This window comes from Amaranthus tricolor, chromosome 11, assembly GCF_026212465.1.
Source record: "Amaranthus tricolor cultivar Red isolate AtriRed21 chromosome 11, ASM2621246v1, whole genome shotgun sequence".
Lineage (NCBI taxonomy): Eukaryota > Viridiplantae > Streptophyta > Magnoliopsida > Caryophyllales > Amaranthaceae > Amaranthus > Amaranthus tricolor.
The window spans coordinates 20,230,311-20,355,961 of NC_080057.1; the positions used below are offsets into that span (position 1 = coordinate 20,230,311).

The 125,651-nt window shown below is 32.1% G+C and overlaps 10 protein-coding genes, 1 long non-coding RNA gene and 1 other non-coding gene across 17 annotated transcripts; 5 read left to right on the forward strand and 7 right to left on the reverse strand.

Annotated features, from left to right (window-relative positions):
• Window positions 1-13,754: 13,754 nt before the first annotated feature.
• On the reverse strand, window positions 13,755-17,917 carry LOC130827228 (exocyst complex component EXO70A1-like). 2 transcript variants are annotated; one of them, XM_057692891.1, is made up of 2 exons: window positions 15,454-17,829; window positions 13,755-14,866 (listed from the first exon to the last, which is right to left on the reverse strand). In XM_057692891.1, the coding sequence occupies exon 1, from the start codon at window positions 17,645-17,647 to the stop codon at window positions 15,740-15,742; it is 1,908 nt and encodes a 635-aa protein (XP_057548874.1). In that variant the 5' UTR covers window positions 17,648-17,829; the 3' UTR covers window positions 13,755-14,866; window positions 15,454-15,739. The 2 variants fall into 2 exon arrangements, with proteins under 2 accessions (XP_057548874.1, XP_057548873.1); XM_057692890.1 differs by having other exon boundaries at window positions 13,762-14,866; window positions 15,514-17,917.
• An 11,015-nt stretch (window positions 17,918-28,932) lies between these two features.
• LOC130826647 (pollen receptor-like kinase 3) lies at window positions 28,933-31,744 on the reverse strand. The gene is made up of 2 exons (XM_057692216.1): window positions 30,412-31,744; window positions 28,933-29,576 (listed from the first exon to the last, which is right to left on the reverse strand). The coding sequence occupies exons 1-2, from the start codon at window positions 31,742-31,744 to the stop codon at window positions 28,966-28,968; spliced, it is 1,944 nt and encodes a 647-aa protein (XP_057548199.1). The 3' UTR covers window positions 28,933-28,965.
• Window positions 31,745-45,671: 13,927 nt separating this feature from the next.
• Window positions 45,672-48,158, forward strand: LOC130827527 (protein TIFY 10A-like). Its single transcript, XM_057693264.1, has 3 exons — window positions 45,672-45,973; window positions 46,537-46,654; window positions 47,376-48,158. The coding sequence occupies exons 1-3, from the start codon at window positions 45,808-45,810 to the stop codon at window positions 47,836-47,838; spliced, it is 747 nt and encodes a 248-aa protein (XP_057549247.1). The 5' UTR covers window positions 45,672-45,807; the 3' UTR covers window positions 47,839-48,158.
• A 1,512-nt stretch (window positions 48,159-49,670) lies between these two features.
• Window positions 49,671-52,612, forward strand: LOC130827587 (uncharacterized). Its single transcript, XR_009047230.1, has 2 exons — window positions 49,671-52,346; window positions 52,444-52,612. It is a non-coding gene; the product is annotated as an uncharacterized LOC130827587 (long non-coding RNA).
• Window positions 52,613-56,096: 3,484 nt separating this feature from the next.
• Window positions 56,097-65,036, forward strand: LOC130827588 (oligouridylate-binding protein 1B-like). The gene is made up of 12 exons (XM_057693345.1): window positions 56,097-56,387; window positions 57,890-57,951; window positions 58,129-58,231; window positions 58,983-59,059; window positions 59,139-59,200; window positions 59,279-59,366; window positions 59,548-59,623; window positions 59,703-59,733; window positions 59,845-59,964; window positions 63,133-63,218; window positions 63,646-63,822; window positions 64,417-65,036. The coding sequence occupies exons 1-12, from the start codon at window positions 56,286-56,288 to the stop codon at window positions 64,705-64,707; spliced, it is 1,275 nt and encodes a 424-aa protein (XP_057549328.1). The 5' UTR covers window positions 56,097-56,285; the 3' UTR covers window positions 64,708-65,036.
• Window positions 65,037-65,189: 153 nt separating this feature from the next.
• Window positions 65,190-73,626, reverse strand: LOC130827589 (protein FLUORESCENT IN BLUE LIGHT, chloroplastic). The gene is made up of 5 exons (XM_057693346.1): window positions 73,384-73,626; window positions 70,261-70,463; window positions 68,407-68,569; window positions 66,853-67,173; window positions 65,190-65,603 (listed from the first exon to the last, which is right to left on the reverse strand). The coding sequence occupies exons 1-5, from the start codon at window positions 73,475-73,477 to the stop codon at window positions 65,404-65,406; spliced, it is 981 nt and encodes a 326-aa protein (XP_057549329.1). The 5' UTR covers window positions 73,478-73,626; the 3' UTR covers window positions 65,190-65,403.
• A 12,301-nt stretch (window positions 73,627-85,927) lies between these two features.
• LOC130826889 (protein PHYTOCHROME-DEPENDENT LATE-FLOWERING) lies at window positions 85,928-94,148 on the forward strand. The gene is made up of 13 exons (XM_057692503.1): window positions 85,928-86,321; window positions 87,089-87,158; window positions 87,244-87,308; window positions 87,409-87,492; window positions 87,991-88,071; window positions 88,362-88,523; window positions 88,609-88,707; window positions 88,803-89,004; window positions 89,104-90,007; window positions 91,038-91,243; window positions 91,328-91,467; window positions 92,250-92,288; window positions 92,372-94,148. The coding sequence occupies exons 1-13, from the start codon at window positions 86,184-86,186 to the stop codon at window positions 93,869-93,871; spliced, it is 3,690 nt and encodes a 1,229-aa protein (XP_057548486.1). The 5' UTR covers window positions 85,928-86,183; the 3' UTR covers window positions 93,872-94,148.
• A 4,943-nt stretch (window positions 94,149-99,091) lies between these two features.
• LOC130826648 (receptor-like protein 48) lies at window positions 99,092-99,941 on the reverse strand. Its single transcript, XM_057692217.1, has 2 exons — window positions 99,551-99,941; window positions 99,092-99,501 (listed from the first exon to the last, which is right to left on the reverse strand). Exons 1-2 carry the CDS (start codon window positions 99,939-99,941, stop codon window positions 99,092-99,094), a joined length of 801 nt encoding a protein of 266 aa, XP_057548200.1.
• LOC130827596 (receptor-like protein EIX2) lies at window positions 99,506-106,312 on the reverse strand. 4 transcript variants are annotated; one of them, XM_057693354.1, is made up of 4 exons: window positions 105,451-106,312; window positions 104,898-104,973; window positions 104,626-104,717; window positions 99,506-101,999 (listed from the first exon to the last, which is right to left on the reverse strand). In XM_057693354.1, exons 3-4 carry the CDS (start codon window positions 104,687-104,689, stop codon window positions 101,257-101,259), a joined length of 807 nt encoding a protein of 268 aa, XP_057549337.1. In that variant the 5' UTR covers window positions 104,690-104,717; window positions 104,898-104,973; window positions 105,451-106,312; the 3' UTR covers window positions 99,506-101,256. The 4 variants fall into 4 exon arrangements, with proteins under 4 accessions (XP_057549337.1, XP_057549336.1, XP_057549338.1 ...); XM_057693353.1 differs by having other exon boundaries at window positions 104,809-104,973; XM_057693355.1 differs by having other exon boundaries at window positions 99,506-101,669; window positions 101,742-104,973.
• A 145-nt stretch (window positions 106,313-106,457) lies between these two features.
• LOC130827594 (peroxisomal (S)-2-hydroxyacid oxidase GLO4) lies at window positions 106,458-111,701 on the reverse strand. Its single transcript, XM_057693351.1, has 12 exons — window positions 111,546-111,701; window positions 111,103-111,250; window positions 110,357-110,481; window positions 110,243-110,289; window positions 109,724-109,801; window positions 109,519-109,643; window positions 109,368-109,425; window positions 109,158-109,220; window positions 108,823-108,892; window positions 108,549-108,649; window positions 107,652-107,756; window positions 106,458-106,868 (listed from the first exon to the last, which is right to left on the reverse strand). Exons 2-12 carry the CDS (start codon window positions 111,243-111,245, stop codon window positions 106,689-106,691), a joined length of 1,095 nt encoding a protein of 364 aa, XP_057549334.1. The 5' UTR covers window positions 111,246-111,250; window positions 111,546-111,701; the 3' UTR covers window positions 106,458-106,688.
• Window positions 111,702-112,901: 1,200 nt separating this feature from the next.
• Window positions 112,902-119,385, reverse strand: LOC130827528 (uncharacterized). 2 transcript variants are annotated; one of them, XM_057693265.1, is made up of 5 exons: window positions 119,116-119,385; window positions 117,223-117,922; window positions 115,525-115,857; window positions 114,513-114,604; window positions 112,902-113,727 (listed from the first exon to the last, which is right to left on the reverse strand). In XM_057693265.1, the coding sequence occupies exons 2-5, from the start codon at window positions 117,874-117,876 to the stop codon at window positions 113,100-113,102; spliced, it is 1,707 nt and encodes a 568-aa protein (XP_057549248.1). In that variant the 5' UTR covers window positions 117,877-117,922; window positions 119,116-119,385; the 3' UTR covers window positions 112,902-113,099. The 2 variants fall into 2 exon arrangements, with proteins under 2 accessions (XP_057549248.1, XP_057549249.1); XM_057693266.1 differs by having other exon boundaries at window positions 115,525-115,851; window positions 119,116-119,329.
• Window positions 119,386-123,756: 4,371 nt separating this feature from the next.
• Window positions 123,757-123,829, forward strand: TRNAK-CUU (transfer RNA lysine (anticodon CUU)). Its single transcript has one exon. It is a non-coding gene; the product is annotated as a tRNA-Lys (tRNA).
• The last annotated feature ends 1,822 nt before the right edge of the window (window positions 123,830-125,651 follow it).

The following is a 125,651-nucleotide window of genomic DNA, read 5'->3' on the forward strand; positions in this document are numbered from 1 at the left end:
TTTTGTTATGTTTGGTTGAGTTGATAGTGTTATAGTAGCTAAAGTTTAGTAATCTTGTCTTCTTCGTTCATTTTTGTACCAATGATCATGCTTTGATTCTTTTGCCTACAGCTATTACATGCGTTGTTTTTTATGTTTGCCTTTTGTTTGCCTTTGTGTGTTTTTTATGTGCTGGTTTTGGTGATGTTACATACTTGTATGTCATAGTATTTTTATATTTTTGTCTCATTTTGCGTTGATGATGAAAGTTTATCCAGTTATTCTACATTATTTGCATATTCTTAATGTTTATAGGCCTCAAGTTTTGGAACTTACCAATGATGTTTCTAACTGTGATAGGTGTTAATTGATGCAAAAGTTACTTCTAGGAAATTCAGCAAAGAAATACTGAGTAAACTTGTAAAGGTTCACAAGGCATATTTGGGAAAATGCATTACAGCATATGATGGTAATAAGATGACTAAAGGGGCAAAGTGTGTTTAAAAATCCTATCGGATATATGTTGTAATGGTCATCAATCACTGTGTCAAAGCTTTTATAACAATAAGCATTTCCACAAAAGCGTTCAATGAGCTTTGAATTAATTAGATCAACATCATGGTGGAAATTCAGCAAAGATATACTGAGTAAACTTGTAAAGGTTCACAAGGCATATTTGGGGAAATCCATTACATCATATGATGGTAATAACATGACCAAAGGGACAAAGTGTGTTTAAAAATTCTGTTAGATATATGTTGCAATGGTCATCAATCACTGTGTCAAAGCTTTTATAACAATAAGCATTTCCACAAAAGCGTTCAATGGCTTTGAATTAATCAGATCAACATCATGTTGGAAATTAAGCAGAGAAATACTGAGTAAACTTGTAAAGGTTTACAAGACATATTTGGGGAAATGCATTCCAGCATATGATGGAAATAAGATGACTAAAGGGGCAAAAGGTAGAACATATGATGATGAATACATGACCATGTACTGATTTTTGAATTCTTTAAAATAGCAATGAATTATAGAAGAAAAGTAGTATCTTCTTAAATTAGGATACGTATGAAATATGAAATGAGCATTAAATGAAAGGTAGGACATATATTATTTAGGATGATTGCCATTTACATCCAAGGAATTTTCAGTTGAGATAGAATGTGAAAGAAGAAAGATGTAATTCATTTTTGTGTATTTTGAGATCTTTCTCTCTAAAACATACTATTATGTTTTTTGGATACATTTGGTTTTGTTATGCATTCTATTGTCAGGGACATTCAAAAATTTCAGGAAACCATCAAATTTGCTTCTAAGGTTGATACGCATAATCTTCAAGAGTATATTTCTGGTCGGAGATCATAGTCTCCGCAAGATGCTACACAAGTTCTTGACATTGTCCTTCGTGCTACTAAGCCACCAGAGTAATCATCCATAATTCAATGCTCTTAACTTACCGTATTATGTGTTGTTGATTGTCTTGTTCACTATGTTGATGATTTTGCTTATGTAGCTATGCTGTGATTGGAAGATCATTATTTTCTGTGAATCTGGGTATAGGGAATCTTGGAGAAGGATTAGAACGTTGGAGGGGTTACTATCAAAGCATTCGACCGATGAGTGTGTTACCCTTACGGACGTTGAGTCTTTGATTCCCTCCACTGATGCACTTCCTCCTCCCCCAAAGAAACGTAATTGCATTGGCTTCCTGTGGCACACTACTCAACTTATTAAGCTTCCTACTGATTTTCTTGCTTTGTTTAGAAGGAGGGAGGGAGGTCGATAATTTAGGCTATTTGTCTTTATTTTCTATGTGCTCGATTGAGGTCCTCGGACCATCATTTTGTTATCTTTTAAGAATTATTTTTTGTATTAGGTTGTGTACCGTGAAATGTATAACGATAACACTCTTTTGTAATTATTGTTGACCTATTATAGCTTATACTGTTATGCTTATTGTTATCGGCTTAATAAAATTTGGTTGTTTTTGGATTACAAGATGTAATTTGTTTGTGGTTTTGCTTAAATGTTGTACAGCTTCAATACTTTATGTTGTTTGGTTGTTGGTAGTTTGTTGTAGAGCATTCCATGGAGAGTAGTACGATGTGCAGTAGTCGTACTTCTTTGCCATTTACTTTGTTATGTTTTAAAGTGCTAAGAAAAAAAAGCAAGGAACATAAAATTATAATCATTTATCTAACATTAACCACGTGTAATTTGGTAACTGTAATTTCTATTGTCAAATAGTGAATTTCAAAACTTTAATAATATGTTAGAAAGGAATGTGTCTAATGCTTGTAAGTTTTATGGTTTTAAAGATGATCAGATTTTCCATGAAAGAGGTCATCTCAAGGTTTGTATGTTGTTTTACTAAGTTTCATTTTCTTGATGTAATTGTTTTCCTACTAGACAACCTGGAAGTGGAACTAAAATATGGCAGTTGTCAATGCAAAAAGTTCCATGTACTAAACTAAGTGAATGATATCTATGAGAAACTATTTTTCCCTCATTAGAAACTTTGAACTCTTAGATGGAATCTGCTCTAAATATCTTGTTCTAAGCTTGTGATACTTTGAGGACTCTCATCCTTGTTTACAACATTCTGGATCTTATATGTGTGGTTCGTTGTGAGAATCATATCTTAGGAAAGCATGATGGAACACTTTGATGCAAGAATCTTAATGCTTTTGTGTGAACGCCATATGTTGACATTACCCTTGAAATATTAATTGGTAGTAGAATGTGTTTCTTAATGAAGCCTCACTACTTCATAATGTTGCTTACACATTCATCATTTAGTTTATTGTTCATAAGAGAATATGTAGGTTGTGGAGGATTTTGTGGAAGCACAGGGATCAGATTCGAAAATGGTTTTTTTGAGTGTAGATGATCACATTTTAACAACAGCTATTTCATCATCTGAGCATAACACTAAAATTGTGCAACTGCATACTACCCAGTTTCACTTAGGCCTAGTAAAGGTAATGGGTTTCGTGAAGAAGATGGGGAGATTACTGTGACTAAGACTACATGAGATTCTCATTACCTTAGTGATCTAGAGGTTTCTTCCATTAAACTGGTTCTATCATTGCACCTTGTAAATATAACAATGTTGTTTTACATCAGGGCCTTTCCAATAGTGTTAGAATTGAACATACTTCTGAAAATCAAGAAAGTGATGGAAAACACACCCAACTTTCAGAAGTACGCCATGACGAGGGAAGTAACAGAAAATTGAGAATTTACGCATCGAGAGATCAAACATTCAGTAATATGTGTATTTCATGAGCATCATGGAGTTTTGGTTTTATGGTGCTCCTTTGCACTGGAAAATTCTTGTGTTCCTATAAAGTGTTGCTTGCTCAAGTTTTAAATCTTGGTTTTAATTTTCAGATTATTGCTTTTTTACTTTTTCTGATGTTGATGTTCTAGAAAGCTCACTTCGATTATTTATTTTCGAATTCTTTGCACAAGTTTGCAATAGTTCGTGTTGCTTTAGATTGGTGATTTTTGGGCCTTATTGGGTGAATTGAATGAATTTGGTGTGCATTCTGCTTCTGAATTCTGCAAAGACGATTTGTGGGTGTCCATAAATCCAACCGTCACCATGGAGGGCCAAGAAGCTGAATTATGGAAGAAAATTTTTTGTGTAACGCTCAGTGTCTTTGTCATTATTAAATAAGGATGATATGCAGTTTCCACCAGAAATTTCAGGTGATGAGGGATCAATTACCAATGTTAAGTTGGGAGGTGTGGTGGACTATTCACTTTCTTGAGTTTGTGAAAATGAGAACGGGGAGCATACTGGTAAAGGAGGTATAGAAAATACTTTCACACCTACTCATAATGTATCGGTTTACAATTTGCAACGATGAGCCAATCGCACTAAATCCGCCAGTCAAGACTGATAGATGAAGTGTTGGGATAAATGTTGCTGAAACCATATCAAATAAAAGTGAAGATCCTAAATAGCAAATCAACAATTCACCCAAGAGGATCGAAACAAATCTCAATTCAAATAAGGCATATGTTCTCAAAGAAAGATTATTATGTTGTTTTCTTATTGTTTTGGCAGGTTTTCTTTATTGTTGCATGAAGTTTGGGTAGACAAAAGATAAAGGTTTCTTTGTCACTGATTCTATATGACCTATGTTGACTACTTCTCTCGATTGTGTGAAATGTGGATGTATGAAAATGTATACTATATTATCATACAAATGGTCGAAGATATATTGAAATTGGAGTCAGTTACTTGTGATTTTTTCAGAAAGATATGATGATTAGAGTCAGTTGGTTGCATGTGTCCTTTAGATTAGAGTGTCACATTTCGAATCTATACATTTGTTTTTGATTGGTGCTACAGATGGAGTCCTTTAGATTAGAGCGTTCATGGTTAGTTTGATACATTGTTTAAGTTGCACAGATGTGGTACTTTAATGCTTTCTTTAAATTCACTGCTTCATAGTGCTTCTTACAGTTTTTCGTTGCATATGTAATGCTTTTTAGGCAAGGTGTGAGTTGAGCTTCGGAAACACATATACATTGTTTCAGTGATATTCTTTGATTTCCTTTATTCTCCTCATTTTATTTTGCTTCTTAATTGTGTTTTTTTTAAGATTAAATTGTTTCGTGGGGGATCATTAGTTTTCATAAAATCTAATTTATGTAAACTACTAACGTGATACTAAACATGGTAACTTAGGGGTCCGCGTGCATTCAGAGCAGTAAATGAAAAATCCAATAATTAAAAACAAACAACAATAAAAGGGAGAACAAACAACAAACACTGGAATATTTTAAACGATAAGACAATTAAGAACAACGATATATATAAAAAGTTTGCAAAGCATGAAAGCTTTGATTTAAATATATGTTCTGAAAACTTAATTACTATGATAAAACGACTGTTTTTTCCAAAAAACAATTGACATTGAGATATCTGCAAAACGAGCCGTAACTTTACAAGGTACTACATCGGTGATCGCAACACACCATTACTGCAATTGTGAGGTTGAAAATTCAAAGCTGAAAATGCTCAATCGATCTCCTGACTACGAAGATGTATCAGAATCATCTTCTAAAATCACAATTTGTGGTGCCACTTGTTTACGTGATCTTCGTTCGCATACCTTTGCGTTCCTGATTCTTTGTGATCTCCTTGGAACACGTTCTAAAACTAGTTCATGTATGGGTTTCTCCTCCTCATCAAGTTTGTCACAAAACTGAACAAAACATTCTGGACGAAACCAATCAGGCATCAGGTGCAAAAACATATCAAAGCAATTAGAGGTATTGACGCTTGTAACAATAATATTCCATTACCCTAACTACCATTAAGTGGCTTCCACAAGTGGGGTTTGGGAGTCAAATATATGCAACCTTACACTTATTAATGATAATACCAGCGAAGAGATTTTTTTAATTGACACGTGCAACTGCACTAGAGAAATCGAGTCTTTTAGCTCTTTTCTATATCTCATCTTTGGCCCGTCTTATAGTCCATAATATCTTTAGTTATGCTGCAATTTTTGCATGCAACAAAAATTTTGAGTGAAAAAACCCAAAAGTTTTGTAATGTATCAAAATGAGCAAAGCTGGAATGCCAGACGCGATACAAATTGAGACATAATCTAAAGTCATGTTATATTAACTTTAGAGGGTTGGGAGATATCATACAAAATCAGCGTAGCCACTTGATTCGCAGAAGTTTTCTGGAGTATCATCGAGGAACCGTTTAACAAAGTAAAGAACAAATCTACCACAATCAACATCATTTTTCTGTTGGAGAACCTGAAAAGTGAAAAGGGGTTGTCTTTCAATAAGAGTAGCATTAGATTGAAGAGAAGATAAAATCATTTGAATAGCATACTACTGAAACTCATGTGAACAATCTAGACTTAAAATAATACTTTTACACAATGAATCGACTCCACCAATCCCAAGAAAACTCTCACATACCAGAACGATAAGGTTCTCTCAATGGATGTGACTGATGTGCAAATTTTATTTAACCGCAAGCGCACGGTGTACGTGTAGTCGCGGGTGGAACACAAAAAAGCTAGGACTAGAAACTTGCTAATTTCTACTAATTATATTGCTTGAAGAGAAAAATGTTTGGTTAGTTGTTTTCTAACAAACTACAAATGCGATAAGAAATGTGAATTAAAGCTATATGATGAAGAGATCTAGGGTGTCGGGAATCCCCTAAAGTCTTGTATGATCAAACTCACATAATTGTCCATGAAATGTCGGATTGATTATGTGGTTAAACATGATCTTGTTATTCTCAAATTCTCGCTCTGTTGATTAACTATTAGATTTAGACCCTACTAATTCAATTCTCACAATGCTAGTTTTATTGAACGAATTAATAAGAATTTAACCAAAATTTAACCTAAAGCAAAGTTGATCCTAATCTCACACACTAGTTCTATTAATTAGTCCGACAAAGCATATTTAATTTAGGGTTATTAGCACAATTTAACCACTTTAATCCTAATTTCATAAACACTTTCAATCATTAAATCATACATGACTTATTGGTTCAAACCCTAACCCTAGAAAATGGATCTACTCACTAATCATGGTAAAAACAATAAACACATACCCTAGGATGATACTAAACATGGATGAATAGGATAATAATGACAAATTCAAGGCAAGCAATAATTGAATACCAACTAACACACAAATCAATTCAAAGAACAATAAATGAAGAACGAACTAGTTTTTATTAAAGGATGATTAATAACAATAATTAAAGTTCACTAAAGGAAGATTAAAACTAGTACAAGGAATTAGACAAAGAAAATTAAATACTAAAGAAAACTTACAATGCTCAAAGGAAGATTAATGGTGGAATTAATGAGAAACTAAGTTAAAGGATGAAATTAAGAATAAAACAAATGAAAAAGAGTAAAATAAAGTCTAGAGGAAGGAAGAAGGAGAGGAAACCCTAATCAGTTTTTTAAGGCCTATTTATACGAATAAGGCCTTAACCTTAAAAGCTAATTCAAAGATTAACGGGATGAAAATCCCGTGCAGCAAAACAAAGACACAAAGCCGAGTCGGCTGCACCAAGTAGAACATAAAAGTCGAGTTGGCATTTTGCGCTGGAAAATCGCAGCAATTTCAAACGGTCGTCATTTCTTGTTCGATTGTCGGAATTAGATATATAATATACCGTTGGAAAGCTCTTGAAGTCTAATTTTTAATTCCGCAAACTTTGCATTAATAAGATCTTTCTATTAAAGGTTATGACTAAAAGAGTAGACATATATCAAATTTCACCTCAAAACTTTTGCTTTATAAACACTCTTTTACCCTTTTACTCATTTTCTTTATTAAACATCTTCAACCGAGCTAAATTCCCCTTAGTAAACTCCGCCATCATTAAAACCATAAGAATTATGCTTAAAACAATCAAAACCACTCAAAATCAACATGAATCAGAATGAGTAATATAGCATAAATCTTCAAAATAAGCACGAAATTACTAGCAACGACCTCATTAAGGAGTATAAAATGATATATATAAGTGCAAAAAATTGCACCTATCAATGACCCTGTATGAAGATGGAGCTTCATGTGTTCTTTTTGTCTATTCTATTTTCCTTTGGATTCGAGAGATTGAAAGAAAGTGTCTAACTTTATATAAATTGGTACCGTGGGTAATGTGTTGAAGGTGCCTATTAATTACGTTGGATACAAGGGGAGTTAATGGTTGTCAACTATTCTAATTGTGCTTTAACATATGGTTGAGGTTTGTAGTGGTCTTTACAGGTTATTAAACAATGGTGTGGTGTTTTGTATCAACAATCAATTTGGATTTTTTAGAGGCTATTCAATAGATTATACTTGAATGACGAACAAATTGCATCAAAGAACATAGTAATATCCACACTTTTATCGCATATGCTCACTTCAAAATAATCATTCTTATAGAAATATAAGATGGAGCCTTAGCAAAACATGGAAGCACATTCGAACATAATCAGATTTAGAAAAAGCTTATAGAACATCCACCCGTGGCACCAATAGAGGACTACGGTATATATCATCTTTAGATTCAGATCGACCCTAGGCTTGAAATATATCATAAACAAACCTGCAAATAAAAAGTTAGACAAAATCATTTATCCGCATAAACTAGATTTTTTCTCAAAACAGTAATGAAAACAGGCTAAGAGCCTAAGACCATACTTACTCAAATCACATTCAATTACATTTGCAACCATGTTATTTGAATCAAGCAACAAGATGCATCTCGTTCCGGTGTATGAGTTTACAGACTGATCAAAATGACAGAAAATCACCAGTCTTCAGTGATCCCTATAGAAAAGAAAATCGTAATGACACTAACAACTAAACAAACAACACATCTGCAATATTTCCTATGAGAGAGTTTGGCGAATGGTTGTTGATTGGTTTTGTTAGTTGGTTTGTTTGACCAATTGGTAGTGTTAACTGATTCTGTTGGCTTTAAAGTTAATTGAATAGGTCAGTTGATTGTGAAGATGTTTTGTAAAATTAGATATTAATTATTGATTGTTAATTAGAGAAAATGTAGACTAATAAGCCAAAAAAAAACTAAAAAAAATTAACCACCGTAGCTTTTTCATCTTAGAATAAAAGCCAAAAAAGCCATTTACCTAACTGTTTTTGACTTTTTGACAAGCCAACAAGCGAAAGAAAAAAAGTCAATACTCGAAACCTACATACTAAACACAAACAACTTTTCTCCACATTCTTCATCTACTGACGCTACTCAACGTGGTAGAAATAGCAGTCATTTGGCATCAGGAGATTATCAGTTATGACTTCTTTGTTGCTTTCTTTGATTTATGATTACATTACTCGGTATTCATTACACAACAACACACACTTATCACTTAAATCAACTACTACCACTAACTACTCTCTTATGAAAGCTTGTTTTTCATTTTAATTTCTCTAAACTTTACTTACCATGCCATACATCCCATCTTATTCCTAGATTCTAATTTTGTTCACTCCTGGGCTTTGTTTGGAAACTCATTCCTTGAGTGTTGAAATCACATGCAAAATATATCCTCCATCTTTTATCTATAAAACAAATCATAACATTAGTAGCCTTCTCCAACTAAACAATAACCTTACTACAATACCTACTTTCACCTATTAATTTAATATTGTTCCCATTCCTATACAAACAGTACTCCACTACACTTTTATTACTGTAGACTGCAAGTAACCCTAACTTCTCATTCTAAACGCACAACATGAGTTCCCTCTGTCATCACTTGCATCAACTAGGAATTTGACCTGTTACTTGGCGGTCTTATCTTCATCGGTAGATATTTATCTACTTCACACTAAAAAACTGATTTATCAAAGTGATCCTTCAATTCATTTATATGATTTATTTTTCTAACCTAAATAAAACCATTATCACAATATTTAACTTTATTTTTCATAGTAATTTTTCTATAAAAAAAAAAAGAGTAAAGTTAAATACTGTGCTAATATTTTACTTGGGTTGAAAAAAAATCAAGCAAATGAATTGAAGAATCACTTTGATAAATCAATATTTCAGTGTGAAACAGATGAACATCTCCCGGTAAAGATAAGACCGCTAATAAATGGTTCAAATTTGGAGTTGACACGGGTGATGACACTAATAACTCGCGCAGTGCGTTTAAGAATGGGAAATTAGGGTTCTTTCAGGCTACAATAATAAAACTGTAACGAGGTACTATTTATGTGGGCATGCAAAACATATTAAATTAATAAGTGAAAGTAGGAACTGTAGTAACATTACTGTTAAGTTAGAGAAGGTTGTTAATGTTATGATTAGTTTTATAGGAAAAATAGGGGGAATATCTACTGGATGTGATTTCATCACACTCCAAAAATGGATTTTCAAGCAAGGCTTACGAGCGAACAAAATCATAATTTAAGAATAGGACATTATGTAAGACATAGTAAGTAAAATTCAGACAAATAAAGATAGAAAATAAGCATAATGATAGTAGTTGGTTTAAGTGATAAGTGTGTGTTATTGTGTGATGAGTAGTGAGTAGTGTGATCATAAATTAAAGAAAGCAACAAAGAAATCATATCTTATAATCTCCTAATACCAAGTTACTATTATTCGCACCATGTTGAGTAGCATCGGTAAATGAAGAAGCTGCAAAAAAAGTTATTTTTTTAAATGCAATAATCTTTAACATGGATCTTCTTTCTTGATTAATACTATAAATACCCTTATATCACACTATTCTAGGTCATCCATCAACCAAACAAATCGTTTATTTGTAGGAACTTTAGTTTCACAGCCTTTTTTCTTCAATTTAAGTGCTTCTAATAATCCTTTTGTCACCCAAGATGGTAAATAATGTTTTTCCCATATAGTTGCAATTCATCCAAGTATAGGATGATGGTTATTCATTTTAGTTAATGATTATGTCATATTTTGCAAATTTTATATTGTTTCAATTAAAATGTTCGATCATTTTGTTCCGTTCTCAAAATTTGTTAATGGTATTGCTTTACTTTTTTGTGAGTTTTTGACCTTTTTACTTGGTGAAGTGTGAGTGTTTATCTTTTAATTAATTATTTAATCATTTGTTGTTTAGATTTTATCTTTGTGTGTTAGTTAAAAAACTGTTAGGTTTAATTTAGGCATTTAACTATGATGCTGGGTGCAAAGTCTCATAAGTTAAATAGTGTTAGAATGACAAAGAATTACTTTTTCCTCCTAATGAGAAGAATACAATTATTAATTAACCAAAAAATACTTTTTCCATAATATATCATATTGCATTACAATAATTAATAAGAAGTTTAAAATTTATTCTCTCCCAAACAGTATTTTTCCATAAAAGCTAATTGATGCATACTACTAATGGCAAACTCAACAAGGTAACTTGGAGTACAAAACTTGCATTGCAAACAGGAAGACAACCAGAATAGAAAGTAATTAATGCGAACACATACCACTAGACAACAGGAATAAACACATACTTCTTCAAGAAAAACTTATGTTTTTTTATTTTTCAACCTAGACTTTTCTTGCACAAGAAGTTGAAGAATTGCAAAGCATCCAAATAATCAAATGATTCCCTTTGGATTTTAAAAATATTCTTCCATATATTCCTGAAAGTTTTAGAAATCTAAATGAACATCATAAAGACACTAAAAAAAAGACCTTTTTGATATCAGACGATAACTTACTCCAAGTGGTAGTTAAATTATATTGATGGTTTTTTCCAATACAATAGTTTTATATTATTTCTCAATACAATAGTTTTATATTATTTCGCAATACAATAGTATTAGAAATACTGTTCCATGTTGACACCAACTAGTGTTTCTAAAAGTATATTCAATATATATTATTTATTCGTAATCAAATCATTTTTTTTCATCTTTTTGAACAATTAATTATGTTGATGTTTTTTCCCAATACAATTAATACTTTATAAACATTTTTTAATTAAAAAAAAAAGTATTTACTACTCCCTTTGAATGATTTACTAAAATAGAGTTAGAAAAGATAGGAATTCTCACTTTGTCATTTATTCATATATTTTTTTTTCAAATTAGTGTTTTTATGGGTAATGAAATTTACTTGTCTATAATTTTTGGTTGTCACAATCACCGCAGCTCAGTGACGAATCCAATTGGATCCTGCACTTGTATGTAGGATTTGAACCTGAAACCTTTTATATTAAAGTCTTTGTAAGAACACTCATGACTAGCCGAGCTACACATTTTTCATGTAACTTTTGTCTCTTGACATTTCTATTGCTTTAACTTTTATAAAGCGCATGTATATTATACATTTTAATTCGCAATTTGGAAAATCAATCTCACAATATTTAATCTTGTCAAAATAGATTAGAAAATATTTTTTTAGGGTTGAATTAAAAACATTATTTTTTAACATATATATTTATGATTTTTTTATATTTTTTATTGAATTGTTTTTTCATGATTGTGCTCTCACTGAGTTAGATACTGGATCCACTACCTCTATGTTATATGCTAATTTATTTACATTCTTTAAAATATTATTCCCTCTGCTTTCTTTTGTTCTTCTCACATTCTTCATTTGGAAACTTTAAAATGTTCTCTTTTAAAATCATTCTATTTTAGTAATTAATGAAATTCAATGAAATTATTACACTCACACTACTCTAATCTATTACATTTTAATTCCCAATGCATTTACTTCATAGACACTCAAATTTAATGACATTATTACATTTACATTTTAATCAATAGAATCTTTATTTTTTATATTATTTTATTCAACTGTCATAGTATCTATCGCGTAATTATTATTTATCTTGATTTCTTCCAATATTTCAAATGGGAAAATAGAAAAAGAATAGAGGGAGTGTAAAATCAAAAATTAATAATCACGTAAACACTAGACTAATTAAAATACAAATGACATAGAGTGATTTTCTTTACTAATTTTGTCATTCCCCTCAATATTCCCTCGATTTTCTCCAAAATCCAGCAATCAGTAATTCAGTATCATAAATTAATTATTTTATATTACACGCTATCAGAGAAGTATTAATTAAAGAAGCAGATTAATTAAGTTTAATAATTAGCCAATAATTATTACTTCTACTATCTCCATAAAAAAGTATATAAGTGGTATGATAGAAGTAAATTTTTAATTTATATAATGCAAACTAGAAAAAAACAAAGGGTGTATTGTAATTAATAATGGAAGAAACATCTGTTGTGTAAACCAAATTGAATTGTGTCCAGAAAACATTGATTTTGAGAAAAATCTAATTTAATTCAGTGAATAACTACTCAATATTAAAAGACAAATATAATATAATTGTTATCAGTGAACTGGATATTATTTTTTGATGCTTCTTTATTTATAGTGATTAATTTACCTGGTGAATATTTATATAATTTTTAAAAAATACTCAATTCAATAATGTATTATGGGTTCATTCATACGAATAATAATTTTTAGAATTAAGATCTTATGCACAGCTGGAGATGACCATTGCCATTGGTTATGCCACGTCACTCATGATGGCAGCTCTGTAAAGCTTTAAATTAGCTGTCTTCTTTGTATTATTTTCTGTTTTTCTTCTAATTATTTACATTCATGATTGAACTAATGTTGCTGGTAAAAATAAATCTCGTCTCAGTTAGACAATATCACATTTATATTTTCTTAGTTTATATTCTTTTAGCTAATCTTGTAACCAAAATAAAAGTATTTTTTTAGTGTACAAATGTTTCATACTCTCTTTTATCTCCGAAAAAATTCACATTTTTTAGTTAAAGGTATCATATTCAAAGTTATGAGTGCTCATTTTTGGTTGTTAGATTGTTGGATAAATAAAAAAATTGTCCTTAGAAGTATTTGGTGGAGAAATAAAAAAAATTGGCAAATTGGTACTTTATAGAAAAAGTGGAAAAAATGTATGAAAATAAAATAAAAAGAATAGTTGAATGTGGATAAAATCAAAAAAATAGTATTAATAATGACTAAAAATAATAATAGGAGAAATTTAATAAGACGAACTAATAAGAAATGTGATACAAATTTCATGAGATGGAGAGACTAGCATTTAGTGATAATGGGCAATGACAATGATTAAAAATGTAAATTTTATGAAATATAAATATTATTTTTATGTTAATGAAATTTGATTAAAAAATTGTTTATAATTTTTCATTACTACGTAATATGAGCTCTGCATATAGTGATTAATTAGAATGAATAATCACCACTCGTTTTCAATGTCACCCACAAATTACTAAAATCTTTTAATTGCGGTCACTTATTTTTTTACCTTAAGTTCATTCGAAATTAGGGTCTATTTTTGATGAAGAAAGAAGAGGGGAAACTAAAATGGGATTTATATTGTCACATGATTTTCATATGACATGAAAACAAAAGTTTAGTTGAAAAACGTTACTAATAGTCTTCGACAAAAAAAATTAGGTAACTTTCGACGAAAAGGAATTATTTTAGGTAGCTGTTGAAAAACTAAGCTTTTTCGAGATAGTTTTTAATAATTTTTCAAAATACTAGTAAGTGGGTTTTGCATATAAAATTCTTCGAGAAAAGTTGATAAGAAAGATCAGTCGAGTATGAGAATGATGAGGTTGATATATGAAAGATCAGTTAGACTTGAAATTCATGAAGATCATATCACAGTGTTGACCCCACTCACATGACAAATTTCTGTTGTCCAGAGTCTAGACCTTTACAAAGGTCAAATTCACAATGGAATGACTAACTTGCCCAAAAATAACATAGAAGTGCAAGTGCTTTTAAAACAATCGTCTGAAAGAGGCAACCTAATGAAAATATGGACTACTAATTTATTATTATTGACATCTAAAATTAGTGCAGAAAAGATGAGTAACCGTAAACATTATGTTCAGGAAAAGAAGGAAATCTAAACAATAATGTAAATACAAATCACCAACTGAATCATAGTTTAAGTTTAGCAAAATTGCATTTCTATTTCCAGTATAACTATAATCAACTAAGCAAGCATTAACACAGAATAGTTGAATCACACAACACATTGAATAATTAGTCTTATTGTAGGTGATTGAAAACATCTCACCTCAAGATAAAAAAAAAAAAAAGTAATCAAACTTGTTTACATACAAAAAACAACAGAATAATGTATATATCCAAGTGTACATACGAGACGACACATCATCCAGAAGGTTAACACAAATCAAATCCAAATACCATGTCACGGTGAGCTCTATCTTCAGATTTCACTTCATGACACTTCTATAACATGTAATTACAATTATGCACTGTGAGTCTGTGACATAAGCAAGTTTAGTTCCCAACTACGAAAGATTTGCTCAGGATATCAACCAGGTAAGACTTCTGGAAAGAAGAAAAACACCAATCAGAAACCACTATTACATCATAGGAGTACTTTAAAGCTTTAGACCTCAATAGCAAAGGAGATATGATTTGTAAGACAATCAAGTAACATACAATTTTACATTCCCCCAATGTCATTAACTCCCGAGTCCCAACTGATTTTGCAACTTTTAACAAAAAGTATAAGCCGAAACAAAAAAAGCTACAAATATTTGGTTCCATTGAAATGGACATTGAAATTGAGTAAAATCCATTCCACAGAAATTTCCTGGCGGTGTCTCCAGTGATGGTCCCCTTAGGTGCGATATACTAGTATGAAGTTAGAATATGAAAGGTCCCAAACGTCTAAGTTATAACCACAACAGGTCAAGAATGGAAGGATCCAAAATGCTTTGAATGCTTACAAACAAATATAAATCATATTAGTAATGATTATTGATTTATAAAGGATTTACAGTCTTCTTTGACCAGTGTAAACAGGGCAACAGTAGATAGACTTGTTTTCAAAGATAAAAAGGAACATATAAAAGAATATTGCTTGTCGATATAAGAAAATTCACAACAAAAACACAAGATGAACAGCTTACATAGGAGCAAAAATGAATCAAAATTCTAGAGTGTAATGGCGATACAACAGAAATGCTTACAGGACAGAAGCATTCAGACTCTGGCAGTCCTGGAGGGTGAAACCCTTGATCTTTTCCAACTTGCTTCACTATGACCCTTGACAATCAAACAGATGTTGCTTTAGGAAAAACGAGTCTTCAGGAATCACCCTAGATCAAACACAACGCCATCACCTAAACGCTTCTTCAAAGAAATTGAAAGAATGAGTTTCCTAGCTTCTAGTTTTGACATAATCGAACAATCATGTTATCCCTGTGACCTTTTTCTCAAGTGCTGCGTAGCTGGATTACCCTCAAACAAATCCAACACAGCTGAATCTAAGTCTTCCCATGAGTACTTGATATACTGCTCTGGATGCCTGCCACTTTCAATATGACTCCTAAACCGACCAAGAAATGATCGATAAGCAGGGAGCAACTTCTCTGCTATTGATATCCTAAGCTCCTCCCGAAGCTGTGTATCAGGCACTAACCAAGTTGCTTGAGTCCGATGAACCTCCTCAAAAATGGCATTAAACGATTTAAACCGCTCTCTCAATACACTCTTTGACACCCCGGACGAAAAACTACCACTCACATGTAAACCCTCATCTCTCAAGCAATGCAACACTTTCACCCAAGTCGCCCTTTGATAACTAGTTGCAGCAAGCCTAAATTTCCCAGTTAACTTTTTCAAGTATTCATCCCCAATCATTTCCCTTAATTCAGGTGATCCTCTAATCTTTTGCACAATATAATGCACATTATTCATCATAAACAAATGAGCCAAAGATGTATCTTTATAATGTTGTGATTTCCCTTCTAAATTATATTCCAATATAACAATTATCCAAATCAAATGCATCGCTAGAGGAGTCCTCTCCTCTTCTAATTCCGAAAAATCAAAATCAGGCACTGATAGCTCCCCTGAATACCTCGAAACACTCGAAGAAGGTTTCGCTACAATCAATTCAAATAATGTTTGCTTATAATCAGATATCAAACTAATATAATTCATCACATACCTAGTTAATGGATGAATTGTACCGCCAGGAACAGGAACCCTAGAAGGTTCCTTGAGAACAGCATTCTCAAATTCGGATAATATCCCCCTCGCTGCCTCTGCTAATCGAGACAATATCTCCGTTGCCTGAACCCTAATTGACTCTGCCGTCTTAGACTCAAATACAACATCAATATCAGGCAGTAACTCCGCCAACGCATCATGTAAATCAAGAATTTTAAACAGTTTTTCCGGAGATCTTCGACTTATACTAATTGCTTCGGCAAAATTAAACAACTGCATTGCAGGACCTTTCACTGTTTCCAGAAAACAAGCTTCTGAATACGACGAAGATGGCGGTGATGAAACAACACTCGAATTCAAACTCAAATCATCAAAGATCTGCTCACTTAATCGTTTTTCCGAAGCGAAAAGAGTTCGAATACAAACTTTCGCAGCTTTAATCCAACGACGAATCTTATTCTCTAAAGTATCCCATTCTAATCGTTGAATATCACCAATACTAAGCTTCTCAATACCTAAACTTCGGAAACTCGCATCAACGCTAGATTTTCTCACACTGCCATAAACCTGAATACACTCTCGTAAATAACCCGCAGCAATCATTCTCTCAGCAATACTTCGAAGATCGACGATCGCATCTGAAGGAATCAAATCAACTTCACGAATACTCGTCGTCGATCTTACACTTCTTCTAGAAGATTCCGAACTATCACACCTCGGAATCTCCGAATCCAACTCCTCCGAAACAGCAGCATCAACAAATTGATCAAAATGATCACGCGAAGAAGAAGAAACAGAACGAGGAGTATCAACAAGCAAAGAATCAGAATCAACAGGTGAAGAATGAGAAAGTAAAATGTTGCGAAACTCATCTTCTAACCTAGCCATGGCGATTTGAATAGTGTTAGGGTTTGAGTCACCAGAAGAAGGTGAAGAGATAGTAAGTGATTGAATTGAGCGTTGGATCTCATCAACAGCTTTCAAGTAACGATCAACTTCTTGACGATCACCGGAAAAAATCATCTTATCACGAGCTTCTTCGGAAACAGTAGAATCCCATCGAAGTATGATTTTTTCAGGTGATTCGATTTTGTGTTCGTCTTCTTCATTGTTGAGTGGTAGTGTTCCGCCAATATGCGGAGACTCCATTATCAAAGCTTGAACTGGATACCAATAGAGGAAGGAGAGAGAGAAGATGGGAGAGATGGAGTAAAGAGGGTGAGAGTGGAGATGGTGATATGTTGGTTTTTTGTCTGGATGTTGAAAAAGGGAAGAGAGAGAAAGGGAGGGTTTAGAAATTAATTTGAAGGTTTAAAAAGGCGGAGTAATAAAAAGGGGGAAAATGAGGGGTTTTGACATCAGATAACGTATTGAAAGAGTGAATGTTTTAGTGAGTAAAAATAGAGGAGGATATTCCGGCAGAGTTGGCGGCCCAAATTTATGATTGGATAGTAGAAACTAATAACTAGGGAGTCAACCTATTGGTAGTCTTTATGACTTTGGGTTGAATGCTTGATGCTTAGTAGGGACTAGGGGTGTTAAAATATTTAATCCGACTGTTTCCATCTGAACAGTTGATGATTTGGATCTTAAATGGGGGGTAAATTTCTTAAGAGAAAGATAAGTTATAAATTGGGTACTCGACCCATTGTTATTAGGTGGGTTAAAAACTGCTTTCATAAGCATGCATATTGATCATCTCATTGCTCATTCAATGGTTTGCATATTAGATGAAGAAGAAGTGTATGCAATAAGTTATGAAAGATTAAGCATTGGATCATTATATGAAGCAAGAAAAGAGCTTCTTGAAGGGTGCCGTGAAAAGATAAAGTAGTGCCTTGAGCAAAGGCAATAAGGTCCAAAAAGAGCTACATTGAACGAGGTAAGGGGTGTAAGACACATGCCTTAAACGAGGCACAACACATCAACAATCAGTAATATTTACGTCCTTCTTGGGATGGAGGAGCATTTTCTAGATATCTTTATCCCTCTTCGGGATAAAGTCACAAGATCCCTCACTACATCTCGAGGTTCTCAATATCAACCTATGACCCCAATATAGGGCACCCCAATGACACTCCAGGGGTCGTCACCATCACATATAATGTCTACACTTATGATAAGCATAATTGGTTATTCATAGTTGGTTGGATGAGTTCAAATGCATACTGGCTGGGCAAGCTTGGCCTCGACCACTATTGTCAATCATTGTCCGATAACTCAGAGTATGTTTTATAATAATAATTTTAAAATTTATTTAAAGTCAACTCATTAACTCTTGTTATATTTCAAGTTTGCGTTGACACCTCCATCTACAAAACCTTTGAACAATGGATCTAAAAGGATAGATTTGGAGGCATTTGGTGGAAAAAAAACAATTAAATTCTATTGGTTAAAGTTTTAGGTATACCCTATTATTTTATTTTAAAAATTTTAAATTATATTTTAAACCAACACCATTAATTGTTTTTTAAATCTTAGAAACCATAATCTTGCGATCATTCTATTACTCCTTAATCGACAAGGAATGGAAGAAGAAAGCCAAGGTCACGTTTTAGAGAAAGACTGATTACAAATTAGGTTAGCTCGAAAAGTTCATTGAGAAAATGGCTCTTAAAGTCCGACGAGCTTAAAGCTCATCAGTCGAGAGGGAGAACGAATCGCGGGCAGGGAGAAGAAGTAAAGACTTAGGTTAGTCATATCAGTGCATCTGTTTCAATCCATCGGACATTAATTATGTATTTTGTATATCTTATTAAATTCCTACTATTATTATTTATTAAATTTTTAAAAATTGATTCGTTAAATATTGTAATTAATTATATTATTGAGAAGCAAGAAAGTCAAAGAAAGCCCTCTTTTTACGATTTATCTACTCGTATTACATCAAGTGCGGATTACACATAGCATGTAATGAGCAAACGAGAGAATTGAGGGTATTAGTGTAACTTTTATTAATGTCTTATTTTAGAATAAAAAATTAGGATTAGATGATGCCTTTTGGTTGTTAAGTTTAATGGATTAGCTAATGTTGAAGTTTTCGAGTATATGTTGGTTAATCAGTCGTGGTTGACAATAAAATGAATTAAGCTGCGTATTGGTCTTATTTGTTGGTGTTAATTATGTTTTGGGGATGTTCAATTTACTGAGAAAACTCTACTAAAATTATCATGGATTATATTGTGTTAATTTTTATGCACAATTGTTTGCAGGCTGAGTATAAAGGCTTTGTTGCTGAGCTATCCATTGACAAGCATGTAGATAATTTGCAAGTTGTCTATTTTAGTGTGGTTTAAAATGTGGAATCTCATACACCAAAGAAAGAGACCCTATAAGATTGTTTTTGGTGTTGGGTCATCATCACACCACTATTACTCTGAGATCAGGCAATACAACAGTTGTATGCTCATATTGGTCGAGTCGCTACCCAAGAGCAACATGATGCATCGTGGAGGAGCAACGCTGAACACTTGAAGAGGTGACAAATTTGCTCTAATTCTTGTGATTTGTGTTCAAGCAAAATCAGCCACCTCAGCCTCCACCTTCATCATGCTAGATTTTAATTATTGAAATGTTTTATGTATTTATGATTTATGATAATTTGAACAATTTTATTTTTTGTAATTTGTAAAACAATCTTTTTTTTTTATTTTTAATGTAAATTATGTTTATTTGGGTATTTAACTTATTATTTATTTTACAACTAATATTTATTATTTTTTATAATTAAATATAGTTTTTAATTAAAAAAATATATTTTTTATAAATTTATTTAAAATAAAATTGAAATAGTCACTTATTTTCCATATGAATTTTCAACTAAAATGGAAGTCGAAAGGTCTATATATTTGAATTTGATTTACTTTGCTCTCTAACTGTTTTTTCGACTGTAAAACAATTGAAAATCAGTCGCAAAACATATTTATTTTATAAGTATCGTTTCAATATCGACAAGAATCAACAGATAGGAATAAAATAGTGGAGTATTTAAAAAGAGCTTAGTTGTTTTAGAAAATTAAAGTTGAGAAGTAATTTTATTAATTTTGTGTTTTGTAACGAGCAAATAAAAAATGAAATTCAAAGAGATCCATGTTTTCAAAATTGGTAGACACAACAATAGTATACACCAAATTAAATAGTATTTCCTCCATTTATTAATGGGGTTTTCATTTGCTATTTAGAGTGGTTTTAATTGTTGTTTCTTTAAAAATCATTGTACTTATATTATAAATATTGGACAACTCACGAGAGCCGAGTCTTGAGAGGGAGAATTATATTTCTTATTTGAGTGTTCTTCCAACAAGAGCATGGACCGAAGAGAATCAAACGATGGAACCGGATTCATATGTTGCACCAAAGAACGAAAGGTGTGATAATCAGATGTCAAGTCTTGGAGAACTTGAAGAGCCAACCGATTATCGGCGATGGAGGTACCAAGATTATTAAGGGTGGTAGCAATATTTTTGAGTTCATTGCAATAGCTTTTCACATTGGAGAATTGAGCAAGAGAAAGCTCATTAAATTGAGATTCAAGATGGAGAATGCGGGAGGTTTTATTATTGTGAAAATTATTTTCGAGTCGGTCCCAAGCATCACGAGCACTATCTTTAGGATGAACAATCGAAGTAAGAAGAGCGGGACATAGTACCATAAATCCATGTGCGAACAATATCATCAAGACGTTGCCATTCGGATCCCGCAATTTCGAAGTTTTGGTAGACTCATCGGGAATGATATGATCAACTACTAAATAGGCACGACAATGAAGTTGAAAAAGAGTCTACCATGTGTTAAAATTAACACCTTCTTCATCAAGTTGTATGGGAACACAATTTTTAATATTCGTAACCAAAGTTGTCCGGTGAATTTTTATAGAAGCCATAAGAAAGAGGAAAAAGAGAGAAAGAGATAGAAGAAAAAGTAGACCGGTAGCCACCAAAAGAGATGGTGGACGGTTAAAAAGGGGAGACGGAAGAGAAGAGGATCAAAAAACCTATGCTCTTGATACCATAATGGAATTATGTGCCTTGATTTCTCATTAGATGAAATGGAAATAAATACAAAGAGGATCCTATAGTTTTAGGAAACAATATAATTACACAATATTTACCAAAATATAAAATATTCACAAAATCATTAATATATTATTCTATCAAATACATTATTCTATCATAGTTAACCTTATTCTTCCTAATTTAAATATTTTATTGATTTTTATGGTCTTCACATTTTTCCACTAGCTTTATATTTTAATATTTTAATACTGCTTATGGTCTTTTTATGCCTCTCACTAATTTTATTGAAAACTTTTTGTAATAATATTGGTATTCATATTTTTTTCACCAATTTTATATTAATATTTTTATAATGCTTATGATTTTTACTTTTTCTTATTTAACTTTTTATTCGATAAAATAATATATCCACCATCAAAAAAAATGTTAGATTTATTATTCTTGTGACATTTTTTATGGGAACATCAATAAGAAACATTACATGTATAAACCAAGTTAATATTAGTGTTTCAGAAAATCTGATGTGAAATGTTATATCCATGCAACCAAAGGAAAAGCCCAGCTTAATAAGTATTTTTACATCACCTAAAACCAAATCTTAAATTGCTCATTCCAAGTATTAACCTTAACAAATGCACAATCAATAATTTATTTTTTTTTTATTTTTTTGAGCTATTCTTGTGAGAAACCGTCTTTCGGTAAGACTACTTTAAATAAGGAGCCTATAAAGAACTCATATTCTCATAGTATATATTAGATGAATTATCTAACTCATGTATAAGACGCATCTCTCAGTAAAACGGTCTCATATAACAATTTTTTTTATATATAATTTTTTTTCAATTCAAATTTAAAACTTAAAAGGCAAAATCCAAGATACGTTGGAATTGACCTTTTAAGCCTTAAATTAGGTCTTTTAAGTCAAAGAATTGAAATTTTTTATAAGTTTATGATACCAAATTTTAGAATTAAAACCAAATCAATCTAAGTTTTAGAATTGATCTTTTAAGTCTTAGATTTGGTCATTTAGGTCTTTAATTTGATCTTTTAAGTCTTGGATTTAGTATATAAGTACTTAAATTGAAAAAAAATTAGGCGGTGGACTATTTGGCCCATGTATAGATGGTTCCACCAATTTAACCGTTGCATATAGGTTTTTGTCTTAGACTGCTACTCACTCTGTCTATTTAGTAGATTAAAAAATTGAGCTGGAGAATGAAATAAAACCAAGTGAAAGATAGAGGTGAGTAATTAAAATGGAGAGAAATCATATATTTGTTAATTAGATTTAAAAAATGAGAATAAAATCATTGCTTAAAAAAGGAAAAGTGCAAAAAACAATGAGATAAATTCGAAAGAAAAACTGATGCAAAAATCCAAATGATTACAAATAGAGTATTACGAACTAAACTAAATCAGCCTTTCCTTTGCAATTCCATTTTACAAGGGACATAAGAGGTGTCTTGTAAGAGTAATAAATGTGATACTATTACATTGCAAGTTTCTATGTTTTGGAACAATAGATAGAATCTTGAAGCCATTTTATATGTGTTTATTTGGACAAAAACAGCTAGATTTTGATGTGGAGCTAGCAAATAGCAATCCCAAGGTTATTTTTTTTTTTAAAGCTATCCCTACTCTAAACTCTAGAAGCTTGCTTGAATCAACTTTTATTATGGGTTTTATTATGGGTGGTTGTTTGATTTCTTTGTTAAAATTGTACTTGCTCCTATTCAGACTAATTGTTCTATTTGATTAGGCACAAATATTAAGAGTGGGATGGAATCTATCAAAAAGATGGTAATTAGAATTTTTTAAGTGATTGAATTAATTGGATAAACGGTAAAAGTGGGGGTATTTTCATAATTACGTGTGTGAACTAAGGATATTTAGGTAAAAAAATCATTGAAAAAAAAGGAAATGGGACAATGGATATGAATTTGCCAAATAAGAAAATTGAACAATTACTCTGAATAAGAGGGAGTATTTGCTCCGTGGTCCCATTGAATTTGTATTATTTTCTATTTTGATTCTTCTCACTTAATTTGCATCATTTTTATATTAAAACAACGATCCATCACTTTTTTTAATCTCATCTATATACTTTAACTCTCATTTAAAATCAACCACACAATTCATTCACTATCTTAATCAATTATTATCATTTTCCTAAAAATAACTCAATTCCTCTTTGATGCAAATCAAAGAGTGCATCAAAGAGGATAGACTAATATTTCTTTTGTTTTTATTTATTTGTCACACTTTAACTGAAATGTAAGAGTTTTATTTAGAAAAATTTATCTAGAATAATCTAATATTTTCATGATTTACCTAAAATAATTCCACCTATAGATTAAACAGGAATAGTCCCAATATTTGGAGATTATTTTTCTAAAGTAAATCTGGTAATCGAATGACTTGCCATAGCAAATTTTATTTTTTTAAAAAGGATAAATTAAGATAAAATGTCGAAAAAAATGTTGAAAAAATTTTCTGATTTTTTTTATTATTCTAAATATTTTTTATGTAAATTTTCAAAAATTTTCTCTAATTTTAAATTAATTTTTAGTTTACTTTTTTGATAAATTACCTACTATAACAGTTCATGGGTTACCTAAATTCACTCTAGGCAAATATCCCCTAAAATTGGAATTATTTATGATTAATCATAGATGAAATTATTTTAAGAAAATTATAAAAAGATTGAATTATTCTAAGTAATGTAATTTTTTTTATTCATGTACTTCATAAAAAATAAATTGAAATGAAGGGAATAAGACTATAGGAGAAATATTGTTTATTTGTTTTGTGTTATTGGGGTTAAATTTAAAATTAATTCAGTTGACAATTTTGATTAGTCCATAGCATTTAATTTGTTTTTTGTTAGCATGTAAGTCATATAATAGAGATGTCGAGTAAAACTAGTTGTTAACTAATGATGTTTATTTAGAGAAAAAAGAATTTGATACACTTCTTGTGTTTGGCCATTTCTTTTATTTTTGTATATTAGAACCCCCTTTAAAGCTACAGCATTTTATTTTTTATATTAATCATCGATCACTCTATTAAAAGACAAATGAAAGAGAATCATTTAAGATGGTTTCAGTATGCGCAAATACAGAGAATTAGTAAAATAGTAAGAAAGATAGTAAGTTGGAACTTAAGAGACTCAAAATGAGGGCGATCGAGGAAGACCGAAGATAACTTGGAAGATATGAGTGGAAAATAATATGAAGGATCTAGACTTATAAATTGAGGTGTAGAAAATCAAAATGAATGGAGAAGAAGAATGCATGTGGATGACCATTAAAATTGATATATTCGTTCATGCATTCCACCCCAGTATTTGGGATTCAAGTTGTGACATTGTTGTTGTTGATAGATCACTCTAATAAATTTATATTTTGAGCTATAAGTCCTAATAGAATGGAAGATAGTAAGTTGGAGCTCAAGAGACTTAAAAAGAGGGCAAAGAAGACCTCAAAAGCGTAGACCCAGACCCAGATGCAGATTCTAATATCATGGACCTATAGTAAAGTCCGAAAATAGGTGGATCTAGACCCTTAAAATAGGATCGGATTGGGTCTTAGACCCTAAAATTGGGTCTAGACCCTTAGGGTCCACGATTCATGCCCATCCCTAGCTATATAGCTGCTTAGTTGTGTGACCTATTGATTGGGTCTTACACATAACATGCTAAATATAATAATTATGATGAATGATTTCTAGAAATACATTTTAACTTTGAATTTAAAATTTTCAAAAATGGACTTGTTTTTTAAATTGAAGAATATTTTTTGTTTTTATTTTAATCATCCTAGGATTCCACAAAAATGATATCATAAAAACTAAAAATGAATTAATCTAATTAAACAAGTATAAGTGTAGACATTTTCTGTGATTTTGTCTTGTTGTGTTGCTTCAAAGAGATACAAGTTAGCAAGCTTAGCTTAATGACAAAACTTAATTACGTAAACATTGAAGTCAACTAATATCCAGCCTCATCAAGCCGACATTAACGTGCATTCCTTTGCACATACCCAAATAATGTATCCCAACCATTTAATCAATTTCATATAATCATATAACAAATTTAAGAAATTTTATCAATATTAATTTGCTAAAAAATACAAGTCTTTTATCATCATACTAATATAGAAACTCGTACAATGTATGAATTTATGAGTTTTAAATATATAAAAATATAACTTTAAAGAATAATATAAGTATATATTATCGTGATTAAACTTATCAAATACATGACTTTTGTAAAGCAAAAATTCAATATATTTCATTTGTTAAAGTAATGATTAAGTCTATGAAGAGATAAAAGACGAGAATTACAAACATATTGATTTTATCAAAAAAGATTGGGCGAATTCAAAGAAACCCATATTGATATTTAGTAGAAAACTGACTTAATCTAATTCAATAAAATAATATATATATATATATATATATATATATATATATATATATATATATATATATATATATATATTTATTTATTTATTTATTTATTTATATTGATTTTCGCTAGAATAATATTGGAGAATGGAGATTATTTTCTACAATTAACATTGATATTGTTCATAATCATCAATGATAGTAAATGTTTAGTATCTTTTTTGCTATTAGTAGGTTGGATAACTTTGATTCTCTTGTTATTTTGATATATCTTGTATATTTATACTTTATACTATAAATATGATGTTTTCAAGTAATATAATTACGTTTTTCAACCATTATACTCTCCTAACTCTAATATATAAAACCCGCAAGAATTAAATATAACTATTTCGCGAAAAAAATACACATAATTTTGATGTAACTTCTTTATTTTGCTACAATAATTAGTCAGCTAAAATTTCACAGAAAATAAAGTAATTATACCACCGAATTTAGTCCTTAATTTAGATTGGTCAAAAAATTAAAATTTTTTAATTTCATATCATAATAATTATTTATATTAAATAACAAATAAAATCAGACATATATATTTTATTTATCAAAAATTATAAATAATATTTACTACTAAAAATTAATAAAAACAATTTTATTATAGACATAATTGCATCAATTTGACCCATCTCAAAACAATCTTTAAAATCCTGAGAAGTTTTCGCACAACTAATAAAGATCTGATTAAAATATACATAATTATTATATGATCTAGATGGTACTATAAGTTATTGTTACAAAAATAATTATAATTGTTAATTCATGGTTGCACGAGTGCATGGCTGGATAATAATGGAGAAGGTGCACTACATTTAAAACGTAGTCTCAGAAAATTATATTGTCTAATCCCAAGTAATATGGGAGTACAAATACTCTGGCAAGTTGGGTATAATATAAGCCTTAACAACTTTGTTTATTTCTCATATTTAAAGAAATGATAATAAATTGAATTTCAAAGAATTATGTTATATATATTATATCATATCATACTATAATACCCAGTAAATAAATTATACATGTATCCGGTATTCATCTTTATTGTATAACCTCAATAATTGTCATGTTATATGAAAAATATTATCATCGGTAGACTCAAAGGCAAAGCTAGGATTTATGTGAAGGGAAAAATGATCTCTATATTGATATGGATGCAAATTCAGTTTGAATTCGATTATGATCTGACTCAATCTTAAGAATTAAATATGAGGAAATAATTCGGCTCTAAAATCAATTTGAATCGAATCTGATAAAAAATATGCATTCAACTCGACTTTGACTCTAACTCTATTTAATCTGACATTCAACTCTGAGTTTGTCCAATTATCTCTTATTCTAGTTTATATTAGATAAGTTTGTATTTTCTAATATTGATATAGACATACAATTGAAGCCTAGTTTTTTAGTTAATTAGAATTTGGACACATACAACCTAGTCAAAAGACATTATTGTTATGACTTGTGAGTTTACATATTCTTAAAGGAATTTATTATAAAAAATAGCATAATCTAACTCTACTGAAAGTCTCAGAGTCAATATCGAAGAAAAGTTGGAGACAATAAAATTCAAGTCTGAATCATAGCACAAAACGATATATGACTTTTATTTGGAATATAGTCGAAGTTGCAATATCTAAAATGAGTTCCAACTCTTTACCATCCCTATATATTGACATCATAAAAATGAATTTTAGTAGAAGAGGCTGAAAATTGTGAAGATTTAAAATTATTTGAGCAATTTTATTTATTAACAACGATAAAGACGAAAATTATAACTAAAATATAAAATAAAACAATTTATAAGTTAATAAACTTTCAACAACTCTTATATGAAATGATTTTACATTGAGACGTGTCCATATAAAAAGTTCAATTTACTTTCAGAGTGACTCTTTTAGTTTTTAAAAAACTAAAGTGAGTTTTTAATTGTCTAATGTGATAATTTTGGACATTTTGTGTTCAATAAAACTTGAAGTTCCGGCCTCAATGAAAATGCATGTTAAGTAGAAGCCCAATAAAGGTAATAAGGTAGTCGCACATGGTCCATATCCCCAACGTGGGATTTGGAGTGGCAAACCCAAACCATACATGATCAAAACTGTAAAAGAACAACAAATGCAAGCCCAAATATAAACCACACTAGATAGGTCTCTATTTTGAATTTTCCTTTAAACAAACTTAAATTTTCAAATGAGACGTTCTCACAGTTAGATCATTTTTATTGGGCTTACTTAATGTACAATTACAGTCTTATAATGATCACTTATAACCTTAAAGTGTGCATTTACAGTCTTAAAGTGATCAATTATAACCTTAAAGTAATCACTTATAGTTTTAAAGTTATATCTTATAACCTTAACGTGGTCACTTGTAATTTTTAAATGACCTATAATAATCTTATTAAAGTAATCACTCGCAGTTGTAAAGTTATCACTTTATAATCTTAAAAATGATAACTTATAAGTTATAACCTTAGTGCTCACTTACAATCTTAAAGTGATTAATTAGAACCTTAAAGTGGTCAATTATCACCGTAAAGTCTGTCACTAATCACCTTAGACTAATCACTTATAATCTTAGAGTAGTCAGTCATAACTTTAAAATGATTACCAACTAGAAAATAAGCTAATTGTATAGACTTTCTCATGATGAGACGGTCTCATCTCATACAAGAGTTGCTGAAAAAGGAAAAAGAAAAAGTTCCTATTTTATCTAGGAAAAGCTTTACCCAAATTGGATATTATAATTCAAGTTCTACCCATTGTTATTCCTAGTTTTAAATTCAACTAAATAGCTCAATTAAATCATTTAAAAGATTTAAAGTCAATCTTTTAAGCAATTGAAGTCAGTGTTATAACATCCAAAATATCAAATGTAACATCTAAAATGACGTGTTAAACATTAAATAACTAACACGACAACTTTACAAGTACAAAACACAAACAACTTTACAAGGCCAATATCAACAACTACAATGTCGTTATCCAAACCAAATTAGACATTAAGAGCCATAACATCCCTACCACCACCATCATGAACATCAATATTTTGTACCCTCTCCTTAGCTTCACTCAAACTAGGCCTTTTATCAACATCAACTTCACTACAATCAGCCCCAATATGTAGCATCTTAACCATACTAGCCTTACAACTCGTCGAATTCGACACAATATCAGGGTCAAGTACTTCAAATTCTCGGCCTTCTTCTATGGCCGAGGCGACCCATTGCACGACATCGGTGCCACCATTGGTGGCATTAAGATATTGAGTAGGAAATTTACATGTAAGGATCTCAAGAATGACTATTCCTAGGCAATAAACATCACATTTTGGTGATACCTTTTTGTATTGTATAACTTCGGGTGATCGATAACCAAATAATGTTGTTGTTATGACATTAGGGTTAGTTAGTGGACTAAAGCCATAGTCCATGAGTAATGGTTCATTGTGTAAGGTAATCATAATGTTGCTAGATTTTAGGTTACCATGAGGTATGTCCAAAGATTTTAATTGAGAGTGAAGGGATGATAGGCCTTCTACTATTCCTTTTATGATTTTTAGACGTGTTGGCCAATTTAGTTCTTCATGAACTTTTCCTCGATCACCTGAAAGTACGTTCCATAAAAGAGAGGCTAGATTAGTATAATAAATAAGGACGTTGGAAAAATAAGATGGAGTTGACAAGCATTTAAGTGATTCAAGTCCTCATTAATTATTTGAGTACTTTTGTGGAGGGGCTGAAAAACAAAATTCGTGCGGGCTCATTTCAAAGAGGAAAATATCATACTAATGTAGATAATGGTTAATGGGCTTAACATAAGTATTGTACTCAATTAATAACACAACAATAATAATGCTAAAGCCTTAATCTTAACATATTGTATTCTTAAATATTTGAGTTCTTTATGTTATTCTATATTCATGTTATCCATGTTATCTTCAATATCCTTTTTCCTCTTCTAAGCTCCTTAAAGTTTCAAACTTCCATAACTCAAGTAAAGAATTTTTTGTTCTTCTTTGCATATGAACTAAATAATTATCTCTCATTTTCACCTTCAAGACCCATTTTTATGCCTTCGTTTCGAATTCTATCCTTAAAAATACACATATCTCGTCTATCCCCATCTTCCTACACTTACCTCTTCTGAAAAACCAACATTCTAACCCATATAGTAATGTTAGTCTAATGATATCTCAGCAATTAACCTTACTTGAAAATTCAAGATCCTTGCTTATGCCTTCATAATGAATTTATAAGACATATATGCACGTCTTATTTACCCCCAACTTTCTACGATTACCTTTTCTAAAAACCCAACATTCTGACAGAGAACATAATATCTATGGGCTATGCATACACAAAAGAATAACGCAAGAACAATACAAACATATGAAAATTGTTAATCAAGTTAGCCAACATAGAAAATAGATTGATCTTACCATGTAGAAGGTAATGTAAGCTGCCTTTAGGAACATATTCATAAATAACCAACTTCTCATCCCTTGTAAAATGATAAGCCAAAGGAGGCAAAACATTCCTATGTTTAAAACTAGCTAACATCCTAATATGTGCATCAAAACCATCCTTTTGCAATACATTAAGCTCACACATCCTCTTCACAACAACTCCTAATCCGTTACCCATAATCGCCTTATAGGCCGATCCCATGCTCCCATTTCCTAACACCTGAGCCGAAGCTTTCATCAAATCCGTCAATCCAAACATTCCCTTATCAACATTAACAATGACAAAATCCCCTGTCCCCGCACTACTGCCTCCTCTCCTACAACTCCCTTTACTCGAGGAAATTTTAGTATAACCTTCAACATGTAACCCTACCGCAGCCTCATTAGGCTTGTTTTTGGGTTTATTACTTGTAGGAATATCTTGTTTTTCTCTTCTCTTTTCTTTAATGAAGATAGCTAGGACAACTAAGGATAAAAGCACCACCGTTACACTTACAAAAATTGCTAAAATCCCTTGAAATTGCCTTATATTATTATGTTCTTGATTGTGTTTCAAATCACCTATAGATGTCATAGGAGAAATTAGGGGTGTTCCATGATTATTTCCTTTAATCATAGTCGTACAATCTTTCCTTACAATAACCCCACAAAGATTAGGGTTCCCTACAAAAGAAGTACCATCCCTAAAGTTCAAAAGACTCATAGGAACTTGCCCTTCTAATTCATTATTTGATAAGTTAAGTCTTTCCAATGGAGGTTGCTTAAGGGGAGGAACCATGCCTGAAAATCGATTATTTTCGAGGTGTAACTCGACTAAATTCCTTAGTAAGGCTAACGACGATGGAATTTCACCTGAAAATGAGTTGTTTGCTAGCCAAAGTTTCTTCAAAGACCCCATGTTAATGAAGAAATCGGGATCAATTTTCCCTTCAAACTGATTGTCGGACAAGTAAATGGCTTTTAGCGAGCCTAATCGATTAAGCCAAGGGATAAAACCCGAAAAATTATTGTTTTCGAAACTAAGAGTTCGAAGTCCTACAAGATTAGACAATGCATCAACATCAATATTGCCTGATAATCCCATAGATTTCAACCTTAGGCCTATTACAACCCCATCAACACAAATGACTCCCTTCCAAATACTAGTCTTGTTTTTGCAAGGAAAAGTGTTAGGGTCCCAAGAGTTTAGGGACTCTGAATTTGTGAAGGAATTCTTTAATTTTAGCAAGGCTTCTACATCATTAAGGGAATGTACCCTTAAACATAATATGATGATCAAAATATAATATGGTAATACAATGCCCATTTATATTTTTATCCAAAAAATATATTCGAGGGATAATTATGTGTTGTTGATGATATGATCAATTTTCTGATTTTTTCAATTATTTTTATGTTTTTTTGAATGTTTTTTGATGATTTTTCATTCATCCAATGCCTAGAAATCATGATGTTTTTTTAAAATGTATTTCTTTTTTGGGTTTATAAAAAAAAAATTGAAATTTTGTGTTTTTTGTGATAAATTAAAGGATAAGGTTAGAGAGCCTCAAATTGATAGAGGTCTCAAAGAATCAAAATGTTTAGGAGAAAGAAGGGGAAAATTGAATGATTAGAGGAAATTTCTTGATTTCACAAAATCATTTACTTGCCGGAAACAAAGGAATTGTAGTATTTTTGGTCCATCAAATTCTAGGAACAATTTTAGCGCTAACTAAAGCAATGGTGGATTCAAATTTTTTTCACAAATTCTTAAATGAGACAGTCTAATGATGAGACTATCTCTATTGAGATGACCCATATACAAGTAGTATGTTAAAGTGATTACTTAGAGTTTTAAAGTGAATAATTAAAAAAATGAGTTAATTACAATTTATATGAGTTTGCCTCATGGTAAGACGTCATAAAAGACGAGTTTAATTATTATTTTCCTTTGTTCAAAAAAATTTTAAATCAATTTATTATTTTTAATTTAAATAGATTTATCATTTTTAATAAACAACATGTGTATTTGTAAATCATATATATATGTACACGGTATATATATTTGAGTATTTCTAATATAACTAAAATAAGTATTTAAATAATAAGTTTTTTGATAAATCAAAATATGATGTTACATAAAAAATATAATTTTGACTTCGTCAATAAAATCATATGTAAGTCTTTTGATTCATAAATTAATTTTATGTTAAAATAATATTTTTATAAGTGTACATTTTTTATAACAGTATTAGTTTTTAAATATGCCCAAACTTATGACATCATATGTGGATTTTAGAAGCTCAAGGCAAGCAAAAAATTGTTCTCAGACGAGTATTTATTAAATTTATTGGCATAACTAGTTAACTATTGTTATAAATAATTTTATATATAACCTATGAATTTTTATACTTCTTATAACATATTATTAGAAGATCACTCCTTGTTCCATCATACCGACATATGTTTGCTCACAAGATAGAAAAAAATACAACGAAATGTCAAAATATTAATGCAAAAAAAAAAAAAAAAAAAAAAAAAAAAAAAAAAAAACACGTTCTTGACTGTTTCAAGGAAACTTCATATTGACATGTTTGTGGTTGATGGCCATAAATTACATTTGCCCACTTAGTATGACCCTTGGCCACAAAACTTGGACTTAATTTACAATTTGCCATTTGTCTTCATAACTTTAGTTTTGGAATTTGGACACCTTTTCAAAGCTCCAAACTACCAATCACGTTACTATAACAATCTTCAACAATTTGTGATCTTTTCAATAGGAAATGTCATGGTTCCAATACTCTAATGGATCCGCTCCAAACCTATTTCTAGTTTTAGGATTTGTTTTTTGTTATCAAGTGAATTCAAATCCGATTTTGGATCAAAAAATTATTGGGTCTGGTTATGGATCTAGGGTCATCAGATCAAAACCTGACTTATGTCTTTCCTCTAAACCCATTTAAGACCCAGATCTACTAGACTCATCTCAGATTCGTCAGGCCTATCTTAGACTCGCTTTAGACCCGATTTATTATACAATTTAAAATCAATTTTAAGTTTGTTCTAAACCTATTTCTATATTTAATATGGACTCAATTTAGACCTATACAACCTACAGACCTATTTTAATAATAATGAAACCTTTAAAATATAAAAAAGTTTACAGTATGAATAATTAAATCAATAAGTGTGGATTGGACTTGACCATGCAAACTTCACTCATGACAATCCCTACTTATAAATACTCCTCTTAGCCAAAATAAATAGTCTCATTTGCGTTTGGCATGTAGACTAAAAATAGGCATTATGGGTAAAAGACTTTAGAAATAATAGAGAGAACTTAGAGAGTACAATAGTACTCATATGCAAAATTAAAAATAAGATAAATATATTAAATCAGACTAAAACGAAAAATAAAACTATTTCATCAGGCAAACAAATACTTTTTTGTTTTCATATATATATATATATATATATATATATATATATATATATATATATATATATATATATATATATAAGATTCAAGAAAAAATGAGAAAAAAGATAAGTAAAATGATTTTTGAATTCGAGTACATATATATAACCAAAAAATAAGTATAATAACATATTAAATATTTTATGTGGTGTTTATGAAGTACTTTCAGTCTATACAAATTTTGACTAATCCAAATCTACTATAATAATATTTATAGTTAAAGTAAGAAATGTAAAATTATAATTAAATGAGATTTTGTTTGAATCGTTTAATTATATATTTTTATAATATTAAATTTTTATAAATTTTAAATACATATAATAATATATAAATTATCAAAATAATATATTAAATTACGTAAAAAGTTAAATATAGCAAATATAATAGAATTCATGAAGTAGATGACTTTTTACTATGTTAATTGAATTAACGCAGCAGTACGCAGGCATCACAAAATTGTGATATTTTCAGACATTCGTCTTTTTAATGAGGCTGACAACTGGAACGACTTTGTTAGTACTAACCATTCTTTTATGATGAAAGGCACAATTAGTGAGACTTCTACAACTGGAGACCCACTGCATTTAATTTTGATATTGAAAAAAATATTATATGACCACTCTGTCTTTCCAATTTGCTTGTCTTACTCAATTTGCTTTTACTTTTTTATACATACATGTGAATAATATGTTTACGTATTACTCGGTGCATAACCGATATTATTTATTGTTTAAGTTTATTTTATTATATTACAGTTAATGTGTAAGAATAAATATAATTAAATGGATTTTTATTCAAATCGTCTAATCATTTATTTTTATAATATTAATTTTTTATAATTTTGAGATGTGTATAATTTAATATATAAATAATCAAAATATAACACTAAATTGTGTAAAAAGTCAAATATAGCAAATATGATGAAACGGAAAAAATATTATATTATTTGTTATATTTTTAATTCTTTTAGTCAATAGACTAAGTACTCCTTATGTATCTTTCATTTATGTTTCCTCCATTGTGAAATAATCCCTACATAAAAGTAATTGATACTATTCATCTTTTAAGCTTATTTTATATATTGTTGTTAATATAGTAATATGTTAGAAAAAATAGTCAAATGATATCTTGTTTGAATCGTCTAATCAAATACTTTTATAATATCAAATTTTTATAATTTTTAGTTAGTATAGCTTAAGATATAAATGATTAAAATTATGCATTGAATTGAGTAATCGAATAAATTAGGTCGAAACATAGGATATTCCATTTTATTTATGGTAAAATTTTAGCATAAAATCACTAATTAAGTAAAGAATCTAGAAAACAGATAAAGAAATGAAAGATACTAGAAAAGAAAGTACTCAAAAATTTCAAAAATAGTAAAAAAGAAAATCGAAAAAACAATACTAAGGGTAAGAATTTATACCTAAATCACAAATGAAGAAAAATTTTAGATCAAAGATTATTTGAAAAATCTTTATTTCACATATTCGACCTTAATTTAGAGATTTAGTTTTTATTTGTTTATAGTCCTAATGAGCTTAGATCAAGACTTTTGGTCCAAAACGCTCTTTCAATCTGAATTTTAATCATTTTAAATTGAACTGGATTTATAGTCTTAAGGCCAACTCAAACTCACATCCTAAATCTCAACTACCACTCATTTAAAGTGGAATATTTAGCGTCATGTATCAAAAGGCTTGTGCTACATTCACACTTCTAGTCCAAAGAGCTCTCATGTGAGGAGACATGTTAAAGTATAAAATATACCCTAGGACCTCAACCGTAAGCTTAAACTTTCAATTGAATTGATTCCTTAAAAAAAAAAAATAAAAAAAAAATAAAAAAAAAATAAAAAAAACTTGCTTCTTAATTCCAATGAAATCACCATACCCTTAGACTTGCATTAAGTTTGCAATTTCTTCGATGCTTTGTTTCATCAACCAAATTAGGAGCGTAATTAACTTTCAATGTTTATCACTAAAGCAACCATACAAACACTTTATGGTCATGAAATAACACACTCTTCAACATCATCTGTTATGAATGGTTTCATGAATGGTGTGACTTGAGTGCACAATTAATGTGTGTATTCATGTGTGACTCTTGGAATGGAATCCTATGAGTGTGTTAATATAGGTGTATTAAGTTGAGTCTTGATGATTGTGATTTATGATGGTGATTAAAAAGTATGGATTAATGAGGTAATGAAGTGTGAGTTATTCATGTGAGTTATGGGACTTAATGAAGAAGTGCAGAGGTTAATTCAAGATGCTCTACTATGCAAGTCGAGCAATACTGTTAGAAGCCCTCTGAAGTGTCGCTCGACCAGCTCGCTCGACCGAGCGACCTCCAGGATGGGTCGAGCGAGCAGATAGAATGCAACCAGAAACTTCCTGTAGCCCGCTCGACCGAGCAAGCCTCTGTTTTGGTCGAGCGAAGTCTCTGATACTCCTAAGATGCTGTTTTTGACTCTTCAATTACTTGGGGCTGTTTCATTATCATTTATCCATAGCTTTAATGTACTTAATGTTATTTAGTGTGATCTCTCTTATAAATGGAGAGCTCTCATTCACATATCAAGACACATTAAACACAACCCCTAAGCCAAACACATAACCTTTTGATTTTATCTCTTACTTAATTGTAATACTTCATTTGCAAGAGTATTTTTACTCCTTTGATATAATATAAACAAGAAACTACACACGACGGAGGACGTAGCCATCATTGGGTGCACCTCCTTAAATCTTTGTGTCTCTTCGCAAGTTTTACATTATCAAACGTTGTTTTGTTCATTGTTATTAGTATCGTTCATTAAAGTTCTTAGCGTCGTAACGATCTTGGTAAAAATATTTTATCATCCAATGCATGAAAAATTTGCATGCGCATATGTCTAAACAAAGAAATTCAAATTATTATGTGAGCTCAAATAACCCAACAACAAAAGTGTTACTTCAAGAAACTTCTAATTGATTTATTTAGTTCAATTAGTGTCTAATTTTGTGTTGGATTGTATTAAAATGTGTTGTAAATTTTACTATCAATCTTATTAAAGACACTATTGTTAATACTCTTTCAATATATATTTTCTTTGTTTGGATAGATTTGAATCATAGAGAAAATATGAAAATTTTAAGAAAAAAGTGAATATTAATAATAAATGAAATGAAAAAGAATAAATTATGTGGATGAAATTAAACGAAAATAAAAATTTAAGAATGAGATTAAAAGAAAATAGTTGGTTATTATTCAAAAATAGAAATTATACAAAATAAAATGAATAAACCGAAATAGCAATTAATGCAAAGTAAATAAAATGAATGAAATATTTTTGATGTTATATACTACATTTGTCATCCTTATAATTACAAAGAAACTGTTAAAAAGTAGGGAGAATATAAGGAGAAAAGTAGTATATGAGATGAACTTATATCAGTTTTCTTATATTTCCTTATCACAACATTCAAGATCTTGCACATATAAATAGTGCAAGATGATATAAGGAGACAAATATATTACTATTACAAGAGATAGAATTCCACAAAACAATGCATTCAATGTATTGTCCCATCACAACACTCCCCCTTGAATGCATTACATATATATGTGGAAATTTATTATGACATTCATAATCTTAAAACTGTCTCATTAAAAATCTTTATCAGGAAAAACCCAGTGGGATAAAAAAAAACTAATCAAAGGAAAAAAGAGTACAGTGAGCATATTTCTCCCCCTGAAGTTAACATATGTCTCGAAATCGGCACATCCCAATCTTGCGTACCAAATACTCAAATTGCTTTGACGGGAGTGACTTTGTGAATAAATCATCGGGGTTTTCACAAGATTGAATTTCTTGGACTTTCATCTTTTTATCTCTCTGTAGATCATGTGCGAAGAATAATTTTGGTGACAAGTGTTTTGTTCTGTCTCCTCTGATGTATCCTTCTCTGACTTGATTGATACATGCATCATTATCTTCATAAACTGTAGTTGAAGCCCTAGTTGTATCGTTTAAGCCACAATCCTTTTGGATTTGGCCGATCATGGACCTCAACCATACACACTCTCGGCTGGCTTCATATAAAGCAATTAGTTCTGCATGATTTGAGGATGTAGCCGTTAGAGTTTGTTTTGTTGATTTCCAAGATATTACGATTCCTGCATATGTAAATACATATCCAGTTTGTGACTTGGCCATATGTGGATCAGATAGATACCCTGCATCAGCATATCCAGTGAGTATAGCATCATTCCCTGACTGGAAAAATAATCCAAGGTCTATAGTTCCCTTTAGGTACCGAAATAGATGTTTTATCCCATTCCAATGTCTTTCTGTTGGGGCATTGCTATACCTAGCTAATAAATTTACAGAAAATGCTATATCAGGTCTTGTATTATTTGCTAAGTACATTAAAGCACCAATGGCACTCAAGTATGGCACTTCCGGGCCTAAAATTTCTTCGTATTCTTCTTGTGGGCGGAATAGGTCATCTTTTATATTTAGTGATCGTACCACCATTAGGGAACTTAGTGGATGAGCCTTGTCCATGTAAAATCGTTTCAAAACTTTCTCAGTATAATTGCTCTGATGGACAAATATTCCACTTTTCAAATGTTCAATTTGTAGACCAAGACAGAATTTAGTTTTTCCTAAATCCTTCATCTCAAATTCTTTCATCAAATATTTAGCTGTTATCTCAATTTCTCTTAGGGTTCCAATCAGATTTAAGTCATCTACATACACAGCAATTATTACGAAACCGACTTGAGATCGTTTGATGAATACACATGGGCTAATTTGGTTGTTTTTGAATCCTGCTTTCATAAGATATTCACTCAATCGATTATACCACATTCTCCCAGATTGCTTTAATTCATACAATGATTTCTTTAGTTTTATAGAAAACATCTCTCTAGGTACATTTTTTGTTGGTAAGTTTAGTCCTTCAGGGACCTTCATATAGATGTCTGTATCGAGTGACCCATATAAATACACAGTTACGAAATCCATCAATCTCATGTGTAGGCTTTGAGAAACTGTTAAACTTACCAAAATTCTGAGTGTGGTTGCATCAACTACTGAAGAATAGGTTTCTTCATAATCAACTCCTGGCATTTGAGAAAAACCTTGAGCTACAAATCTTGCCTTGTATCTAACAATTTCATTTTTCTCATTTCTTTTTCTTACAAATACCCATTTGAAGCCTACGGGTTTTATGCCTTTTGGAGTTTGTAAAATTTGCCCAAAAACTTCCCTTTTTTCTAATGATTTTAATTCTGCCTCAATTGCTTCTTTCCATCTTGGCCAATCAGGTCTTTTTCTGCATTCATTTATCGATATTGGCTCAAGATCATTTTCATCATTTATTATTTCAATAGCTACGGAATAAGCAAATGATTCATTTGGAATGATCCCTTTTCGATTCCATTTTTTCTTGGAGAAAATATAATTTATTGAGATTTCATAATTTTCATCCTTTTCATTATCGGAGATGTCTTGATTTTCTCCTTTATTTTCATTTTCATTTTGAATGTTATTTTGTGCACCTTCTAGTTTTCTCAATTTTCTTGGTTTTGAATCTTTTGAACCAAGTGGCCTTCCACGCTTTCTTTGCACAACAATTTCATCACTTTTTGCTTTTTCATTAGGAATTTCTATTCGAGCTGGAGTATTTGCTGCTGGTATATGTGATTTTGTAACTCTCTTAGTATCTATGAATGCATCAGGTAATTGGTTAGCAACATTTTGTAGATGAACAATTCGTTGTACTTCTTGTTCACATGATTTTGTTTTTGGGTTTAAATATTCTAAATGTGTTGCTTTCCAAATAAGTTCCATATTTCTTTTCTGTAAGTCCACATTCTCTCCCCCTAAGGATGGGAATATTGTCTCATTAAAGTGGCAATCAGCAAATCTAGCTTTGAATTGATCACCAGTTAATGGTTTAAGATATCGAATGATTGATGGAGATTCAAAACCGAAATATATTCTCATTTTTCTTTGTGGACCCATTTTTGTACGTTGAGGGGGAGCAATGGGCACATATACAGCGCATCCAAAGATTTTCAAATGTGAAATATTTGGTTCATGACCAGCTACTAATTGCATTGGCGAATATTTATGATAAGCTGTAGGTCTTAGCCTAATCAATGATGCTGCATGTAATATTGCATAACCCCAGGCCGATGATGGTAATTTTGATTTCATTAGCAGTGGTCTTGCAATTAATTGCAATCTCTTAATTAAGGATTCAACAAGACCATTCTGTGTGTGAACATGTGGCACAGGGTGTTCCACTTTAATTCCAATTGACATGCAATAATCATTAAAAGTTTGAGATGTGAATTCTCCGGCATTGTCCAATCTAATACTTTTTATTGTATAATCAGGAAAATGATTTTTCAATTTGATGATTTGTGCAAGTAGTTTTGCAAATGCATTGTTTCTACTTGATAAAAGGCTTACATGTGACCATCTTGTGGAAGCATCTATTAAGACCATGAAGTACCTAAAAGGTCCACATGGTGGATTAATTGGTCCACATATATCTCCTTGAATTCTTTCAAGAATTATAGGAGATTCAGTAACAATCTTATTTACTGATGGTCTAGTAACAAAATTTCCAAGAGAACAAGAGGTGCATAAGAGCTCATTCGACTAGGGAATCTTAATATTTCTTAGTGGATGCCCGACTGAATTTTCTATTATTTTATACATCATCCCAGTGCCAGAATGACCTAAGCGGTCATGCCATAAAGTGAATAGCTCCTTATTGTCTAATCTTATCATATTTATTTCAATCGGGCGTATATGGGTGAGATACAACCCCGATGAATATGCTGGCATCCTTTCAAGGATAAGTTTCGCTCCATTTCTTTCTGCTGTAAGGCATAAGAATTCTTTTTCATTTATACTTTTGGTTTCCATATGGTAACCATTTTGTCTTATTTCCTTGAAACTGATAAGATTTCTTCGAGATTTACTCGAGTATAGTGCATCATTTATTTCTAATTTTGTCCCCATAGGGAGTATGATGCATGCCTTTCCAGTGTCTTCGATTAATTTTGTTGTTCCTGATATGGTATTAACATTTTCCTCAAGCAATGTTAGGTTTGAAAAATGTTCTCGATTTTTCAATATCGTATGTGTTGCTCCACTGTCCAGGAGGCAATGAAATGTTGATCCAATTACTGACATTTCCTTTTCTAAGACAAGAGAAGAAGAAAAAAAATTATATTATTAATATAAAGCTAGAATACTCAATACAAAAAGAAACATAAGTAGAGAATTACAACTTATGAAATGAAAAACAAGTTAGATAAACAGAAAATGCATCTAGTCATCTCAAAAGATGTAATTATCTTCTTCTTAGGGATCAAGTTTGTGGAGGTTCACATCCTCAGTAAAGAAATCGGAGACATCTAAGGTGGGCCCAAATGTACTTGCTTCATTTACAAAATTTGCTTCTGCCCCTTTTCCTTTGTTTTTCTGGGAAGCTTGATATAAATCCACTAAATGTTTGGCGGTACGACAAGTTCGCCCCCAATGTCCAGTCATGCCACATCTATTACATGTGCTTTTGTATTTATGGACTTGTTTAAAATTATCATTTCGGGGGGAAATATATTTCTTTCATAAACGTGGCTACGTCCACGACCACGACTAAGTCCATGACCACGACCACGACCACGACTACGGCCATAGAAATTTCCTTGTTCGAAAGTATTCATGCCGCTCTTTTCGTAATATTTTCCACGACCTCTGCCTCTTATAAAATAGTTCCCACGACCTCGATGGCGCACATTCCTCTCAATCATATTTGTCTCATTAAAGGGCATAGTCCCAACAGGTCTCCTGTTGTAATTTTTCAATAATAGTTCATTATTTTGCTCCGCAACAAGAAGTGTTTTCAGCAATTTATGATATTTCTTGAAATGCCTTTCACGATATTGTTGTTGTAACAAAATGCTATTTACGTGAAAGGTTGATAATGTTTTTTCTATCATTTCTTCATCTGTTATTATTTGTCCACAATAGATCAGAAGAAGGGCTGAATTATAATCACTGATTGATTTGAAATTTTGAAATCTTAACTCTCGCCATTCATCGATGGCCTTTGGGAGAAGTACACTTTTATTATGGCCAAATCTTTCATTTAGCTCTTCCCAAAGTAATTTTGGGTCCTCATAATTGGTGTATTCATGTTTGAGACTGTCGGTTGAATGATGTCTTAGAATTGATGCGGCTTTTGCCTTATCTTCCTCAATTTTTATGGAATCTATTTCAATACCCTTTCCTTTGTCGGTGGGATTAAGTTCAATTATTGTGTATAATAAACTTTTTCCTTTTAGATATAATTTGACATCTGAAGTCAATTGTATAAAATTGTTTCTCGTTAATTCCAGGACATTGAATTCTCTCTTTTTGATATCAGCCATTATTTTCTACAATTAAGAAAATGACAAGGTTATTTAATGATTTTGTGTATCATCAGAGATATTAAAGCATATTAGTCTTATCTCCCCCTGATTTAATATCTCAAACATAATAAGTACAATATAATTATAAAAATAAAATAGATAGTATTAATAGATAATAAAACAAACAAAAAATAAATACATATTGCTAAACAAATACAAGATTTATAATTTATTTTTGGATAATTAGGTAGAGCATTAATGCTACGAGTAATACAATTAAACCCATGATGATAAGGAATGAGTCTAGTATTTTACTTATATTGTCGGCAATTGGATTGATGTGGGTGTTTGTAGATGTATTGTTTGCCATGAATGGTTGAAGGAAGAAGAAGATGAAGGAAAAGAAAAAAAAAATTATTTATTGTGTTTGGGATAAGGTGTGAGTGGTGTGTGTGAGTTTGTGACGGTAGAAGTCCCTATTTATAAGGGGTAAAAAGGTAAATTTTTATTATTATTATTATTATTATTATTATTATTATTATTATTATTATTATTATTATTATTTATTATTATTTTTTTTCAGAATCGAACCCTTGATGATTTACTTAAATTATAATTTTCGTATCACTCTGGCATTCATCCCAGGGTGATATATTACAATTAGAAAATGATTTTATGGTTTGTAGAAATAATGTGGTTATGTCTGCTAATAATCTGTGTTATAGGTAAATTAAGACAATTTATTATCATAATGTTAAACAAAATAGAATCAAATAAAGTCGTTATTTATTATTATTTAAAGGTGAAATTATATTTTATGAGTTTATTAAGTGATTATATAATTTATAGACTAAAATAACCAAATACATATGCACATAATATGATGACATGATCAGATAAATAGAGATAAAACCGTCCATAAAGGCGATAACAATACTAAATTAGCCAGTCCATAAAGGCGGTCATTACAAAATAAAGTAGAATATACCGTATTATTTATGTATACTTAAAAGAAATACGTAAAGTAAATAGGTAAATAAAAAAATTGCACATGGATATAAATGCAAATAATGCAAATAAAAAAAATGCACATATAAATATACGAGAATAAAAATAATACTAACCGTCTATTTAGGCGGTAAAAGAAGAAAAAAAAGTTAACCAGCCATATAGGCGGTATAAAATAAAACAATAACAAAAGCAATAAAGTGTCCTTGTCATCCGTAAAGGTGACGTATTGTCCAATAAATTATTTTATGGGTCATTTAAATTTATCTTACAACGTTTAGTACTTGTTCCTCCCTCATCATCTTTGGTTCTTTTATTACTTGGTGAAGGTTTATTTTTAGTTGTTGTTGTTGGAGCATTATTAGTTGGTTGCGTTGATGGATTATTTGTTGGTCGTACCGGTGGAATATTAGTCGGTGAAACTGGTGGATTATTAGTTGGTCGTATATGTGAATTACGAGTTGGTGGTACAGGTGGACCATTAGTATTATTGGGATTATTATGTCGGAGCTGATTTAAATCAGTCCTTGCTGGGTTTGTAATGAAGGGTATGGAATTATGCTCAATTATAAAATATAAAAATGTGTTAGAAACACCTTGGATGATAATATTGACACCATTTGATTGTTGGTCCATTTGTGGGTACCGATGAAGAAAAAATGCTTAATTAGGTTTGTAAAAATATTACTTTCTTGATTATTAAGGGTAGAGCTGGTGCTGATAACGTGTTAAAAAGTAGGCAGAATATAAAAAGAAAAGTAGTATATGAGATGAACTTATATCAGTTTTCTTATATTTCCTTATCACAGCATTCAAGATCTTGCACATATATATAGTGCAAGATGATCAAAGGAGACAAATATATTACTATTGCAAGAGATAAAATTCCACAAAACAATGCATTCAATGTATTGTCCCATCACAACAGAAACTTCCTTTTTCATTTTTTTATAAGATCGATCCATCTACAAAAGTATCTTTTTGATTCTCAAATCTCAACACAATCATCATTTTTGAATAATTATATTTTAAATAATAAATCTTTACTAATCTTAGAAATCTTGTAAACAAATTTTCAACAAAAGCTCAAACAATCGACACATACAAGGTCAAATTGGTAATTTCAAGGGATACATCAAAAAAATATCTATCTATCATATCAAATGGTCTACAACCTATACTTCTACTTGGTCGCTTCTCACCGACGACCTTATCTTTATTAAGTATCCCTACATCGTTTTCAAATCAACTTATTTTCTATTAAAGTTCGTTTTACTAATTTTAATATCTAAATATTATTTTAAGACATGATTTTATCACTTTTATTTTATATATTTTTTATCATTTCTAAATAAATTCACAACTTTAACTCATTATATACAACTTCTTAATCTTTCCATTATTACATGCTTTTTTCGTTCCGAAATACTTGCTACATTTTACTTATAGGCAAGCTTATTTTATATATTGCGACTAATGTGTAAGCAAAAATCTAGACAAATGGAATCTTTTTTGAATTGACTAATCGCATACTTTCATAATATTAATTTTTATGATTTTAGACGAGTATAGTTGATCAATACATAAATGAACAAAATAAGTCATTGGATTGTGTATAAATTTCAATATAGCAAACACTTCCTCCGGATTTTATTAGTTGCTACAGTTCCTGTAGCAATTAATATTCATCAAGTGATCTTATTTGGTATATATTTTTTCAAATATAATGTAAAACATAGTCAAGTGGGATCTTGTTTGACTCGTGTTAATGCGTATTTTCATAATATTAACTTTTAAAAATTTTTGATCATATAAAATTAAAAATATTAAAGATTAAAATCACGCATTGGATAGCGTGAAAAACAAAAGTGTAGCAATTATTAAAAACCGAATCATAACAGAACAAAGGAAGTATAAGATGCAATATGACTCAAAAAAGGAGAAATAATAATAAAACAAATTCTTAAATGAGACTAATCTCTATTAGACTAATTTACTATGGAGTGAACATTTATAATTTTAAAGTGAACAATTACGAAAATAAATAAAGTATATAAATTATCTCATAATGAAGGGGTCTTATTCAAAACAAACTGTAATAATAATGATTATTATTAAATAAAAAAGTCAGCATAATAATTGTGGGATCCCAAGCAAAAAAAACACGTGAAAAATAATCCTAGACAAAACAAGTACAAAAAGAGGTCCACAGCACCATATTAAAAGATGGCAACAACTATAAAGACAACCATACCACCATAAACACGAGTATTGAAGGAAACTACCTACTCTTTTTTCTTAATTATAATAATTATTATTATATTATTTATTTTCTCTTTCATTAAGACTATATATTTTCTTCATTTTCCTAAATTTTTTCTTCCTCTTCTCCATAACTAATACCATTATTAACCAATTCTTCATATATTCTAAGCTTTTTTAAAAAAATTTATTTTGGAATAACACATATTATCATGGAAGCTGAGATGTTATTTTGGGGACGAACGGAGAAGAAGAAAATGACGAAGTCTAATTTTAAAGAAACATGTTGTAGGTTTAGTCAGTTTTTGAAGGAGAAAAGAAGTTTAGGACAACTTGATGCTTTTAAAGATATTGCTTCATCTGAGCTTGATATCATTGGTATATATTCTTTTTCTATTTCTATTCATTTCTTAGTTATGTTTGTTAGCGATTTATTTGGTTAGTGGTATTAAATGATGGTAATGTGAATGATTTATAGTATAAAATTTCATTAAAAGTTCTACGTTATTTCCACAGTAATGAATCTTTGATCACAAAAAAGTTCTATTTATAAATTTTCATTACCACTTAATTCCACTTCTTCTAATAATAATGCATTGGAATAAATTTTATAAGAAAATGAGATGATTAAAGTTGGGCAAGTATGGCCATTAAGAAGACTTATCTTCAAACACTTTTAGATGTATATTATTTTGTCAATAATTTCTAATCAATAATCATAATTTGTAAATTATTATAAAAAGACAAAAAGAGTAATAATAAAATAAACAAAATTAAAAAGATAAATTAAAATTACAAAATTCTCACCCTATCAAATCATACTACATAAGGTTGATTTGCTAAGTTTACAAACCACTGTTATTTACCGAAATTTCCTCTTATTTTGTACATGGATTTAATTGAATAGTGTTAATTAATATCTTGGTTAAATTTTTTTGTAGGGGCAAACTCATTCCCCAACAATATGGAAAAGGAGAAAATGTCTTTGAAGCTCTTTCCTATGAACAACTCAATGGATGCCGGTGCTGAGAACTTGCCAAAAAGTATGACCCAATCAAGGTAAATCATATACTTTTTTTTATTTCATGGATTTTTTTAATTCCAAATATTGTTATATATATATAATTTATATATATTTAAGTGGTTTGGTTGTTAATGAAATGGTCTAATTAATTAATAATAATGAAGATCTTGTGGATATTTCATATTAAGGAAAATCTAATAATAAGATCCTATAAAATGATCTTTTTAGCTCAATTATTTTCCTCAATTATTAATGATCATAAAATTATTTTAATGTTTATATAACATAGTGCATAAATAATTTTACCCTCTAATTAAGTATTAGGTTATTATTATTATGAACTTGATTTGTAGTAATTTTGTGAATTAGCTAACTTTTAGCATGGTACAACAATCATATATTGTAATATTGTAGCTCTTGTGAAATTAAATATAGTATTATTTATGTTTAAATTTTAAAAATAAAATTGCCACATTTATAAAGTTGTAACTTAAAATATTTCCTATTCTCAAAAGAGAATACTGTAAATTATTAAGAAGATATATACTTTGTACTTAAATCCAAAATCATTAATTGATTATCAATCACCACATGATCCTTATAAAAAAGCTAAAACTCTTGAGTTTTCATACTTTAATAAACATATTTTTAATGTTTTTATTTTTTTTCAAATTTTCCTTAATTCATAAATTTATAGTGTTCAGATGATCCATAATTGAGTTTATTTTTTTTTTTAATTTTTTATTATTGATATAGGGAATTTCTAGCATCAACGGAAGAGGCTAAGAATGCTACACCAAGCATGACCATATTTTATGGTGGAAAAGTGTTGGTTTTCAATGGATTGCCTGAGGATAAAGCTCAGGAAATCATGTTAGTTGCTAGTCGTGGGAACATAAAGGCCAATGTTGAGATTCAGACTCAGACTTCGACTCAAACTGAAACTCAGATTCATATTCAAACCCCGCGCAACATAAAATATATAACAACTGATGTTGCACAAGGATTAGTTCCTCAAGGACCTTCTAGCTTGTACGATTTACCTCTTGCAAGACGAGTCTCCCTTCATCGATTCATGGAGAAGAGGAAGCATCGGATCGCGAACAATGCACCATACCATTTACAAAGTTCAATGGTGGAAATATCAGATTTGCATCCTCAAAAATTCAACATGATGAAAAGTTTGTATGAGCCGCAACAACTTGAGTTGAAATTGTAGATTTGTTAAACTTAAATTTTACGTCTCAAATATAGTCTAAGGTGCATTATTAAGATTTAAGAGACTCTAGTTTCTATATGTGTACATTTTTTAATTTGCTAGTTTGTTAGGGTATGTGATCCTTACCCACTATGTTATAAAATAGGTATATCCCTTAGTATTGATTCATATTTTCATGCCTTTATTTTTCAATTACTGTTTTCGATATCAAATATGAAAATCTGTAGATATTGGATAAATAATATAAGAACCATTTTTAGTCATTTTGTAATCATCATTTTTATCCTTATTGTGAAAAACTTAAAAAGATCGAGAGAACACTTTTAATGTTAATGTATTGCATTTTTTTATTTCATGCTATGACGCAAATGCTATATTCCTATGTTTCCTTGAGATTGCTCTTTGAGGGGATGACATAAGGATTAAGAAAAATTAGTGAAATGTTATATTAGTGGGGTATTAAAGGTGGGGTCATATCCAAAGGAATAATATGACAAATTCAGTAAGACATATTAAAATAATAAATAGATGAGGCAAAATCAGATAGAAGGAGGAAGTACTTCTTTGATCTAAAATTCTAGAATCAATTTGAAATTAAAAGCACCATTAAACTATAATTAAAAAGGATTTGTCTAAATCAGCCTTCCACTCATTGATAATGGTTTTAATTCGTAGTATGAAAGAGTAGTTGACTAGTTGCAGATGAGCTGCATTGGACACCCACTTTGACAGTTGACCTAATAAATTACACATACTATAACTGGTATTTAAGATAACCTTATCAGTCCACTTCCGCTTAATCAATTAATTAAATAATTAAGATAAAGCATACCCAAAAGTCCAAGTTATACGACCCAATGTCGAGTTGACTATTAAAAGATTTAAACTAGTGATAAATTGTGCCAAAGATATATATGTATTAATTTGGTGAGACCGTTTTACTGTGAAACGCTTTTTAATACTGGCTGAATAGTCTAATTAATACATATATGACCTCCTTGTTTTGAGGTCAAATCAACGAAAGACGGTCTCTCTCAAGAACAACTCAAAAATATGTGTTGTTATTTGACGCAAAAAAATCCTCGAAAATAATGATAATTATATATTATTGATATTAGTTAATTTTTTCGGTAAAGTTATATAGATGTGAATATGTCATATCGTAACTGTTTATGAGCTCTCGGTGATTATGGTTGATGAAAGAAATGAGAGAAATCTCTATATTTATCAGCATGTTAAAGAGATTTGCGTAAAATAAAAGGTACCATTGGGACGAGTTTGTCAAAATAGAACTTTGGTGACTCATTTGATTTGCGTTGGTAGTCATATTGGGTTTAAGAGAAGGTTTGTTAAGATATTAACCAAATATATATATTATTATCATTTGGTAGATTTCTTATTATTATTATTATTATTTGATAATAATTAGAAAATTAAAGGTCAAATATAGTTAGGAAAATGTAGGTTTTCCAAAAGTGTTCTATCATTATTTAATTTCCTAACTAATAGAATAAATAATATTATGAAATAATATTATATTTTATTACTAACCTTATGAGGTTTAGGCTGTTTGTATTAGTATTTTAAAATTTGAAATCAATGTGAGTTCTCATTTATTGTGAGAAAATGTATGAAAATTTTCAAACATATTTTTGTATTATTTTTCGGGATAAAAAGTTGGAATAAATATTTTGTGAAATTTATTAGTCTTGTTAAGTGTTAGATATACATAGTCTTACTTTTCTTTTTTCCCTTTTATTAGACATATATTAATATATATATATATATAGTCTTAGCTTTGTAGCTTTGTAAGAATAAGAATATAACAACAATAATAATAAGACTGGGGATTTTTTCTTCTCTCATTCTCTCTCTTGCTCTTCACTATTTGTTTTTGTTTCTCTCTTTGATTATTTGCATTTGCCAGAAAGCGATATTCCACACAAACAACAATAATCATCAACTCAGACTCAGAAATTCAATCTTGTTCTTGAAATCTAGATCTTCAATTCAACATGGTATCAGATATACAGGTTTTCTGTTCTTCTTCATCCTATCTTCGCCAACGACAATCAACTGATTTGTTCATTCGCAAAAACCTAATCACGATTCTGGTTTATTCTTTCTTTATCTTCTGCTTCATCAATTGATTTGTTCAATTCTGGTTTCGATTCTGGTTTTTCTGTTCAATTGATTGGTTTGTTCGTTCAATTGGTTCAATTGATTTGGTTTCTCAGAAATTCAATCTTGTTCTTGAAATCTAGATCTTCAATTCAACATTAAGTTCATTGACTTATCGATATTAGTAATTCCTTTTGGTGTTATAAAATTAATATTTTAAATTTTCAACGGTCAGCAAACCTCTCCAATTTAAAGTATTTTTAAGAGTTTCACAAATATTAGAGCTTTTTTCCTTTTGTATATGATGGACAATTTCTATTTGGTCGTTATATTGCTTGATCCATGTGGATAAAATCAAATCAATATATGTACCATCTGAATTATAAGATCTTAACACGCAAAATCCTTTTGACACTTTTACTACATGTTCATCCTCACATCTTTGAAGTTGTCGTACTCTTGAACTTACATATGTAGATTATTTTATGTATATACTGAAATTTAATTCAAGTTTGTGGATAAATCTTGTAATATTCGAGATATTTTTAAATAAATTAAAAATAGGAAAATAAATAATTAACAATGTAAAATTTAGAAAATTTAAACAAAATACTAAATTTGTAAAAAAAATATTCATTTAAAACTAAAAATAAAAATAAAAATTAGGTTTAATAAAATAAATAAATAAAATAAAATAAGATTAAAAAAACCCAAAAATTTAGGAATAATTTTAATATAAAAAAAATTGAATTTGAAAAACTCATTTTCATGGTTACTTATAAAAAAGTCAAAATTAAACTTACTTCCCCCACATTCTAAAATAACTCCTCATTTAACTCCATTATTCTTTCCACTCTTCCCTTTAATTCTAACCAACATTATTTCTATATTATAAATTAAGCAATTTACTCTTTAAATTATTTCATCGTATTGATTTTCTTTCTTCTTCTTCTAATTATTCTTTTTCTTTCATCAACCATTTTTCTTTCTTTACATCTATTATTTTCAATTTCTTTTTCACCTTGATAGTATTTTTTTTAGCCATTTTCTTTGGACAAATTACAAACAACAATTATACTTTAAATGTAAAGTTCGTAAATAAAAGTTGATAGGAGCGTACATTTATATTTTAGGGCTGTTTTACAAGGTAATCCTCAAATCTCAATGTCAATCCAATTAGGATTATCCTGTTAATATTATGTGCTAAGTGATACTTGAGGTGTTTAAATTGGAAGCGCGATTTTGTATGATATTATACTTTTTATATTTTATTTTTAGATTATATTTACTACTTTTGTTAATAGTTTGATTTATAATATTATTTTATGAAATTTATATTATTATTTTATTTTAATGACAAATTTAAAATAGGGTTGAGTTTGGGAGAAAAATATTTATGATATTAATTCCTATTGCCACCAATTGATATTAAAATGCTGATTTGGAAAATGAGATTACAATTGAATACTATTGAGATATATATTTGTTAGGAAAATTTATGATCCTAAAATAAAATAATAATGTTTGTTTAATTATATGTTTGTGTGTTCGCGACTAATTTTTAAAATATATTAAATCACGTAAAGTATAACATGATGAAAATAAAACTCTTATCTGTGTTGTGATCCAAGTGTAATGGTGATGAACAAATTGCCCTGTTTAATTAGTATAGCTGCCGACAGGTATTATTATTTCTACTACTTGATACAATGTTTGGTCTTCCTTCTATTTGTTGTGATCTAAATAAAAGGGGTGTGCACACTAGGGTTACCTGAGACTACTCTGCTGGCCTTGATGAATTATATTATTAGCTCAACTATATATTATTTTTTTAAAATTATTTTCAGCTTGATTATAATTTCTATTCTTAAACTATTCTTTTCAAACTAAATTGTTTTACGGGATGGAGTTGGAATTACTCAATTTCCTAATTTTAAGAGTTTTTCCCTTGTTTTTCTTGCATTCTTATTTTGCAGGTTATTAATCGTATGGGGTTCGTGGAGTGAGGTTCACCTAAAAATTAGTTTTTGTTAGTAATCATGTCCCATTTTAAATGTCACTTCCAGTTGTAAAAATTATTTAAAGTTCCCATAATTAGGCTTTGGTTTATGTTTTTCCTTAAAAATCCTTTTTAAAATTAGACCTAATTATTAGGGTGTTACAAATCTAAAGTGGGGGAGTACATATGTTGATGGGAGTTTAGAAAATAAATATTATGAAGTAGATCTTGATGATAGTGCAAGTAGTGAAGATGTTGAATTAGATGATGAGTTGGAGGAAGATATTTTAGTTGATGAGTTAGAAGATGTTAAGGGATTCAATGATGAAGAGTTTGTAGCTACAAGAGATAAGTTATTTATACACCCGATGAAAGAAATCTGACTCATGTAAGTTATCTTAATTGTCTTCATTTAATACCTCAATTTCAATTAGTACACAATGCATGTATAATGGCATATGTTCACTTTCTTTTTGTTTTTATAGTTGCCCGAGCAAGTTGGAGGACGAAACTCAATTACTCACCTCTTCTTAGAAACTGTATCTCAACCAACTCAAGCATCTACCGCAAATAATGTTATTCATTAGCATACCAGTTAGTTTTTGTACCTGACACAATTTTTGGGTTCGTTATTGAACAGTTACGTTATGTTTATGTTTTGTTATAACCCAATCAACACTACAAAAAAAAAACACGAGATGGCTGCGGGTCCATTCTGTAGTCATCACCCATATGGCGACGGGATGGAGACGAAATGGACCTGCCATATTTCGCGTCGCCACATGCAAATTCCGTAGCCATCCTATCGCCATTTATTGCGTCAAATTTTGATTCCTTCGCCATATCCCTACCTTCCTTTTACATTCTAATATTATTATTTATTATTAATATTTTAGTATTATTAATTAATTTATTATTAATATTTTAATATTAATTAATAAGAATTAAGAGTTTATAATTTAGATTTTAGGTTTTATTTTAATTAAAATAACAATAAATATATAAAAACACATAAAACTAAAATAACAAATAAAATATATACGACAAAAAAACATATAAACAATAAACTAATTATATAAATATAAAAAATAGTAACAAGTATAATACAAAAGGTTTAAAATACTAAATTAACATATAAATTGTTTTTAAATAAATTTACAACAATCTAAATCATCTATTACTACTACCACTTCCACCACCCCGCCGCATACAAGACCCGCCCGAGCCACCTGGAACACGTGTGTTATGAGATCCATGAAATTAATGCACAGTGGCATTCACCATGAAAGAAAAAAAAAACTGAAATGAACAAAAAAAGTCATTATTTAACATATAATTAATCTAAAAACAATTTAAAAAATAACAAAAATAATCTAAAAATAAACATTTGGATAAAAAATCAAAAAATTTAGAAATTTTTTTTTTAAAAAATATCAATAATTAACAAAAAAAATCTACGAACAACAACAACATACAACAAAGTGAACTAAAAGAAAAATCATCATATAAACAAAAAAATTAACAAAAACAATCATATAAACAGAATAATTAACAAAAATCTAAATTTAAACAGAAAAATTAACAAATCTAGCAACAACAAAAATTACCAACACGTACAGCAACATACAAATAAGAAATTATCAAAAATAAAAATAACTAAAAGAAAAACGAAAGAGAACATAAAGCACAAGATAAAATTTACCAACAACAACATACAAATCGGAAAACATATCTACATATAAACTATCATCAAATAACAACATATGAACTATAAATAAAAACTAATAAATGTTAGAAAACAAACCGAAAATGGATGATGTTGGTTGAATAAATATTGAAGGTTGAAGGTTGATGGTTGAAGATTGAAGGTTGAAAGTTAAAGATTAATAAATGTAAGAGATTGAAGATTATTGAAAGTGTAAGTAAATAAATGAAAGTGAAAGTGAGTGAAAAATATATAAACCCAAATTCCCTCCTTTCGCAAATTTGAATTCTCACAGAATATTAATGGCGACGGGATAGAGACGGTAAATGCCCGTAGCCAACTTTGGAGACAGAATGACGATGGAAAATGCTCGTAGCCAACTTTGAAGATAGAATAGCTACGGATGGAGACGGAAAATGCCCGTAGCCAACCTTGGCGAAGGGACTTTCCTGTCTCCATCCCGTAGCCACGCTTGACGACTGATTGTCTCAATATGAGTTTGTTTTTGTAGTGCAATGAACAATTATGTTATGTTGTAACGCAAGTTAGACTTGAAATTAACAATTAGCATAGCAGTCAGTTAGTTTATGTAACTGTTGTAATTTTATTTAGTTTCATCTATGTATGATATTAGACTGGGAATGATTCGAATTGCACTAAAATTTATTCAATTTCATTACTTTAGTAAATTGAATAATTTGCTACATATATCACTTCATTAATTTTCCATTTCTACATTACATCCTAAGCCAAAAGTGCAATGCTTATCATTGCAAACAACTTCATTAAATTCACAATTTTTCTAAACAAAAGTTCAAGAACTAGGATCTTCACATCTACAAGTGTTTCTCAAACCATGTACATTGCTGAAAACTTAAGGGCAAACATAGTCTATGAAACTAACAAGGCAAATAAAAACATTTTTTCTCTAACACTTGACTTTATCAAATCCATCTATATGTTTTCATTTGCCTTCCTAAAAGTAGACATTGTACTCTTTATTTCATCTTTCTTTGTATTGAATTTTCTCATTTTCTCATCCAGTAAATTACAATGTACCTTTAGCTCCGCCAATTTGTCAAGCATGTGGTATGAATTATCAAAAAATTTGAATTGTTTTTCCCATTCAAAAAGAAAAGTCATTGATTTACAAAGCAAAAGAAAATCAAGATTAACACTTTCTTTAAAAAACAACAACTAAACCTGAGAAAAGGAGCTTATCAACTTACAGGCCAATTAGAGCAAGAGTAGAACTTCTCCCTAGCGTTTGGTCCCCTTCAAACAATCTTCAATTTGGCCTCAAATTTGTAAAAATATCAAATACCACTTGTATTTGAGCTCCGATCATGATTAGAAGAACTAAAGTCACCCATTTTCGCACAGAGAAAGAGTGCAGCAAAGAGAAAGAAAGACAAAGAGAAAGAAAGACAACATAAAGAGGTAGGGTAAAAAAAGTTATTGGACATCTCTACTCATTTATAAGCTTTAAGTAATTAAAATGAAAACTGGTTATTATAGGCACCACTTACCTAAAAGTTCTTTGTTTGCAAATATAACGTGAAGATTAACCTTTTGTAGAATAAACTAAAGATTAACCTTTTACTTAGAGACATGTTAAATGTTCACCTTTTAGAATCAATTTTACATAAAATCAATTACAACAATAGGTACAATACACCCAATAATAATCTTCTTAAAACAACTATGAAGTATGAACCTGATGATGGAAGATCTTGATAGCGACTTCAAATAATGAACCAAAAGCCTAGAAACTTGAGCATAAACCTTAATGCAATATTAACTAACGCGACACTTGCTAAACTTAAGAGTTAGTTCCCTAAAGTACTGGAGTTGAAAACTTTACCATACACTTTTATTATCTAGTTTGATTCTCACTGCTTATAATAAAAGGAAAATTATATTGAATAATTCAATATTTTCATAATTTATCTATAATAATTCTACTTATTGTTTAATTATGAATAATTTTAACTATTGATTAACTATGAATAATTTTAACTTTAGGGGTATTTGCCTAGAGTAAACTTGGATAACCTGATAACTAATTATAATAGCTAAATTTACCAAAAAAAGTAAACTGAAAATTAATGTTAAATTAGAAAAAATTTTAAAAGTTTATATCAAAATTATGAATAATAAAACAAATTAGAACTTTTTTTCAACATATTTTAAACACTTTTGGAAATTTTATTTTAATAAATAAAACTTGCTTATAACAAGTCATCAAGTTACTGGGTTTACAATAGAAAAATACTTTTCAAAATGAGATTATTCGTGATTAGTCAATATGTAGAATTACAGTAGGAAAATATGAAAAGATTGAATTCTTTTAGTAATTTTTTAAGAAAATAAATGTGTTATTATTAATAAAATAAAGTTACTACTACTATTAATAAAGAAACGTCGGACAATTTTATTTTCCCTGTTTGAGGCCTCCCTCTTATTCTCTCTCCTCTCTCTTCCCCCCAAAATTTCTTCGAGGGTCTTCTTCTTCCCCTGAAAGTCGAAACCCTCTCGAACCCTAAAATTACACCACAATCCCCAAATCATCGTATATATCATTTCCCTCAAATTGATTATAATTTACTAGGATAATTTAAAATGCAGAACCAAAGAATGAAGCAACAACAACAAGCTTTGATGCAACAAGCTCTTCTTCAGCAACAGTCTCTTTACCATCCCGGTCTTCTTGCTGCTCCTCAGGTTACTTTTTAGCTCCCTGTTTTGATCTATTTAAGTTTTAATCTTTCTGGATTTTTTTGGTTTGATTCGTCGCTTATTGTTAGGGATTTGGACGAGTTCCCTTTTTCTCATAGATGGAATTTAGGGTTTCTGGATTTTTTTTTGAAATTAGGAGTTGATTTTGTGTCTGTTTCATGTTTTGATCTTTGTGAGCTAAAATATAAAATGTGAACACTTTAGATTTTACAAAAATGGGGTAAGCTGAATCATATCAATTTGGGCAAGTGTAAATAGTATTAGCTTGCTTCTTTACTTCAGGGTTGCAATGTTTTTGTCCATTTTTCTTCATTTGCACTATATTGCTTATTGTTTTTCTTAGCCAAAATAAATTGGTTTTTTCTTCAGTCTTATACAGCTTTTGTTTTATGTCAAAACTCTGATATGAGATAATACTCATTCGTTCTCTTTTCTATTACAATTTTTCCCAATCTTGAGCTATCTGGGAGTGATTTTCCGACTGTTACAGAATGTAGGAAGTATATCATTTTGAAGAGTAATAGAGTAACAAATGTGTGTTCAAATCATAGAAACTGTTCACATTAGCGGAGTTTGGGTTTTTAGAGTACTACTTGGTTAATGAGTTAATCAATGAGCTTTCTTTTTGGAAGGAGATAGTGTGCTTACTTTTATCTTCATGCTGATCGAGTAGAGGTTTGATGGATATCTTTTTTGTTTTTTTGGGGGAGGGGGGCATTATCATTTTGTTCTAAGGCCCTTCTATTGATGGGTGTTTGGTTTAGTGGAAACCATTTTTCTTGGAAAATAATTTCCAGTAAAAACTATTTTCTTAAGGAAAATGCAACTGTTAACTGATGTTCTTTTGGTTGGTTCAATGGAAGACGCTTACGGGTTTCGGAGGTGTTAATGATTGAGAGTGGAGGAAAATTGATTTCCCTCCCTTTTTTGAAGCAAAATGTTTGCAAAGTGATGGTAAACACTTTTCTATTCAAGTTTATTTTAATTCATTTGTCGAAGCAACAATGGAATATGGGAATAACTATTTTCCTGGAAAATGTTTTCCTTTGAAACTTTAGACCTCCTAAAGGTTGCACATGCGAGCACATAAAGAGGAGTAAACATTGGAGGACCGAGAAATAACTGCTTAGTTTCTTTGTTGAATGGGAGTTTCTTTTAACCATAAATGTGTAACACTTGCGGTTCCATTATGATTGGTCTATCACACATTCCATCGCTTGTCTTGTTTGTTCAAAAGCGAGTTAGAAGTTTGACAATTTAGGGGCTGTAAAAGCCTGTTCCTGGTTTTTTGACATGGATGTTTCATGTTAATTGAACTAATAGAATAATCATAGTATCTAACTAGAGGAAGATGTAATGTTGCATGATTCTATTTTGTCTCCCTAAACAAGTTTGATTCTTCGTTTGTCAAGAACTTTTTTTTGTAACTTTTATCAAGTTGAGAATCTTTGTGTCCTGTTTGAACTTATGTTTTATTTATGTTTCAGATAGAGCCATATCCAAGTGGAAACCTTCCTCCTGGTTTTGATCCCTCTACATGTCGTAGTGTGTAAGCTCTAGTACCTTGATCTTATGATTACTTTGTTGCTTCTGTTTGTCTTTTTTATTTGCCCTTTTTGTTTGAGTATTCTGAAGGAGATTCCTTGTCTTTTATTTTTCTCTCTTTTTTTCTTTTATTCTTTTTTAATAATTTTCTAGCTTGTTTTTTCTTGTGATGAAAATGCAGGTATGTGGGTAATATTCATCCTCAAGTCACAGAACCATTAATTCAAGAGGTTTTTGCTAGTGCCGGCCCAGTTGAAGGTTGCAAGCTTATTAGGAAAGAAAAGGTAGCTTACTACTTATTTGGTATGAAGGAGATGGATGTTAAAGAGAGGGAAGAGAAGTGAATAAATGTTTTTGTCATGTTTGGCTTACACTTATCTTTGCTCACAAAATCAGTGGAGTTTGGATCAACTTTGTTTTAACATTATATTTTTTCATTTGTTTCAATCCCTCTTCTAGTAACTCACTTGATAAAGGAACCCTTTCAATTCCAGTTCTTTCAAATCAAAATTATCCAAAAGAACACAAGTTCCTTTCACTTGTTCTTCCTCTCCTTTCCGTGCATCTTTAAATATCTATTTAGCTATTAGTGAAAGCTGTATAAATGAATTGACAGTTGTTTTCTCACATTGATGGCATGAACCATGACTATAAATTAGCTAGGGTTGAGATCAAACTTTTGCACAAGTAGATAGTCAAGAACAAAAAAGGATCATTTTTTGAGATAATGTGAGCATTGATTCTTACTCTCAAAATGAAGTAGTGCTTCTAAATAAGCATTTCCAACCCAAAATGAGAAGCCCCTCATCAATAATTTAGTAGTCAATGTTGTAGGTAATATGGGGTTTTTATGATCTACTTCATGGGTTTAAACCTTTTGTTTGTTTTGATATTTTTTGAAGTACTTTAATTACTTTTGCTAGCAAAATAATATGCAACTTACTCGTAGCCATAACTGTTAGTAGTTTACTGCCATATTAGGATTGACTACTAGCTTATTGTTGATTGTTCATAAAATTCTTGTACTACATGCAGTCATCCTATGGGTTCATTCATTACTATGATCGCAGATTTGCCAGCATGGCTATATTGACTCTAAATGGAAGGCATTTGTGAGTATGGACTTGTTTTGATTTTCTATTAAACTTGTATCTTTTGATTCTTTGCTTATGTTGAAATTATGTTATCCAGGTTTGGCCAGCCTATAAAGGTAAATTGGGCATATACTAGTGGTCAGAGAGAAGACACTTCAAGTGAGTTTATTATGTTGTATTTTTTGAAATTTAATTTGATAATTGCTCATTGACTGACATCTACGGGTTCTGTTTCAGATCATTATAATGTGTTTGTTGGCGACCTGAGCCCTGAGGTTACAGATGCTATGTTGTTTGCTTGTTTCTCTGTTTATCCTAGTTGTTCGTAAGCGTCAATCTTCCATCTCTCTTTTATGCCATTTTTCTCGCTTCTGAGCAGCTTTAGCCATGGTTGCCATTTATTTCTTTTGATTGTAATGTGCTGTTGTACTTTCTGATCTCATTTGTTTCATGTTGTTTGTTATCAAATCAAAATGACTTTGCTTTTAAAATTACTTTCTACCCAGAGATGCAAGAGTAATGTGGGATCAAAAAACTGGCCGCTCTAGGGGGTTTGGATTTGTTTCTTTCCGCAGCCAGCAGGTTAATTTCTCTTTCTGCCTTTTTTTATTGGCTTTCTTGTTTGTTAAATCATCATTCTAACACATCTTTTGTGCGACAGGATGCCCAAAGTGCTATAAATGACCTAACAGGTAAGAACTATCAGAGTCATGCGTATTATTTCTTGGACATTTGATATCTGTTTGGCTTATCATTATAATTAACCTATGTCAAATAGAATGATGGGTTTGTGTTCATTTCAGGCAAATGGCTGGGTACTAGGCAGATACGCTGCAATTGGGCAACTAAAGGAGCTACTAGCAATGACGATAAGCAGAGTTCTGATGCAAAAAGTGTGGTGGAATTGACGAATGGCTCATCAGGTTTGTAATAATATGTATTAAATTTCAGTTAAGTAAAACCCAATTTGTTTGACGTTTTTGTGTTAAATTGTCTTGTTTTGAGCTGGATAACGATCTCCGACACCATTTTGTTTAAAGAATACACTTAAGACTCAATTTTTTGCCGTGGTTGATAGATTTTGTGTTGGATCCGCTAGAGGTTTTTTCATGGTATACCTAGTTGTAATTGAGATCCTTGGTGGTTGGCACCAATAATCCAAGGGCAAAATAGCTCATATTTGTGGGTTTTCATTAGGCTTGAATATGTGACTCTTGGATGAAAGGATGATCTCTCATCGCAGAAATTGACATTTGATTGGGTTATTATGTATTGATCATCATCATATCCAGTGTAGCCGGGATTGATGGTACAACATGCAAACCACGATCTGGTTCGATTGACCCCAATCGCGGGTCATTCACGCTCTGGATCGCTCAGAGACGTGATTTGGATCGGAATTTCAATTGACCCGTATAACCCATGAAATTTTCGCTAGATTTGACGAGAATAAAAAGTGTAAAAGGAGAAGAGAAAAAGGACAGAAGAGAAAAATAAAAGGACAAGAAAACTTAGCTTTGGTGTGGATTGTATCAGTGGTTGATGGTGGATGGTGTGGATGAAGATAAAGGGAGCAGTTGGACGCCATTTCTCTAGACTCTGCCATTTCTTTTTCATACTTGGAGTCTCTCTTCTATAGCATGTTTCTCGTTTTTTTCTTTCTAATTAAAGAAAATTAACACATTTGACTCTTTAACTTTTCAATGACTTTTAATGCAGTACTAACCATTTTTTTACTTTTCAATGTCTTCTTTGTCTTTTAATGTATTGCCACCACTTTATATTTTTAACTTTATTTTTTTGTCTTTTAAGGCATCATTTGACCATATATTTTTTTTTCTAGTGTTAAACATATATATAAAAGTATGTTAATAAGTAATCGATCCTAAATCGTACCTTGATCTGGAATAAATTGTACCGCAAGCCAAAAAAATCAACCCGAAATTTTTTCGTTCCCACCTCAAAACTTGAACAATAGTGAATTGTGTTCCCGATCCCGTTTCGTGACCCGGATCGTACCTCGATCCTGGTAACAATGATCATACCTTCCGTTACCTTAGTCTATCTTAAAGTTAAATGGTTTTGTTTTGCAATTTTTAGTTAGGAAAATGTAGTGGTAGTATTGCTAAACTCGAGATTCACCAAGACCTATGGACAATTGGATGTCAAATTGGATATAATTAACGTTAATGTTATCATAGGAGAGCAGAACATGCAATGACCAATATCAATGATAATGATGTTTTCCCTTATGAATAGCAAGATTCCCTATGTCAGGCTTTTGGATCATAATAAATTGTGTTATAATGTCAACTGTGTTTGCAATCAAGCTTGCTCTTATGGTAAAGGGGTCAAGGACAAAGCTGTGTACATTTGATCATTGTGAACTATATGTAGGAATCATCAAGATGACTTTCTTTATTTGAGGGTAAGCTATAGAATTCGTACAAGCAAGGGGGAAAGAGAATCGATCCTTCTTGTACATGATCAGAATATAGTAACTCTTGATTTTCCAAGATGTCCATATTAGTTGTGTGATTGAGTGCATTAAATTTGTTCTACTCCTTACCTCAGTCTGTTTAATGGAGCATGTTACCACTACTATGGGTCAACGGTTTGAGATTTTCTTTTAGCGTCCAATTCTTGTTAACAACTAGTTTATAACCAAAGAGCTTCAAGGAATGGAAATGCCTGTAAGGTGATTAACAAAAAACTGCTGCATGTCTAAAGCTTGAATTACATGCTGAATACTCATTGACATAATCCTCAGATATAGATCATTTGACAAGGATGTATTGCAGAAAAGTCACCTTCTCACCTTTACACTTCCCTTTTTGACTATGCAAAGCTGATTTGGAAGATACCTGAGCTTTTTCTTTTGTAAGAACTGAGCAACAGTGTATCTCCTATGGAATATTTGGAAACTTATGTAATCTTCTATTTATGAGCTTTAAGTTGATATTAGCTTAGTGATGGGATGTAAAAGCCAAAGTCTTTACACTTCAAAAGCCTATTGTTGACCACATAGTTATTTGGGGCTTGAACATTGAATGATTCTCAATTAAATAAGAGGGGTAGAATTGAGACGGGAATCAGAATGTAGAAGTGAACCACTTATGTCAGTGGAGATCCTTCGTACGACAATGGTACAATAAGTAGTGTAAAAATACGATTTCAGTCGTGATTGTGGTAATGATCGCGAAAAGGATTTCACGGCCAATGCGGATGATTTTATGGTCCATGCGGCCTATATTTTGGTCATAATAAACTCAAAAACCTTACAATACGGTTGTGATGTAGTGATGCAACCTCGTTTTTGCACTATGTATAATGTGTTGAAAGCTGCTATATTTGTTTTTTCTCTGGCGCACTTTGAAACTTTGTTCATAAGTTGATAATTTTTTTTAAGAGTGCTCGTCATACATATATCACCCTTTTATTGAAGTTGAGAAATTAAGCTATTAGGAACTTTTATTACTGGTGAAGAGGAACTGTATGGTGTCTTTTTACAATTGAGGATATAACTTGCTTTCTTATTTCCAGAATTTAAAGGGGAATATAAATAATTGTATGAACTATTTGAGGAGGATTTATAGCGAACTATTTTTCTTTTTCTATTTCCATGAGTTTCTGGCTTGCTGCTGGGTATCTCTAGGATGAGTCGGCCCAATGTCGCATGATTTTCTAATCTCCTTGCAAATCAAAAAAACGCAAATGGTTGTCGGTTTTGGACTATTTTGAGCCATTTTGGGCAAATCGCAAAATCAAAAAGTGATCAAGTAGTGAATTATGTGACACTAATATGTTAAAAACTGGTATTTAAGTGATTAGTGGTTCTTCATTCTTCATGGTTTTCTTTCGAACGAAAATTTGTGAGAAAATTGAACCTTTTATACCATCAGTAACTTATATACTTAATTTAATTTGCTTCCATTGCTCTTTGACTGATATCCTTGTTGGATTCCGACACTGAAAAGGGGTCATCCCTCTCTCAATTTTCCTTGCTAATTTGGGTTGTCATCCTTGTCATTTCGTTGCAACGGAAAGTTTAATGTGTCTTTTGAATTTTGTTTTTTTTTGACATTTTCCAGAAGATGGAAAGGAGGCCACAAATAGCGAAGCCCCTGAAAATAATCCTCAATATACAACTGTGTACGTCGGGAATCTTGCTCCTGAGGTAATGAAATGTTCTTTTTTCACTTATGTTTCGGGTTCCTGTTCTTGGTTGCTACAGAAGGCCAAGTTGTCTTCTACTTCTCTACAAGCTATGAGTTGTAGTCTTAAAATTGCTAAACTACTGGAATCAAAGTGACACTGGTCTAAAAATATGTTCCCCCCTTCTCTTGATGTTCAAGTTCCATCACTGAATCCAGATTCTAGAATAATTGTTTCAATCTTCATTCTTATGAATAAAGAGAATTTTTTTTTTCTTGGAGTCTGCATTTACATTTTGTGATGTCAAGGTAAACATGCTAAAACATTAAGCAGCTTTATAAAGAACAAGCAATTAAAAGCAGATAATTTTCTGTAAATATACTTTGCCATTTTAGATTTTGGAATGTTCACCATAGGGCATTGATTGATTGTTTGTGTTTGATTTGCAGACTACTCAACTTGACCTTCACAGACACTTTCATAACTTAGGTGCTGGATCTATTGAAGAAGTAAGGGTGCAGCGTGACAAAGGCTTTGGCTTTGTTAGATACAGTACTCATGCTGAAGCTGCCTTGGGCATTCAGTTGGGAAATACACAAAGTATGCTTTTGGGCAAACAAATTAAGGTGTGTCCTTCTTAAGACTTTGATATATTTTTACATTATATGTATTTAGATAGGCTGAATAAAGTAAACTTTTTGTGAGTGACAATTTTCCACATTTATTACTTTTGGTTCATGTAGCCGAACCCACATTGCTGGTATGAAGGCTGGCTTTGTTGTTTATACTGATTCATAGTTTGCTCTGGTTTATTACTAGTAAACATGTATATGATTTGTATGTGCTCTGCTTCATATTCTGTGACTTGGACCTTCCATCAATTTTTCTATTCTCACATGCATGAATTAGAACACAATTGATTTAAATATGGATGTGTACATAGTTACAATTATCAATCATTAATTAGGTAGGGCTTTTGATATGCACTTTTCTATGATTCTATGATGTTGATTTTGTTTTTTATTTTTAATGTATGTCTTAGCATGCCATTAACTAAAAGCATGCAGTGCACATGTTTGATCAACTCACCATTTTTCACCGCTTTATATTTGTCTATTGTGCATGAAAAATTGTTTGATCAATTCCATGCTATTTGTGTTCTCATTTGTTATCAATTTTGCTGCTTTACTTCTGATGTACTTAAGGGTTTTTACATTTAGTGTTCGTGGGGAAGCAAGCCAACTCCAGCAGGAACAGCATCAAATCCACTGCCCCCACCAGCTCCTGCGCCCTTAGGTTTTTCCGCTACAGATCTTCTCACCTATGAGAGGCAAATGGCAATGAGTAAGATGGGCGGGATGCATGCTCTGATGGGCGGGATGCATGCACAAGGGCCTCATCCTCTCAACAAAGCTAGTATGGGAGTGACAGCCGCTGGTGCTAGCCAAGCTATTTATGATGGCGGGTTTCAAAACCTTGCAGCAGCCCAGCAGATGATGTACTATCAATAAATCTCGATGCACAGCCCTCTTCAATTTCTTCTGCACCTGCAGATTTGCATTCGTGTGTCTAAAATCGTTTTGAGCTATTTGTTTCTCTAATGGTGAGGGTTTGAGACCCTATCCCTCCCTGTACTTGATTGTCCTGTGTGTGGATGCATGATGTAACCTTATTTTCCGTTTCTTTTTTACTTCTATTTTTTTACCCCTCGGCTTTTGGAGCTCTTTTTTTCTTTTATTTTCGTTCTTTTCCTTCCTATCTTGTAGGAACCCATGGTTGATCTAGAGGAAGTTTTGTCCATTTTATGGACACTAGCTTATATTATGTCTTATTTTTCCTTGAAGGATTTTAGTTTTTCCTTTTATTGTTGTGGAGCTATGTGACATCCTAGAAGGTGATAAGAAGGAAGTTTTTGATGTATACTAATTGTCCAATATACGGAGTATTCTGTGCAAAATTTCTGTCCATTAGAAACAAACCATGTGAAGTAATGGAAAAAAAAAATGGAAAGTTCAACTTTAAGTTTGTAAATCTCCTAGTTTAATCGATAATAATTTGCTTATCGTAGAGCCTCATATCATATGTCGGTTATCAATGACCGACTTATGTAAAAAAAAGTGATATTCCGATCGAGAAAACATCCAACATATTTCTACAATTTTTAGCAAAAAGACAATGCCACCAATGTGTATGTACTATGTAGCATCTCAATCTTCTAGTCGAGCGATATACTTGTCGTAAAACTTTCCGGCCTTTTCAAGTTCCCCAAGCTCGGTATAGCAGTCTGCAATTGCCCCATATGCTTCTGTGTTTCCTGATAAATCTCCTACACGCTTTGATATGCCCAGCACCATGTTATGATATTTGATTGCTTCACGGTACTTCCCTTGCCTTTGCAATGAGGCCCCTGAAATTCAAGTGACAAGTTCTATGTTATTCATGCAATAAATATCGGTTACGTATTTTTCATACGACCAAAGATATACTAAAACCGCCAATAGTGAAGGATGATCAGCCAAACTACTAGTAGACGCAAACATTAGGGTTGTACCAGTTTCTTGTAGACATAAAAGACACGCTTGATTGACAGAGATCGAAGGAATTTACTTGATCAAGATGCACTTCCCGAAATTGAAACAACATATGCAACTATTATAAAGGAGATTCAACCATAGGATATAATGAAAAAGGAGCCCCATTGGATAATGAGTCCTCAGATATTGGAATAGGACTAACAACAAAGGCATTCACTCGAGATCTGATGACAAAAGCAATATTCGGTGTACCCATTGTGGAGGAACAGGCCACACAAAAGAGGGGTGTTTCAAAGTTGTGTATCTATCTGGAAGGCTCGGGGGATTATATGAGTATTAAGGAGATGAAAGTAGTACTAAACTATTTACTAGACACCACCACACTAGAACTAACATACGGGATCAAATTAATCATCATTTTATTATCTATTCTACGCCCTATTTCTTTTAGATACGAAAGAAAATCCATAATAAGGGGGACAAAATTTTCCTATAAACTACTCTTCATTAGGAATCATGTCTTGCGTATGATCAGCACATAGTCCAAGTGTTTTTTCCACCCTATGTCTATTTACAACATCATTCCATTACCCCAAAGTCACTAAGTAAATCCCGTTTGCCTAAGCAGGGGTTTGGACTTTGGAGGGTCAAAAGAACGCAACTTTACCCTTATAATAACACAGTTGTTTCCGATTAACCCTTGACTGCAAATATCCTTTACAACTTCATCTACAACAACATACAATCACCCCTAAGCCAATTAGAGGCTTTTTCCTAAGTGTGGTTTGGAGGGTCAAAAGAACATACCTTTACCTTTGTAATAACAAAGTTGTTTCCGATCAACCCTTGATTGCAAGCAACACTTGCAACATCACATAAATATGAAGTGTAGAATTTAATGTCCTTATCTGAGTAGCAGAAAGTACATTGTGAAGTTTGCTTAATAAATCCAAATTTCATTATCTTATCTTTGCTTAAATGTTATTTTGTTAAGCCCCGAGCAGCCCAGCCTCATTCATTCGGTTGCTTGTGAATTTTATCAATCCAACATGAAGCAAAGTCAAAGAAGAAAAATACAATCCTAAAAGCGAGAATGCGAGATAAGTTTTTTAAAAAACTTACCGAGGCCTCTGGCAGCTTTTTTTTCCTCGATCGGATCATTCAAACTCTGAGCCAGTTCCAAAGCAGCCTTGAACTCTGTAAATGCTTTCTCTGGATCTTGGTTCCTTAGATGATTTTTCCCAGCCTTCAGTCGAGTGATCAGCTCATCTTTCTTTGGATCAACTATTACTTCAGATTCTGGGATTCTAGTACTAGCAGGAGCATAACTCAACCCAGGGGCATAAGACTCAATTTTTGCTTGTCTTCTAAGAGCAGCATTAATCTGGCGCAGCTGTTCATTAAGTCGTTGGAGTTCCCCCTTTCGTTGTCGAGCAACCAACCCTGTAACGTAGCACATAAATTAGGTCTAAGACAGTATATCAATCATAGATTTAGGTTTTAGAACTAGTGACCAGCATGCAAAGATATCTTAGGTTCGGATTATTAACTACAAAAGAAACTCCCATCAGATAGACAGATAATTAAGGCCTATAAAAGGGAGGAAATCATGAGTAAAGGCTTAAAGATGAAAAAGTCTGTTTGAAAACAAGATATTGAGGCACAAAAATCAATTTCATTTTTTTATATTAGCTTTCCATTTTATACATAAAATTTCTTGTATATAGTCGTTTGTGAGTCACTCTAAGGTACCACTCTTCTTTGCTTAACTTATTAAGGGATGTAATTAAGGACTAAAGTTACCTTAATTATAACACTAACAACAAAAAACATCAGAAACATAGGAAAGCTGCAGATGACGCTAAGAAAGTGGAAAGTTGGGTACATCAGCAATGTTCAAGGCTCTTGCTAATTGGTCTTTTTCATTGAAGAATTTTGTTTATTGCATTTTTCTTAAAAACATTAAAATCTGGGACTAATTTTGTAGATTTTGTACTTTTGGTAAGCTGAAGAGCTACTGATACTTGATAGACACAACTCTTCCAAAATTCTGTACATTACTGAAGCCCTGTAAAGGGAGGGTTTTTCCAAGGGGCGTGGCTGCAGCAGGGCGCACACTTTTAGGTGCATTACTATACAGGCGATAGCAAGGTGCAAATACTGAACTAAATGTAGCTATTGGATAGTAATGCTTCTACATTTAAACAAGTAATGCTCTTGTGACGAGATAACTTACTATGTGTGAGTGTTTTTACAAGCTACTAACATATAAAGAATCATTTTCACATGATTCGTTAATCTCCTTTTGAATCGCGAATGGAAAAAAGCAAATTATGGTTATTGTTGGGCAAACTGACGCCCATTTTTGAGCGAATTGCAAATTTTGAAAAGCGGCTAGCAAATTATATTACAATGCATAGAACCATATAGTAATCAATGCATAGAGCCATATAGTAATCAACAAAACTTCGGATGAATTCCTTCACCAACTTCAGAGTTCAAGCTGAGACAAAATAGTATGCTTGTGTTGACAATGTTTTAATAGCTTATGCCTCATTTCATCCGTCAAGTTATACATGTACGATAGATATGCAGATTGGTCTCAAATAAACAATTAGAAAATTAATCTGAAAACGAAGGAAACATGAGGACTGAGGAGCAAAAAAGTCGACTAACCTCCAACAGTAGCCCCAACTAGAGCTACAAGTAGAAGCAGGGGCATATTGAAGAAGGGCTTCTCTGCCTCACATGTTTCTGAAAGAACTTCCAAAGGCATAGCCATAAACATGGCATTTGTTAAAAGAACTGCTACGGCGGGGAATCTGACAATACATTTTTCCTGTCATTTTCATAATAGAATTCAAGTTATAAGACAAATTCCGACACTAAATACATGCAGAGAAATTTTTTTGTTCTGAAATTCATCGACATATAGAGCTTGCAGTTTTTGTTAATGTACATAACATATCCTAGGGTTTCAACCATCAGCTTAAGCTTTTGACTGAGTTGGTTCTTTGACATGGTGGTCTGAAGCTAGCATGACAAGAGGTCACGGGTTTAAATCTCAACCACCCTTCATTTTTAGTGGAATATTCAGCGCCGAGTATGAGGATGACATGTGTTGTATCCACACTTCTAGCCTCTCGTTAAAGGGGCGTGTTAAAGTATATAACATCTATGTTTAAAATAATGGTTTCAAGTAAACCAATTTCAGATTAGTTTCAATGAGTCTATAAAAGGGATACCCAAGTTAGAATCTGTCATGCATGGAATAGAAGGGCATGCGAGCAGATACTTTTAGAAATTAGAAGGAATATAAAAGAGAATGATACAAGGATTCTAGAAAAGCAATATTGTGTAACAGAATAAGCCAATAGTATCCATTTTGTTATCAAGTTTGTTAGCATTGAAAACTAGATATATAGGATGTAATAAGACCGTAATATTCAGGAACGAAATACAGGCTTATCTGTAGGACTAAGGTAGTGCTCGAAGTCTCCTATACTATATTTATTTCTTGTTTTTCTTTCCTGTCTTTTTTATTGAATTCTTGTCCCGTTCTTGTCTATTTTAGAACCACAATTAAAATAGGTTTGAATAAACTCCACTTATTAGAGATAAGTTCAGGTGAAAAAGTTCAAAGCATATGCCTCCAGTCTACGACAGACATTTCTTCTTTCTGCTAGTTAGAGACGAGATTTACGAATTAGTGTTGCAAAATTATAAACAATAGCCACCTAGAAGAAGGATGTTAGGTTGCATCTAATGACTATGGTACTTTTTGCGCAGTATTTAATATATATACACTAACTGATTGAGCCAATCGTGAGAATGAAATTCGGGCGAAACTATTCCAAAAAAATAATAATAGAATGAGCTATAGGAGTACTGGATGTCAGGGACACTCAGTGTTCATTAAAAAAACACTTATTTTTGGCTGAGTATCTAACGGGCCACCTGAAGTTAGATGGAAGGAATCCAGATGTGATGAATCCTTCTAATTTGGGTAGAACCATACTTAATAGACTGAAATGGAGATAAAACAGGTTATACAACCCTTAAAAAGTTTAAGAAAACTGTTTGACCAAAAGGAACTGCTGTAAACTAGTGAAAAGGCCAAGGTAACTGTAATAGAAATCATACGGTATCCAGTGGAGCTCTATTTCTTTAGAACAAGCCAAAAATGTCAAAGCCTTAATCCCAACAATCAGAGATCAACTACATGAACCACATCGCTAACAAATATTATACATTATTCGGCTCTATCCTCTGTCTAGTACTAAAAAACAACTAAGAAAGTCAACTCCAATGATCATCCACATATGTTCTCCTCCTTCATTCATTTCTATCTCTACACGTGAGCTTCCGCCTATCCCAAAAGCAAAGCAAAGGTCATAGCATCATGTAAGCAAAAATGATCAGGCCTAGGAGGATCACACAGATACAGCATTAAATTTAAACTGTCACTGACTCACTGACAACAATATGAATCAGTGCAGTTTTACACAACTAAATTCTTGGACAATATACCTGATTGACAAGAAGGCTTTGGTAATCATCTTCAGAAAGTGGTGGAGACGCATCAATGTACATTTTTTTGTTAATCCTCTTCTGCAATTGGTTCATAGATGGCTCTCCTGGAAATTTTGCATAAATCTTAGACAGTGCAGACACAGCACCCCGGCTAAACGAAATGAGATTCTTTGGATCATGTGGCAGCATCACTGGATCCCCTGAGTCAAAAGTCGCATCTGCCCTCATAAGTATGTCATTATATGTAACTTTGAAAGAAAAGTGAGGCTATATAGACACAAGCAAGATATAGTTCTACTATCAATGAGGAGAAATCCAAAATCCCAGATAGAAATGAAGAAGTATCTGACCATTACCAGGAAATCAAATTGCTTTCCTCACCTATCATGGTTGTCATACATCAGTCTGGACAATGTCCACAGTAGTTGTGCACTCTGACGTTTTATTCATATGTTCTGGCCTGTGACTCCGTATTTCTAGTATGGCAGCTAATATGTGAATATGTAATCTATGATGATTGTTCAGTAATAGATTACAACCATAGTTAATGGATAAGAAGGATTCAGGTTTGTAGATACATCACATAGAACAATGGTGTCCTATACTCCTATTCTCAAAGGCATGCACGAAACCTTTGAAGAGAACTCCACAACAATAAAACAGAAGCATGAAAAGAGTTACATAGTTTCAGAAATAAATGGTTACCACTAAAAAATTGCTGCGGAATGCACCACTAGGATATTACATTTATAAACTGCAAAAGGTATCAACATCAGCCAAGGAGAATGAACTATTAAGCACTGCACCCGCGTTTTGCTTTTACTTTGAACCACTTTTGATGCATACAGCTAAACAATCCCAAATCATGTGTTTTTCATCATAAATTCCCATCCATACCATGATGTTTGACATGGGATTTTCCAGGAAAATTTACACAAAAAATGTCATCGTTTACTACTAGCTATAGAGCAAGCAAGGTACGTTTACTCTTTCTAGTCTAAGCTTCCAAGGACAATGAAATAGAAGGCTTAAGGATTCTATTTAGTGAATAACTAGAGTAAAGAAAAAGCAAGAGAAAACAGAGTATAAATCAATAGACACAAAGCAAACAATACAAGAACACAAAGATAATCAAGATTACATTAATGAAACAACCCTCCCCAAGCTTAAACTCTCACACTCAAGCCCAAAGTTCTCACCTTTAATGAAAACACACACTAATACAAGAAGACAACTCTTTTGGCTCTTTTAAACCCTAGTTGCTCTTAGTGTATTAGCCTCTTCTATCTATTCCAATCTGATTTAGGGCACTTATATTGGCCCCGAAACGAATAGAATAGCATAGGACAAAGTAGTAAGCCGAGTATTGTGCAAAACTGAAAGTCAAATTTGGCCCTTGCGCTAGGGTGCTCGAACGAGCACCTCCAATTCGTTGTTAGCTGCCTTGTTCAAGAAACCATCTAAGCTCCTCCTGCCTCGTTCAAGGCATGATCCAAAACCCTACTTGTGCACCTTCTTGCCTTGTCCAAAGGCATCCTACATGCATTTCATTAATAACTTCATGTGGTGATCCAAACCTCAACCTCCCATACTTCATTGCACACCCAATTTCCTCATCCAATGCGCAAGTCATAAAGTGGGCTATGAGATGATCAAAATCATTTCCCACGCTATGAGAATCGACACTTGCACTAGCAGAAAAAATGACTAATTTTAGAAACATCACTCTTCTTGTCCTCAGATTGCCAAACTATACTCATTTCAAGCTCCTCACTTTCTTAGTTTCAGCTCAATTTCCCTTTAAAATGTACTCATGTTTGATATTTCAGTCTTGCTTATGGGATCATGTCCTTTGTAATACAGAGAGTTATGAGTTAGCTTAGTAGTTGAATATTTTTCGTACCACCCTTGTGACATGGTTTGATTTTCACCATTAATTTCCACCCACCTTCTTGCCTATAGGGGATATTCTAGTCTTAATTTGAAAACAAAAACTATCTTACCAATACAAAAACTGAAAAAAGAAATTCACATTAAATAGATTCCACTACAAATAAAATGAGTAGCGCCAGGACCTCAACCACAAATTTAGGCTTTTGGAAACATCGATTGAGATGCTCCTTGACATGGTATCACATCCTCACCTCACGGTTTCAAATTATATTCACACCATTTTTCAAGTGCAATTATTAGTCCCAAAGTATAAAAAAGACTTAAGTTGTATCCACATTTGTTGCACATGGCTCCAAAACTACAATGCCACATATATAAAAAATCATATTCAAATAATATTATAATCAGGTAGAGTAGGTGATTAAAGTTTTACGTAACATATCAATGGTCATAGCCTCATAGGATCAAATCCTATGGATCATAATTTTTTCTCTCCTTTCTTTAGTCTCCTTCCAAAGCAATCCTTTAACTCTCAAGTCTCAACATTTTCTCTTACATCAATTAACTCTATTTTTCAATCTTTGAAACTTTTACACTTTTACACTTTTCTAATATTAGCCATCAACCCTATTACTTTCTTTTTTTTTTTTCTCTTTTTTAACATTAAAAATCAAAATTTAATTTATAATAATTTAATAAGTTTTTTCTGTACAATCAGTTTTAATGTAGTTAGACTTGGTATTGAATTTTTTATTTAATTATAGAATTTAAATATTGAAATTGTGTTGACATTTAATTATAATTAAAGTTTCTGAATATTAATTACGAAGGTTCTCAATTTTAGAAATTTATGAAAAATAAATTGGCCTCGAAATTCTTTGCTCCGGCCTGCCCTAAAGCTCTCTCGAGGGCCGAGGCCTTCAACCATAACCACGTGCCTTTGATTAAGATGCTTCTACTTACAAAGACATAATGAACCCTAGTTTCGAGTGCGAATCACATCAACCTCCCAACTAATCTAGCTCAATAAACTTCCAAAACTCATTAAAATCCCACTTAACAGTTAAAACCCAGGTTGAATTTTACTAACCGAGCAAAAAAGATTAGCATTTCAGCAAATGGGTAAGATAATCATGACACTTAATAAAACAAACAAGCTTGACTCATATACATTACAAATTATACAATAGGAAACGGGTATTTGAGTTGAGTATAGGTAATACTGACCCTCGAATTTGAACCTTTTAGAGAAGAATTGTTGCCATGAAGAAATATTAGACTGCTTAGCAGGAGATGGTAGAGAAGAGCACTGAAAAACCATCGCCGTACTTTGTGAATAACTGCAAGTAGATGGATAGTACAAATATTTTGATGGAGAAAGAAGAGATATGAGAAGGAATGGAGAAAACACTGAAACGAAAATCTAGAAGATAGAAAGATTTTGTCGTGGATGAACAAGATATAATTATATCAAATCTTTTGCCTTTTTTTCTCCTTTTCTTCGTGGGACAACAGACGGCTAAAATTATACGGATTTTATATCGTATTCATTTTATTTGGGACATACAAAAAAAATAATAGGAGTAGTAGGTAGTGAGCGGGTATGGCCGTATGGGTTCTTGCTCACACAACTTCATACCCACTCGCCCCACTCAATACCCACCCACTCCGTCTAATAGTCTTTCATTTTATTTCTAAAATGTATTAAATTATAATATTTTTGTATATTTTTATTAAAAACTATTTGAGAAAAATTAAGGATACTAATTTTGTTTATTAAATTGTATGGTATAATCCAAATTAACAGGTGTTCTCTTGAGAGACTGTCTTTTATAAAGTCACATAATATATTTGGGGTTATAACAATATTTATTTGGAGATATAACATAATATATTTGGAGTTATACCAACATATATTTGGGGTTATAACATAATTTATTTGGGGTTATAATATATTGAAATTATAACAATATATATATATATATATATATATATAGATGTAGGATCAAATGAGAAGGATTTTAAAATGAGAAGGGTGAGAAGGATTTTTGTTTGATTTTTTTTGGTTACTATATATACAAAAAAGGATACTATGTTATAAATATAAGAACATTTTAAAAATTATTTCATAGTTACCTTTCTGTGTAACATAGTAACTTTTACAATTATGAGTTTTTGGCTCAATCGTGACCATAGATTTTTTTATTTTAGTGAAATCAAGGGTGTAGAGTCTTTCTTACCCTTCTCATTTTCAACCACTTCTCAATGGATCCCTCCCCTATATATATATATATATATATATATATATATATATATATATATATATATATATATATATATATATATATATATATATATATATATATATATATATATATATATATATATATATATATATATATATATATATATATATTTGATGTTATAACATGATACATATGAGGTTATAACAACATATATTTGTGGTTATAACATAATATATTCGGGGTTATAACATTATATATTTAGAGTTGTAACAATATATATTTGAGGTTATAATATAATATATATGGGGTTATAACAACATAAATTTGAGGTTATAACATAATATATTTGATGTTATAAAAATACTATACCCCAAACACAAACCATTATATACTCATCTACATAATTTAAATCCCCCAAATACATAATACTATAACCCCAAACACAGACTATTATATACCCTAATATATATAATATATATACTATACCCTAATATATATATATATATATATATATATATATATATATATATATATATATATATATATATATATATATATATATATATATATATATATTTGATGTTATAACATGATACATATGAGGTTATAACAACATATATTTGTGGTTATAACATAATATATTCGGGGTTATAACATTATATATTTAGAGTTGTAACAATATATATTTGAGGTTATAATATAATATATATGGGGTTATAACAACATAAATTTGAGGTTATAACATAATATATTTGATGTTATAAAAATACTATACCCCAAACACAAACCATTATATACTCATCTACATAATTTAAATCCCCCAAATACATAATACTATAACCCCAAACACAGACTATTATATACCCTAATATATATAATGTTATAATTCCAAACACAAACCATTATATACCCAATTATATAATGTTATAACCCAAAAAACAGATCATTATATACCCAAATATATAATATTATAACCCAAAAAATATGATATTATAACACCAAATACAAACCATTATATACCCAACTATGTAATGTTATAACACCAAATACAGATCATTATATACCCAACTATACGCGCGTGTTTAGAAAGTTTAATTAATTTATCTTTTTTTAAAATTAAAAATTGGGTCAGCCCAAACTTGAGACTTCTCTTGTAGAGACGGTTTCAAGTAAGAATTTGTGCAAAATTAAATGTACAATCAAATTTGTAAAGATTTATGAAGTTTATAATGTGGACTTGAAGTGAATGCGCGGTAGATATAAAGTGGGTATACCCTGGCTATATCCAGTTGGCCAAGTGAGTAGGGATGAATTTGAGTACATACCTAGATAAGCAGGCATGGGTACGAAAATTTTACCCGCTATGGGTGGTGGGTAGACGTAGGTGGTGGATAAGTAAATTTTAGGTGGTACGGGTATGGAGAGGACATATCGTATCCACCCGCCCACTTTTCCATTAATTAGTAATGTCACAAATCAAGTGAGTTTATTCATACATAGTACACCAAATCTTGTATGAGACCATCTCAAGATAAGTCTATGTAATTTGTAACACCATAATTATCTGTAATTACTGATGCGAAAGCACACTACAGGACAATGCATTATGTTGACACAGAAGTAAAGGCAGAAAAAGGGAATAAATTATTATAAACTAATCAACATTATAAACATATGGCTAAACAGTGGACCTAGGAAATTATGTACTAAAAGTTTTAACTCCAAAAAAAAGAAACGTGAGGCAGAACAACCTCAGATAGGTAAGCAAAATGAGGATTATTCAAAAACTTTTTCTACTAATTCAAAACACATGCGACACTAAATTAAAACTTCAGAGGCAAGGCTTTAAGCTCACAAAATGTTGCTCCAACGCCCGATTTGATAAATATATAAGTATATCATTCATAATCTTCACCTAAAAAATATTAACAACGGTCCACAGTCAGTGGGGAGTAACTAACAGTCCTTCTAAGGTAATATCTAACATATAACGTAGAAGTACATTTGTGTTCATAGAATACTACATCAATAATTCAACACATAAATTCATTTTTAATCCTTATAATAAAATATTCTACTGTAAACATGTGCTACATAACGGTATCCAATGTAATCATATGCAAGCATAACAGTATAAGCTGTACAATCACACATTAATTATAGCAGAGGAACAGACGCCAGTACTACATGCAGTAATACTTCTCAAGCTTTACCGGGATTACAATCCCTCAGTTAGCGCACTAACTGTGTCTAAGAATGGCCAAACTCCCGCTATTAACATTCCATACCGAATGCAATAATCGGACGACGACAACCACCTGAGGATATGGTACTCCATACCGAGTACACTAACACACTCCATACCGAGTGTGTGGGGCCCTATAATATCACCATTCCATACCGAATGGTGGTGGCATTTGTCTCACCCATCAACTGCAGTCTAAGGGTTTTCCTCTCTATACATGTATCACATATAATAATGACATCATGAAGTATTGGGCAACCAATTCATGCTTCATGCCATCCGGGTGAAATAACTCTCATGCATCATAAGATATCCATAACATATTACATCAAAATAAACATGAACCATAAATATCCTCAAAAATAAGGTTAACAACCATTTTGCATAAAAAAATGGCTTAGTTTAATCCCTTCTTTTAAAGGTCATAACTTTCTGTTTAGAGCTTCAAATTAAGAAATTTTTGAGTCTAAATTGGTTAACTTTTTATAAACTTTACCTTTCATTAAGGAAGCATTTACCGATTCTAAGTCCATAACTGGAAAAAAAAACACTAAACATAACAGCTTGTCGTAAAAACAGAATTGCTCTGTTCAGTATATTACGAAGGCCATAACTCAGCGTATACAACTCCAATTTAAGTGATTCTTGAGCCTAAATTCAAGTACTTTAAATGACCTACAAGTTTTATTTGAACCGTTTAAGCTAATTCTGCCCCTAACTAAGTCAAATATGCTAAAACATTAAGAATCTTATTTTTCAACTAATATTCTAAAAATAGAACACTTGCGACTCAACGCAGTGAAACTACGTCATGTTCTTAGGCTCATTAGAAATCCTAAATGAACTTATTTGAAGCTGATTTTTGGATATGTTTTAGGCCTACATTTAATCTTTACAAAACATTAATAAATACGAAATTTGGGTTAGTATATTAGTCTCTAAGTCTAATTTATTAACAATAGGTAAAACTGACTCTTCAGATTGCATACTTCTACAAATCCAATTAAAAGACCACTTAGAAAATTACCCAGATTATGAAATTTGGACTCAATTAAATTAACATAAGTAGGAGTTTTATGTCCAAATTTGAGATTCATTAGAGCAATGTAACAAGTCCTTTAAGTTTGATTAATTCAGGGCAAGAACATGTTACCTTAACAGAAAACACCGAAAACAGGACGTTAATATAAAAATAATTATAAATACTTATAAAAATACCCATATCACGAATTTAACACGTAATATCAAAAATTTCATTAGGAGTAATATCTAAAAAGAACGAAGCTAAAATAATTCCTTAAGTATCCTAAATAGTCTCAACATACTCAGAAGGTCACAGCATGTACCCGGTTTGGTCTTTGCTCAATTTCACCCATTTTTAAGGCATGAGACTTGAATTACATCATTTGTACATATTGTATATGAAAAGAACTAACTTAGAATGGGTGCTAGTTACCTTAATTCGTGGGTTAAAATCACAAAAAGGTTGAAGAAACCACTCGCCACAAACACATCCTGCTTGGCGTGTTGCTGCTGCCTATCTTTTGTGCAAGGTTTGAAGAGATTTCTTGCTTGAGTATGTAGACGAAAGTTTTCAGAATAATAGGTAGTCTTTAGCTTTCTTAATTAAGAAGGATGAGAAACTAATTTAAGGAAACAAATGGATGTGTGCGCCAGCTCAAAGGAAGAAGCAAGGAGGTGACTTTGCTTAGGCTTGAAGTTCTCTCTTATGTTCATGCAACATACCCTAGCTTAGGTGGATTGGTGTCACGTATTGACATGCTTGCTAGTAGGGAAGGCTAATTAGAACATAAGAAGGTCATTTTGAAGGCTTAAAACACTAGACATGAAGAATTAGAAATTAAAGGATCATAGTTGTGTACATTGTTGTACATTGAGGTGCTTGCTTACCTTAGCTAACTTGAAAAAAGTAATTATGCCTACATTGCATAGTTTTGGACATGAGTGGGGTTAAGAAAACTCGTTTTTAGGAATCGAATTAAATTTACTCGGGGAAAATTTCCTTATAAACGTAATCGTTTCTAAGCTTCTTGTTCTAATTAAAATTAGAACGTTAATGCCTTAATTTCCAAGGTTATTAACCTTAATTATGTGGTACTAGTTTCTTGGGTGTTACATAATTAGTTTATTCATCCAATTAATCACTTAAAAATTTTAAGTGGTCGGTTTAAAATTACAATGATCACTTTGCATTTTGAGTTCAACCCTACAAGACACCACACCATACCTTTTAACTGAAAAATCTCATAAAAGACTGTCTTTCATAGAGACTAGTTGAAATGGGCCGGCCTAGCATATGTCTCCTCTTTAATTGATGACTAAATGGTTGAATATTATCAAAGACTAGTATATACACCCGTGCAATGCACGGATGTATAAATGTGTAGATAAATGTAAATTTAATTTGTAAGTAATGCAAATATATATTATTGTTATAAATTTTGTCTAGTTTAGATAAAATGTGATAATAGAAATAACTATTAATGACAACGTGTGATTGTGATAAATTCTAAAGTAAAATTATAAAAAAAAGGGCACCATTCTTGAGAAGAGAAAAAGTGTAAATAAAATCGATTTATATGGAAAATAAATTATTTTAAGTTAGATTTACTTTATGAAAGATACTCCTAAAACTAATTTTAAATTAAGTTTATAAGAAAAGCTTTATTTTCATCGATAATTTAGACACACAAATGATTAATCAAAAAAATATAAATAAAAAATTACTCCTATTAAAAACTTTAGTTGTTACATTTTTTTAGTTGAGATATGAAAAAATTAAGTAAAAAAAAATGCACAAGAATTAATTATAAAATCAAATTCTAAATCAAAAAAAATTATAAATTATGAGAAAAAGAAACACAGAGACTATATTTGTTTTTGCTTAATTAATTAATAACATAATTATTTATGTTATTATTTATGTTTTTATCTTTATATATATATATATATATATATATATATATATATATATATATATATATATATAACACTAAAAAATGGTTTAGTGGCCATATAATTCTCATATTTAAATCCTTTTGTTTATGGTTTTCTCTGTTTCTGATCATTGATCACGATTTTGATTAGTTATATTTTTTTATGTTTTTTTTTTCACTTGATTGTACTTTTATACTTCATATAATGATACTTTTTTAATAGAACTACTGTTTATTTACTGACAATCATAAATTGATCTAGCTTTTGATATGAGTTTGATTCTAAAGATTTACATGAATAATTAACACCCTCTAATTTTATTGTCTGTAGAAATTCTCAATCTTATACTAGAATAAAAAAATAAGAAAAATTAATATTAATAATTCAACCTTTTGCTCGTCTGCTGTAAATAATCTCATCTTTAAATTATTTTCTAATAATCCAACATTTGCTCTTAGTTCGCTATGAATAATTCAACCTTTGTTTTAGTTTGCTCACAACATAGCCTATTATGATCTAATATTAGTAATTTGGTATGCTATGGGCAAATAAATGACAAATGTTAGATAATTAAAAAAATAATTTAAAGATGGGATTATTCACAGCAAATGGGTGAAAGGTTAAGTTATTAATATCAATAAATATTAATTGTTTTCTAGTTATACATATATTTCATTTTTAATAACCAATATTATCCGCTTTATTTCTATGTTAAGAGTATAAATAGATACTAAAACCCATATTAAATTTACCCTCTTTTTATCTTTCGTTTTTTTAACACCGCTAGTAGATTACCTGGATACCTCTTAAATCCGCCCTTAGTAATGAATTAATGACTAGAATAAAACGTCATCAAAAATTTCAAATTAATAACACCTTAATCATCTTTTATCAAAGACGGAGCAAAATTTGACAAATTTTTTAAGGCTCGGTGAAATTTTTAAATTTATGATATTTTCTAATAATCATGTATTTTTAAACACATAACACATACCACAAAATTTAAAATCGAGGCTCAGTGAAATTTTAAAAATTATGATATTTTCTAACAATTTTAAGGCTCGGGCATTATGCGGTCGAACATGTTGAACATGCTCAGAACCTCCCCTGTTTATTATATTTCTTTAATTTTTTTTTTTTTTAGGTTTTTGTTACTTAATTTATTTATAGGAAAAAAGTATGAATGACCAGAGTTGCTAGGGAAAAGGGGTGCAGACTGCAGAGGCAAAGATGATAATTGAAAGTGAAAATCCATCATTAACAGCAGTGATTATTAACAAACAACGTTCAGCAACAATTACTGATTTCTGCTGTAATCGTGTGATTATATTTATCAATTCTTATGGTAGTGTTGACATTCCACACCCTCGTGTTAGTTCAGAGGATATTTTGTGGGAATTTAATTAATATATGAAATGTAATAAATAAGGCACTTATTATGCCAATTTTATTTCAAATTAATGTTGAATTATGCTTTTATACAGGTTAAAAAATGAGTTATAATCGTCTTTATTAATAAAGAAATGGAGAGTTCGTTACTCGACTAATGGTTAATATTGTATATATACAATTAATTTATTCACTTGGGATTTGGAGTATAAATTTTTATTAATTAAAACTTTTAAACTATATTTGGATTGATAACAATTTTAGCGAGAAAGAAAGGAAAGGAAGGTGAAGGAGGGGAAGGGGAGAGAAATTAAAAGAAATTAACTTTTATATGTTTAGGATAAAAAGAAAGAGAAAGAAAAGGAGATGAGTTTTTTCTCCAAATCTTTTCAACTTCAGAGAGAGTAACTCTTCCCTTCAACTTTGTTATCCAAACAAGGATTTCATCTTTCCAAATCTTTCCCCTTTTTTTTCCTTTAATTTTCTTCTATCCAAACACGCCCTAAGTCTTAAACTAAGACATGTACTAGGATACCACACCCTATATTAGTTGCGGTCGAGGACAAAGATGAGATTTCTTAGGGGGCAGTTACTCTGCGTACTTATATTGCTAGTTGGGCACTTCTAGTAGGTCTGGTTGCAAGACCATTGAGGTATGTCTGACGTTGTTACAAACATGGTCCATGAGTACTTCTCGGCCTTTTTCCCTCAACCTCATCAACATGACATTCAAAACAAGATAAGGGTTGAGCTGTGGACATCATTGAAGACATCCCATGGTGTGTTCAAACTAGCGCTTGTAGGAGTATTTTGGATTCCATTGTCAGAGACTCAAGTAATGTTTTAAATATGTAATTATATTGTTTATTTCTACTTAAATAAGATTGTTTTGTTGATTGTATATGTATTGATGGATTTGAGTCTATACCACTAACCACTAAACTCCACCTCGGCTAGTCCTCTCTCCAATGAATACCTATCGAATAAGTAGTCCAAGTTTACTCATGTTTTGGAGGGCTGGTTTAACTAGTTGAATTGACAAGCTGATTCAATTAGCTGTTTATATAAGAGTGTTTGATAAAATTAAGCTGGTGACTGAAAGTTGATTTGTGTAAAAAGACATCAAAGTACATGATAACTTTATAGTAGACTAAAGTATATTTGTTTATAGTATATACTACCTCCGTTTTTTTTACTTGCACCCAAAAAACTTTTTATGCAGTCCATTATGTTTGCCAGGTTGCTTATATCTAGGATTATACTCAACTATAAACTATAAATATTTGATATTATGAAAGTATCCGACGAGACGAATAAAACATGATCCCATATAACTATGTTTTTTTCTCGTTTAATATTTGCAATATGTAAAATACTATCGAGAATAGTGTGAAAAATGGTTCTAGTGCAACTAAAAAAAATGAAGGAAGTATTTAATTGAATTATTGATAAAATATCATTAATGAATCTCTATTGCCTCCCACTAATTCACAATTTAAGGTCTTCAATTGTACATATTACATTTACAACGATAAGGTGACTAGGAAAGTGAGCTGAGAGAAATTTAGGGGGCAATAGTGTCAAAGTAATTTGGTGAACCAGCTCATTTGTTAAACACGTTGGTATAATGAGTGGGGTGGAAATTAGCTTGTTGATGCCAATATACTATTTGAATAAGCTAATTCACCAAACACTTTTCTGGCTTATTTGACCTAACCAACCTCTCATTGGCCTAATCAGCTAATTTTCATTTAATAAGCTAACTAAACAAACACTCCCTAAATGATATTTCAATTTCACCAACCCTGCATACACCAATCGTCGTAACACCACCAAGCCATCTCAATCACGTGCCTACATCATTCCATGCCTACCTTGTTCACTCGCCAACAACCTCGCTCCAGCCACACGATTCGATCCAACATTAACAATTCAGATTTGAAACCCAATTTGTCAGCCGTCACCACAAACCTCTTGAACCACCTCTCCAATTCCACCATTTTCTAATTAAGCACAATTGCTCTAGGGACAAGGGTTGTTTGCGTTGACGTGGTTAGGTGTACAGATAAGTTGGTGGAGGTGAGGTTGATAGCAGTGGTGAAGGAGTGGTCGGAAATGGTGGTGGTGGTTCGGTAGGAAGGTGTGGTTTGGGTTCAATTAAGAAATGTAGAGATGATAAAACCTTAATTTGCCTTTGCCATGTCGCTCATTACGGCTTGTTTGCGCTTGATTTTCATTCATATATATGTCTTTTTGTCGGATTTATGCACTCTTCGAGGGTAGCATGCGTTTGCTCATGTCTTTGCAGGTTTCTCACGTATTTCCGAGCCAAAGCATGTTAGGGATGGTGGTTCCTAAGCCCCGAAGGCCTCGAGGGAGGAATGAGATCAAGTCGAGCACAAAAGGATAGAAATCAAGCCAAGACAAGGAAGAAAAAAGGATTTTTGCAAGGGAACGACCACCCGTTCCCATGGGAACGACCACTCGTTCCCCAACCTTGAAGAGCATGTGAAAGAATTGAGATCAGAGAGTTGAACGACCATGGTCGTTCCCAACCTTGAAGAGCAATGTGAAGAAATGAGATCAAAAAGTTGAACGACTATGGTCGTTCCCCTAAGAACGACCACTTGTTCCCTACCATACAGCAGCATCAGGAGACAGAAAGTGGAACGACCGATCGTTCCCTCTTCGCAGAATGGGCTTTTGGCTTGGCTGCTCATTTACGGCCCTTTTTACATCATTTTGAAGGATTATTCCTCTGTTTTGGAAGACCTAGGTTACATCACTCTTGAGCATCATTATATAAGGGAGATATTTTGTAATATGAGAACACACCTTTTACATTATCTTTACTACTTGTACTAGCTTATTTTGGAAGAATCATTGTATGCTTTTTGGTTCTTTCTTCATCTTTGTTCTTAAAACCCTAGGATTTATTTTCTACAATCAACATTGAAAATCACAAAAATACTTCAATCAAAGTTTATTTTAGTTATATGGTTGTTCAATCCATTAGCTTATTGCTAGTTGGGGCTTCTCTTCTTCATCAACCTCCATTGTTGAAAGTTTAAGCTTTAAAATTTTTCTGGGTTTTTTTTATCTTTATTCTTCATTTGTTCTCATCTTTTGTAGGTACCTTCTAATACTCCTTCTTGGTTGTTATTGATAGTTTACTTTTGTTTTTATGCTTGTTTGTAGTTTTCACCATTGTTGCTCAATAGCTTTAATATTTGGATTCTTGTGTTTGTTGGTTATTCAATATCTTGTCATATTATCTATCATGATGTCTTTAAGCAATAGAATGAGTAGTGGTAGTTTTTTAGGGTTGGGGTTAACTCAACCCTTATGTTGGCTTGATGATGATGAAACTCTAGTTGATTTTGGGTCGATTAATGTTTAGATGAAGGGTTATTTTACCCATTGGTCAAGAATTGTCATGATTGCTTCTAATATACCAACGAGAGTTGGATTTTGGGTAGTTTAATCCTTGCTCAATGGATAGAATCGAACGTGAGGGATCAATGAGGATTGAACCTCGCATCCACCCTTTCATCTAAGGGCTTTATCCTTCACCTATGAGAGTAGGGAAGGATGAGGAAGTAGCGGATAATTTATTGCCCAAGATCTTCATCTTCACTCATGAGAGTGAGGATGGTGAAGAGCTTGGAGGCAATCCCAAGCCCGATAAAGGATCAGATTGCTATTCTTAGTGCGATTCTCTACTCTTTAATGACCCTTAAGAAGCTAGTGTGTTGCCATCGAAAAGTCATCATGAGTGAGTTAACCCTACCCCTTTTTATCATTGATTGTTAACCTTTTAATTGCTTCTACATATCTTTTTGATTATTGCATTCAACAAACCCCCCTTTTTCTATCCTATGAATACGCAAGCATAAATACTCAACCTTGTTTCCTCGTGAACACGATCCGGTTAGTGCAATGATCTGTGCACTTGCGATAATTCCATCAAGAAGTAAAAGTTTTGGTGAACAAGAGAAGAGTTCTACAAGTTTTTAGTTATTTTTTTTGTTTTAATAAATTTTAATTTTTTTTGGCTAGGTAACATGTGTAAGAGTTTGTAGGTTGCCATATATCAGTTCTGGAAAACACATTTTAAAGTTGAGATTATTCATGGTTAATCGAAAGTTGGAATTATTGTAGGAAAATTAATAAAAAGTTTGATTATTAAGGGTAATTTTTACAAATAAAAATTAATGTTTGACCTTAAAGGTATCAATTCTGATATTAAAATATCGATTTCAACTTAAAGTAAACCTTGAATAAATCATTTAAAATAAAAAATTTTAATTTTGACGTTAAAATTATCGATTTTGACATTAAAATGATCAATTTTCACTTTTAAGTTTATAACCTTAAATGAATCAATTATTTCTAAGTCTTTAATTTCGACATTAAAGTGATCAATTCAGACCTTAAAGTAATTAATTTATTTTAAGTCTTTAATTTCGACATTAAAGTGATCAATTCAAAAAGTGATTAGTTAAATGATCAGTTATAACTTTCAAAAGAAATCAATAAATTTTTTTAATTTGACGTAAAAATAATCAATTTTGACACTAAAGTGATCAATTTTACTTACACGTTTATTAAATGGATTAATCACTTTTAAGTCTTCAACGCTAAAGTGATCCATTCAGACTTTGAAGTAATCAATTCAGACTTTAAAATAATCAATATATATAAAATGATCAATTAAATAATCAATTATAACTTATAAATTAAATTCATTTTGACTTTAAAGATATACCTTAAATTAATCAATCATTAATCACTTATTGAAAAAAACTTAATTAAATCAATTAACTATTAATCTCAATATAAAACGGTGGCTCCCACTCCCTTTTGACAAAGACTAGGTCAATTTTATAGTTGAAAGGAGTTATTTCTCAATAAATAGCTATCGCGATGGGTTTTCCATTTTTATTAATATTTCACTTTAAAAACTTTAGATTTTAGAAGTAGATACAGATTTCTCTATTCGTTTCGTTCTTCGTTTTTTTCTTCCATTTCCATCACTTTATCAAGTAGAAATCTTTTATTTCTTTCAACAATTCACCCCTCCTGAAAATCAAATCAACTAAAATTTTGCTCCAATTAGCTCTGATTTAATTTTAATGTTTCATTTTTGCTATATGAATTCCTGAAAATTGAAATCAATTCAATAAAGGATGGGGATTTCATTTAAAATTTCTAAGAGAGGAACTAGAGTTAAGCCAAAGCCCGTGAACCCTAAATCTAATTCAACCATTGAAGATGATGAACACCCGGTTGAAATATCCAGTATCCCCTCCAATAATGTATTAAATGTAAGTACTTTTACACTATTTTCCTTTAAATTGTTCTTATCTTATTGTTTTCAATATTTTTTATTGCAGCTTAATGGAAAATATAAAAATTTTAAATATGGGTTCATTTTTTAAGAGAAATTAGGAGGTGATTTGCTTCTTAATTAATTGGGGAAATTTTACATGTGGGTTTAATTGTCATTAAGGAAAATAGGAGTTAGCTTCTTAATTGTGGGTTTTCTTTCATTATTTGTTTTCAATTAAGTATTTTATTGGGTATTCTGGAAAAGGTTGGGTTTATTATTTATTTTCTGGGTTTTTCTTATAGCTGGGGTTTTCATTCTTAAAATTTCTCAATCTATTTACTCATAAAAGCTTAAATTTGTATGAATAGTGTGTTGACTTGAATTTTATTTTGAATTTTGTGAGTTAAGTTTGGAGGTTTTATACATCCAGTAGATGAGTATGATTTCTGGGGATCTGATGATATTTAGCTAGGTAAATTGATTTATATTCCTCAATATGGCCCAAAAGTAGCCCAAAACTGACAATAATTTGAATTTTTTGATTTGTGATTTGCAAGAAGATTAGCGAATCATGGGAAACATTGAAGTGTTTTTTTTATGAACATTGAATTTAGCATTTCTTGGGGGGGGAGGTAGGTTAGTAAGCCATATTCATGTACTCCATCAAGTTGTGTGGATTCAGTATGGCTTTAGGCCCTTACATTTTGTTTAGGTTTGATTGCATTTTACACTAAAACATGATTAAAACCTTGAATAAAATAGGGGAAGCATGAAGATGCAGTTGGTCTCTCAGGTTCATCCTTGTCATCTGGAAGGCATCAAATTTCTGTTGGTATGAGACAACTTTTCTCAGTGCATCATACTTTGGGAATCACACTCGAGATTCTGACGTTCCGTTTTTTTTGGTATTGTTACAGATGATGAAGTTTCTTTCATTCTGAACCTCTACCCTGATGGATATACAATTGGAAAGCCTTCAGAGGTATGCTAATTCCATCATTATAGTTGTATAATATGTAATTTAATCAATTAGGCTCTGTTTTAATCCGGAACAGATACTGACTGTGTTTATGGGTTTTTAGAATGATAGTGAGCTTCATACTGGTTTTCAAGAAGGTTCAAAGATGTTACATCCCTATGATCGGACCACGGAAGGTTTCTTCAGTGTATGTTAGCTGTCTTTATCTATTGTTTATAAAATTTATGGTAAAGTAGCTTAGAAACCATTTTCTTTTTAAAGTAAGATATCTTATTTTTATTTGGTATATGTTTTTCTAGTCTAGTGATATAAAAGCTTCTTTCATTGTGACGTTGACATTTTAGACCTCTCTTTTGGTATCACATTGTTCCATTTCTTCGCACGCTTTCAATCTAGGTCAACATAGAACAATTTCAAGTAACTTGGCTTGATTGGTTGGAGCATAAAATTAATCGACATAGCCTATAGATATAGGAAGTTCTCTATTAATTTCCTCTTGATTTATTCTCTCATAGTACTTTAACTATTGTAAAATGTTTTTTGACATGACAAAAATTGACAAAATTATATGGTTCTCTCTGTTATGTATGTATAATGTATTTTTTTAAAAACTAATATACTATGTTTTGCGATAAATTCAGTGTTATCTTTCATAATACTTTTAATTATTATACACTATTTGCAGGCTATCGAGTCTGGTCGCTTGCCTGGCAGTATTTTGGATGATATTCCGTGCAAGTATATTGATGGCATTCTCACATGCGAGGTGAGTGGCATAAAAATTATTGATCCAACAAAACAGGGCATTGTGCAGTCCAGGAATTGGTGTAGGAGGATGAATGTTTGAAAATCATTCTCTTTTGCCATTTCCTAGTTTTTGAGAATTAGCTGTAGTCTGATATATGGTTTTAAGGGAAGACTATTTGAGACACTACCTTTTATCAGAACTATTTCCCTAGTGATGAATTTGATTATGCAACCTTTGTGAACTTGTTTGATTAATAATGTAACTGTTAACATTGTGAAAATGATGAGTTTGGTCACAACTATTTGCAGGTCCACGATTACAGAAGATGCAGGTCTGATTCTAGATCCAGTCTTCCTTCAAGTAATGGTTCTGCAACTATCAACAAGGTGAATTTAAAGATGTCTTTGGAGAACGTTGTGAAGGATATTTCTTTAATGGCGGATGATTCCTGGACATATGGGGATCTGATGGTAAGATATCTACTAAAATTTCGTAACCTGAGAATTGTGCTCTTGTCCCTTGTGAGTGAGTTTGATTTGCAGTCACTGGATGCAGGAAGTAGAGTCTCGAATACTAAAAGCATTACAACCAAAATTGTGTCTTGATCCAAAACCTATGCTTGATAGGCTTTGTGAGAGTCCAATTTGTGTGAAGGTAGGTGTCTAAATTATACTTGCACGTTTAATTAATTTATTACGAATCTGTATCTGTGAAATATGGTAAGCTGTTTTCGTTGTCTTAAATTTCAGCTTGACTTGGGTCTGATGGGATCACGGAAGAGGAAACTGAGACAAATTCCCGAAGATAGCATTACATCAATAAATAGGTTGCATGGAAAGAAAATTTGCGTAGATCGTACACCTAATAACTCAAGCTACAGGATTGGAGAGCATGGGCCAACATCAGGTGATGTAATGTTGCAGCAGGTCCAAGACATTGTAGCTGCCCAAGGTATTCATCGTTGGTACTTGTTATTTAGATGAAGAGATTCAGCAGAATATGCTACTCTTTTGGTTAGGAATTCTACTTAGCATTGTTCATTTTAAACAGGGATGGGGAATCAAAGAAACATGCATGATTCTGTTTTGCATACACCAGGAGCCTCTCATGCTGGTCAGGATATGCCAATTTCATCATATGCTGATAATATGAACTCCACTGTTCTTGGAAAAATGGATGATCAAGAAGCGCGGTTGTCATACTTTACCAATCTTTGTAAGAGAGCAAAGCTTGGTGGTCCTGACAGTGTTCATCACCTTGGCCTTCAAGGATATCAACTCATGCAACAACAGCCTAATGCAAGAGGGATCGCCAATCAGGATGGTCTGAAACTGGAGAAGGCAGACTCCATCATGGTCAAAACTGATATGCCAATAATGGAAGCCGAAGGCAGTTTCATGGACCCAAGATTCCAGCAAAAGTTTCAGCAACAATCACTCTTGAGAACTGCTAATCAACAACCAGGCTGGAATAATCTGAACCATCAAGTTGAGAAAGAATTTAAAAAGGAAGAACATTACCAGAAGAGGAAACTTATCCAAAGTCCACGTCTTTCTGCTGGTGCTATAGCTCAGTCACCATTAACAGTGAAATCTACAGAGGTGTCTTGTGGTTCAATGGGGACACCTTATGGGGCAGCTTCTTCAGCTGCTTCCCTTGGACAATTGCATAGAGAAAAATCAGCTATGGCAGGTAATCCTGCAGCTGTTCTTAGTACATCAATAACCTCAAGTGCCAATGATTCCATGCAAGCCCAACATCAAGTACAACTTGGTTCGAAGAGAAGATCAAATTCTCTTCCCAAGACCCAAGTAATAAGTGGAATTGGCTCTCCTGCTAGTGTCAATACTATGGGTGGTTCAATGAATGCATCAAGCCCATCTGTGAACACCCCACAACTAATTGATCAAAGCATGCAGGATAGATTTGCGAAGATTGAAAGGGTAGCTATGAGGTATATTTCCCCTTTAAGTGTTTATTTGTTTACTTGCCTGCTTTGTAGTATCTAAAATCTTCTAAAGTGAATTTATGATGTGTGCATTTTGTTGACTTTCTCTTATGTTGTAGGCAGTAGTTAGGAATAGTTGCGGTTGCCATTGCTCTCGAAATTGGTGTTTAGAATGTTAGCATATTGCATCTTAAGATATTTATTGAGAAGTTTCTGCATCTGAATTGGGTGGTTCTTAGTTTCATAAGTTTACTTTTGTTTATTTTTTCTGCAGTTGATGTGGGTGAAAGGTAAATGCCTTTTCAAAATGCGCTTCTTGCCTTCTTTGTCTTAAAATACAAATATTTGATGCAATTCATGATCATTTTTTTATGTAGCTCACTAACTGCCCTTTTCTCTGCTGTATGGAATTGTATTTATTGAGTTCATGCTCAGTTGGTGGTGGGAGACTCTTGAAAATTTGTATGAGATGAAGTTTGACAAAATAGTCGAAAAATCCTAGAGAATTTAAATAAGGTATAGTACAGGGGTGTAGAATTGTGTCCATTCTCGATGGAGCCAAATATTTATAGTTTTTTGGTTTTGGATTATAAAGGATTATAGTGAAATGACTCACTAAATTAATGGACTTCTTATTTACGTGAACTTATAGGTGTTGTTTGTAATCGAAGATCAATCGAAAACAACATCTTGTTGTAAGTGTAAGATTGCTTACATCCGACTATGAGCACTTGACAATTGGGTAATGGCATGATGTTTTATAGGTATAAGAATTTTGGTTTAAGAAAACTGAAAACCACCCTTTTTTTGGACGCCACTACTTGTGTAAAGATGGACAATCTAGTTTTGCTTGACCGAGTGATTCATTGGAATTGTCTGTTTTGTTAGAATTCCTTGTCCCATTTTTGATACTTCTACAGCTCCTCTGTTATTTCGTGTCTCAGGGAAGCCTATTGATTCTTTGACCTGTTCTGTGATGATGTTCTTAGTTTTACCATTTTGTTTTCGGCTTATGTTGAGCTGGTTTATGTTACAGGTACCAGCTGAATTGTAAGAAGAATAAGGCTGATTTATATCCTAGGAGACCTCAAACATTTTCTTCTAAGGAACTTCAGATCCGCCTTGCTAATGCTTGCAATGATGAGTATGCTAAGGATGAATTATCGACAAGCATGTCAAACTCACTACATGGTGGGAACATGAACTTTTGCAAAATAAGGACTATCACAGTGCAGTCTCAAGGTTAGGTTTCATTGTTTAGACTTCCTTTCTTTCTGATACCTGTTATTTTCCTTGTAATATGACATAGTATTCTTATTCTTGCAGCAAATATGCTTCCAGCTTCAGTTAAAACAAAGCTGATTATGTCAGAGAAGCCAAATGGCACAGTTGCATTGCATTATGGAGATTTGGATGCTCATGTTTTCTATGAAGTGGAAGATTACCTACCTATACTACCAAATACTGTGAGTTTCTGTAGCTTACATAGCTGTTCTTTTTATTAGTTCCAAATAATTAAAGCCCCCAAATAAAGAAAAAACTGCTTTCTGAGGAGTCTTTGTGTGTTTAATTTGTCTCGGAAAGTAATTGCTTTATGTTAAAAAAATTTTCTTAATGGAGTTCAAGACTCAACACTTTGTTTGGATGAGAATATAGGAGGGATTGGGAGGGAAGGAGAATGTTTTTTGAGAGGAAGATCAAGGTCTTGGTATGGATTATGGAAGGCTTTGGGGGTAGTGAAATGGAAATGGTTTGCGTCATTCGGACCGCCATTGGACAATGCCGCATATGAGGAAAGGCTTGAGAGTTGAAACTGATTATTTGCCTGTTTTACTAAAGCAAATCTTTCCAAATTAGGAATTTTGGTAGGATTATATATAGAGGTGTTCTAAACAGCCCTGTTCACTCGATATTTACCCAATCTTGGAACCGAACCTGACTTTAAAATAATGAAAATTAATGCGGAGACAAGACCCGGTTTTGAACCGACCTGAAACTCCTGACCCGAAATTGACCCAATGACCCGAATGAACACCTCTAATTATATACAACAATTCTTGCGTGCTTTGTGTGGAAGGTGTAGTTGGTATAGAAGGATGTAGAAGGAAGAAGAAAACTGGGTCGAAGGACATTCTAGGTCTTGGTTTGAAAGGATTTGGAGGGAGTGATAATGAAAGTGTCCATTTGCATCATTTTGGCAGGAATATGATTGACAATTCTAACTATTTTTTTACTGAATTTGTGACAGCATATGGCGGATTTGCTTGCAATGCAGTTCGTTGCTTGGGTATGTGACTCATAAAAAAATTGAACTTTCAAGATTATATGCTGTACTCCTCTTTTTGTAACTGACATGAACTGGCTATGCAGATGGATCGGGAGGGCTATTTCATTGATGATCAAGTCCAACTCAGACCACCTCGTAATCCTAATCTTTCAAATGGCCAATCAAATGGATCAGTTGTCCCTACTAGTGATCCTGCTTCCGAAATGCCAATGTATCCGGAATCAGTTTCTGGGCAGCAGACAACAATGGAGGCCAAGCCAAATGTTTCTATTTCTCCTGTGAGTTCAACACTGGATGTCCTGCCGAGCTCTGGGATGCTTCCTCCTGGAAATTCACAAGCGTTGCAGATGTCGCAGTCTCTTATGTCAGGGGTAACAATGCCACCTAGATCACAACAGACGGACCCACAACTACCGCTTCAGCCGCAACAGCAGCCGCAACAACTGCCTCTGCAGAATCAACCTTTGGTATCGCAGCAACAACCTCAGTTCCAACGCTCTCCCCTAATGCTGCCAACCAATTCAGGGCCTCAATTAAATTCATTTGGGCCCGGTTCGAATTTGCCACTAGGTAATCACATGGGTAATAAAGCTTCTTCTCTACAACTTCTGCAACAGCAACATCAACAACAGACGCAGGCGCAGCAAACACAGCCCCAAATGCAGCGCAGGATGATGATGGGGCTTGGGCCAACGATGGGTATGGGGAACATCGGCAACAACCTGGTTGGCCTTGGGGGGATGGGTAATGTTATGGGGATTGGTGGAGCAAGAGGTATTACTGGAGCTGGATTGTCTGCACCTATGGGTCCCATTTCAGGAATTGGGGGCAACATGAGTCAGAACCAGATAAACTTGAGCCAAGCAAATGCTATAAGCCAGCATCTTCGCTCTGGCCCTTTGAGTTCACCGCAAACGCAGGCAGCCCTTGCGCAACGACTAAAGTTTTTGCATAGTAGAGGTATATTGGCAGGAAATCAATCTGGTATAGGTGGTATGCCAGGTGGGGCGCGGCAGATGCAGCAAGGCTCCACTGGGCTCTCAATGTTGGGTCAACCTTTGAATCGAGGAAACATCAGCCCAATGCAACGGACTACAATGAACCCGATGGGTATGGCTAGATTAATGCCGGGAATGAATGTTCCGTTAAGCCAGCAGCAACAGTTGCAGCTCCAACAAAATCAGCTTTTGCAGCAGCAGCAGCAGCCGCCCCAACAGCATCAGCAACAACAATTGCAGCAGCAACAGCCACAACTACAGCAGCAGCAAATGAATCAACAGCAAGAAGCCAATTCCCCTCTGCAGGCTGTGGTTTTACCCCAACAGATGGGTTCACCTTCAACACTCGGAATTCCGCAACACATGAATCAACAGCAACCCAGCCCACAGCAAATGGTTCAAAGGACTCCGATGAGCCCACCTTTGAGTTCCGGGCCCATGCATCCGATGAGTACTGGTAACCCAGACCCATGTCCAGCGAGTCCGGCTTTGAGCTCTCAAACATTAGGCTCCGTTGGGAGCATAACCAATTCTCCTATGGATTTGCAAGGTGTGAATAAGAGCAACTCTGTTACTAATACATAGTTGAACACAATGACTCATTTATTGGTCATGCTTCTCGATTACCGTGGATTGACGTAGCTAGCGGGCGCGGAATCCGTTTAGCATTTTACTGGACCATTTTTTGCTTGTAAATTCTTGTTCATGGGATAGTCAATAGTGTCAGTTGTCAATTTGTTATGGCCAAGTTATTTACATGTAAGTCAAAGAACTAGTTCTATTTTATGTAGCAAATTTTATATCAAGTACAATAGTAATCTAATTACTTGAATCATAATGTTCAGTTTAAGGGCAGCAAAAACTGACTTGTCACGTCGGCGTAGTAGTTAGTTATGTACGCACTCTCCTAAGAAATTTGTATAAATTTAAATTTTATTTTAAAGCGGGATAATTAATCTGACTTACATTCATGAAGGTCTTAGATAGTTATGAATAAAGAAAAAAACATCCAAGAAGTTGAAATAAGTTTAGTGTACAAAGGATGATGAGAGTACAAGCAGTGTATTTGCAGTTTCATTTAGCTAATTAAGAAGCTATACTTATTTCATTTCTAGTTCTAGATATACAATAAAGCTCAACAATTTCCGGTTACTATTTCTATTTCTATTTCTAGTTGATAAGAGTAAAATGTGTGCATCATACCATAAGGAAAGCTCAACATTAAAGTGTTAATGTATATTGCTTATTCAAGAAATTATTGACTAAGCTTAGCATATATTTTAGTCACACTAACAAAAGTTTATTCAAGATGCAAATATCTTTAACAATACAAGAATGATGGTCTCATCGTGAGACGCTCTTCGTACATGAGTTGTATCACCCAACTAACATAGTTATTAGCATATGGGCTCCTTGTAATCTAGATGGAAACTTTTTATCACAACAGAGCGAGACTGATTGCAACTCGGTAAAATTTACCTTTTAATTTAATTGGGGATTTCTTATCGCAGAATACCCGGTGGCTGCTCTCCACTTTAGTCATCCCGTCTGTATATCATGAGTAGCAACTTCTCCAATCTCACCGTTACTTTAGATAACTGACCTTAAATACTTAAATTTGGTCGTGCATGCAACAACATATCTTTATTAATATCTTTATAGGGCCTTATTTATTTCCATAGCTTTGTTAAAAATTACTTACCTACTCCCTTTCTTTTCGTATCTTATCTGGATTAGGACTAACAAGAATGGTTGGGACAACAAACATCCATCTCGTTCGTACTTTGGATACCCATATAATCATTGAAGACCGTTGAAGTGACTATTTCCTGGAAATTAGGAGGCGTTGAGGACAAAGGAATTGTTATCCTTTCTATTTAGTACGACGACACGCGATTCTAGTAAAAGCTCTTGCGCAAGAAGGCTGGCTAGAGATTTTTGTAAAACCACTAGCCCCGCTAAGTTCATAATGAGAATGTTTTAACCCTTTTTGATTATTCCATGTATTTTTTATTTTCATTATGTATATTAAGGGAGGAGCCGTATGAGGTGAAAATTTCACATACGGTTCTGAAACGGAGATTCTTTGATTTGAATCGATAGTCTCTTGAAAGACCGTCTCTTTGAAAAACGTATATCAGGCCCAACCTATTAAAGATTAATGCTTACTTACCGTGTTCTTAATGCCTACTTACATCATCCCTTATGCTTATGCCTATCTTCAATATCTTAAATGTCTACTTACATCATTCTTAATGCCTGCTTATGATATTTTAAAAAAATATATGATGATCCGACCCAATTATAGATAGTCTCTCAAAGAGACCGTCTCTCACAAAAATTTGTGTAAACTAATAGAAATTTAACCTAAATATACGTTAAACCTAAGTTACTCCTAATTTCTACCTTTCGTTCTATCAACTAGGTTAACAAAGATATTTAATTAAAAGTTCATTTATCCTATATTTAATCATAAATACACTTTCATATAATAAATCCATCAACATAATTTCATATGAAAATTGGGATCAATCCCTCTAACCCTAAATCGAAAGAACAATAATTAAAGAAGTAATGACAAGTGAACTTTCCTGAATTGATGATTAAGTGTCTACAATAGGAAAGAAAAGGGAAAATAGAACTAAAAAAACTGAGGAAAACAAATGACATAAAAACTGAAAAGTGTATGTAAAACCTAATTCTAAAATTTTCTTTTATGGATGGAGGTTACTTGGAAACAATCTTTCCAATAATTTGAAAATCACCCTAAAACTAATAAAAATAATTAAAATAAATTTTGAAAATAAAACTAAACCTAACTGAAACTTAGGAAAGTCATGCAGAAACATCTAGGGAAAGGTGACGAGCGATCGCTTGAAAAGCGGCAACAAGTCTCTTGCTCGATGCCTCAATATGAAAATTTCTAAGCCCAAGCGGCGAATCGTAATCTGAAAAGCAACAACTGTTCGCGTCCTTGCTGACCTAAACATGATGGTGATCAGTCGTGGCCTATTTAGCAGCTACTTGTCGCTTTATTTCTCCAAACCTTCACCCTTGACCCTCTTATAATTCCATGACATAAAAACTCCAAATTTACCTCAAAAACGCTCAAATTATTATATATATATATATATATATATATATATATATATATATATATATATATATATATATATATATATATATATATATATATATATAAATGCCATCAATAAATACAAACAATTGCACTTATCAAACACTTCCATACTTACCTTGTGCTCAATTAGAATGTAGTCAATGTGCTATATGTCATGAATCTCAATTTCTTTGTTTTGGTATTGGTAAACATCTTGTAGCATTTCATCACCATTGCCACCATTTTTGCCTCCACTAATTGCCACATATATCATCACAATCAACTTCAAAGAAGTTGTGAAGGGCCTTTTGGCTTTTGCAATAGTTGGTTCAGTGTGCATTTGGTAGAATTTGTACTATAAATTATTGCTTGTTTACTGGTGTTTGTTTTGGAAGAAACAAATTCATAATTTCCAAGGATAACTAGAGTTTAAACCGACATTGTATCGATTTAGACCGTGCGTTAAACCCTCTTGATGATAGTCATGGAAGAGTTTTTAGTTCAGGATTATTATCCTTTGGATCAGACTGAAAAAATTCAAGCAAAATTGATTGTTTTTTGACATTCTTTCAGTTTGTGTACTCACTTTTAATGAATGATGACCATTCTCAATTTCTGGCTCAAGAAAATTTACAAGTACATGAAGTAGTTAGACTTGATATATGTGAAGAAAGGGCCGGAGAGAGTACACTAAATGCTATGAATACGACATCGATTTTGTATGAGGAAATTCGTGAGAAACAACAAAAGGAGGACTTCTTGATGGATTTGAGAACATGGATTGAGATTGGTATTCAAGTGATGAGAGTATCATCCTAAAAAGTAGGGAAAGTTGTGTGTGCTCCAAAATGTAGAGTTAATAAATAACATACTCAAGGAGGCACATGGCACAGTGTATTTTGTTCACCCTAGACGGGAAAAGATGTTAGTCAATTGCTCGTCTCTTTCAACATCAAAATAATAGAATCTCCGATTTTTTACTTTTTTCTTTGACCAAGTTAATATCAGTCATCCAGATGGGGTGACAAAAACCATATAAGGTTTTAATCTATCTCTTCGACCCTTTATAAATCCATTCTGACCCTTTGTATATTCATTATTTAAAAGCCCGCCCCTTTTAAAAAAATAAAGGCTCAAGCCTAGTAAAAACGGGCTAGGTCACGGGCTTTTAATAGACCCACCCTATGAACACCTCTAATCCCGACCTCTTGTAGAGGTTACCATGGGGTCCAACGGTGGTGATAACTCAAACTAGGGTGGTGTCAGGAGGCTGATACCTGTCAAATTAGTTTTTGGCATATACAACAATAATTTAGGCATAATAACAATTGAGCATAGGGAAATTTGTAAAAAAACACCTTTTAAAACCCCTTTTTTGCAAAGAAACACCTTTTATAATTTTTTTTGTAAAAAAACACCTTTTAAGAGACTTTTTTTTAAAAAAAGACACCTTAAATCAGTTTCCGGTGACTTTTGTCAACTTTCCGGCGTTGACTATGCCAGTCAACGCCGGAAAGTTGACAAAAGTCACCGGAAACTGATTTAAGGTGTTTTTTTTTTAAAAAAAGTCTTTTAAAAGGTGTTTTTTTACAAAAAAAATTATAAAAGGTGTTTCTTTACAAAAAAGGGTTTTAAAAGGTGTTTCTTTGCAAATTTTCCTTATTATTATTATTATTAATTTTTTTTAAATTTTTTTTTATTTTTTTTTATATAATAATAAAAATAAATTTTTTTTTAAAAAAATAATATTAATAATAAAAATAAAAATAAAAATAAAAACAAAAATTTTAAAAAAAGTTAAAAAAAATTTAAAAAATTTATTAATAATAAAAAAATAAAAAGTATAAAAAAAATAAAATAACAATAATAAAATTAAAAATAAAAATTAAATTAAAAAAATATTTTTTTTTAAAAAAATAAGAATAATAATATTTATTATTATTATTAATTTTTTAAAATTTTTTTTAACTTTTTTTAAAATTTTTGTTTTTATTTTTATTTTTATTTTTATTATTAATATTATTTTTTAAAAAAAAAATTTATTTTTATTATTATATAAAAAAAAATTAAAAAAAAAATTTTAAAAAAATTAATAATAATAATAATTAGGGAAATTTGCAAAGAAACACCTTTTAAAACTCTTTTTTGTAAAGAAACACCTTTTATAATTTTTTTTGTAAAAAAACACCTTTTAAGAGACTTTTTTTTAAAAAAAACACCTTAAATCAGTTTCCGGTGACTTTGGTCAACTTTCCGGCGTTGACTATGCCAGTCACTGCCGGAAAGTTGACCAAAGTCACCGGAAACTGATTTAAGGTGTTTTTTTTAAAAAAAAGTCTCTTAAAAGGTGTTTTTTTACAAAAAAAATTATAAAAGGTGTTTCTTTACAAAAAAGTGGTTTTAAAAGGTGTTTCTTTGTAAATTTCCCTTGAGCATATTCTAACTATATAGATGAGCTCTTCTTGATTATACGTCACATTATCATCCATAAGAGACAATTTTACTACTATTTAATATTTCAAGCTAATAATAAGATGCTTAACCCTTTACATATTTATTGAGCATATTCTAACTATATAGAATGAACTCTGCTTGATTGACAGCCACATTATCATTATCATCCATAAAAAGGGAAACCAGCCAATTTTACTATTTAATATTTCAAGCTAACGATAAGATGCTAAAGCTTACATATTTGTTAATCCATTAAACTTTGCAATGGCTTTATCCTCCCAAAGAACTTGAAAAAAGCATCCCTCCATGAATTGTTTAGCACTAAAGTTCCACAAACACCCCCAAAATCCCACGATAAATCCCAAGGCAATCGCCAAGTAGAACCAAACATCTTCATTCTCATTCTTGTCTTGCTCTTCCTCATGAACACCAGCAGTTGGTGTCACAACATCAGTAGTTTCAGGATCTCCTGGGCACCTAGTAGAAAGAGGAGTGCCACACAACATCGGATTTCCCTGGTATATGGACGGATCTGTAAGAGTTTGTAGCTCATTTCCAGAGGGAATCCTGCCTTCCAAGTTGTTGTACGATAAGTTCAAGTGCGAGAGGAAAGTAGATGAGGATAAACTGGGTGGAATTGCACCTGAAAGATGATTGCATGACAAATCAAGTTTCTAGTGAAATCATGTTACCAATATCTTGAGGGATATTTCCACTAAAGTGATTCCTTGAGAGGTCCAAAATTGATGTTGCCTTAAGGTTGGTCATTTGAACGGGGATCTCTCCTGATAAAAAATTCCCAGAAAGATCAATTCCATTAACCAAGGAAGCAGTCCTACCATACTCGTATTCATTCCCTTTTGTTCTTATGTTTAAAAGCCCATCATAGTATACCCCAAAATAATTCTGTACATCATGGAATATGTCGTATTCTTCATCGACTAGTGCAGTCAGGTTGTTGATACACTTTGGTATAGTACCCGAAAAATTATTCCAAGACAGATCAAAGTAATGAAGATATTCAAACTTGCAAAACCCGCGAGGGTTTTTCCCTGAGAAAAAGTTATCTCTAAGAACTACCATAAGAAGATTTGGGAATTCTTCATTCATTCGTTCGGGTAGACTCCCTGAAAAATTAATTTCTCCAAGATCCTATATCATGATGGGTGACTATGCAGATGCATTCATAAATTTCCCGTGCAAATTGTCGTGTCCTAAAGACAAAGCATGAAGGGATGAATTACCAAAGGATGTTGGCATCGTACCTGATAATCTATTGTTTGATAAATCTAAAGCCCAAAGTTTCTCTGCTTTATCCCAACAATCAGGTATGTCTCCAGAAAATTTGTTGTTTCCTAAGAGAAGAACTGCCATATTCTTCATTTTACATAATGATGAGGGGATAATGCTGTCAAAAAGGTTCCATGAAAGATCCATTTTCCATAAATTAGGAATTAGATCACCAATATCTTGAGGTAAAGATTCGGAGAATAAATTTTCTCGAAGTCATAATTGTGTAGCAGCAGTGAAAGACCAATTTGGGAACTCACCTTCAAACTGATTATAGCTTAAATTGATGATGTAGAGGTTTGGAAACACTAATCCGCGAGGCAACGTTCCCCTAATTTTGTTACTTGATAGATCCAAATAATTAAGGTCAGAAGCAATAAAAGAAAACCAGTTATCAGGAATTATGTCTGAGATGCCAGTATTCGGAAAAATAACTGAGGTGAGAGACCTTTGCTTCAGCAGCCATACAGAAAAAGCAGGTCCTACAAGACAATTTTCAATGTCCAACTCTTCGAGATTGAATGGAGGAACCCAATCATAAGTTACATTGAAAGCTAGTGACATAGGTGCATCTGTAGTGAGCTTAAATGATTTTAAACTTCGAAGGCTAATCAAATGAGCTTCTGTAAGAATACCTGTCCAATTGTTTGAATCGAGATGCAACTCAACTAACTGGGAGAGTCGACCAAGGCTTTCTGGTATGTTATCATTCATCATGTTCTGAGAGAGGTCAAGAATTTCCAAGGACAACAAGTTTCCAATCGAAGACAGAATCAAACCCAGCAACGAGTTCTCAGATAGATCCAACTTTAGCATGAAAATTAAGTTTCCTATAGAGGTTGGAATTGAACCTGTGAGATTATTTCCAGAGAGGTCTAACATTCTCAAGGATGAAAAGTTGCCTACATAAGTTGGAATAGAACATGAGAATTTGCTAAAAGAAAGATCAAGATATTGGAGGTTGGACATTTTTTGAAACCCAAGTAAAATCTCGAGAAGATCAACACTCAAGTCAGTACAAGAAAGATCCAAATATCTCAAGTCAGCATACAATGTAGGGATAGGACCAACAAGATCATAATTACTGCTTAAATCAAGAACTTCAAGACTAGTAAGACTTGATAGCCAAGAAAGATGCGAACCTTGTAGCATACCATTTGATGACATATTTAATCTCACGAGAGGTGAAACTCACAGATGGAAGATTATCACTAAATGTGGTATTCAAATCACAAGCATAAAGATTCAAGTCTAGTAGAGAATGCAACTTACTTAAAGATGGAAGCCAATCTGAGGAAAGAGTAACTCTTTCAAGGTTTAAATACTTGAGAGAGGAAAGATTAGTTAACCAGTAGAGTGATTTAGTGCTTAATGAGTTGAATGAATATGAGTACAAATCTAAAGATTGCAAGTTTGTCAAGTTTCCTAATTGAGGTGGTACTACTCCAAAAAAGTTAGACCCAGCAAGATTTAGATAAGTCAATCCTTTAAGCTCCCCAAGAAACTCAGGAGTTGGATTACCTGCAAAATCATTCAGACTTAAATCAAGGTGACTCAAATACTTCAACTCGAGTAAAGAAATGCTTAACTTACCACCTAAAGAAGCTTTTGTATCGGAAATTGAGTCAGTGTATCTATATCTGGATCTTTGTGGATTTCGAAGATTGATGGAAGTAACATGACCAGTGTTATTATCACAAGTGATGCCTTTCCAACTGCAACAATCATCACTGTTCCATGAAGAAAGCCTTCCAGAGAAATCATCAACAAGGTTTTCTCCAAAGATTTTGAAAGCTTTTTTCTCAGTTTGGATGCACTGGATAATAGGAGTACTAGTAGTACTTCCATTTCCTTCACTTACGACAAAGATTGTGGTTGTGTAAGAATGAAAGTAGATGAACAAGAAATATAGTACTATGGTATGATACAACCCCATGCTAAAGAAAGGAGGAATAATGAAGAAAACTTGTAGGAAATATATCTGTGAAATTAAATCATATATAGTGTTTTGGAATAGCCTTTGAGCAAATGGGTTTTTGACGAGAAGTACACGGCTAACACATAAACACAAAACCCATTGATCAAGAATCTATTGAACATTTAGTGTATATTAAATCCTAAGAATTATCACCAAGTACTACAAATAGTAGTGGGACAAAGTGTACTAAACATATAAGGTCCAAAGGGGTAAAAGGGAAGGACAAAAGATAAATTGGAACAAAAATATGCCTTTTCGTATTCTTTGATCAATGAGCATTTGATTCTATTCTTGTTCAACTTTGATATGGAGTTACAAGTGACTTAATTGTGTGAATAATGCTCATGAATACCATAGCTATAATAGCACTGATTGATGATCATTATACTTGATCATCAATGGGTGATTAATTGTCCATAACCCTTTAGTATACTGGAACTAGTATAAATAAGGGCTTGAGGAAGGATGTCACTTACACCTTAATTTTCTGAATTCTTTATCCTTGCTTTCTCTCTTACTTGTGTTCTTTCAAAACGAGTTATAAATTTCTTGATAGAATTTCCAAAGTTTATAATTCATCAAACACTTTATTGTTAAGTTTCATACCCTAAGTACTAAGGGTGTGTTGTGTTGTTTGTATCTCATTGTAAATTTCCAAGTCAAAACTCAAGTACCTTTGTGGGGGAAACATCACAACGGTTGTCGCTACAAAGATCATCTTTAATTTATTTCTTAGTGCTTTTTGTGTAAGTTTATTTTAGCCATCAACAAAGAGAAATACAAATTCCCATATTGTATATTGTAATTTGTATTTGCATTAGCGTTTCTTAATAGAATCAAATTCAAACTAACCAGTTTGGAAAAATACATTCTAGGAGTACTTCTCACGAAATTAGTCTTCAATCACAATAAAATCATTTGACCTATTCATCAATAAGCCAACTTCTATTCACAAATTTGACGGTGACATTAATTCTATTAGGTTGACCCAATGTACACTTATTGTCTTAAAATGATCACTTTTTACAGTCTTAGAGATAAATCACCTACAATCTTAAAGTCATCAATTAGGTTGTGTTTCGTATGTTGTTTTTATCTACAGTCTACACGGTGACAGAATGGTAACAATTTACCGTTACTTTTTGTTTGGCAAGGATTTATTGTGTCCACTTACGTTTCTTGGCTGTAACACTTCCCCTTACTTTGTTACCTCACATCCACTAGCTATAACAAATTCCAGAGAAACAAATCAAGTCACCAGTCCCACCATCACCTTTCCTTTGTCATCATATTCACTGTTATTGACTACTGGTGAAAGTGAAAATGAAGGAAAAAAAAAAACAATTCAGCTTCATTTTCAAACGCAAGTGGAGCAATATGAAAGATTATTATTCCACCATTGTCAATTGAGCTTTGAGCTTTGTAGTACAAAAGGAGAAAATATAGTACGGTGAAATTGAGCTCGAGAGTCTGCAAGTGTTGATTAGCTTTGTTGTAAAAAGGGTAAAAGATCAGAGAAGATGGCAGGTTTCTGCCATTGTTGACTGAGCTTTGAGCTTAGTAAAACTGAAGAAAGATTACCAAGATTAAAAAAAAAAAGAACATGAGAGAGATTCCATCACATAATTATTTGAAAAATTAGAGGAAAAACAAGCAAATTACAAAAATTAAAATCAAATCCACATGCAATTGGACTTAAGATTAGATTTAGCAATTATAGAATGGTCTTTGAAATGTCTATGGTTGACATTCGAACTACAACTTGTAAAGGTGGAATTGGTGGCCATGGTTGTGAAGGAAGGATATGGACCATATAATTCCCTTTTTGAAAGTGTGCCAAACAAGCTTTAACACAGTAACGGTTACAACTAAAAATCAATCCATTCCTCCCTTTAGCCAATACCATTCCATTTCTATTATTAAGAAATACCAAACACCTCCTTAGAAAAATTGACTGATTATATAATTTATCTAATAATGAGAAGGTTTCATACAAAACTATTGATGACTTTTTTTTAGGGAAAACTAAAAAAAAAAATTCAAAAAACCCCTAAATTCTAAGCATTCTTTGTACACAAATTAAAGTATTCTTATTGCCATTATCTCTCTCTTGAGAACACCCAACGACCATCTCTCTCCTGCTCGATTCACAACACCACCAACACTAAACTTGCCATTATCTCTTTCTTCTCACTCCTCCTATTCTTATTGCCTCATAGTTCCTCCCCTCGTCCTTTGTTCTTATTCATGTCACTTTCAATAAAAGTATTAATTCTTATGGTTTTTGTTCACTTTCCCAATTTCTAGGGTTTTGAGAGCTATCTTCTAGGGTTTCGAGAGCTATCTTGATAGCAACATCAAATACTCAGCCGCCATAACAAAATCTTCTTCGACGAAACCCCGGAATGTTAGGGCCAGAGTTCGTAGAACAATGCGTGTTAAATTAAGTTATGATGCATATACAACATAATTCATCCAATAGATAGTGGATACCCTTACCCAAGGCGATGACACATCCCCAGGCACCGATAAGGAAAGATCCAGTGTAAGTGCCTCGAAACATACATCTTTCTTGTGCATTCAGTTTTTAGCTGCAGTACAAAAGACATTTCACATTTGTAGCCAAGGCAAATAATATTTCAACAAAGTTGTTACCACAACAATGCTACAGCATGAGTTTACCATAATGCAAAATTTTGGATGTGGTTGCCACTTTCGTAAAACAACTTTTTCCGTCAAAATGCAATTGCAGTCATCATAATCTCACAAACCTTTTATAATGCGGTCATAATGCCAATATTTTGCTGAGGACTGGTTCTTGGTATGCTCTAGATTTGGAATCATAGCCTGCATTGCCACAATCTCATATGTATAACATTGACAAAACCATGCCAACAACCAACTACACATCCAAATCTCAGGAGGTTGTTAAGGAGGGAACAACAAATGAGGAGAAAATATACAAAATATGACGGACAGAACAAAAAATGGCGTGATTCCTAAAAAAAAGTTCAGCATCCGAAAAACGCAACTAATATAATAATCAAATAATCAACTACTTGAGTATTTCTAAGATTTAATAACCAAACACACAACTTTTCAACAGCAAATACATGCATCTAGATTCTAGACCAAGTTCAATCCCAAGACAAATTCTCAACATTAATGTCAAAAGAATTGAATCCAACAACAGCGAAATGTATAGAACTTGACGCAACAAACGAAGGAACAGCAATTAAAGAATTGTTAACATAACAATGATGGAAAATTTGTACTCCTGCTACGAATTAATAATTTGCAATAAGGATAGAAAAATTGAGATACCTAATTTTAATCGACTAGAAGCTCAAATTAATTCATTGCAAGACTCTGCAGAAATTTCTTACACTTGAAACAATCAAACACATTTCTTATTCTGCTACTGTGAGGCAAATCGTAAATCCGATAACCGGTGACGACTGTGTGGCGAAATTCAAAAGGTGAGTCAGGGAAATCTATTTGGGATTAAAATTTAAGCAAATCTTGTATGATATGGTCTAAGCAGATACATTCAGACAATAACCTATTAGTAAAAAACTAAAAATACATTAAAAAATAATAAAATATGAATTAGGAAGTATTTTTTTAAAAATAATTTAAGCTGATTAAATCAAAGTCGTTTCACAATAAGACGATCATAATAAAAAAATTAGTGAAATTCTAATGATAGTCAGGGGAAAGTTTTCAAATTCTTTGACTTGTTGGGTTGACTTAGATTCAACACAATCTGACTTGAAACTAGGAAGGGTTATAGGTTAGATCCAACCAAACCCAAATCCAGACCCATTAATATTTGGTGAACCCATATTCAAACCCTTAGGTTTAAAAACTTTTAAACCCGCACTCGAACCTATGGGGTCTGGAGTCCTAAACAAATCCTAAATAATCTTAATTTTAAAGATTTCATTAATATTAAAATAGATTTATAGGTTATATATAGGTCTAATTGAGTTCAAATAAATATAAATTTATAAAGAATTACAAATTGATTTAGAATGCATAATAGGTTGAATCTAAAATGAGTCTGGGACATTTAATGAGTTTGTATCTTAAAAGGATTCAAAAAGAGGGCCTAGGTCTGAAAACATTAAACCTAGATCTAAACCCATTTATTTTTTGAACTCAACTCAGATCCGCTGGATCTTAAAAAATTAGACTTAAACCCTAAAATTAAGAGCAGATCCAACATGGTCTTGACCCCATAAGCACCCCAATTTGAAACTGGTTAGATCTGACCTGAAGCTAGCCTGACACAAAATTGATTTGACATTTTCATATGCAGTGAAATCATATGCCTGAACACAATATTGCTATTTAGAAATACGTGTATATATACATACATAAACTAGAATGATTTCTACTTGATACACCAAGCTGCAGCCTGCGGGTTTCTTGTATACTGAAATGTACTCATATATGTCTAACCAAGATGATTCAACATATATATTCCTCAACATATCCAGAAATTCTCCATCAAAATGGATTTGAGATTTTCCAGTTGACGAACAAACACGTCGATACTCTTAGAGAAGGGATCGAAGTCTTTCAAGCTCAGTTCTGACATGGTTCCTGGTGATATCCTTTATGCTTGTGCAGCCGGCAAGGGCAAGACTGAGCTCCAATTCATCTTTCAACATAGTAATTACTTGTTTCACACCATTTCCTCCTTTGGCCGCCAAACCATATATTACAGGTCTTCCAATCTGGAAGATCAATAACAAGTTATTGAGCACTCTTCCTAATTCATCATCATCATCAACCCAATATCCTGCTCAAAAACAGGGTTTGGGTGAAGGAAGGTGACGGGCAATCCATACCCGTACTCCCTTGAGAAGGAGTGCCAGAGGAATGAAATGCTTGAAGTAGAACAAACATAACAATCAAACTTGTCAAGAGATTTTCTTGCCAAAATTACACTAACTTCTATAACCATTCCCACCATTTAAAACCGACAACCAAACAGAACTTGCCTGAAAACGTTTTAAGTTCTAGAATTAGATCACTAATTTAGCGGATCAGATAAAATGTTGGTTAAACGTGAAGCACACAAGGTTGATGATGGTACTGATTATGAATCAAAGCCGACACTTCTGCTAAACAAACAAACATTCCATCACCCCAATACTAAGTGGTTCCACATTGGCAGAGTTTACTGGGATCAGATAAATAAGAAAGAGATTGTTCCGACTGATCTTGGATTGCAAATATCATCCGCAACTTCAAACAAATTATAAGAAGTTTAGGATGAGTCATTTTATGATAGTTCACTATAATAACAAACCAAAGATCTTTGGCCATCAAGAAGGATGACAATACTCGTACTTGTTTGCAATCAAGGGTCAATCGGGAACAAATATTACAGGTTGAGTACATCCGACTTCACGAATCCCACCTAGGAGAAATTGACATTGGGGTAATGGCATGTTCTCGCATGTGAGCTACTGCTAATGACACGAATAAGACGGAGTTAAATAAGATGATCTTACAAAAACAGCTTGTGCACCAAGTGCCAAAGCCTTGAAAACGTTTGTTCCCCTTCGGACTCCTCCGTCAAGGAAAATAGGAATCCTACTTCCAACAGCATGCACCACCTGAAATCTTACATATATGAGTCTGTTTGTCTTTTCTTTAATTGCAGAGATGTAGACAGTATAGTCGGTAACATAAGGAAGTAATAGAACACATGAAATCTTATCAGCAGAAACCACTATTAGAGTTACTTCATATGTGAGGAAGATCACACGTCACTAAAATAGTGAGTTATGAACTTGCATATAATGCTTGGCGGGTAATCCTCCTAATACCCTATGATTTTGGTAAAGAGTGAAGCTCATCAAGTGTGTATGAAAGTCAACACTCATTACTCATGGGTTTGTGGGCTTGAACCCATGGGTGCCCCGTGGGTTTATCCACACGAGGGGGCCTACGGGGTGATTTTGTGAAGAATTGTCACGGCCTAAATGCCACGCTGCCATACTCATTCACCAATATAGTTACAGACGGGAATAACGCATTCATTTTAAGACACATTTCATATAGTTTTCTAGCACCTACATCAAGATTTTTTCCATGTTGTAGATGTGTCGACTATTTTAGACTCCTCTGTCTTTAGTTAGGAAAACATGCTTTGGTACTGGAGCTGGGAGGAGGTCAGGAAGGGGAAGGAAAACAAATCTAACCATCGTTCGATATGGAATTGATCATTCAATATTAGAAGCCCTATTGGCTTAAGGCAAAATCTAGCCCATGTACCTTATAAATAATCTAGCCCATGTACCTTATAAATGAAAGAATTAGCGCTTTTAAACCGCAGTAAAAAAAACACTAAAAAATAAAGTGACATATAAGATGGGGATAATAAAATTAACACTTATAAGTATAACCTCTTCAAGCACAGTAATTGTGGCTGGAGCATAATCAAGCTGTCGAGCCCCATGATTTGAAACTATGATTCCACCAACTCCAGCTTCTGCTGCTTTTGTTGCTGTCAAATACTAAGTTATATATGAGTGCCTAAACAAGTCCTTCAACTTTTATGTAAAGGTTCGAAAGTTTGATACTTTTTAATTTTCTAAAGTAACACAAATCTACTTTTGACTAATATTTTATAGACAAGAGAAGGAGCATCCAACTTCACTAAATGGAGTTTGATGTTACCATCTTCATGAGTGAGTACACCCTTAATCAAGATTGGCAGTTTTGTAATAGATTTCAGCCAATTGATATCCTGAAAAAAAAAATAGTGTACGAATACATCAGAAAGAGCAAAGAAAATGAAACTGCAATTAGAATGAATCGATATACTTATGAATCAGAAGTTATATCATCAAGAACGATAAATTTGGGCTTGTATAGGAGAGCTGACTACAGATAAACCCGATGAGTTTCCATCCTAAAACCAGTTGGTAGTAAGAGGAGTAGCCCATTAAATATATATATGTTAGTCAACCCTTCTCTAATTCTTTGATAAACATTATATTGCAGTTTATTACCTTCCAAGAAAAAGAAGCATCATAATAACTTTTCGCAAAAGCTTCCGGACCTGAGCCCTCGTCCTGCAGCATATAAAAATCAACGAAATTCATGTTATATAGCATTTGATCTCGTATAATGTCCTAAATTGAATCTTAAACTCTTATCAATAACATATTCATAAGTCAAGGCCATAGATTTCAAGAACAAGAATGAACTGCAATACTCACCGTGACAACTTCAGTCGACATAAAACCCTCCAAATTCTTCACCTGTGGTGCAATCATTCTGCAATAGATAGATATATTTGATGATCGTGATGTTCTTCTATTAGAAACTAAAAATTTATACCGAAACAAATCCAAGTGAATTCCATCTCACTTGTTCTTTATATCTACCTCCCTTCGACCAAGTTTGGGAGTGTCAACAGTTACCACAATAGCCTTGTATCCGCTTCTTTCAGCTCTCTGTACTAGCCAAGCTGACACTTCTCTATTTTTAAATACCTTAAGATGAAATAATTTCATATAAGACATTTGCTCATTACAGAAAATCTCACCGTGTTGTTAAAAAAAATTATACTCACGTATAATTGAAAGAACCGTACAGCAGTACACGAAGCAGCAACCTCTTCCAAGGTTGAGTTAGAACTAAAGGAAAGCACCTAGAATCAAAGTAAGTCGAATGCATCATAATAACTAATCTCTTTAAATTAAGGAATTTATTGTAGGGGGTGTTTAGTCTTAGCTTTTAGCTTAGCTTTTTGGTTGGCTTTTGGCTTGTTGGTTGGTCAAACAGCAAAAAAAAGTGTTTTGATAAATGGCTTTTAAAGCAGTTGAAAAGCTGGCTTTTAAGCGAAAATGAAAAAGTTGCTCCAGCTAGCTTTGTTGGTTGGCTTTTGGCTTGTTAGCACACTTTTCTCTAGTAAACAGCTAATAACCAATACTTAATTTACCAAACATCTCCACAAATAACTAGCTTTTTCAGTTAACTTAAAAGCCAACAAAAAAGTCAACATTTCCAACTAGTCAAGCCAACAAAAAAGCTAACAGCCTACATCCAATTGCCAAACACCCCCATAATCCCAGTACATAGTTCAAAGTACCATAATCGTATTGCAAGCAGCAGCAGCTTTAGCAGTAGCTATTTCTCCTACAGTAGACACAAAGGGTAATTATCTTACAGTCCTGTTATATTTCAAATAACAAGAAGGTGCTACCTTCAGGGTGTGCCAGCTTATGATAGGAGGTTGGAGCAACCATTATCGGCGCGGAGATGTGATGGCCCAAGATAGTTGTTGAAAGATCAACATGGCTTACATCTACAAGAATCCGAGGACGGATGCTGCATAGATATCAAATGTTAAGTTGAATATTGTATAATTAAACATGCTTGAACTCTATGTTACTTGTACTGATGTCGGAATTTTACGCCTAAAATGAAGTGTCTAGTGCCATACCAATGTCCGAGCATCAAGGTGTTAAACAAAGTCACCAATCACTTATCTTTTATCAAAGCATAAATTAGTCAAAAATTTACAACCAAGGGTGGTAAAATTCTATTTCTACTCCTATCACCCCTTCCTATTAGGCTATTAGGCTAAGTGTAAAAGTATTAATTACTTGCCAACCTTTGTCGAATTTTAGAGCGTTTCTAGTAGTATAAATAGGGTGCTCATCACTTGCATTTTCATAATCCCGCCACAACACCACAACATCCTTGAGTGATAAAGCAAAAGTGAGAAGAGTGAGCTACTACAATATCTTATATGTTTCTAGTGCTATTAATATTACTTTAAGCATTAGTTGGTTAATACCACTCTAAAGTTTATTGTCCACATTATTATTTTGCTCTCCGTTCCACATAAAGATACCCCGGGATTCTCCACACAAGGATCGGACACAGGTATGTGACACAAAATGAAGAGTCCGAGTAACAAAGCTTGAAATTTAGCATTAATAGTACCTAATTCTAGAGAACGCTTTGACATTTTCCTTTAATGTGTGCTCATCTTCTGCTCCTGCGGCGTAAAAATCATAGTACATCTTCGGAAGGGCCCGACGAGCCAATTCTTTAAATTCGTTCACATTAACTGGTTCGTTTTCCATATATCCTGTGAACAATATAAGTTTCAATCATACAAACATCGTCACAAAAGAGGATAGACGAATACAATTACCTTAAAATCTCATTCACTTTCCCAATTCCCAAATCCCTCCAAACAAACACCCCCTTAAAGTTTAAGATTATCCCAAACGAATACAATTACTAAAAATAAAGCGCATAAAAAAAACCTATTACATGCATAAAACTTCGTAATTGAAAATTTGGAGGGCTAAAATGTATAAGAACATTGATCAATTTAGTAATTTAACCAATTGGGTATTCAAGATTGAGCACATACATACCTGTTAAATTTATGTTGAAGCTGATGCTAAAATCGGATGAATGTAAAATTGAGTGAAATTTTAAAACGAGATTAGGTTGTCTGTATCAGTTTGATAAATGATGCAGTCTGGAGCTTGCCATACATGAATTTTTAATGCTTATCTCTTTTTTTTTTCTTTTATCAAGGGTACAATTGGTCAAACACAAATTGTTGTCATCTCTAATTAATTGAGCCCATCCATTTTATATTTTTTAAAATATTATAAGTGGGTATTAAGAATAATATAAGTAAATATTTAAGACGTTGAAAGTATGCATTAAGGATACGATAAGTAACATTAAGGATCATGTATGTAGCCATTAAGAATTTACGGTAAGTATATACTCCCTTCGATTCTTTTCAATTGTCCCATTTTCTTATTTAGGTAATTCACTTCAATTGTTCAATTTCTATTTTAAAACATAATTTTTGGACCAAATTGTCCTTATACCATTCATGTAATTACCAAAACACCCTTATTTTTTTTTACTAAACTACACAATTTAACCTCTCTCAATACCCACTACATCACATGGGTATACTATTCAATGTGGTTCCCTTCACTTTCTTAATATTCGTGGCCAACCCAAATGGGACAATTGAAAAGAATTGGAGGGAGTATTAATTTTCAATGGATTGGATTTGAGATACGTCTCTCAAAGAGACGGTCTCTTAAGATACTAGTTGTTACTCAAAACATGTCCAACAACCACATCCATGCGACTTTCTAACCCGAAATTAAAACAAATTTAAAACTATGTAAAAATAAATATAAACAGAAAATTTAATTTTAATAATTTTAAATTGATCCAAAATCGGCCCATATACATGACATATGCACATTAATATATCTATATAATCTTATCTTAAAATATAAAAATTTGCATAAAATAAACTATACGTTAAATATTGAGTAAAAGTCGAAATTGGAGTCAGATGTCGATTCGAGTTGGAGTAGGATTGGAGTCAGATTCAAATTGAATTACCAGATTTTTCTAAGATCCATCTCTGATCCAACTCGATTTGGAGTCGGACTTTATTATCAGACTCGAAGTTGAAACAATTTTTTTTTCCTCAGATCGAGTCAAATTAAGGTCAAATTTTAATCTAATTGCCATCCTTAAGTCCAAGTATAAGATGATGGGAATATTGTGAAAACTTGATTCCAATATATGTTTCTAACCATCAATTGGAGGATATAAAATTTCCTCTACGATTATTCATTTCTCAAACATTTATTTAAGAATTTGTCCCATGAATACAAAACACATCATCAAACTTCAAATATTCCTTGTGAACAAAGAGAAAAATCAACATACATAATGTGTATGAGTGAAAATTTTTCATGATCAATATTATTAGTTTTGTTCAAAATCTACCTCTATTTAACTCCAAAATCAATCAATAATTTAAATTTACAACATCCCAAATCATCCATTTTACTCTCCCTCATATCATGGGGATTAATTTCATAAATAAATTAGAATACCAAACTAATCTTAACTTACAAATCTTCATTATCTATTTCACTCATTTACGATTTACGATCTGATCTGCTCTCTAGAGCAGATGCAGCGGAGTCTATGTGCACAAGCAAGCACGCGTAAACTTTCTTCTTAAGCTTATCAACTCGCTCTAAAACCCCATAATCTTTACTTTGTGCACTAATATTATGTACACTTCCTTTAAGTTTATCTAGCCATTCATTAGCCTGCTTAAGTTGTGACAGTGTGACCGCAATGTGGTTATTAGGCTCCAACGATTTCCTTCCGATATGATCTTTACCGATCTTTTTATCAACTCGAAAACCAGTATCGAGTGCGGCATCCAAGAACTTTAAGAACCAAGATCGTGTTTCGTGTAGTAACATTTCTCGAACATCTTTTATGTCATTTGTTCCATGCCCTTTCGACCATTCAAACCTATCTGCCAAGCTTAATAGTTGTTCTGCAGGTTGTGGCGGTTTTGAAGGTGATCTTGTCATGTTTTTCCCATTGAGTGGAGGCGGCGGTCTTGTACTTGGCTTGTCGTTGGTTTGTAATAGCTGAAGTTTTTCCTTCGACGAGCTTGGTTGATCGATGACTTGGTATAGCGCGAAGAACTTTGATAGAGCGATGTGTGGACTTGTGGGAGATGCAGAGGAACATAGATCAGCAAACATACTGAAAAAGGAAGAATAGGAGTAGATTAGTCGAACGAACGAAATCAGGGTTAGATTGACATGCATAATATCACGTCTCTTGTGATTGACGCGTTTTTGCTGATAGAGTATATAGCATATCGTGCAAATTCAATCATCAGTTTAAGCAAGCCAACGTGACAAAAATCACGGGTTTGATACTCATCCACCACTCATTTCAGGTAGAATAATTAGGTCTAAGTATAAGGAACAAGTTCAACTCAAAGCTTTAAAGCTTACATTTAATATCCTTGGATATACTATATACTCTATCACTTGTGATGCCACTTGCTGGCATCACGAGCTGTAGATCCATTAGTACCTCGTAATATGTACTCCCCATATCCAATTGAGATTGCTACAATTAACCTTAGAAGAGCTAATACATGAAAAGTCAATAGCAATAACTATCCAAAATGAAATTCTAACTACTACCTCTGGTTTCTAACAGTTGTTACAGTCACTATAGCAATTACTATTCATCAACTGATCTTATTTGTTATATACTTCTCCATATATAATGCAAAATATAGTCAAGTGGGTTTTTGTTTGATTCGTCTTAATGCATATTTTCATAATATTAACTTTTTAGAATTTTTCATCATATGAAATCAAAGATACTAAGGATTAAAATTGTGCATTGGATAGCATGAAAAATAAAAGTGTAGCGACTATTAAAAACCAAAGGAAGTATTATGATATCGTAAAATCGTCTCATTTAAGAATCGTATTCAAACTATGGGGTATGGGATAATATGATCAACCTACTCTATACACTTGACAAGAATTGCTGCTGCGGTTGCTTCTTTTTGAGCTTCGACTGCCACTAAGGATGCCAAGTCTCTACTCTTAAGCATTACCTTAATTGAACAAACAACCATAACACAAAAATGATTAAATCATATCTATATGCAAGAACAGCAACTATATAAGATTTATTCCCTCCGTTCCTTAATAAAGTTCCCAAAAGAAATGCTTACGTGAATTACGAAAAATAGAATATTTTAAATAGTGAATATATTATACTCCCTCCGTTCTTTTTTGATCTTCCACTTTGGGTTTTTCACACATATTAAGGAAGATAAAATCTTTGGGTTGTAGTGGGTATTATTTTAGTTAAATAGTAGTGTGAATTAATGATTGTATTGGAAGTATGAGGTTGTAGTGGGTATTATTTTAATTAAATAGTAGTGTGAAGTATTGATTGTATTGGAAGTATGAGGTTGTAGTGAGTATTATTTTAATTAAATAGTAGTGTGAAGTAATGATTATATTGAAAGTATGAGAGAGAAAATAATTTTAAATAAAAGAAAAGGGGTACATTAAAAAATAGGGGGGTCTTTAGGGGTAAAAGTGAGATAAAAGCTTTCTAAAAATGGAAAGTATTCTAAAGTGGAAGAACTTTTGAAACTACCCGTTATAGTAATGTGGAAGATCAAAAAAGAACGGAGGAAGTATTATTAAATAATAAATTTAAGGAAGGAAAAACGGAATCATAAATATTAAAAAATTATAAAAAAAATAGTTAGTGGAATGGGGATCATAAATTAATAAAAAATCTATTTTAATAAAATTAGTGGGAAACATGTGGAAACATAAAAAAAAATTTTAAATAAAGTTAGTGGAAAATATGTAGGTACCTTAAGCATTATTATAAAATGAGAATGAACAAGATTATTTTTGTACAAAATTTATGATATCAATAGCAAGATTTTTGTAGGAACAACAAATAAAACACCTAAAATGATAAATGAAAATTGCTTGGAGTTATAAAGAGTACCTTTCCAGGCTTCAAAAGACTAGTTGGAAGTGAATTCCAAGGGGATGCTGGCTCAGAAGATTGAGTTTGTGTCTTATCTTTACTATTAGTGGAGCAATTCAAGTTAATATTTTCTTGTTTGGTGATGCTTTTTCTAGTAGTGATCTTAAGAGTTTGTAACGCCTCCCTAGTAGACTCAACCTTTGCCGGAAAAGTATCTGGACGGGTGCGAGTAGGAGTCACAGGACGCGTGCGAGAGGGGACTGTATTGCGCAGCCGAGAAGGTGTTGTTGGACGAGGTCGAGAAGGACTCACCGGACGACTATTGCAAGGAGTAACAGGGAGACTCTGCCACTTGAACCATAAGTCAGCATTGTTAATGCAAACATGACACACCAACAATAAAAAACGTTCAAAACAGACTTAGTGACTCGAAATTTACCTAACCTTGTAACCAAACTCTATTTGACCCGACTTTAAAAATAATTTACAATTATGTAAAACACAAAATGGACACAAAACCTGAAATCTATCTGACCCAAAACACCTAACCCAAAATCAACCCGATAACTCGAATGTACACCTCTACCAACAACATTCATTGTCTTGATGCCATTAAGTGACGCCCATGTAAGTGGGATTTTTAGGTATCGGATGTACGCAATCTTACTCTTGTTAATGGCAACATAGTAGTTGTTTCTGCAGTGTCATCTTTGAGAATATCGTGGCCCGGTGCGAAAATAAAAAGGGACCCCTAAACAATAGTAGTATATTTTGTGAATAATTCATCTACAAAAAATCTCATCGCTTTTAAACCAATTGTCAAAAATAATCCGAAGACTTTATAAAGTAACCAAAATTATAGAACAATCACTTGAAAAATGTATTTTTTTCGACCATTTCTTGAAGCAAATTCATCGATCAAATCCTCAAAAGGAATTTTATCCAACACATCATTGTCAATGAACTAAAATTTAATTAAAAGAAAAAGTAGGAATAATCCAACCTAATTTGTGAGTGAAAATGAAACTCCAAATTGATGAACTAATTGAAAATCCTAAACCATCCATATGGAAGCTGCAGCTAGGCATGCTATACAAATAATTAGACAACTAAAAATTCAATTAACCTCTCTCAATCTTAATAGATTACATCCCAATTTTGTTTTCTGAAAATTGGGAATTGATAATTTTTATATAGGGAAATCAAAGAGGGTAAAATTAGAAGTTAACATGATTATGGGATGTATTATATTGAATCATATGAAAAAATATGACTGTTTTTTGAAGAATTTTAAGAGTCATGAAAAAGAAAAATTGATGACAATTATGTTGGAATTAGAAAATGTTCTTGAAAATAGTCACCATATTTTCTTATTAGATAGATTTTTATTTTATTTTAAGAGATAAAATAATGTACAATTATTTTATCAATTGTCAGTTTTTCAATGTCAGTAAGTATGTAAAGGCAATACTAGTAGTCTAGTACACTACTACTCCTAGTTGTTAGTTCTCTACTTCTCTATCTCTACTTTCCTGTGCTCCCAAGTCCCAATTGCCAACTTTTTCTCTTTTTATATAAAGCAGGTGGGCCCTATAAAGAGGGGGGCCCTGTTCCAATGATCATGTTGCCCCGGTGGAAAGCCGGCTCTGTGTTTCTGAAACTACTGACGACTAAAATATATTGAACTATATACAAATCGGACGTTATAGATCATACCTGACCTTTAGGCTCATGTAACTTAGACTTTGAAGTCACAACCTTAATATTGCCAATGCTCTCGGTATCACTACTCTTCACATTGATAGAATCCGTGCTACTAACCCTATGATGAGTCGATAGCACACCTTCCATGTACCTCGATGAAACCACCGACTTCTCTTCTTTGATCACAAACTTATGTACTCTCGAACTTTTCACCTTAGTCTCCGAAACCTTGATTGCTCTAGAATTACACCCATTACTAACGTTGTGTGAATCGACACTTATAGGGCCTTCAGACGGGTCTAAAATCTGCATCAAATCCTTAGGATTGCCTATAAACGGGTTCCTACCAGGGAGAGGCCGAACCCCAACTAGAGTAGGGACCGGATTTCCTGCTTCTAAACGATCAACATAGAAAAACTGGCCTAATTGTAACTTGTTATTGAGGATGAGCTCAATGTCAGCCTTGGATAAAGACACATATGTCGAGTGTGAAGAGTCGGAAACCTTAAGGAAAAAACCATGATCGGGCCATAATTCTCCTCCGCTTAAGGCTGGTACGATGCTGATCACTTGTAAGAGAACTGATCGATACTCCCCTCGAACTTTTACTTTGGAATCTATGTTCTGTAATAGCTTGATTAGCACCCCTGCTGTTAGGGATGCCATTTTCTAGCTTTGCACTTTGTGTAGACTATTTTGATGTACAATAACCCTGATAAAAAATTCAGGTTAGTTTCATTAACAAGTAATTTTTCTTGCATTAATAGGCATTTCAAGGTGGAAAGTCATAGGGATGTATGAGTAATAAGCAAGGGATAAACACATATTTGGTTCTGCTTACAAAAAGATTGTGCAAATAGAATTTTTGGTTTAGGTATCAATTTCATAAGAAATACAGTTTTTCATGGCTTATGGGTTTAATTGATTGCGCGTATTCCTCCTGCCCTTTCCCAGTCTCCTTCGAAGGGGTACGTGTATGGTCTGTTTGCTAACTCTGCCCTTGAACCCTGACTTTGTGGGGGACACTGGTCTGATGACCATGGCTATGGCCTACGGGGGGTTAAAGATTTTATGTTCTTGATGAACTAACCAACAAAAACATTCCATACCCCTAATGCCATCAAGTGGCTCTCATTTAAGCCGGTTTGGGTTTGTAGTCGAAAGTATGCAATGTGTAGAAACAAAATAATTGTTTTCGGTTGATCTTTGATAGAAAAGTTGTTTGACAAAGTTACGTCACGATCCTAACATTATCTTAACCTGATGCCGTAGACGAGGTCCAATCTAGTTGGGGTTGAAAGTTAAATGTACATAATTTTAGCTTTTAATTATTTATATGATTTATCTTTGTTCTAATTATATCCAAATATTTATCATTAGCAAACAAGAAATGTAAAGGTAATAATAATGCACAAGAAGATACCACACATGCATACAAGACCAAAGATAAATAACATTGAAACATGTCCAAGCATATATTACTTTTTTCTAAATCTAATTAAATCCAAATTAACATTGCCATTAATACAAAGATAAATAAAAACATAGCAATTTTTTTATTCATGCATCATGCCATACAAATAATATAAATTTATGAAAAATAGGTTAGCCTACTACTTACAATAAAAATTTGATAGGTTAACTCCTCTTTTCAGTTTACTTTCAAAATAAGTCTCAATCATAATTTAAAATTTTTATTAAGTTGGTTTTTTTTGACATGTATCAGAAACCAGCATGATAAAAGGTCACGGCTCAGGGGTTTGAATCTCCACCATCCGTTTAAAGTAAAATAATTAGCGATGGGAACTCAACCATCAGCCTAAACTTTTAATTGAGTTCATTTCTTCACAACCTCGAATAAAATAAAAATAAAATTATAAAAAATGCAAAAATTATAAAAATCACCTGAATGGAGAACAGAATCAAGAAGAGTAATCCCCCCAAGAAAATTTTAAAATTCTACAATAATCTGGAAATATTATTATGAGCAAAAATGATGAAGAACACTGTTTCTGTTGAAAGGGATTACGGAGGAAGAAGAGTAATTTCCTTTTAGAAAGCTAGCTTTGCATTGCAGGCAAGTAATTATCTACTTCTCTTGGTTTTCAAGTCAATAGGAAGCAACTCTGTCAGAGAATTTTTCTCATCAAATTGTAATGAATATTATATGACATGCCCATATTACAAGGGACCATGTCAATGTTCCTTAATCTTAAGTTAATTTAATAATTAACAAAATTGAAGTTATTTAATAATATGATATTTATTTAGATTATAATTTTTGATGGGTACCTTTTTGGTAAAGTTTTCTTTTCAAAGAGAGGAGATGAAGCTATAACAAAAGGTAAGGAGTCAAATTAATTAGACAAATTTGATCTTTTTTTACTTTGATGTGCAAGAAATGTGATGTTGGATCTTACAATATTTATCCAAATATCTATGTATGCTTGTAAATAGTACGTTCGTGTGCAAACCCACAAAATAGATTGTTAACGTTGTACTAAATTACCTTTGTTATGAAATATTTACAACTGATTATAACTTATTGTGTAGTTACTGTCAGTTGCAATTTGAAAATATAATGAAACCGAAGAAATACTTCATATAAAAGAATCACAAAAATTTGTCAAATATCAAGTCTCCTCTAACGCCGCCTTATAGGTGTGACCAGCCTTACCAGATTCACAATAAAAAATAATATTTGAAAGTTGCCATTAATTGGTAGACAAATTGATTCATTGGTGAACGAAGACGATTACGGCTTGGAGTAGAGAATTAACCTTTGAAAAAATGAATTTTAAGCCTTAAAATAGTAGACATTTTAATGTTTGGAGTAGTTAGATAAAAAAATAAACTTAAGCCTTGGAGAGAAATCTAGAGGCTTGGGGTATGGGTTTAAGACCTGAAATGGGCATTTTAAGTCTTAATCAGCGTTTCAAGGCTTGGGCCGAAAGTCGCACGAGTATGACAGTCTCATTGGAGAATTTGTGCTCATCAAAATACTTAATTGTAATTAACCATGTATAAGCTATACTCCCTCTGTTCTATTGAATTTGCATTATTTTCTATTTTGGTCTGTTCCACTTAATTTGCATTATTTCTAATTTTGGACAATGGAGCATCAATTTCTTTTAATTTCATCCATATATTTTAATTCTCTTTTAATTTCATCCACACAACTCATTCTTTCTTCTTATTTATTACCATTTTTTAAAGATACACTAATTTCTCTTTAATGCAATTCAAAAAGGACGGTGTAGTAATTGTTAAAATATCTATTGATGGAGTGCAAGATCATGCAAGCATCTATGAATAAAGTTGACCTTTTATTTATGCAAGCATGTAGATGTGTAATGCATAAGACTTCTTCTTTAAGGTTGTGAGTGACACATTAACATTGATTGAGAATGTTTGAAAAGTTTTTTTTAATTTGATAAAAAAGTAAAATAAAATTAATTACCAAGTCAAATTAATACAATGATTAGGTGCTAACATGTTTTCCACTCATGCTTTGAGATGAAGTACCAGGTAACTTGAACAACACAATATCTCAACTAAAAAACCTGCACAATTTCAGTACATTATGTTTGAATTATTGGAAACTAATAAATGATTGGATTTTGAGTATAAGATAGTGGAAATTGTATTGTAATTGTTAGGTATCAACTAATCATCCTCACCTTGAAGAGAACAATATATACATAAGTCATATTTAAAATAAAATTAAATGATATTAATGTATTAAGTATTATTTTTTAAAAAAAATATTAAAGTAAACTAGGTTTGAATCTATCACACACTAATATTTTAACCAGTTTAATCAGTACACTTATTAGAATATTTAAAGATATAACTTGTTAGATGCTATCATTAGACAACATTAAATTGTGTTGAATCCACCAATATACATAGAGAGCAATACAAAACAAAAGTCAGGCATGATTTGTAAATTTTATTAACCGCAAATGCACGGTGTACGTGTAGCTATACAGGTCGAACTCAGGAAAGCGAGTTAACTAATTTGTTCGATTTATGACTACAAGACACGGATCAACAAGTAATTGGGTTGAGAAACTAATACTACAATGCAAATAAAACTAATAATTAAAGCTAAGACAATGATTAATAATAAGATAATAATAATATAACAAATTTAAGGCGTCGAGAATCACCTAATTCTAATGTGGGAGCCAATTACTCTCATAATTGTATGAATTTGAGTCATTGACATAACTAAACATGATCTCATTAACCTCAATCTTCCGCTCTATTGATCAATATCGATTTAAGACCTTACTAGTGTTAATCCTCAAACTTCCGTTTTATTGGCTAAACTAATAGGAATTTAACTTAAATATATCTCAATCTTAAATTAATCCTAATCTCAAACATCTGTTTTATTGAAAAGGTTAATAAAGATATTTAAATTAAGATTCATTAAGCATAGGTTTAATCATAGACCCAAATTTCACACAATTAATCGATAAAATATCATCTCATGCTTCGAATTAGGGTTTTTACCCTAACCCTAGAAAGGAAAACTACTCACTATACGTGATGATAAACATGTAATTAATGATGAATGAAAACCTAATTGAAATACTACACATGAGAACGACGAATAATTTAATGCAAAAAGACAAGTAAATAAGTAATAAAGCAAGATCACGTACTAATTGAGATGAACATAAACGTAAATTGCAATGAAAAATAAAAATGTAACAACAGAGTTCAACAATAAAAGCTCTCAAAGAAGAAGAACAAAAAGAAAAATTCTGAAAAATTAAAAATTAAAACAGACTTAATGAAAAAAATAACTACCACTATTTATAGTGGCTCCAAAAAGTAACCGTCAAAACGCACGAAAAAGGCACTTGACGTGCTGGCGACGACTCGTGACATCAGGTGCGACGAATCGTCGCTTTTGTTCTGCCTGGGGTATGTGAGTTCAGTGAATGTGCGACAAGTCGTGGCAAGTTGGAGACGACTCGTCGCTTAGCCTTTGGATTGATATGCATAGATAAGTAATTATAAGTATGCGACGAGTCGTGGCATATGTGGGATGACTCGTTGCTTTGGCTCTAGAATGCTCTGATGATTTCAGTGGATATGCGACGAGTCGTGGCTGAATGCGGGTGACTCGTCGCTTTTGTTCTGGACTCTATTTGCTCTACGATGGGTCGTGGCTTTTTAATGCTCCTTAGCTACGACTCGTTTCTTTCCTTGGGGGTTGTTTGACTCGATCTCTTCACTTCTTTTAGGGGTCTTAGGTTATTTCTCCAAGTCTTCACCCTCTTATCACCCCCGGAACCTAATAAAACTCCGATTTTTGCCTTAAAATTACATAAAATACAATATTAAACATATGAAACAAAAATATCAAATAACACTATCAACACTACCTAAAACCCACTAAAACATCACATAAAGAGCATAAAAATAACATGAAAAAGTGCAAATAATCGCACTTATCAAGGCAATACGTGCAAACCTTTTTTGAAGACCTCTAAACCCAAATTATGGTGATATATTAAGATTTGTCTTACTGGCAGCAATCTCCTTTGATAAGGATATGAATTGTCTTTTTTATTCATCTCTTAACTCTGATAAGAATGTTTGAGTAAGATATATGAGATATGAATGTATGATGATGATGAAGATGTTCTAAGATTTAAGGTATATGAGCATCTCTATCCCAACATATCATAGGGTATGTGATACCCTTGAAACAATTGGTGCACCTTGTGATTAGTTTGATAAAGAAGTTGGAAGGATAGGCCAATGACTAACCTCTAATCTCACCAAATCTTTTTCACTCTTGATTGATAAATGCAAGTATAATGATATATTAGACATGTTAAAATAGTTGGTACAATATTAAAAATATTTCATATCATGAATAATCAAATAAATGAGTGAAGATAAAAAAGTCTATGTGAAGGATCATTAAATAATTTATTGAATGATGTATAATTGACCCTAATCTTTCACATTAAAGCTTTGACATTGTTATTTTTATACAATAAAGAATTAATTTTCATCACAAACATCTATGTTTTTCCGACCAAAATTTTATCTCAAACACTTACCAATTACCCACAAACAAATGTGGTCAAGTTTTGACTACACAAAATTTTTTATTTTTGATTCGTTGCTGAAGAAATATCCTTTTTATTTTCAATATTGTTGTTTATAATTATTTAAGTGTTGAATATTTCAACAAAATATAGCTTTTACTAGTGAGCTCACATTCTAAGTATCCGAATGGTAAACATGTTGCGGGGAAGAATAATATATCTTTCTATGAGTAAGATTTTCATATATAATTAAAACCAATTTATAATTATATATATTGGTTATATTTTATTGACATGAAAAAAAATTATATTTGTATATCGTAAGAATAAATTTCTCCATAATTATTTTTGAAGTATCATCAATACGTAATAGCAGTATCAAATACAAAAACTAGCAAGCAGCAACTTTGGAAAAGAAGGAAAGATAAATTAGTAAATATATACCAGTAATATAAGTAGAATAACATGTGCCCGTCTAGCTCAGTTGGTAGAGCGCAAGGCTCTTAACCTTGTGGTCGTGGGTTCGAGCCCCACGGTGGGCGTTTTTTTAAAATCTTTTTTTCCTTTTTCGTGCAATTTCTTTGATCATTTCATAATGCATAATTGATACTATTTACAATGTATTCATGGTATATAGAGGTGTTCATTCGGGTGATCGGGTCGGTTTCGGACGGGTGTCATTCGGTTCGGTTGCATTTCGGATCAGTTATTTTTCGACTGTGTGTTACAACGGGTCACACTCGGGTCGAGTCGGTTAGTTACGGTTCGGTTGGAGATCGGTTATTCAAGCTATCGGGTTAGCATCAGTTCGATGTCGGTTGAAGTTCATGTCGAGTGTCAATCGGTCTCGGGTTGTCATCGATTACTAATTGGTTCGGTTTTGTCGGGTACAGATCGGGTTCGAGTTTTTTTTAAAAAAGCAAAATTCACCTACGTATTACTAATTACTATCGATCGAATCAATCAAATTAAGTTGTTAGTCAATTTTTAATTGATGACAAGATTTCTTTTATTTAAAGCAAAATAGTTAAAATGTAAATCAATTAGTAATCATTATTACTTTGTTACTTTTACTTGTTTGACCGGAAATTAAAATTATAAAGTTTTATCAATATTCATCTAATTCGATTAAAAGTAGTTAAATAAACATTGACCATTGATTATTAACTCTAAATATAGGAAACCATGTATTTATAAAATTTAATTTATTAAAATATCTAACACTTTATTAGATTAACAAATAAGATGATTGAATATGAGTCTATCATACTTCTATGTTAAAAATTGGTTCAGGTTTACAGCAGTTCGATCTAAAATTCGTTCGGGTTAAGTCGGTTTTAGCCGGATAGAATTTGGTTTCGATCATGATTCGGGTCGGATATGACTCGGGTCGGTCATTATTAGGTTCGGGTAATCTCGGTTAACGGTTATGTGTCGGTTACAAAAATCGATTACAGCTTGGGTTCAGCTTTCCCATTTTCGGTTGTCAACCAATTCGGGAACAATTTCGGTTCAAGTGCTGTCGGTTCGATAAACCAAAAAAAGGGACACATTTTCGGGTCAGTTTACTTTCGGTTTTGGTTCGGATTTTCGAGTCGGGTCACTTTTGAACAGCTCTAATGTCATATCTTCACTATTATATAAGTTTTAAAACCAATTACATGAGATTATCGCAATTGTTAGTTTTTTGGCCACACTAATGATAGAAATTTATGGGTAGAGATTAGCTTGGAGTTGGGACACAAATCATCTTTAATGAAATCACTATTCACTAGTATGGGCAACTACTCAAGATTGCATATATTAACTTAAAAGAATCTATTGAAAGAAGTCTTTAATTATATATAAGCATTAAACTCAACAAAAAGGGAAGAAAATTTTAGCGAAATTTTTACCACTCTAAAGATAAATGGTAACTCTTTCAATTTCCTTACATGAATATATTAGAAAGGGTGTGTGTCATAAAAAATAGTAATTAGACAAATTTAATAGAACAAATTAAAATAGAAAGTGAGACTATTTCAGTGGAATATAAAGAGTATTCAATGTTACTCGTCTCTCTAGAGTGTTCACTCAATTTGTCCCATTTTCCATTTCAAATTTTTTATATCGAAAGTGCGACTAAAAAATGAGAAGAATTATACTTGTAGATGGTGAGAAATAAACTTTGTCTCAAGGGTGAAACAAAAAATTTTTCGATTCATAGATCAACTCATAAAATCATAATTCCCAAATTTAGTTAAGTACTTAATAAAGCATAAATTAAAGGAAACTTTTTAGTGTTATGTCAAATTAAACATAGAATTAAATAAAGTTTGTTTTATTATACGATTTCCGTTTCTTTTCAAACGTGCTGTTTGTTTT

What these genes read in the sequence shown, in the direction of transcription:
- LOC130827594 (XM_057693351.1), bottom strand. Translation starts at nt 111,245, where the DNA reads ATGGAAAACGAACCAGTTAATGTGAACGAATTTAAAGAATTGGCTCGT. An exon ending in TAAGCTGGCACACCCTGAAG is followed by an intron (nt 110,290 to 110,356) that starts GTAGCACCTTCT and finishes TGTCTACTGTAG; the next exon opens with GAGAAATAGCTACTGCTAAA. An exon ending in TACGGTTCTTTCAATTATAC is followed by an intron (nt 109,644 to 109,723) that starts GTGAGTATAATT and finishes TTTCATCTTAAG; the next exon opens with GTATTTAAAAATAGAGAAGT.
- LOC130827596 (XM_057693352.1), bottom strand. Translation starts at nt 101,315, where the DNA reads ATGTCATCAAATGGTATGCTACAAGGTTCGCATCTTTCTTGGCTATCA.
- LOC130826648 (XM_057692217.1), bottom strand. Translation starts at nt 99,941, where the DNA reads ATGGTAGTTCTTAGAGATAACTTTTTCTCAGGGAAAAACCCTCGCGGG. An exon ending in AAATATCCCTCAAGATATTG is followed by an intron (nt 99,502 to 99,550) that starts GTAACATGATTT and finishes ATCATCTTTCAG; the next exon opens with GTGCAATTCCACCCAGTTTA.
- LOC130827527 (XM_057693264.1), top strand. Translation starts at nt 45,808, where the DNA reads ATGGAAGCTGAGATGTTATTTTGGGGACGAACGGAGAAGAAGAAAATG. An exon ending in ATCTGAGCTTGATATCATTG is followed by an intron (nt 45,974 to 46,536) that starts GTATATATTCTT and finishes ATTTTTTTGTAG; the next exon opens with GGGCAAACTCATTCCCCAAC. An exon ending in AAAAGTATGACCCAATCAAG is followed by an intron (nt 46,655 to 47,375) that starts GTAAATCATATA and finishes TTATTGATATAG; the next exon opens with GGAATTTCTAGCATCAACGG.
- LOC130827588 (XM_057693345.1), top strand. Translation starts at nt 56,286, where the DNA reads ATGCAGAACCAAAGAATGAAGCAACAACAACAAGCTTTGATGCAACAA. An exon ending in TCAGAGAGAAGACACTTCAA is followed by an intron (nt 59,201 to 59,278) that starts GTGAGTTTATTA and finishes GTTCTGTTTCAG; the next exon opens with ATCATTATAATGTGTTTGTT. An exon ending in TCTGTTTATCCTAGTTGTTC is followed by an intron (nt 59,367 to 59,547) that starts GTAAGCGTCAAT and finishes CTTTCTACCCAG; the next exon opens with AGATGCAAGAGTAATGTGGG.
- LOC130827528 (XM_057693265.1), bottom strand. Translation starts at nt 117,876, where the DNA reads ATGGCATCCCTAACAGCAGGGGTGCTAATCAAGCTATTACAGAACATA. An exon ending in GTCTTTTGAAGCCTGGAAAG is followed by an intron (nt 114,605 to 115,524) that starts GTACTCTTTATA and finishes TGTTCAATTAAG; the next exon opens with GTAATGCTTAAGAGTAGAGA. An exon ending in ATTCTTGTCAAGTGTATAGA is followed by an intron (nt 113,728 to 114,512) that starts GTAGGTTGATCA and finishes TTCCTTTTTCAG; the next exon opens with TATGTTTGCTGATCTATGTT.
- LOC130826647 (XM_057692216.1), bottom strand. Translation starts at nt 31,744, where the DNA reads ATGGGCATTGTATTACCATATTATATTTTGATCATCATATTATGTTTA. An exon ending in CTTACATTACCTTCTACATG is followed by an intron (nt 29,577 to 30,411) that starts GTAAGATCAATC and finishes ACGTACTTTCAG; the next exon opens with GTGATCGAGGAAAAGTTCAT.
- LOC130827228 (XM_057692891.1), bottom strand. Translation starts at nt 17,647, where the DNA reads ATGGAGTCTCCGCATATTGGCGGAACACTACCACTCAACAATGAAGAA.
- LOC130826889 (XM_057692503.1), top strand. Translation starts at nt 86,184, where the DNA reads ATGGGGATTTCATTTAAAATTTCTAAGAGAGGAACTAGAGTTAAGCCA. An exon ending in AGAGTCCAATTTGTGTGAAG is followed by an intron (nt 88,708 to 88,802) that starts GTAGGTGTCTAA and finishes CTTAAATTTCAG; the next exon opens with CTTGACTTGGGTCTGATGGG. An exon ending in TACCTATACTACCAAATACT is followed by an intron (nt 91,468 to 92,249) that starts GTGAGTTTCTGT and finishes AATTTGTGACAG; the next exon opens with CATATGGCGGATTTGCTTGC.
- LOC130827589 (XM_057693346.1), bottom strand. Translation starts at nt 73,477, where the DNA reads ATGGTTTTTCAGTGCTCTTCTCTACCATCTCCTGCTAAGCAGTCTAAT. An exon ending in TAAAAGGTTCAAATTCGAGG is followed by an intron (nt 70,464 to 73,383) that starts GTCAGTATTACC and finishes CTTTTGACTCAG; the next exon opens with GGGATCCAGTGATGCTGCCA. An exon ending in AGTTGGGGCTACTGTTGGAG is followed by an intron (nt 67,174 to 68,406) that starts GTTAGTCGACTT and finishes GCTACGTTACAG; the next exon opens with GGTTGGTTGCTCGACAACGA.